The sequence below is a fragment of the Phoenix dactylifera genome, unplaced genomic scaffold (assembly GCF_009389715.1).
Source record: "Phoenix dactylifera cultivar Barhee BC4 unplaced genomic scaffold, palm_55x_up_171113_PBpolish2nd_filt_p 000328F, whole genome shotgun sequence".
NCBI lineage: Eukaryota > Viridiplantae > Streptophyta > Magnoliopsida > Arecales > Arecaceae > Phoenix > Phoenix dactylifera.
In genome coordinates, this window is record NW_024067792.1 from 239675 (window position 1) to 365149 (window position 125475).

Sequence of the window (125475 nt, forward strand, 5' to 3'; positions counted from 1 at the left end):
GCACCTCCCGAGTCGACTCCGCTTAGCTCGAGTCGACCCCAATCTGCCCCGAATCGACTCTAGTTGATCTCAAGTCGACTCCGGCACGTTTCGAGGTGACTCCTATCATTTTTCTTACCTTCTTCATCTTGGATGAACAGTAATCCGGACTGACAGCGGGTTACTTCATCCCGATTTTGATCCACTTTCCAAACTCCAAATTTTATGAAATTTATACCTAATATTTTACATTTATAGGAGTTTCCAGAGAGGTAAATGCATCACCATCAGAGGTCAATTGGCCTCCGAAATAATTCACCGAAGTTGGAACTTCGGCACAGTTTTTCTGCAGCCTCGGAAAAACTTGTCGAAATCCGATTTTCTCTCCTTTAACCACTTCTAACACTTCTATCTAACCTCTCTTGACCAAATCCACCCTTTGTATAGCCTGATTTCATTAGAAGACTAGGTAGGGATGGGTATTTACCTTTTTCTTTTCGAAAAATCGAGGTCTTTGCGTAGAGGGGAAGGAGACCTACGCTTTTTTCTTAACTGGCAGCGCAACCGAGACTTCCTTGCACCTCAAATTCCCTCCCTCTTTCTTTTTTTTCTTGTTCTTGTTCTTCTCTTTTTTTTTCTTCCTTTCTGTTTGATTCCACCGCCTGAGACCTCCCTCTCCTACTCTGTTTCATTCCATCGACACAACACCCAAACTCCCCATTTAAATCACATAAAATATTTTTAAAAAAGTTAAAATTTAGAAATATTTTTAAAAAATAAAATTCTTAAGGAGGTAGATCTTGACTTCTATATCAACTCTTCCTTCTGTCGCTCCGCCTGATTCTTCTCAGATAAGATCTATACCTGATCAAAATCTTATTTAAAAGAAAAAAATTTTAGTTCGACTGGTCTATTTTAGGCCCTAAATGATAGAATTTCAGTGTAATAACCCCAATTTTTTTTTATATATATAAAGAAGGATAGAATAGTCTTTAAAAATTGATATAAGGGGTAAAATTGGAAGGAATCAAAAGATAATGACATAATTGTAGATGCATTGAAGTGGCAAAGGCAAAATGAAAATTTAGCTATTAGTTATATTTATTTGAAGATACCTTGTCCTATTCGAATTAGGAGAGGAGTCCAACCCAAGTTATGAAAGGAAAGACTTAGCTAGTATTATAAATGGGGGCTACATGTCTCAGTTTAAGAGGTGCGGATGATCAATGAAAGAAAAGGAGACTTAAGCCCTACTTTTGTGAATCTTCTATCTTTTTCTAGTTTTCTTTTGAAAGATCCGAGGTGAGTAGGTTGAAGAAAATATTTCTTTTCCTCGGTTGATTAAAGAGTCAAAGAGTAACTAGAGTATAGAGCTAATTGCGTGCTGGGCCTTAGCTCTAAACTCTATTTATTTTTAATTGGGCTTCGGGCTGGGCCTATTTATAATTTGACCTTTTCTATGCCCAAGAACGGCCCATGATCAACTCTACTAGATTATAATGACATCAAGTTAGGATACCAGACAAATCATTTGATTCAATTGTTGTTGCAGATAAGGTGGACATAAGAACATTCAATATAGTGAAAAGAAGTTTGGCAATCATGTCAAGAAAATGAGAAACATAATGCTTCGAGAAGGTGATGCAAAGCAATCAACCAATATTTTACTCACATGCACACTCAAAATTCAATTTTTTTATTTGATGGATTTTGACAAGGACCATTGATTAAAGAATGAATTTAGGATGATGACCGTTCGAGCATAGTATATTAATCTTTCAACACAACCTATTAAATAAATAGATATGATACGTCATTTGTGCTTTTTTTATTGGAGTAAACCATCATAGTTAATCCACGCTTATGTGATGTGATCTACTTTCAAATGAAGCCATTAAGTCATGTGTTTGATTATTCAAGAAATAGCTATGAAGTACATAGGCATGCTCTCTAAATGCAATAACGGCCAATGAATTTATAGTCATAAAAGGTGCAGTAGCAAAGGTGTTTCCGGGAATCACCTTCACTTATACCTATGGCATATAATGTAAAGATTCTAGAAAAATTAGAAAAGTTTTCAACATATAAAACTATTAAGAAGATATTGAAGAAATTAGTTTATGACTCCCTATAGGTTGAGGAGTTTGAAGAAATTGGAGATTAATGAGAGAGGTTTGTTTGGACCTCAACATAATGATTGATTTAATTCATTACAGGAAGATCGCTACTATCCTGTTTCTATTTATGTGGAAGGTACATTTTGGATGCAGATGCCCATGATCAAATGATTAAGAGTGTGAATGCATGGTGTGATGGGTACATTCATTCAAATATTTTTATAAAGCAATTTGCTGCAAAGTATGTTGTAGCTTTCAAAGGTAAGCATAAGAAAGAAACATTAGTAGATTTAAATCATTTTATAAGAGTTCAAAATTATTTTCAGAACTTTTATAAAAGAGTAATCCAGCAAAATTTATACAATGGGCACTGTTGCCACTAAAACCTAATCTGGAGGTTGGAAGGCTTTTGGTCAATTGGCACTTTGCTGGGACAATAGTTCACAGCACGCTTGTTGCTTTGTATACCAAAGAAGAAAGAAATGTTCACTGGATTGACTCCAGCTAGGCTTTCCAATGCTTAAGTCAAAAAAAGGCTAAGGGGAACAATAAAGAAATAAAGCGAGAAGACTAGAGAAAATAAAGAAATTATAAAAGAAAAAAATACCATCTCTCCTACACCTAGTATCCGGGCCTTCTTTTATAAATCAGGAGTCCTCCTCTAGACCCGGGCTCTAGAGTCCTTATTTGATGGGGAGATACAGGCTTTTCTTATTTGGATCTGCCCAAGAATTTGAATACGAATAAAATTAAGTTGATGTTGTGCCATGTGTCACCTCATCATTGGTTGACCTATTTTGGTCATGTCAGATATATTCTAGAAATTTCAAGATGATACGAAGGAAATGGTATATTGCAGCTCTTCATTAATTTTTGAGAAGATATAGTAGTTTTCCTTTAATATTAGAGAAAATAGTTTGGATTTTTAGAAAAAAAAGAAACCTCTAGGAATGCAATAATTTAAATAGCTCCTATTAGTTGCCTTTCCTCTCCCCCTATAAAAAATTAATAGCCTTAACTTTATGCCTATTAAATGGATAGGAGAGAGAAAGCTCTACCCGCCAAAATTTAGAAAAAAATCACTGAAAAATCGAGTATGCCACATCATAAAGGACTATGCACAAAATCTTATTTCAAATATAATATTTTGTATACAAGAGACCATCTTTATTAGAAGTGCTATCTGGGTTAGTCTTTGATAGATATAAAACTATCCAACTTCTAATGGAGTTTATGTGGATGGCCAGATAAACTTGGAGGGCTTGAGAGATAAATAGGCCTCTTGAAATAGAACGTATGGGAGCTGTTATGACCCAATGAAGCAGTGATGAAAGGCTATGATGGACTCTTCCAAAGAAGCATTGCCTATCACATTTGAGTTTCCAGATCAACTTGAGAAGTAACTTGATGTAGGTTGGAGGAGGATAAAATTTTATGTTAAATTGATATAAGGCAGCGAGGTGGACTTTATTGAGGACGGAAATGTCAACAGAATCTAGGAATCAAGAATAGAATCAAGCCATGATCTTAGCAATCAAGAGTCAACTTAGCAGTGCTACCTTTGAATATTTACCACTTTTGTTTAGTCACACTTATCATTTTTATACGGCTACACTTGCCATTTTTGTTATCCTTTGTACTTATATATAAACCCATGATTGGGTTAGGAAATGAACAAGAAATGTTTCCGCTAATATTGTCATGGTATCATAGCCATCACGCAACTCATCTTCCTTCTATTATCTTGCCAAAAGCTTTAATCTTTGGCAATTCTCATCTCCTTTTACAATCCTACATTTTTTCTTGGCCAGATGATTGGTTTTGATCCAATCATTCTTTGTTCCTATGGATCATTTCGGCATTATCTCTATCAAGTTTGATGGTAAGAACTATCGTCTCTGGGAATTTCAATTTCGTGTATTTGTTGATGGCAAAGATTTGTTAGAGATTCTGGATGACACAAGTCTATAACTTGAGGAGGCACAAGAAAAGGTGAAATGGAAGATGAAGAATGCCCACATCATAACTTGGCTTCTTAACTCAGTGAAGGTGATGAGCTTGCAGGCTTATGGAAAAGCTTCAGACATGTGAAAGCACTTGAAGAACATTTATTCTCAGTGAAACCAAGCATGCGAGTTTTAACTAGAATTTGACATCACTTAGTATAGTCAAGGTGACAAGAATATTTAGACCTATTACTCTAGTTTCATAGCTCTCTCGTCTGAACAAGTTTTGTAACAATATAGGATCTCACTCAAAATAGCTAACCGGAAGAAATATTTAGTTCCTTGATCCTGAAAATGGCTAGCCATAACGTATTATTTAGGTTCCTCTATCCTGCAGTTCTGGAGATGTCATTATGGAACCAGGCCACCAATCTGAGTAACCTTTACTCAAGATCTACCCAGCGAATAATCGATGTGAGATTAAATATACGCCCGCATGGGTCCTCACAAGTTTTAATTATGGCAGAACTTATTAAACAACCAGCCTTTGAACACATCACAAAAGAATGCAAAAAGAGTAGAGTGATACAATTTTTGATGAAACTACGTACAGAATTCGAATAAGTATGTGCGAATATTATTAATTATCAGACAATACCAGATCTAAATGCTTTTGTTTCGGATCTCCTTGGAGAAGAAACTCGGCTGCACACCCAAGCCCCAATTGATCATTCAACAACAAATTTTGATGGTGCTTTATTTACATTAAGATATCCGGATAAGTCAAAGCTAAAGCAAAAAGATCAGCTGCATTCAGTGCCATCAACGTAAAGAATATGGTCACATAGTCTAACATTACAAGAAGCAGAATTTCTGCAATTATTGTCAAAAAAAAAGTGCGACATCATTTCTGAACGTCACCATTTGAGTGAACGAAGACAAAGGAATAAAGCTTATCATACATTGGCTGCCAACTCAACCAATGCTGATCTTGGTACTCAAACCTCTCTTATTTTTGAAACCATTCAGGAAATGGTAGAAGCACAATTTAGCATTCGCATTAAACTCTTTCATTCAGATTCAAAGGGAGAATGTTGTGAGTCAAGTTTATTAAATTATTTTAATGAAAATGGAACCATTTATCAACATTCATATCTCAGTACACCATGTTAAAATGTATATGTTGAAATGTATCCACATAGTCAGTTTTTTCAGCCTTGACCTGGAAAAAGCTTCCTTACTTCAAGAACAGAGCACCTGGAAGAACTACCCGAATAACTGTTTTAACCAATCTCAGTTAGACTGTTAGTATTTATGTTAGTTGGTTATTTAGTTTATGAGTTATTATAAATAGATTCTATCATGTAAGAACAGGATCTTGAATTCATTTTTCATATGAAATAAAGAAGTTCTTCTTTCTTCATCTTCTCTGTTTTCGGACAGAATCCTTTGAAATTTCATTACATGGTATCAGAGCTACTAAAGGTATCTTCCCATGGCTGCATCCAACCACAGTAGTACTAGTTCAGTGCCATCGCCAGTTCTAAGCATGACTGAAGACCCGGCAAGCCCATACTTTCTGCATCACGGCGATAACACAGGTTTGCAGCTCATCTCTTTAGTTTTAAACGAGGAAAACTATTCCACTTGGAGCAGGTCGATGATCATGGCCCTGAGTGTCAAAAACAAGGAAGGATTCGTCGATGGAAGTATCCTCCAACCTCCACTGAATGATTCACACCATGCAGCCTGGAGGAGATGAAACATGGTAGTTTCCGCATGGATGCTAAATTCCATTCCAAAGGAGATGAGCATTAGTGTAATTTACATGGAAACAGCTAGAAAAATCTGGCTCGATCTGAAAGAAAGATTCGGTCAAAGCAATGGCCCAAGGATTTACCAACTGCAGCAGATGATTTCCAACCTTTCCCAGAATCATGGGAGTGTGATCTCCTACTTCACTCGTTTGAAGGGACTATGGGAAGAGTTAGCGAATTTCAGACCTCGTCAGCAACAAGAGCACGAATCCGAAGAACAAGTCATCCAATTCTTGATGGAATTAGATGACTCCTGCTCAAATGTACGTGGGCAAATCTTGCTGATGGACCCTCTACCGCCAGTTACAAAGTATTTGCACTCGTATTGCGAGAAGAAAGGCAACGTGAGATCGCTGCCACGGTTCAAAGCTCTGAGGTTGCTGCATTCGCCAGTAAAACCTGTGAAAGGTTAGTTCCCAATGATCATCCTTCTTCCAATCTGAAACTCATTCAAAAGCAAAATGCTATGGGACAACTTCGCAAGAAGGAAAGACCCATATGCAGTCATTGTGGAAAATCAGGTCACACAAAAGATAAGTGCTATAGACTTCATAGTTTTCCGCCTGGTTTTAACTTCACAAAGAGAAAAGCCCCTGCAACTAATCAGATCTTTAGTGTTATAGCTCCAGATCTCTCATATGATATCTCTAAGCTCGCTATCACTCCGGATCAATGTCAAAAGATACTCTCAATACTTCTGCAACCTCAAATGCAATCTTTCGGGATGATGGATGTTGTAAAGGATGTGCCGCAACCTTCCGTGAATCAGGTTGAGCGCCTTCAAATGACAACCAAAAATGCCCGGCCGCCATCTATTCACAGTTTCTCAGATAATTTAGCCTATCTGATGAATGTTCTTGCTTCAAACCAAAGCCGTGTCCCTTAGATTATAGATACTGGAGCAACAGACCACATGGTATGCTCTATCTCCCATTTTTCTACAATCAAAGCTAGCATCAATGCCACTGTGAAGCTTCCCACCGGAGAAAGAACACCTGCAACACATGTGGGAACGGTTAAAATCTCAAAGTTTATCACATTGACAGATGTGCTTTGTGTTCCTAAGTTCTCATTTAACCTCATTTTAGCCAGCAAACTTATAGCTTCCAACCACTGTTGTTTGATGTTCACATCTGCATACTGTTTTATACAGGACCTATTGAATTGGAGGACGATTGGAATGGGGAAGCTTGAAGATGGATTATATCATCTTCAACTAAATGAAATCCAAACTGTTGCTGGTACTCTGAACTCTTCACTGTCAAAATCCTCTCCACAGTCAAACTCGTTTGCTACTGTCAATTCCCATGAGTTTGATCTTTGGCATTACCAGGACATCTTTCCTTCTCACGTCTTAGTATGTTGAATAAATCTGTTCCGGAAATAAACGTTTGCTTGAACAGCCATTGTAGCATTTGCCCTATTGCTAAACAACAAAGAATGAGTTTTTCTCACAGTAGTCATGTTTCAAATTCAGCTTTTGAATTGATACACTGCGACATATGGGGACCTTTTTCCACACCTTCTCTTGATGGCTCCAGATACTTTCTTACCATTGTGGATGATTGTAGTAGAGCTACTTGGGTTTACCTCATGCAATCTAAGGCACAAACTAGAGACATCATTAGGTCCTTCTATGTTTTAATTGAGGTTCAGTTTTCAGCCAAAATTAAGGTAATTAGATCAGATAATGGTAAGGAGTTTGACATGAAAGACTTCTATAGCTCAAAAGGAATTATACATCAAGTTAGTTGTGTTGATACCCCTCAACAAAATGGCGTGGTTGAGAGAAAGCATCAACATAAACTTAATATAGCTAGAGCATTACGATTTCAATCAAACTTACCTTTGAAATTCTGGGGAGAGTGTGTTCTAACAGCAGTGTACCTAATAAATATAACACCAACTCCAAAATTATCTGGTAAATCCCCTTATGAAGTGTTATTCTCCTCAAGACCATCTTATAAGCACTTAAGGGTGTTTGGTTGCCTATGTTATGCTTCCACTCTAAAAAGGGATAGGTCTAAGTTTGATCCAAGAGCCAGACAATGTATCTTTATTGGCTACCCCCATGGCATAAAGGGCTATAAGCTATATGATGTTCAATCTAAACAAACATTTGTTTCTCGGGACGTAGTGTTTCATGAATCTGAATTTCCTTTTCAACATATTACTTCTCCTACATTGCAGAAGCCAATTCAATCTTGTGAGACCATATTTTTTCCCTCATCTGTTGTTGTTCCTGAATATTCATATCCAATTAGACCTAATCCCATTGTTACACCATATACTGAAGAATGTGCTTCGAGTGGCACACCCACTGGCACGCATGATGGCACACCCCTTAACTCAGTTTGTTTCCCTCCTTCTCCTTCACTCCCTCTTACAAGTGTAATGCCAAATCAGCCTGCCAAAATTCAGCCCCTTCGGAGATCTTCTAGGCTCAATCCCACACATAATTCAAAACCTGTACACTACCCAATCATTCTCCTACTCAGCACCTTAGAAGATCTTCTAGGATTAAGAAACCTCCTACTTATCTAAAAGAGTACCATTGCAGTTTGGCTTCTTCAAATTCTCATCCTCACTCACTCCAATATCAGCAAAGGTCCAATGCAAATTATGGAGAACCTTATGACATCTCACCCTTTTTGAACTATACACGGCTTTCTCCATCTCACCATGCTTTCACTCTGTCCATTTCATCATCAGCTGATCCAAAGAACTATGCAGTAGCTTCTATGTATCCTGAATGGTGTGATGCTATGGAAAAGGAATTAAAGGCGCTGAATGACAATCAAACCTGGACCATCACTCCATTGCCAGAAGGAAAGAAATCAGTGGACTGTAAATGGATATATAAAACCAAGTTCAAAGCAGACGGGACTGAGGAAAGAAAGAAAGCAAGGTTAGTTGCAAAGGGGTATACTCAACAAGCCGGCTTAGATTATCAAGATACCTTCTCCCCGGTTGCTAAGATGGTTACTGTTAAGACTCTGTTAGCAGTTGCAGCAATTAAAGATTGGCATTTACATCAGCTAGATGTTAACAATGCGTTTTTACATGGGGATTTGCATGAAGAAGTATATATGAATTTGCCTCCGGGATATGAGTTTCAGGGGGAGAAAGGAAGGAAGATGGTGTGTCGCCTACACAAATCCATCTATGGATTAAAACAAGCCTCAAGACAATGGTTTGCCAAACTCTCTACCTTCATCATGTCTCATGGTTTTACTCAGTCTAAGGCCGACTATTCATTATTTGTAAAAACGAATACATGCCCTTACACTGCAATTCTTGTCTACGTTGATGACATAATACTTGCAGGGAATGATCTTTCATATATAAATGATCTCAAGAGCATTCTTGATGCAAGGTTCAAGGTCAAAGATCTAGGAACTCTGAAATTCTTCCTCGGTCTTGAGATAGCCAGGAGTTCTAAAGGAATCTCCATAAACCAACGAAAGTATGCCTTAGAAGTCTTGGAAGATGCTGGTTACCTCGGCTCAAAGCCTGTGAAATGTCCCATGATACAGAATTTGAAATTGAGTAGGTTTGAAGGACAATTGCTTGAGGATCCTACAGTTTATAGAAGACCGATAGGTAGGCTTTTGTATCTCACTATAACAAGGCCCGATCTAAGTTACTCCATGCAGGTTCTCAGTCAGTTCATGGATTCACCTAGGCAGCCACACCTAGATGCTGCTTATAGAGTATTAAGATACTTAAAAGCCACACCGGGACAAGGCCTGTTTTTCCCAACACATTCCGAGGTTCACTTGAAAGCATTTTGTGATGCAGATTGGGCAGCTTGCCAGGATACGCGCCGTTCAGTCACTGGTTTTTGTATTTTTCTTGGCAATTCCCTCATTTCATGAAAGTCGAAGAAACAACATACTGTTTCCCGTTCCTCTACTGAGGCTGAATACCGATCAATGGCATCTACGTGTTGTGAGGTTCAATGGCTATTGCATCTTCTCAATGATTTGAATATTCACCATCCTAAACCGGCACTGTTATTTTGTGATAACCAGGTAGCTTTACACATTGCTGCAAATCCAGTGTTCCATGAACGAACCAAACACATTGAGATTGACTGTCACATAGTGCGCGATAAAATTCAACTGGGGATCATCTGAACTCTTCATGTATCAGGCACTATGCAGCTTGCTGACCTGCTTACTAAAGCACTCGGAACAAGCCAATTTTATACTCTGTTGTGCAAGATGGGTGTACATAATTTGTACTCTCCATCTTGAGGGGGAGTGTTGAAATGTATCCACATAGTCAGTTTTTTCAGCCTTGACCTGAAAAAAGCTTCCTTACTTCAAGAACAGAGCACCTGGGAGAACTACCCGAATAACTGTTTTAACCAATCTCAGTTAGACTGTTAGTTGGTTATTTAGTTTATGAGTTATTATAAATAGATTCTATCATGTAAGAACAGGATCTTGAATTCATTTTTCATATAAAATAAAGAAGTTCTTCTTTCTTCATCTTCTCTGTTTTCGGACAGAATCCTTTAAAATTTCATTACACACCACAATAAAATGGGTTTGTTGAACAAAAAAAATAGACATATTTTAGAATTAACCCGTGCCTTACTTATTGAGTCAAATACACCTCATAAAATCTTTTGGGGAGAAGACATCAAAACTACTGGGTACTTGATCAATAGGCAACTATCTCCAAGTGTTAGCCAGCAATCTCCATTTGATTGCCTGTACCACAATTCTCGTGACTATTTGCACCTTCATGTTTTTGGCTGCGCTTGCTTTGTTCTCCTCCCACCTCATGTGCATGACAAGTTGTCTCCAACTCCAAAGGCTGCAGTGTGTACGTAACCAAAAAGGATCTATTTGTTATGATCCACATAAATGAAGGATTCGTATCTCTCGGCATGTTACGTTCTTTGAAAATATACATATTATTACTCCTCTTCATTTTTGAATTCAACCCCATCACCTTCATCTTCGGCATCGATCATGCTTACCCCATTTTTCAAACCTTGGTCTCAAATTGTCACGTCCCTCATCTGAGATCACGAGCCGAGAATCACGGCAACTGCTGTGTACTTATAAGGAACTCTCCCCACAAATATGCAAGATATCTCACAATTCTTAAATGATAATATGCAACTTTATTTTAATAACTAGCTTAAAATTTAAGTATCTCACAATTCTAACAATGTTCTGAGGTAGTACGTCAATTTAAATAAACTCTAATCTAAGATAATTTGTGCCAAAGTTCTGCTAGTCGCTCTCTCATATTAAACCCCAGTCTTGCTAGTTCTTCGGATTTGTAAAAACAGTAAGAAATTGTATAATGAGTTAGATAGCTCAGTAAGTAATGGATACCTTAACTAGATAATTCATGTAATAACATAAAATATAAATACAAATTATAATGAATCAATATAAAGACATAATCAATTCCGTTTCAAGACACAAATCTGTTAAAATCTATATCTTTCAAATATTTGTATATATAATCATATATAAATTCAATTCGAAACAAATCACGTTCAACTCAACAACCTTAAATTATAGATAACTTATATCCTGTGTCTATGCCACAAAGAAAACCATATTTATATCCTGCGAAGTGGGTCAGAATACTATAGTTATACCCTATAGTAGGGTCAGAAACAAAATCAATAAGCTCAATAATAATCAAAATGCCAATGTATAACTCCTAATTAGTAGGGTCCAAAAACATAATCAACCTGAGAGTTCAAATCTAATACATATCAAAATTCTTTTTATAAAATAACAAATTTATCATAATCCAATCAATATAACAATAGTCCAGAAAATATTATTTTGAATTACATATCTATTTTTTCATTCGAAACACTATCTCATAAAATTCATAAATCACATATAAATTGATTAACAATTTCTTTAATATAAAAATAGTATTATATAAATAAAAAATCTAAAAAAGATAGATCATTACTTACTTTGCATGAACAACGAGCGGACAATCCTACTAATCCTGAAATCCTCCTTTAGAACCAAATATCCAAAATTGCACTATTATTTTATTAAGATTTAATCATGATTAATTTAAAAATAAAAATTCTAAGTCTCGATGCCCTCATAGACTAACTAAGCGGAAGTGCCTGACATCCCCGTCGATCCGATCAAAGTGGAATTCATCTGATCATGCTCAGACTAAGATATAGGTGGTTCAATAGAGATTAAAAATGACTAATTCCAATAGTATCCAAAAAGGGCCAAGATGGAGCTGGTGTGCAGCCGCCAACCATGGATCAGAGCTCTTCACAGGGTTAATCCAAAATCACGGAGAAATGTACCATACTAGATCCAGCATCTCTAGAGAGAGTATAGAGATAAAGGATGGAGAAGAGATAGGAAAGAGAGAAAAGCAAGCTTCTTTCTCTAACTAAGAAAGAGGAAGGAAGAAGGTGGTTGTGGTTGGTGCCCGGGGTTAGTGACCCATGGCCGGTGGCAATAGGTGGCTGTGGCGCTACAACTGATAAAAAATAATGGTTCCAACCCCTTAAATCACAGAATCGAGGCGTCTCAACTGTCGAAACTCTGGCTAAGCCACCATGGAGAACCGGAGGGGGATCTTGGCGACGAGCACCGGTAGCAGAAACAGACGGAATCGGAAGAAAAAAGGTTGGTTTCTAAAAACAAAGGAAGCAAAGCATCCCCTTTCATTCAAAATCCAGCAATCACCGGCCATAATCAATGCTCTAAGGAGTCTGGAAATGGAGGTGAAGGATAGATCAAAGCTAGCTAGGTCCTTACCTAGTTCTCGGCGGCGAATGGCAACGACAACAGTGTCGGTAATAGCCGGCAAACAAAGAGAAAAACTAAGAAATTACTCTGGTTGGTGAGCTCCGTTCAGGGTTGGATCTCTAGTGGGATGGACAGAAGGATGGGAGGAGCTCTAAATAGAGCTTGGTTGTGATCAGAATCCGACTCTAAGTCGAATTCCGTCCATCAAACTTAAGAGGAAGAAGACTCCCATCAGAAGTCTTCTTTTCTTCTCGCACGTGCGTAGCACGTATGTCATTTTTTTCTTTCCTTTTTGGGCCAAAACATGCTTCTAGGCTAGTCAAATGGACCTGGTCCAATTCGTAATCAAGCTCTAAAAGGGCAAGGTATTACACGTATGATTCATCATTATTTGGTCAAAATAATGAGCAGAGTGAAGATGTTAAACCTATGCTTTTTTCAAATAATCCACTTTTTCATTAACATACTAAGCACATAGAAATGGATTGCTATTATATAAGAGAGCTTCAGCGAGGAGGTATTATTATTTTATCTCATGTTCTCTTTGAATATCATATTGCAAATATATTTACCAAGGCTATGACTAGAAATCAGCATAATTTGCTAGTTGACAAATTGATGCTTCTGCCTTCCTAGCATCAATTTGAGGAGTATCAATGGAATCTAGGAATTAATGATAGAATCAAGCCATTATCTCGGCAATCAAGGGCACTACAATCTCAAGAGTCAACTTAAGCCATAATTAGCCATAATCAACAATACTATCTTTGAATATTCTCTTCTAATTTTTTGTTAACAAAATCTCTAAGAAGCGAGGATAGAATCAAGAAATGATTTCGACAATCAAGAATCAACTTAAACCATAATTAGTAGTACTATATTTGAATATTGTCCTCTATTTTTCTCTTCCAACTGTATATGTAAATATCTCATAGTTATCGCAACCAAACTTACCATTTTTGTACAGCCACACCTGCCATTTTTGTACAGCCACACTTATCATTTTTTATAACTACTTGTACCATTTTTATTGTCCTCTTTATTTATATATAAACCCATGCTTGGGTTAGAAAATAAACAATATATATATATATATATATATATATATATATATATATATATATATATATATATATAGACTTTTAAGTACCAAAAATAAATCCACTTTTTAGTGGTGAGGACATAGACCTAGTGTAAATAAATTTGGCTTCTGCATCTATTTTTAATTTGATAGGCGCATGTGGGACCAGGACTTTTTTGCTTTTTTTTAAGGGTTGGGACGAGGGTCCTACCTCTTGCGTAAATAAACATCCCATCCAAACTAGATCCGGAGCCGCGGACCCCTTAATCGGTGCACGGGGACCAAAGCCGACTGCCGCTTTCTCACCTGCGGTAACTCTAACCATCCCGTACTGCCCCGCAGCACCGCCCACGGACCCCATCACGAGTTCCTCCATCACGTGCGCGCATCACATGGGGTCCATATCTAGGACGGGACACATGTCTACACGTGGCCAGCCGCACCAAGTTTCCCTACAACCACGCCAACTGATGATCGCACCGCAAATCACGTCTCAAGTCAAAAGAAACGTGCGGTTTAATCACTTCTCCCACCGCGTAACCCTAGACGTCGATTCGATTCTAATAATCTAATAAGCCCAAAAACATCACCAAAAAATTCCATGACATACGGCACAATTCTATTGGATAAATTTAATTGGCTTCGGTTTGAAATGCCAATAATTTTATGACACGTTGGGATGGACGGCTTGGTAAGGAAATTGCGCTGCGCAGCGCTTTCGTTTCGAGACGAAAAGGGATCCAGCGAAGCGGACGCAGGAACCGACCAGAGCCGTCCGATCGCGTTGAGATCGGAAGGGACGAGCGGCGTGGATCGGCGGGGCACCGACCATGGGGGAGGGTGGGGCCTATAAATAGAGCGGGAGGGGGTAGGGCAGGCTGCGATCGCTGTTCTCTATTGCGGGGTTTTTTCGCGTTCCGCCTATGCGCTCGTTCGTTCGCTCTCTTGAAGGCCGGGAAGAAACCAAGAGGGGGGAGAGAGAGAGAGAGGTGGACAAGGAGGAGGACAGGATTTCGATTTCTAGGGTTTTGCTCTGCTCGGATCCAGGTTTTGTATTGGATTTCGGTAGCGTTTCTGTTGATTTTTTGTTTTTTCTCTATCTTTTCTCTCCATGTCGCTGTCTATGATTTGATTTCTTGGTCCCGATCTTTATCTAGGGTTTTCTTCGAGCTGGATTGGTTGGAGCTAGGGCTTGATTTTTCTGGCGTCCTTTTGGTTTGGGGTCTTGCTTCTTGCTAGCCCTACCGGGGAGTTCGTGGTTGGAGTCTGATTTAGGGCTAGGGTTTTGATTCTTGTACGGTGCTTTTTGTTTTTGGGGTGGGGGGTGGGGGTGGGGGTTGGTTGCATGTTGGGGGAGATTTAGGGTTTTGAGTTGCTTGTTTTGGTGGAAGATTTGGGGTTGGATTCCTCTGTTTATGTGATCTAGGGTTGGGAGGTCCATTGAGGGATGGGGGAATCTGGTGAAATTTAGGGTTTGATGTTGTTTGTAAGGCAATACTTGATGTTTGTTGATAATGAATCGGGATTAATTGCTGCATTAATCGCGCGTTTTGTATTCCGTGATAGCAGATAAATTCTTGCTGAATCATAATTTAATCCTGTATCGCCACTAAACTAGCTATAACAAAGTCCATAAAAAAAGGGAGAAAAGGAAGGATTCGAAACAACTGATTTGGTGGGAAAATTTGAATTTGTAACTCAACGTGAACGATTAATTTCAGCACCTATCTGGGACTTATACTGCAAGGCATTAACTAACTGTAATCTGGATGCCACTTAGGGAACTGAATGATGGTGGCGTGGTCGGCGTGCCTATATTTGGTGGATTGACCTTATGGCACCGACAGTTCTTTTAGAGTACACTAAAGAAAAGAAGCTGAAGAAAAGTTTACAGGATCTTTCATTCACGATGATGGGGAAATCACATAAGTTCTCAAAAGGATACTCTTCTGGTTTTGTCCCAGACTATCGACATGCTGTGGATACAATGGGCGAGTCAGAAGGGTTTGGTAGCTCAGGACGGGCCGATTCAGAGGATTCCTGTGCCCCAAAAAGGAAGTGCATAAGTTTAAATATGGACAGAAATTATCACTTCAATGTCCCTCTGCAAGTCATTTCTTTGTCCAAGATGTCTAGTTCAGAGAGAAAGGATTTGGAAATGAGACTGAGGTCAGAGCTCGAGCAGATTCAGATGTTTCAGAAGAAAGTGCTTTCAAGGTGTGTGAACACTGGTGGTGTTGCCCTATCATCCTCTGCTGGTGTGCATGGGAAGAAAAGGGATCCTGTGGGGCAGAATGCTTCCCAGGTGAAGCGTGGGATATCAGGAAGGTTTGAGTCCATGAAACAGGCTCGACCATGTTCTGTCAGCAATTCAGATGCAATGCTGATAAAACAATGTGAGGCACTCCTCAAACGCTTGATGTCACACCAGTATGGTTGGGTCTTCAATACTCCTGTTGATCCGGTGAAGTTGAAGATACCAGATTATTACACTGTTATTAAACATCCGATGGATTTGGGAACTATTAAGTCTAAAATAACTTCGGGTGCTTACTCCAGTCCAGGGGGTTTTGTTGCAGATGTGAGGCTTACTTTTACCAATGCCATGACATATAACCCTCCTGGTAATGATGTTCATCTCATGGCAGATACCTTGAGAAAATTCTTTGAAACAAGATGGAAGCCTATAGAAAAGAAGCTGGCTGCAGCTGATGCACGCATTAAACAGGAAACAGAAGCTCCTAATTTGGAGCTGCCATCAAAGAAGCGGAAAGCCCCTGATATGAACCATAATATTGTTGTGCCAGAGAAGGTGGAACCAAAGATGACGGATGAGGAGAAACGGGTTCTGAGTAGGCGTTTAGAGTCTATGCTGGGGGATTTACCAGATCACATTATTGATTTTCTGAGGCAGCACAGTGACAATGGAAATCAGACCAATGAAGAGGAGATAGAAATTGATATTGATTCTCTTAGCGATGATACATTGTTCGAGTTACGGAAGCTTTTAGATGATTACTTGCGGGATAAACAGGCAAGAGAGCAGGCAAAACCTGAGCCATGTGAAATGGAGGTATTCCATTTCATTCAAGCTCTTAGATTTTGGTTTCTTACATTTCTCAGTATCTGTGCTAATTTCCATTTTCTTTTGCAGATTTTGAATGAATCTGGCCTCAGCAATTCATCGATGCATCCTTGCAAAGGTTTACCTTCTTGATTCACGCCGATCCTTTTCAGAAGAATAGATATAGACACATCAAATAAGAAACTAAAACTTTTCTTTCATCTTGTTTGTGCATAGGCAATGAGCCTGCTGATGAGGATGTAGATATCGGTGGCAATGATCCTCCCATGTCAAGCTATCCTCCAGTGGAGATAGAAAAAGATACACAGCTCAGAAATAACAAGTACAGCAGTTCAAGCAGTTCCAGTAGTGATTCTAGTTCTTCTTCCAGTGGTCTGTGTTTGTTTCTACACCTCATGTTCACCTTTTCTTTCTTGCTTTTGCATCATTGTTTGACCTGCACATTGCTTTGGATTGATTCATTTTTCTGTGGCCCTTTTTCTTATACCTTTTGAGATACTCATTCATCTAGGTGCTAATTCATTCTAGTATTCTACCAAACACTGGCACTGCTTGCAATGCTAATTCTTATTGTTTATTTAGACACATATTTCTAGGGCATGAGAGGTATGCATGATTGTGATGGCTTCATGCCATTTGCTAAATAATGTTTGATCATGCTCATGCTCTGTGTGCAAATGATTGTTTTAGTTTTTGAATTCCTAACTACCATGTCTGGTTGTAGTAGAGTGTTCAACATTCTCAAAGCCTTTATCGAATGGAGTATGTTTCATTAGATGTAACTTCCCCCTTATTATTAGCATATAGCATGTTCAGTGCATATGGGGACAGAGGAAAAAAATTGAAGGAATAATAAACCATACTTCTTCTGATTTTATGAATTATGGATGCTAAAGATTGAAAGCTGTGATTTGGACTCCATAATTAGCTTCATTTGCAGGATATGACCATCTCAGACAAAACTCTCTGAGAGAATATTTGATAAGGATATCTTCACCATTTTTAAAAGAAAAAAAAACATTGTTTGAACTACTGGATTTTGGCAAAAGAAGAGAATATGAGGGGATTCTATTTTAAATGACCTATGGAAAGGTTATGTTTTGTGTTCCGAGGGGAACTTTTGGAGAGTTTTCTGCAAAAACTTTTTAAAACTGTAAGAAATGGTATCTAGGACTTCTAGTTGTTAGTGATAGAGTTGAGAAAAATTGTATGGGATGATCCCGAGAGAGAGGGCATAGAAGACTCCTAGAAAGCTGAATGAGTAAAAAGAGGATGTGCTTTTTATTTTTCTATGTTTCCTTTTTAGTAAAACTTATTATGTAAGTTAGTTGATTTTCAATTTAGGGGAAAATTTGACAGACCCAATGCCCCCATATGCTCCATGTAATATAGTATATGCATGTATAAACTTTGTTAGAGAATTTCTGATTTTATAGGCGATACAATTATTATCTGTTTTTTGTGTGTGTAAGATACCAAGATATCTAATTAATGTTAGATGTGTGTTTTTCAAGTTACACGTACCAAGAAAATGTTGCCTTAAATATTAGGTTTCTCTATTTCTATTAATTTGTGAAGAGCCTGATATTTTAATTTGTGAAGAGCCTTAAATATCAGGATTTATGAGGTTATAAGAGGTGTTGGCAGCCTTTCCATAGTTCTTTTTAAATTGTAACCCATCAAGTAAAATTTTAGATGTTCCATGACTGGATGTCATGGTGTTAAGGATTGTCATCCTCTATCCCACCCCTTCTTGCCTCCTGCCCTCTATGATTCGTGACATAAGTGTAGGAGTTTAACTCACCAGCTTTATGCTTTAGTTTGATAAACCTTTTCTCTAGGTTCTTCATTTGAATCTATATATGTTGGTTCCATGTTGGAGAAGACACTGTTCCCACATTATTGTGAATTGCATGTTCTCGAAGTCACAAACTTACAAAGGGATGGCCTGCTTGGTTGAAAAATTGTTTGTTTGTTTGAGTTTTACTACCACAAAATACTTGATTTCTTTTTAATAGTCATAAAAGAGACATGGGGTTGGATGGTTGAGATTTTAAGTAAGATATATGATTTGGTACTTGTAACTGGTTTGTTTGAGTTTTTCAAAACTACAAAGATAAAAAAAAATCTATTTATTAGTGGGACTATTTGTGATCAGAGTCTGTTGGGAATGCTGAAGTTGATTTGCTCTGTCTATGAAATGAAATTTTGTTTGGGAGGCCAGATTGTGCTTTAATGGCTTACTAAACTGAGACTGGACTGAAATTGCTGTGTGAAATTGCGGTGCATGAGTTTAGGCATCTTATGGGTAAGTTCATATTTTTTTCTAGAACAAAACACATTCTTACGAACAAAACACTTGGATCCTGTTAGACTTATAGTTTAGCCAGTTTTAAGCTTTTGTCAGTATTTCCTTGTTTCATATCTACACTATTAGCTACTTGCTTTTGTTTTTAATTTTAATGCAAAAGTATTGCATTTGCAATTTGATTTATATTTCGTCATTACTCGCTGTGAACATTGACTACTAACTTCAAAGTTTGAATTTTTCTTCTTAAATAAATGCAATTGCTATTACATTATTTCAATTTTCTTGTATTTTCCTGCTCAAATATTGTTGGCACATGTCATGAGTTGAAGGATGGACTTAAATGTGATCTATACCATTTAAAACCTTGGATTTGTTGAAGGAAAACTTATCCACATGAAGAATTTTGGTCTCTTGAATCCGTAACAACAGAAGCAAATTTGTGAAGTTACCTGTAGCAAAAAGGTTTTGGACAAGTTGATTGCATGGTGTTGGAAAGTCCATCCATAGGATAATGTTTCCAATATCTCTTAGACTAAACAACTTCTAAAAATATTTGTTGCTTTTTCTGTGTTTTGCTACTCCTTGGTGTCTTTCTTTTTTAGTTGGTTAATATTTCCAAAAGGGTGCTAACTCAACATGCAAGTTAAAATTTGACTAGATTAATCTAGCAGATGAAAATTGCTATAGATTCTAAGAATTACCATAACAATCATAAAATGATAGGTCAAGATCATAACTGTTGTGGTTCAAATCTGGCCTGAGGGTGACCACGCGGGAGGAGTTGGAGGAGCCGCCGAAGTGTGGAGGAAGAGGTTGAAAGCCACCTCTCGCGATCGACGATGTACCTGCATAAAGCCTCACCGGTGTTTTCGATGAGGGCCCTCCGACGATCAAGTTAGAGTGGGGGCTAGTTGGTCCAGCCCAAAAGTCTCTTAGGCGTTACCTGTTGGGGTTCTTTATAGTCCCAGTAGGAGCATTTAGGTGGTGGAGGTATGGCCTGTTCCTATCATGAGTGGGAGTGGCGCGCAGTCAGAGCTTGCTTGTGGCGCGCGGTGGAGTCCGTTCTTAGGAACGGTAAGGCGTTGACAGCCGTAGCAGGGTATGACCGGTTTTCATCATGAGTGGGAGTGGCGCACACTCAGAGCTTGCTTGTGGCGCGTGGTGGAGTCCGTTCTTGGGAACGATAAAGCATTGACAGCCATAGCAGGGTATGGCTGGAGTAGCATGGCGCTGTCATTGGCTGTCGTGGGCCGGTAAGCGAAGCATGGCGTGGTGGTGTCGCAATGTACGGCCACGTAAGAGGGTGTAGGCACGCACATGGATGCGGCCGTTAACGAGGCCGAGCTCGTCGAGAGGTCAGGTATTTGGAGAGGTCGGTTAGACAGGTGCTAAGGCCAGTTTAGAATCGCGGATTTCGAGGTGTGCTCGGTGGAGCGCCCTGAGCTCGAGGGTCGGGGCGTATTACTGGAGAGGGCGCCCCGAGCTCGGTCGGGACGAGTCCGCGAATACAGGAGGCGCCCCGAACTTGGTCGGGCGAGTCGGCGAATACAGGAGGCGCTTCGAACTTGGTCGGGTGAGTCGGCGAATATCCGAGGTTGAAGGAGCTTTCGGCGGAGTTCGAGGTCAGGCTGATTCTGGGCCTGACCGAGGACACGTCTGATTGGCGTTGGTGTCTATTGGGTCGAAATTGGATGGCCCTTTTGTTGTGGGCTGGACGATTCATTTTGACCCCCATCAATAACCATAGTGTCAAGTTTTTCTTAAACTTTGAAAAACCAAATCAAAACCTAAAAACTTCGGTTTCAGCAGGAGCTGAAAAAGAGCGATTTTTGGAGTTTCAGTTGAAAGTGATTTGTGGGAAGAAATTAAGTGTACAAATTGGCTATATTTGCTAGTTTTGCCATTTTTTCATTCCTTTAATAGCCAGGAAACATTTTTCTCTAGAAGATGTTATTATGTTTAAGGATATTTGTTTTCCTTAAGGTTGAATTGAGAGAAAATCTCTACCAGAGATCTTTGACATGCTCATCATCAGGGCATTGGTTACTGTAATAGAATGGAACCGGTTTTATTAGCTACCCTGGAAATGTGCTTGCTGTTGTAGGTATATCCATGTATTGACCGAAGATGGTATTGGCTATATGTTTTATCACACAGGATGTCCAGGGTTTTCTGGTTCTTCATAATTTTATGGTTGGTTTAGTTTAATTACCATCAGAAGAGTTTATCAGCGGCTAGTTATAGTTCCTAGTAATTTTTATTTTTTCAAAAATTTCAAAATGATTGTCATTCTTATTTTGAAACCATAGAATATGCCAAGAGTTACCCTGTTATCCTAAAAGTTGTGGTTAGTCTTAACTGTTGTTAATATCCTATGTGGACTAGGACACCTGCACTCCTTAAGGCTTTTTTGTTTACAGATTCTTCATTTATCACCATGGTAAAAAAGATTAATGAAAAAATAAAAGAGGATGGAGTGGTCAGATCATGGAATAACTCCGTATTTGTTTGTCCATCATTAAAATGGAATCCTGGTCCTTAATGAGGCCAATTTAACAATTACAGAATAGGTAGCTATTACCCTTATTACTCTGTAAGACTTTCACACTGTTTGAAACAAAAAAAGAAAGAAAATCCTATAGTCCAAAATAACCTATAAAAGACTCCAGATAATGTAAGCTTGAAGTGAGGTAATTTTGATTGCACTAAATTATAATTGGCTTTGAAACTTAACTTGTCAGGACATGCAATGCAGTATACTTTAGTTTAGAAGTCGATATCATTTGCCAAGTGTAATGTGCTGCATATTTTAAACCTCGAGACTAAGTACTATCCTCGTATTTCATTGAATCCATGTAGTTGGTGCATTTTCATTGATGATTTGTTAATTTGGTATAGCCATCCATAGTGAAGTGGTAATACTCTTTTCACCATCATAAGGTTTTTAACAATTTGAAAAATGTTCCGTATTATCTTTATGCTCATTGAATCCAGTGTTAGTCTGGTATAGCCATCCATAGTGAAGTGGTTATATTCATTTCACCATTATCTTCCTTAAGGTTTATAACAATTTGAAAAAGCTTTCATATACTACCAAAAAAAGGATCTTGGTTGAGATACAGGTTGTTCAAGCTTAGCCTAATATTATTGTAGACTTGAAAGTTGCTACTGCTTTAAGCCTACTTTTAACACTCTAGGCTCAAATGAAGGTAGTGGCCATGACTGGTCCAAAATCATTAACAACCCCAGTTGTATCTCAAGCAATTGCTTTGAGGAAGAGGGGCGATTATATTCCTTCTAAAGGCTCGCTAATCAGTTACATAGTGCAGAAAGAACAAGGTGTTACTTCTTAGAGAGTTTCATGTGAGAACCTTGTTACTTTGTTACTGCTTATTGTTCTTGGAATCTGGAAGGACACCATTGCAACATTACGGTCTTTATGTTCATAGTCTAATGAGATGGGAATGTGCAAGTGGTTGAAAAATTTCAATGCAATGTTATTGGACATGACTAAGTGTCATAACAATGCAACTTGTTTTTTCTTTAAATGGGGAGAAGGGGCAAAAGGAAAAAATTACCAAGTGAAATGTTTCTCAATCCTCCCATGGTCAACCCTCACCAAGTGAACCCCATCCTCCCATGGTCAACCCTCACCAAGTGAACAACACAAGGGGGATAATTCTCCACCCAAAAATGAGTACAGCTGTTTACAAGTCCAAAATTAGCCAAGCTAAGCAGTTGGTTGGGTTCCTTCTCTATGCAGGTCTGATACCTTGAAAAGAAGTAGGTTGCTGGGACAATGCCCAAATGTTTAAATTCTATAAGTCGAGGATGATGAACACATTATGGAACTGAACAATTACTGTTCCAGTTTATGACATTAGGTGAATCACCTAAAAGTTATAACTTGGTGGCCCATAGCTGTTCAATGGCATAAGCGATACCTCTCCATGCTGCTAGAAGTTTCACCATTGGAATGAAATCGCAGAATGGGAATACTCCCTTAGCTGCAATGGTTGATCCCCATGTTTCAGGAATTATGAAATCTACCCACAATCATGGATGTATCTTCCATTAATCATCAAAATCAATCTTAGGAACTCGATGGTGAGGGAAAGAAATGAGTATAATAATTGGGAGTGGCCTAATGGGCCAATAGATGCCTAGAGCCTGACAGTGCCAAGATAAACTCATTGGGTATTTACCTGCATGTCTTAGCCGAGAGAAACTCAGTGGTCTGTTTCAAAGACAAAACAGCCAAATTTTAGGTGACATGACTTTTCCATTAAAGCCAAGTCCTTAAACAACACGAGTACTATCATAACAGTTGATTGAAGGTAAACATTTGGCGGTATACTGATGATGGTGATGATGATTATCCTATTAATTCAGGGCTTCTCTACTTTATTGTTAGTTTCAAATACACCAATTTATGGAGTGGATAAGAGCCTATAATATGAGGAAAGTTTTAATGGGCATGATGCATTATGAATTTCCAAAGGTTGCACTAAGTTGATAATGATCCAGTGTGACTAAATTCGATTTGTTATGCACTATAGAACCTAAAGGTTATGGTTTCAAAGGATGGTAATGCTTGTGATGGAAGGTAAATGGGTTGGAGGAACTTAGATGGTTTAAGGGTAATTATCAAGGTGGACTCACATATTAGTGAAGGTGGTTCTCTATCTTTGAGTATAGGAGTTTTGCAGGCAAACAAGTCATGGCTGTTAAGCAACGCTTTGTGTGTCTTACTGGTTATTGGAAGTTCATGGGCTTTTGTGAGGCCGTGCATGCCTGTTGTTATTTATGTTGAAGCTAACTGGAATTTGGAATGTAGTCTTATTTAAAGAAAAATGGCAGAATTCTGGAATTGAGGGAAAGACAGCTTCTTTGGTTGAAGTGGATGGGGGATTTCAAGTGCTTGTATCAGCTTTAATAACGACTTGCATATAGTTTAATCAAATTCTGCAAGCCTTTTTTTTTCTTTAAATATTTGAATGACCTAGGGAAAGCCTTAAGGGAACGTGCCAGCTTATCAAGGTGGTAAAGTGCTTGGCAGTTGGACCAAATGACCTGGGATCAAATCTTGCCTTCATCAAGGTTTGAGAGATTAAGGGTATTTGGGGGCTACCCCTGTTGCAGAGCTTATTGCATACAGGCCCTTTCTTTGTGTGTGTGCGCGCGCGCGCGCGCGTGTGTGTGTGTGTGAGAGAGAGAGAGAGACTTAAGGTGTCTTTAAAGAACCGATGACGAATGTCAACATTGTAATGATACAACAGCCCATATTTTGTGGGGTCAATGAGGACATTAGGATGGCTTATCCAGTTCGGTTTGATGGTCTCAATTATTAGATATTGTTTCATTTATGTAGTGAATTTTGATGTCTATAAATGTTGACAACTGATGCAAGTCACTTTCATGTGTAAATATGGGCTTCCAGTGCTTAATGATCAAAGAAATGGTCATGCCACGGTGCATATGCATTGTCCATTATGGCTACCATATGAGTTGGTCCCCGCATCACGTATTGCAGAGTATCATTTTAGCTGTGGGAACATATTGGTCCTTGCTTTAGTTCATTAACCTTTGAACGATATGGTCTCTGTAGACTCTTTCAGTCCAAGCCAAGATATGGTGGCCCTATTGAAAGGATATGAACAAAAGGGTGAAACCAATTAAGACATTGTTAGGAATGTTTCATCATCCATTAAGTGTTAGGTTATAAGACTCCATTGTGTCATCAGACTCTAAGACCTGTTCCAGGCCTCCTCTGAAGTTGGTTTCTGATGGTGATTATTTATTCTTCTACATTTTAATATTTAAGTAGCACTATTTCTATATGATTGAAAAAACGAACAAACTAATATTTGAGTAATTTTTGCAAATTAGATGCATGCATAGCTTGTGGCTGCAGAAAATGCTTGCATAATGCATGCATTCTTCATTGTTTGCTTGGGAAACTGTCTTGGTTTGTTTCTTCATGTTTTTCCTGTGTTTATTTTTCTTTTTTGACGTTCTAATTTATAGAACATGAAAAGTTTGAATAAGAGGCTTGTTAGGCAGTTATAGGAGCCCATGGCATAGAAGTGAGACATGCACCCTGAGTTATTTTTAGTCCTAATTCACTGTCGAGAAAATAATTACACCAAATCATCGTCCATCCTTATTCTTCTTATGAGATTGGTTAGTCTGATTCATTAGTTAAGGAATGAATTAATAAGTATTGCTTATTTTTAGTATCTACCAGTAATTTAGCAATAGCTGAGTTTTGAACAAGGTTGTTTATTATTGTTGCAGAGATGATATGTTCAATTTTTTCGTCTTCTTAAGCATCTGCTGTTCTTGTTTTTTCCTCCATCTTCTGCTGTTATGGTTTTTGTTCCTGTGATAGTTTTTTTGGCTTTGTACATAAAAAGTCTTAAGTTATTTACTTTTCCAACAGATTCAGACTCTGGTAGCTCATCAGAAAGTGAATCAGATGATAGAGTTGCTAGTCCTACAAAGACTGCGAAGGTATATGCAACCTTACATCATTGTATTTTATTTCATCAGCATTAACCATTTCTAATCAAACCAGCACCCCCATGGGGTGCTCCTCCACATATTGTGTTTGTAAATTGTCCATGCTTGCTCATACTTTTTCCGCTCTATTAGAATTAAATTATGCATTACTGTTGTTTAATTATCTGTTCAGGAACATGCAATAACTGAGGCAATGCTTGACCAAGAAAAGAGTGAGATAATGAATCCACTTGATGTAAACAGTGAGTATTCAAGCTTGCAATACCATTTGAGAAAAACTAATTGTCATGTCTTTGACTCTTTTGTTTCTGTTCTTGCATTATTGGTTACATACAGGACCTGTTAGTGGGATGGATCACCCAGAACAGGATGCTCGCCCTAAAGTACCAGTGGAGGCAGATGGGCATCAAGAGGGTAAGCATGAATTTCCAAGAAGAAACATGTGAGACTTTAAAGGGGTCCTGAGCATTTAATTTGGATGGATCTGCTTATAATTACCCTATGAAAATTTTAGGGGAGAATGCTCCATCAGAGAGGCAGGTCTCCCCAGAAAAGCTTTATCGAGCAGCTTTACTGAGGAGTCGCTTTGCTGATACAATTCTCAAAGCTCGTGAGAAAACATTGGGTCAGGTTGGTTATGCACAAGTGACTAATCTATTGCAATAATATGTTCCTTCATTCAAGTAATTTTACTATATTGTTGACTGGTAATGATCTTTTATCAGGGAGAAAAGGGAGATCCTGAAAAGCTGCAGCGCGAGAAGGAGGAACTCGAAAAGCAGCGAAGGGAAGGTACTAAAGCTTTGAAAACTAAGATGAATTCTTTAAATTTCTCCTTTGCTTCTTATGGTTAGGAGTTTCACTTGTATGGATGCAGAGAAAGCACGGCTTCAAGCTGAAGCTAAAGCTGCTGAGGAAGCCCGTAGACGAGCAGAAGCAGAAGCTGCAGCTGAAGCTAAACGCAAACGTGAACTTGAGAGAGAAGCAGCACGTCAGGCCTTGCTGAAGGCAAGTACCTTTTGTTTCAATTTATTAGGCACCTGTCTGACTTTTGTTCTTTTCCATCATTTGATGGTAGATACATATGGGGAATTATTGCAGATGGAAAAGACAGTGGAGATCAGTAATGACTGTAGAATTCTTAAAGATCTCGAAATGCTTAGAACTGTTCCAGCTGAGCATGTTCCAAGTTCGGTTGATGAGACAAGCCCGGATCTATCCCCAGATGGCATGGGTGGTTTTACGCTTGGTGGAAGTAACCCTTTAGAGCAACTTGGGTTGTACATGAAAAAAGATGATGAAGAGGAAGAAGAGGGTGAGCCAAGCGGTGTTCCTGTAAATGATGTTGAGGAAGGAGAGATTGATTGACAGCATTCTGCTCTGCTTGGCTTTGTATACACTTTTGAAGATTTGAATATATTTCATCTCCAGAAGGTACAGCAGCAGGGAATGTTGATTTGGGCCATCAGATGCTCGCATACAATCCATTCTTTCTTGGGTTGGCTTTAGGTGATCACCACCAAAAACTTTTGCCAACTGCTTATTATTGGAGATTACCTTTCTGGTTCCTGGCTGCTTATGGCAGCCGTCAATTTTGGGAGCGGAAGTTTTACACACCCACTGGTAGGGAAGTTTTGTGCTTTGTAAATGTTGGACAGGGAAAGATCTATTTATGATGCATTTATGGTGGAACCCAGTTGCTGGATTTGATATTGTTCTCGCACTCGTCCTTGCTGTTTGATATTCAAAATGGGAAATGTTGCCAGATATGTTACTTCATTAGTTTATACTGGGTGATATAGGGGTTGTACATTGCTGTTGATAATTGAAGTTTTGAGATGTGCTCCCCAAACTGTACACATATGGCTGCTGATATATGGAAACGAATTTCTTGATTCCAGGTTTCCATGTACTACTGGTCACTTATGAGCCGTACGTCAGATTATATGCTCTCAAGTTGGAGGTTGTCCTTTGGAAATGTACTAGTTTGTTTTACTCCTCGCTTGGTGCATTTCAATGAGATTAACAGTCATTCTAAGGTCTATAGTTGTGGATTGGCACTGTTATTCTCCTGTGTGCAGATTTTTTCTTTTTTTTTTTAAATTATTATTGTTGTCACATGTTGGAGTGAGCATCATCGTATCATCTATGCACTCAGCAAGTAAGGGAAGAAATAAAAAAAAAAAGAATTGATGTGTAGGGCTGTTGCCTCCTTCAGTGAGATGGTTTTTTGTTCTACTGTGATCATATAGCATGATTAAATGCTAATGATAATTATGTATAATTACTAAACTGCCAGATTGCGAAACCACGCACGGCTTGGCTGTCCCATTTGAAGGAACTACTCTTACTGATTACAGCGTTAAATTTACAGTTGAGCTCACGACCCTTCTGGTTTTGTTTCCGCTTTCCCGATTGCCTTTGAACTAGGCCCAACGTGTGCTTTGATGTGCGGTCGTTTTGTATTGTCTCTCAATTATGGGAAATAAAAATGGACTACTACCTTTTGATCTGGAATATTGGGATGATGACGAAAAATGAGATGGCCTTTTAGATGAAGCATGTATTTAGAAGTCTATGTGGCTCATCATTTAGGGAAGAGGGGAGCCGGGCATTCAAAAAAGAAAAAAATCATGGAAAATGAAATGAGCAGTGGGTGTGCTCAAAACGTGGGGAAGAGATTATTATGCATCTATTGCGGATGACAGGAAATGATAAACAGTAGGTTGTTAAGGGCATGTCTTCGAGCATTGACAGCCCACTGATTAGTGATTACAGTACTAACACAGCAACGTGGCTCAAAACATATCATCTCAAACCCGCTGAGACAAAATCGGTTGGCGTAAATCTCAAAGCAAAAGCACCTCCCAGCCGTCCTCCAAACCTCCGCCCGCTGCTCCAAGCCAAATAGCGGACCCACCCCCAACCTCCAAGCTTCGGTTCTTCCGCCCTCCCTCCCTCTCCCCCCTCTCTTTCATTCACACCCACGCCGCCGCCTAACTCTTCGGAGCTTCCAAAGACTCCTCCCTTTATATACTCTCTTCTCTTCTCTGGCGACTTTCCTACCCTACGGCTCCAGGCTCTTCTCCTCCTTTTTTCGCCCCTCCATATCTTCTCCCATGGCCGCCTCCATCGCCTTCAACCCCCCCGTCATCCCGGCGAGATCCGCCGCCCCAAGGAGGATTGCACCTCTCCAGACCCTCTCCGCCGCCCCCGGCCTCGCTGCCCGGTCCCTTTGCTTCAATTCCAGCCTGAGATCGGATGGGACCGCTTCCTTCTCTGGTAACCGTCTCTTTCTCTTGCTCGCACTCCTACTTGATTAATTTGGGCCGTCTGATTGAGGTTTGTGTCGAGATCGGCTGGAAAGCGCCATTTTTGGGTGGTGGGTTTTACTGAGAATAGCTCGGGTGGTTGGTTGGTCCGGATTAGTTAGAAAACTAGCGTTTTTTTTTTTTTGAAGTCGTACTAAGAAGTGGCGGTGAAAAACATGCTGCTTTAATAATGCATGGGTATTGTAATGTTTCAAAATTGGGAAGATTTGGTTCTTCCTTCATGTTTCTTGTTGCAGTGAGTTTATCGGTTAAATACATTTTGATATTGAGTTTGTGTTCCTTTATGATACATTATTCAAGTTTAGGCAGTATGAATGCTTCGCCTGTAAATTTGAGCATAATATTTAAATTTTTGCTCTGTCGCACTTCAAAATTCATGTTAGATAGTCAGATACATGAAAAAGCCAACAAATCTTTGAGTTGGGGGTATGTGTGAATGTGTCTTTTTTTAGAAATAAATTCTAAGATTGCGAGATCATTTGAGATCCGGTGTTTTTTTTAAAAAAATTATTCAGCATGGTGTAGTTTCCCGTTATAACATTCTGCCCAGTTCCATTCTTCATTGAAACGTGCCACAAGCTCAGTACTTGGCTTAAAAGTCTTAAATCCTCTTGCTTGTGGACCTTTCTATACAGGATGACTACTTGAAGCCTTTAAATGACAGAGTACTTCTTTCCTCTACTCCTTGGATTTTTAAGTATAGCTGTCCATGCAGAGGTTTGATTTTAAAGGGAAATTTGAAGTTCAGGTCAGCTGATATCCCAAGCTTGCAAGTTTAGTCCATCCTTTTTCATTGGATGAGCTGAATATTCGCATGGAAAGGGCACATTACATTGGTACTATGTGGAGGCTCGAGAGAATCAAAGATAAAAAATAGAGAAAATGAGGGTTTATTGTTGTGATTGTTTTACTCCTCCTGGAAGCAAGAAGCTCTTTCTTTTCTCGAATATTATCAAGATGCAGAAGATTTAGCTATGATCAAGTTTATGTTGTGATATTTTATCATAGTAATTTGCTTTCCTTTTGGACATCATCAGGAACGCTTGAGAAAATCCAATTTAGCATTGGTTTTGCTATTAGTGGTAGCTGAGAAGTAATTTTTTCTTATTCGACAAAATGGAAGTGTTTGTGATCCCTTTTGAGGGAAAAATTTGATGCAATATGGCTGTGTTTGGTTGAAAAGGATAATTCTCATTGTACAGGACCTTACAACTATTCAGGTCCTTGCGACATGTGTATCTACAACTTTTAATACAAAGTATTTTATATATTATAATTTCAATGATTAATGAGGTATTGGATCATATTTAAACATCATTGATATTTCATTATGTAGATTTAGTCCTGCCTGTTTACTTAATCAATAATTTAATCATAAATTTCCTTTGACATTAACCTTAACATGCTAATAATTATGTCCTATTCGCTAATGGCCCGAACAGGTGTGAGAACTCGGGTGGCAGCTGTTGAGCAAGCAAACATTGATGAGGCTCAAAAAGTGGAAGCTCCTATTGCTATAATCACTGGAGCTTCTAGAGGAATTGGAAAAGCGATAGCATTAGCCTTGGGCAAAGCTGGTTGCAAGGTGAGTAAGTTTATGTCACATTTTGGCTCTCCTACTATAGTTAAGATTGAGCATTTTGGCATATGGAATCTCAGCAATTTTAAAGATGTAAATAATCTATAAGCAGAAAATAAGGGTCCATTTTGTAGGAAGTTGTTTGGGGCTTTAATTAACTTTTAGATTTCTAGTGTTTTTTGGTTTATTTTTTTAAGAAATATACTTACACAGTCTCTCTCTCTCTCTCCCTCCCTCCTTATATATATGTGTATATGTATGTATGTATGTTTGTGTGTGTATGCATGTATAAGGATGGACTATGCTCTTCTCGAGATGAGAGGGTATTTGTTCATTTCAAGTCCAAAATCAATAATGGTCATTTAAATTGATGAACCACAACATTGATCATGATCTATACGACTAAATTGCTTTACAACAAAGTATCATATATTTTGGTAGTCTCTAACCTATGCATTATGTGGACAAAAAAAAGAATAGTTCTATCGTACTAGTGTGCTAATATACATGTAAAATATTTAAGTTGAGAATCCAAGTTTTTGATCATGATCTACACATGTTACAACATATGTAGATTGAGTCTAAACAATTTTAATGTTTAGTTCATGGCAAAACATAGTCTCACATTGTCTTAAATGTTCATTTTTTTCATCCATTTGATGCATAGGTTAAAGACTATTAAAACATATGATTTTTGGTTTCTAAGCATTTTAATAGTATAGATCATGACCAGTGATGTGATCTTTAATTTGGATGCCCCATTATTAATTTTGCACTTGGGAGTAGCCCCTCCACTTTAGGGGAGCATAATCCATTCCTGATATATGAATATGTATGTATGTATATTTATATACATGAACATATACACATGTATGTCTTTGTATATGTGTATATACACGCGCACACATATATATCCATTCCTGATATATGAATATGTATGTATGTATATTTATATACATGAACATATACACATGTATGTCTTTGTATATGTGTATATACACGCGCACACATATATACATGCATATATAGGGTTGGATTATGCTCCTTTGGAGAGGGGAGGGTATGAACTCCTCTCAAGTCGAAAATCAGTAATGGAACATCTAGATTAAAGATCCACATACCATTGATTATGATCTATACCACTAAAAAAATGTCTAGAAATACAATATCACATATTTTGGTGGTCTCTAATTTATGTATCTTTTGCACACAAAAATGAAAAGTTTCTATTGTGCTAACATACTAAAATGCATGATAAAGTATTAAATTAAGAAATCATTTTATTGATCATGATCTACACATGTTAAAACATATGTAGAATGAAAATCTGTAGATTTTAGTATTCAAATCATAGTAAAATATGGTCTCACATTATTTTAACTATTCATTTTTGCAATGCTTGACGCATAGGTTAGAGACTATCAAAACATGTAAATTTTTGGTCTCTAAGCATTTTTCATGATATAAATCATGGTTAATCATGTGGATCGTTAATTTGGATATCCCATTATTCATTTTGGACTCAAGAGGAGTAGATACCCTCTTCTCTCGAAAGGAGTAAAGTCTATTAGTTCAGAATCAATAATGGAGCATTTAAATCGAAGATCCTCATCATTGATCATGATCTATACTAGTAAAAATGTTTAGAAATCAAATATTACACATTCTGGTGGTCTCTAATCTATGTATCAGATGGATACAAAAATGGATCTTTTCGATTTGGCTAGTATGCTAAAATACATGACTAAATATTAAATTGAGAATCGATCTTTATTGATCATGATGTGCACACGTTAAAACATATATACATTGAAAATTAATGGATTTTAGTGCTTATATCATAGCAAAACATGGTCTTATTTTATTTTAATAGTTTATTTTTGCACTTGCTGGATGCATATGTTAGGGACAACTAAAACATGTGATTTTTGGTTTGTAAGCATTTTTCGAGATATAGATCCGGATTAATTGCATGGACTGTTAATTTGGATGCCTGAAGTCCATCTTATACACACACATACATATATTTACGCGGATGGTGTTGCGGTCAGAGTGGGGTTTGGTTTTCTTTTTTTCTGGGGGGCTGTGAATCGGATCTTATAATCTGTCTGATCCATTGGGGTTGGTGGGGTGTTGATTAAATTATAGTCATTATCAGCGCTGCTTTTGTTGTGCTAATTTTGCCCATGCTAAGGTTTTTTAAAATTCTATTCAGGTCCTTGTAAATTATGCCAGGTCAGCAAAGGAAGCTGAAGAAGTCTCGCAAGAAGTAAGCCTAACTGTTTCCTTACATAATAGTTTATCTACTATGTAATTCTGCAAGTACTTTATCTACTTGCTACCATTCATATTTGCTGCAATATCTTTCTTATAATTAGGATGACCCTGTGATATGTTCAAGAAGCCTTGAAATTAATTGCTTGTGTTGAATAATTTATCGTGTGATAAATTTATTCATATTTTTTTTAAAGTATTATTTCTTTATATCATGAAACTTTCATGCATGCTGAACCTGCAGTTGCGTAAGGTGCACAGTAACATGATAAACTGTGTTACCACTGCCACCGTCAGCTTTCCATTTTCCTCTTGCATTGGTTGGACGGTCTGTTAAAAACTATTTAAAATGTCAGATCCATGGAAGCCGGTTAAAATTATTCAACTTGATTTCTCATTCACCTGTTAATTGCAACCAATGTGTATTGATTATTCTATTGATTAATTATTTAAATGTGATAACCTTCTTGGCTTAAATGATATGACTTGCCCAGCTACTGAAAATTAATCTGTCCACATCATGAAAGTTTCTCATTTTATAATTTGAAAGAATTTGCTCTCTTACTGTCTAAACATCTTGTTAGTTTCTGAGGAGACTTGAATTTAAACTTTTTCATTGGTCAATTATTGAGTTTTCTGACATTTGTCTGATGTTTTGTGGTTCTGTACCAGATTTATGTCCAATCCGTATATTATCTTGACAACTGAAATAATATCGACCTGCAAGGGCCAGAGTAAACATTTTTGTTGCAAATAACAATGCTGTATCTTTGGAAATTTTGTGCTGACCTTATACAATAGACTTCCAGCCTCAAGATTCTCTGCATACTCCCCACATATTTATTATGACCACCAAGTTATGTGCCTACAGGCAGGGTTTATTAAGTACCATCTTAAGTATTGAAATTGGAAATTTTGAGACATAATTTTGTAAAAAATACCACTAATATGCACAAAGATATTTCTAGAGTACGTAGCTTTTTTTGTGACTGATTCTCTATTTGCCAATAAAAAGTGAAATGCAGAATTCCTTCTTTTTTTTGATAACCCACCCCTCCCACCGGCACCCCCCCGCCCCGGCGGCTCCAAAAGAGAGAGATTAACGATATCCCTATTACATGAGTTGTTATTTTTTGAGAACTATTTTCTGGCATAAAGTATGACCCTAAACCAAGTGGGATGGTGGAAGTGAATTTATGTAACAGACCTCAAATAGTTTGGGATTAAGGCTTAGTTGAGTTGAGTTGAGTTATGTATTTTCTAGCACGTGCAATGCTAGGGGAAAGTTAAGTGGGTTGTGCTATCTCATATGATTGAAACTTCTTAGAATTTGTATGTGTTCTATAATAGTGAATGATTTATTAATAAACTCAAACTTTCTACAAGGTTCAATGAAAAAAATGGAATTCTTTTCAGCTTATCAGAATTATATAGAGTGCTAGATGCAAAATTCTTTTCATATTGGTAATATCTGTCACGCCCCAAATTCAGGACATAACACGGCCATGCTACCGAGGGGTACAACCTGCGATAACACGTAACCAAATATTTTATTTAGTTTCCATATCTATATCAAACAAAATATAATAAAAAAATCCAACTTCATCATCTATCAAATAACAAAGTCAACATCGGTTCTGATAACCTACATTCAGACATAAATACCCAACTCATAAATCACAATATTTAGAAATTTTATTAAGCTACAAATCCATGACCAACTAAAGATCTAAAGCTCTGCTACATAATCGCCAAGCTTGCGAGTGCGTACTCTAAGCCTGGACCATCCTTAATTTCTATTGAACCTACTCATTTGAAAAAAGAAAAATATAAATATGCGAGCGACACAGCTCAGTAAGTAAAACTTACACTATCTTACCAGATCAAGCATAAGTTTTTCGATATCCATGCATTATTTAAAAAATATAACAGTTATTGCAAAAGTAAGCATTTCATCGTACAATATATTAAAACAAGTCATAAAGCCTAACATGCATTCATAAATCTTCAATATTTCATAAACATGGTTATAAGATCAAATAAATTTATAAACCATTCTTCTACCATTTAGCACATCATAGTTTAAAATATTGCTTACAGATATTCATGCTACAGTCACTTTATGCTTATGACAACCATGTTTCGTAATCAATAAAGATTCATGTTCTGTATGCCAACTTTATACCCGCTAGCAGGGTCAAGATTAGGAGAAGGTCATACATAGCTATTCGAAAGCCTTTAGAAAATTTATATCTTTTTCTTAAAACATACCCATACATCGATAAAAAAAATAACTAAATGGCATGATTAGATTCATATTTCATAATAAAGCTATTTTTTTTTTAAACATTTATGAAACTATTTTCATAAATAAGCATGATTTTCATTACACATATGTTGATCAATAATTTTAAGAAAAATATGATATTTCCACAAGCAAATTTTATGCAAGAAAAACTTGATAATTTGAAAAATAATGAGTGTAAGATCTACTTACCTCTTTCATCTTAGACTATCAAACTTTGCTAGACGAATCCGCTAAACCTATTTAAAATATTAAAAGCAAAATTAATTTCTATTCAACGACTTTAATAAAATTAAAAATAATAAGAGAAGATTTGACCGGATATACAGTGGTTCCGGGTGGGTCAGGTGTAAACGATTCACTATGAATCATAGGCACAGGCTCAATCGGGGCCAAGATTATGTAACAAGGTTCATCAATGATGGTTTCAGGGATGTTCTACAGGGTCGGAGTGGTCGATCTGACAAACTGCCCGGGCATCAGGACGGTTTTGGGTCTCTTTGCAGGGGTCAACCAGAGGTCCATAGGATAGGCAGTTGAGACCCTTTTTACTGGGGTCCATAGGTCTTTTAGAGAGAGAGGGAGATGAGAGAGAGGGAAGAGAAAAAATGAGAGGGATGGGTTCTCTCTCTCATGTTCTTCCTTTCTTTCTTTTTTTCTAATTTTCTTGGTAAACAAGGGAAGGAAGAGCCGGTGGATTGTGGTGGTTCGGCGATGGTGTCAGCTAGAGGCGGTGGCAGGAGGTGAGAAGTGGCCGATGATGGCCGGTGGGAACAGCCGTACTCGGCTAAAACAAAGAGGATGATAGAAGAGGGGCAGCGCCCCTAGCTGCCTCGGTGGCAACCTTCTCGACCCAAGAAAGCATCAACGGGGATGGGGAACTCACCGGCGAGAGGGGTGGAGGCAATGGATTTCGGCCAGCGTTGGCGGTCTCCGGCGGAAGAAAAGCAACAACGGTCAGTTCTTGAAAATAGAGGAACTAGGTTTTAAGTGGAGGAAGAAATGGTTTCAGGCAGTGATGCTCATCCGTGGTGGCACGCCAGCCACCTGAGAGAAAGGAGAGAGCTTGGTGGTCGATCGGGCGAAGGGGAATCAATGTATTTATAGTGGGTTTTAGGAGGAGAAGATAAGCTTAACTCTCTAGGGGATTCAGCCGGCCGTTCGCTAGTTGCAACGGCCCCCAACAGCTGCCGACCGTTGTTACCAGTCCCCTGGGGAGTTCGCCCTGGCCGCTCCTCCCTAACGGCGGCCTTTCGGGTGGGGGATCATGATCCCCTGCTCCGATTCTTTTTTGTTCCCCTCCAAATGGGAGCTTGGGCTAGGCCAAGCTTGGGTCAGGCCGGTCAAGCAGACCAAGCCTTGACCGGGCAATCACACTATCAGAGTGCTAGATTGATTATTTTTGTTTTTTGAATTCTTATTTTTGAATTTGGGAGATCATTCCATAATCACAAGAGACAAATATCCAGAGGCAACAGAAGCAATTAAAGTTGTCTTTATATTTTTATTTTAACAGAAATGTTGTTATATGCTGAAAACCATATTTCCTTGTTGATGTTATTGAATTGTAGATTGAGGGATGGATTTTTATAATCCATCTAAAATGATAGAGCAATCATACATTTTATTTTGGGAACTCATTTATATAAATTTAACAAAAAGACTCAAAATACAAATGGTTCTTATTGCTTGAGATCTTGGATTTCCGCTAATGGATCTGTTAAACTTTAAACCGCTTTGTTTAAATTTTGTCTATACAAATACTAACTGTTTAAAGTGGTCTGCATGTGAAAAGAGGAAGAATGTCAGAACTGTGCTTAGTTTGTTAGTAGATGCCAGACTGCATGAACTATCTTTTATATGAATGAGTTGGTAGTGCACTCACTAAATTATTTTTTGACTTTTTAAATATCACAGTCAGTTTCATAAATTTTAAATCTTTGTTTTGTTGTTGTTGATGTTGTTTCTGCATGGCTTGACCCGTGCACTGGTAGAAACAGCACAGCAAGTGCCATGCCGTCTGCCAGGTGGCAGCACTGATGCTTGAAACCTTATCTAGTTTTGACTATACAGGCTAGCCAACTACTTAATTCACAGATATTTTGCTCCTATTGTGTTTGTTTTCATCTCTTTGGGCATTCGGTTCATTATTTTTCATCAGACCGAGAGCATTAGATCATGAATTCTCATGTCTATCCCAACTGCAGATTGAGGCATCTGGCGGTCAAGCCATTGCATTTGGGGGAGATGTTTCAAAAGAAGCTGATGTGGAATCTATGATCAAAACAGTGAGTCAGATATACCGCATGCACTTAGTGATACACATAGGAGTTCTTTTAATATCATCTTATTTTCTAATCTAATGCTATGTCACATGTTATACTTCTAGGCAGTGAATGCATGGGGAACAGTTGACATTTTGGTGAACAATGCAGGTCCTTGGGACTGAACTTCTCTGCACTTGCTACTTCATCACCTTTTCTTTCTATAACCAAACTATTGATGCTTTCAGGAATTACGCGAGATACATTATTGATGAGAATGAAGAAATCACAATGGCAGGAAGTAATAGACCTGAATTTAACTGGTGTCTTTCTTTGTACACAGGTGTGCCCTCGTACTTCTTAACATTTTATTCCCAGAAATGTTAACTTATGTATCAGTTTAGTCGCCATAACTGCAATCTATTCTTTTCTCAGGCTGCAGCCAAACTTATGATGAAGAAGAAAAAGGTAACTCAAAGTCCATGTTCTCTTGTTTCATTTATGGGCAAGCCTATTTGGAATTTGTGAGTAGTACTTAAGTGGCCTTACATCTCTGCTCATATTCAGTCTTATATTACTCTGATTGACATGTGGCTGAAAACTAAAGAAATTATGACTAATGATAAATATGTTGTTGATATACTTCTGTTAATTTACTCAAAGAAACATATTATACATGGAAGGCTGCTGAAGCTTGGTGGTTATCTGAAAGATGGTAATCTTTTTTGGTAAACAAACGATGGTAATCTTAAATAACATGTTGTACATGATGACATAAGCTTATGTATATTCTGCATTAAACCATATTATATGAATAGGAGACAAGGTTGAATAGAGGGTGGTAGTTGAAATAGTTTAATTCATCATATTCCACATCTACAACTTCACATAGACGTAAGCTTATGTTTACTCTGCATTAAAGCATATCATATGCATTGGAGACAAGGTTGAATAGGGGTTGGGGCTGAAACAGTTTAATTCGACATCTACGAGTTGTCATTGTTCCCATTTCCAGGAATTATGACATATAAACACTACAATTACTTCAATTCAGTCTTCGAAATTGAATGATAACTTTTGAGGAGGAAATGGTGCATGAGATAAATGTATTATTGGCGTATCACTTTAAAGTAACTGGTAACTTTCACTAGGAGGAAGAACGCAGATAGTTTGGAAATTTGCTTTTCTGACCACAATTAAGCAAAGATCTGTAAAACATGGATACATTGGGATGCACAAGTATTGATTGTGTGCCCTATGTATCTTATCTATGGGAGTGGTTGGGAAGACTACCTTGCAGTCTGGTACTTGGGCAACTTTTATGTATGGTTTTGTTGGTGGGGACAAGTCTGGGGCAGGGACAGACTATTGTTTGGAAGAGCATAAATCTAGTTGTTCATGGATCCTAAGCCGTGAAAAAATGCCATTCAGAAAATAAAGTATTACGCTATGTTTTTCATAGAAAGAATATAAAGGTTGCTAATATCTGATACATTGTTAAAATGGCTGTTATCTTTAAGTGATGATTTAGTGGTGATAAAATTTTGTAAAGTATGGGTAAAAGTGGTTATATAAGTTGTCGAAATAAGATGCCTGAGAAGGATAAATTTTTTGCTAGAGAGCAGTTTATTAGGTTGTGAATCAATTTTCATGTGCAATATCAAGAAAAAAGTCAATTATTTTTATTTTGCTTAGGTGTCATATTATTCGTGTTTCTCATGTGCACCATGTCATATTGCAGCATAATTGATAAAAAAATAGTAGATTACTAAAAAAACATAACAGAGGGTGAGCCTTGGTGCAATGATAAGGTTGCTCCATTATGACCTGGGTGTTATGGATTCGAAACACAGAAACAACCTCCTGCACCCACGGGTAAGGCTGCATACATCTGACTTTCTCTAGACCCAGCAGTGGCAAAAGTCTTGTGCGCTAAGCTGCTTTCTGTTATTGAAAATGCAATAGCTAAGATATGCTAAAAGAACTTTGTACGTTTCTAATATGTAAGTCAAACCTTCAAGGTGAAAACATCATATCTTAAAAAATCAGCTAAAACCACCATCTATCACATATCATCATGTGAATGTAGACTATTAAACAATATTGAAGACATTGCCTATTAAAAGCTAGAAACCAGACATATATGTACTACATATATGTATATTATAATGATATCTTCTCTTTATGTATGTGAGAAGACCTAAGAAAACATTAGATAGAATTATTCCTTTTCCATCATTATCTATTTTACTTACCTTCATACCCAATAATTTTTTTGAAAAAAAATGAAATATCATCACCACTTCAAGAATTGAAAGCATGTATGTCAGCAAAGTCAGCAAATCCCACTATATCGAGTAATATCTGAAACACTTCGATCTAGGATTGGCACCTTATTATTTGGTGGTATAACTCGTCCGAGTTATCATCCTTTTTTTTTAATCTTAGGGCTTGTTTGGCATCCCCTTTTATTTCTTGTTTTCTTTTTTTAAAAAAGTAAAATTACAAAAACCGAGACAAAACATGTTAAATGCCATTATTTTTATTTTTTATTTTTTAAAGTTATCTTCATTATTTCTACAAAAATAAAAGTAATAAATTCTTACTTTCAATATTTTCAAAAACAAGAAGCTCATATTTTTTACCAGCACCAACAATACCGCATCTACTGCACCATGTCCACCACCATCGTCGTTGCTGCCGCCCTTGCACACCAGTGGCCTTTGCCACATAACTGGTGCCTCCGCCTCCACTATCATTACCACCACAATCACCGCGATCGCTACCTCCACCGCACAATCATCACTATTATTGCTGCCTTTGTCACATTGTTGGCGCCCCTGCTACCACCACCCTTGTTGCTACCGCCACTGCCACTGCTATCGTCGCCTCTGTTGCCTCTGCCACTACTACCACTGCATCTACCATCATTGTCATGTTTGTTTCTAAAAATAATTAACTATACCAGATGTGTTTATATTTTTTAAATTAGAAATATAAAAAATATAATTTTTATTTTTTTATTTCTGAAAATAGAAAAATAAAAGTGATGCCAAACGACATCTTAGCCTTTATCTTTTGTAGTTTCCTTTAGTCTTTTCTTTGGGAGATCCAATGTCCCTATGGGTTTATCCTCCACCACATCTTGCGCTTCTTGATAACTTATTTTACACTTTAACGGGCGCCTAATTTTAAAAGTTGGCTGTGGAAATTTTCAGCAGATTCTTTTTATCTTTCCATTCAACCCTTTAAACTCTGAACTCAAATTGCAAATCCTCAAATCTTAGGCAAAACACTATGGCGATTCAACTCAAGAACTTTCAAGTTAAACTGAACATTCAACAATCCTCACTTTTGCTCCTTGAAGTTCTAAACCCAATCAGACCTTTTTAGGTCCTTGTCAATTTACCTTCCAATGTTGAATTTGATATTAAAGTTCAGTATCTTCGATTATCTGGCATCATCTCGGCTAAGTTGTGGTGGAATTTGACTGTGCTTTTAGGACATTTTCTTAAAAGGCTGACAATCTTTACAACTTTGAAATAACTTGGAAGATGCAATACAGAATTAAGTTCTAAATTCATTAACTTTGATTGGAATAAATTGAACAATCGAGATAGATGTCCTAGCATGCTGCAAGATTGTGAAACCAATGGTAGTAAGTTGAAGTACAGATTAGGCATGGTTGTTGGCTAGTAAGATTCCAAGGCTGGTTATCATACTTGACTCAAAAAATTCCATGGGTTGAATAGAATAGAGGGGAGGAGGACAATTTGGATCCACCTTAAGAGTTCATGGAGATCTCCAGAGAGATGTGTTTGATTACAAAATTCATAAAGATAACTCAAGGATTATAGGAGGCATAAAGAATCATTTTTCGTACAAAACCAGTTACATTTTACAGGTCACCTACTAAGGCAAACCCATTATAACTTCTGATTCTACCCATACACTTAATAACTGATCAATCTGGCAGTTTGCTCCTACATCACAAGACTTCTGAATTAATATTGATCAAAAATATCATATATTTCATAAAATCAAGATCCACGTGTTTTTCTATATGCTATTGCTCGTTGCAGCATCAATTGTGTTCGTACTATTTTCTCAATTTAAGTGTGAGAAGATCTCCCGAAAAGTATTTAGTGCTCATTTTGGTCAACTCTCCATTATCTTTCTTTGGCTGAGTGGCATGTACTTCCATGGCGCCCGTTTTTCTAATTATGAAGCATGGCTAAGTGATCCTACTCATATTGGACCCAGTGCCCAGGTAGTTTGGCCAATAGTAGGTCAAGAAATATTGAATGGTGATGTGGGCGGGGGTTTCCGAGGAATACAAATAACCTCCGGTTTTTTTCAGATTTGGCGAGCATCTGGAATAACTAATGAATTACAACTCTATTGTACCGCAATTGGTGCATTGGTCTTTGCATCGTTAATGCTTTTTGCCGGTTGGTTCCATTATCACAAAGCTGCCCCAAAATTGGCTTGGTTCCAAGATGTAGAATCTATGTTGAATCACCACTTAGCGGGGTTACTAGGACTTGCGTCTCTCTTTTGGGCGAGACACCAAATCCATGTATCTTTACTAATTAACCAATTTCTTGATGCTAGAGTTGATCCTAAAGAGATACCACTTCCTCATGAATTTATCTTAAATTGGGACCTTTTGGCTCAACTTTATCCCAGTTTTGCCGAGGGCGCAACCCCCCTTTTCACCTTGAATTGGTCAAAATATGCGGAACTCGTGAGTTTTCATGGAGGACTAGATCCAATAACAGGAGTTCTATGGCTGAGCGATATTGCACACCATCATTTAGCTATTGCTGTTCTTTCCTGATCATTTGTCATATTTGTAGGACCAAGTGGGCCATCAGCTATGGCCTTAAAAACATTTTAGAGGCTCATAAAGGTCCATTTATAGGCTAGGGCTATAAGGGTCTGTATGAAATCCTAACAACGTCATGGCATGCTCAATTATTTCTTAACCTGGCTATGTTAGGTTCTTTTAACCATTGTTGCAGCTCACCATATGTATTCCATGGCCCCTGATCGATACCTAGCTATTAATTATGATACACAACTTTCGTTGTTCACACATCACGTGGATTGGTAGATTTCTTAGTTGGTCTTGCTGCACGTACAACCACTTTTTTATGGTAAGAGACCATGATCCAACTATTCGATACAACAATATATTAGATCGTGTCCTTAGGCACCGCGATGCAATCATATCACATCTTAACTGGGCATGTATATTTCTAGGTTTTCACAGTTTTGGCTTGTATATTCATAATGATACCATGAGCGCTTTAGGGCGGCCCCAAGATATGTTTTCAGATACCGCTATACAATTACAACCCATCTTTTCTCAATGGGTACAAAACATTCATGCTTTAGCACCTGGGGTAACAGCTCCTGGTGCAACAACAAGTACCAGCTTAACTTGGGGGGGTGGTGAGTTAGTAGCAGTAGGCGGCAAAGTATCTTTGTTACCTATTCCACATATTATTTTGAACCCTCCTAAACACTCTCTAGACTCCCATACTCAATCTCTCTTGAGTTAATCTTTTTTACACCTAGAGTCCAACAAAATTAAACATAATTCATGCAAACAAGATGACTTCCCTTGGACCAGTCATATAATATCCCTTGTTCAACTAAATGGGTCATTCAGGGGTTCCCATGCATCCCACGCACATGAATCTTTTCTCTGTCAGGTGATCATTCATCATGAAGAAAGGACTATTGCATGATCCAGTATGCATGCCAACTGGTCTCTTTACTCAACTGTAGATTCATTGCAGAAACTACAGCAAATGACACATCCTTTTGATTTCTATTAAAAAAGAATCTTCATATTCCTTGGTGTAATCAGTTGTATGTTTTACAGATGCATTGATCTTTTAGGGATCTTCACCCCGTAAGAGTTTAACAATGACTCTTTTATTGTGAAAATCTCTACTTGGAGGAATGTCGTCATACATCACTTGAGCGAATCGTATCATGAGTAAATTCTCTCAAAGCCTGAATGGAGTGTAAGGATTTCCAGGCTTTTCATCTTGAAGTGATGCTTATGGAAATTTTAGTAGACGAAGGCTTTGTTTGGCATATGGAAAGAGAAAATATAAGGAAACCTGATCAAGAAGCCTATTTTTAGTGGTTTCTTTATTGAAGAAAATAATAAGGTAAAAAAAATCGAATAAGAAAACAATAGCCATTAGCTTGCCCACATTTTAAACTTCTACAATTGGAAAGAAAACAATAGGCTTTCCAACTTCCAGTTTTACTTGGACACAAATTCTGTTTTGTGTACTGCAATCTTGGGTGTTGTCCCAAAACCCATCCTTCTAATGGCTTCCATCTGCAGTAACCACTTTTTTTGCCCTTCACCAACAACCGTAGCCTCTCTCTTTTGCACCAAAACCAAAGACCACCATCCAAGCTCTTTTCATTGTTATAGTCTTTATCCAAAGAATCCCTAACGAAGTTGACAAAAGTGGTTTCAGATGATAAAGGCATATCCCTCTCGTCTCTTTTAGGAGGCAATCGAAAGACAATGTATATATATGTCAAGCAGGAATAGTGTTAATTAGTTTGATTTTAAGATGTGTTGCTATGTTATAGGTTCAATTGCTGCTGTCAGACACTAATACAGCGTGTTGGAAGAATATTGGGAAGAAGAATTCAATTTTAGGATTGTGTATAATGTCTGCTGTATGAATATGCTCATGGTAGCTTTTTCTTACTAAAAGAAACAAATGGAAAATGGTCTGTATGTCTCCCACTGAACTGATAATAGTGCAGGCCTAGTGACAAGTCACATACAGTTTATGAAATGCTAATCCAGTTTAAACCTACTTTTATTAGCTCATACAAGAAACAAATGATGTTTCTTAAACATGTTATTTGTGTTTTTTTGGAATTTAATGTAATGAATGAGCAGATGATGTATCAGATTTTCTGAGATTTGCTTTATGTGATTTCAAGAATTTTTCTTTAATAAAATCAATTTTCTTCATTTGGGACGATCCTTGAAGAGGCAGTATCTGTATGTTTATATATATTTTCTACACGTGTAGACTATAGGTTGTAAGTTGTTTTGAGGATATGATTTTTGTAGTTTGATAATTAATTATTGAATAAACAGCACCTATTGAGAACTTTGCTCGTTCACTACTCCAACTCTGGCTGTTTTCCCTTTTATGTCCTTTTCTCTTGCTTTTTCCTTTGTTATCTAAGTTGCTCTTTTTTCCTTTTTTTGCTTAGGACAACTGATAGATCCGTTCTTGTTTCTATCATTTCTCTAGCTATACTATTTCTTTGGGGTAAATACAAGCTATAGCTTCTACTTTCTTTGCTTATCAAAAAAGAGATGCTCGGTGAGATTTAATAATGTTTTAAGATGCACTGTTCTTCTCCTTCTCTGGCCATGGATTCCCTCATCACACCCTAACTGTGATTCATTGAAATTACTTATTTTCATTTTGGAAGTTTTGGCCTGGACAGGACTAATAGCATAGTAGGAACCAAGGTTCGCCGTACCGGTACCGGACCCCGTACTGGTGCCACACTAGCATAATATCGGTATGGTATGGTACAAAATTTTTTTGGCATACTGAGGGTCGGTGCACCACCCGTACCGGTATTGGTACCGAACTGATACGGTACGCCCAGTATCATCCGGTACGATATGGTACGGTACGACATACCATGGTAGGAATCATAAATTGATCAACTTGAAAAATTGATAAAGGTATGTTATGTTTATGACCACCGGTCTACCACATCTTTGTGAGGCATTACAGTGTTCCAGCTCCTTATCTGCTGTATTGATTTGATTGTACATCTTTGTCCATAATGATCAGGTGCATCAAATTTGAATTTTATGCCACCTTGTGGCTTATAGAAGTCTTTGATGTGTAATCATTCTTCTTTTACTGTTGAATTCTTATCAGTTCATGACTTTCTATGCAGGGAAAGATCATCAACATAGCATCTGTTGTTGGTCTTACTGGCAACATGGGTCAAGCTAATTACAGTGCTGCAAAGGCAGGGGTGATCGGTTTTACCAAAACTGTAGCAAGGGAATATGCAAGCAGAAATATCAATGTGAGCTTATGGTTCCACTAAGATCCAAAGTAATTTTAGCCTAGCTCTTGTAATTTGTTATAATTCTTAACTACCTATGCTGTAGGTGAATGCTGTTGCCCCTGGGTTCATTGCATCTGATATGACTGCCAAACTTGGAGAAGACATTGAGAAGAAAATCTTGCAGACCATCCCACTGGGTAAGCACAAACCACCGTGTGTCTTTATTCTGGCTTAATAGACAAGCCATTTATATTAATGCCAAAAGCTGAAAAGGTCGTGATGTAATATCTTTTGGAAGTTTGGATTATTTGTATATATATGTCACCTCATAATATTTTCTAGAAGCAATACTTGAGAATAGGTCTTATTTTCTCCTGGTTTCTCTCAACTTCAAGACATATAATACTGTGTTCTGTGTAACATGGTCATGTTGTGTTGTCGAGACCCTGAACACAAATTTGAAGTTTGAGACCCTCAAATTTCCTTTCCTATGAACTCCTCATACAGGTTTCCTCTAAAGACTGAAGCTACGCGGCTTCCTGCAGTAGATGATATTGTTTCCTTCAACTATCTTCTCCTGCTAAGCTTTTGTTTTTGTTTAACTATTAGATGGTGCAAGACTCTTCGTTATTTAAGTCTAAACCTTACAAGATGGGGTAAAGACATGGAAGTATATGAAAATCTTGTTATTTTTTGATACAAATTTTCAGGGAGATATGGCCAACCAGAAGAAGTCGCTGGCTTGGTGGAGTTCTTGGCCCTGAATCCTGCAGCAAATTACATAACTGGGCAGGTGATATAATCAATTTACCTTTCCAATTTTAAGTAGGCTACCTGTTCAGCCATTGTTTCCTTATGACCTCATGAATAGTTGGCATTTCTAATCTTACATTTTCGCATATTTCCCTTACATGAATTTCAATTTGCAAAGTGTTGTGCATAATCCGATACGGCTTTCCTTTTCCCATAAGTATCAAAAATAATTGTAAATTTTTTGATGCAGGTTTTTACCATTGATGGTGGGATGGTGATGTAAGATTGAGTGGAAGTTTGTTGATATAGTTTTCCCGTGTTTTTAAGCCTTCACTTGTTAGTTCAACGCTTTCCCACTCTTATTAGGTGATTATGGATATGTTAGTACTGTGCTCTGGCTCTTTTCTGGTCAGCCTCTTTTTTTTCCTCCTGTGTTTTGAGCCTCCATTCAGTAGTTGAGAGCTCTTGTTAAGTGATTTAGTGACAAGAATAAGAAAATGCAATCTCATTTTTGCTGTTGGGAATACTTTCCTTCAACTGATCCATGTTTCAATGGGTCGAATTTTAGTGATAAGAACAAGAAAATGCAATTTTATTTTGCTGTTTCAGGATATCGGATATCACTCTTTTGGTGGATTCATGATCCGAATAATCTAAGAATTTCAGGAACAATGGTCTTAAAATCACATACAGGATTTAACTTCTCGTTTTTGGATGAGCAGAATAGAAAGAGAGAAATCTCGACTTTGTGGATGAAAAAAAACCATATATAAATCATTCCATCCATCTTCTCCAAACGTTTTCAACGTCCAAGAGATTGAGAATTAAGCCTGGAGAGAAATCTCTTGATTCATTCATTCATTTATTTCATTTCCTGTCATTCCATAGAAAGAACAAAGAAATAAAAAAAGATCTCCCCTCCTGCTCTCACCTCTCTGTTCTCCAAATCTCCTGATTCAAAATCCATCAGTTTGGATTGCTTGAAGCTTGTCTGGTAAAATTGGTTGCTACCTGATCAGAGGCAGCCTAACCTAGCAATAATTTTTTTTTTTCAAAAAAAATCAGTTTATTAATTGGTTGAAATCTGCCTTCTCTTTGTCAAAACAATGGAACAACTTGTGTTTGTGCCTGGGATAAAAGCTGATGTAGGTGAAAGGCTAGATTATTTATCCTAGGCTAAGGCTTTTTTTAGAGGGGAGAAAAGGAAGGAAAAAATATCTAAGCTAAGCCAACTAGCTTGCACCTTCCATTTTTCAATCTGGCAAATTAATCCAGTTGCTCAATTGTGCAACTATGCACCATATTTTTCATGCAAGGCCATCTATTTTGCCATCAAGGATTCAAGAATGACATTGTTCTGTTCCAGCGGACTTCTGCCAAAACTCTAATTGACCATTATGGTTGTGGTTATAACAGCCATTGTTTGCCCCATCAAGTTCAAAGTATTTGGTATCAAAATATTGAGTATTTTGATGGCATTATAATGGAAAATAATGGGCAACAATAGCAATGATATTGTCCAAATCACTATTCACTCAAAAAAAAATATTCTTTTTCCAATGTTACAAGCTTTTTTGGCGAAAAGTTGATACAAAAATTTGAATTAAAAAAAAAAGATATTTTAATTAGAGGAATAATGCAAATATAAATAATAATCATTGTTTGTGTGACACATTGTCCGTTATAATAGTACAACAATTAAGTAATAATTCTTATCTTAATAAACATAATAGACTCTCTTTGAAACCATTATAACAGTCTCATTTCTTGTAAAATCAATAATTAAATACATTTTATTTTGTATTTTCTTTTCATTTGCTATCTTACATAGTTAATTTTTTATGACTATATTTTTTTATAAAATACTACATTGACAGATAATCTTTTACTTACCATTTACATGTTGCCATGTCGCTATATAATTAAGAGATCTTAAATAGAAGCAAAAAAATAAAGATGCGTCGGCCAGCGAGTTTACTCAGATTCGGAGAAGCACGGCTATTGTAGCTAGCGATTGATGGTGGCGACGCTGCGGCAATGGCGATTGGTCGGCAGCTCTTTTCATCCTCCCCGGTAGGGAAAGCAAGGCTAGCTGGTGAGGGTTTCGGCTAAGAGGGGAAAGTAGAGAAAAGATTTGCTTCGCAAATAAAAGAAAAGACAAGGTATATCCTATCTGGAATAGTTTGATTAGTGAAAAAAATCTGAATAGCACCATAAATAATATAAGGTCACAACATATATCCAGCGTGACATTTTACACAACATCATGGATCAGCATGGGATACGGGCTACAAGATAAGCCTAGGTGGCTACTTATCTGAACATATCTGAACAAGTGGATAACCCAAGCTAATAGTGTCATTTCCAAGGCACACGCACATGAATTTCTAAGGATGTACTACAAGATTGATTAATCAAGATATCTCGCAAGTATATCTCAAATAGCTCAAAAATATAATTGTTGCTATCTCGCTTTCTTTGCACGCTGGTAGGAGCAAGAGGAATACATAAAGAAGGTGGACTGAAATCCAAGATCATACAAAGATATGCATGCCAAGACCAAGAGAAAAATATAAAGCTTCTAGGTGTTCTTGTTTGCAGGGTTGAAGAAGAGTCCTGTGTGGAATTAATTTTTCTCGGCTCGGAATAAACTACTCCACCTTTGAATAGTATAGCTTGAAATAATATATTGTAAAGTAAGTTAATGGTTATCATATTCTCTAACAAGATATAGCACTTGTCACACCCTATCCGGGACGTAACGTGGCCTTGCTACGATGGGATACCGCCCATGATAGAAATTCAACTTATACAAAATATAATAATAAGAGATTCAAAGTCTTCCATCATTTAAATAAGAATTAAGTTGCTAACTAGAGCTTCTAAGTCCAAGATTTTCATATATTCAAAAACATATATTTCAAAAATTCATAAAATTATTAACTATAAAGTCATAATCAACTAATAAACTAAAATTCCTACTACTGAAGTCTTGATTCCTGAGTCTAGCTCATTTCTCACTCCTTGTGTTCTTATTCGTCTGAAAAAGATAAAAAAAAGGAGATATGAACTACACGGCCCAGTAAGTAAATCTTACACTAAGTTATCGGATCAAGCATAAGATTTTACATACATCGCTAAATCATTTTAGAAAAATAACTATCATTAAAAAGAGAGAGAAAGGAAGGTGGTTCTCGGTTATGGAGGTTTGCGGAGGGAAGGGATCTCATTCGGAGTCATCGAGGAAGAAAACTTCTACCGGGGGTCTCTTTGTTTCCCTAGCACGTGCTATGCGTGTGCCGCCCGATAAAATTAGTGACGTTCCTACCCAAGAATATGAATAGAGAATATCCATTGCGTGTGTGAGATACCAAATCCATAGCGTGTGAGATACCAAACAATTTGTAGACCAAGCAAGTTTTCGAGTAATTATTAATTTTCTGTTCATTCTCACCTCCTATTTTTAACACATTTCCCACCAAACAACGATCATTCAATCAACATTGCTCTCATTATATTTGATCTAAATCCAGAACAAGTTCCAGTTCCTTGTCTTTATCCAAATCCTCCACCTAACCAAAGAACTTTCCATCAAACACGCAACCTCAAAACTCCCCTTTTCAATTTCGAATCTCCCCCCACCCCACTTCTATCTCCTACCCATATTCCTTGATTTATGAAACTTTCCTTCCAGAGTCACTTCTATCTTGCACGTTATCAGGCATCCAAATAGAGCTGAAAATTTTTTAAAAATAAAACAATTCTCATGTAAAATAGATAATTACGGAGCTTCTACTAATTTTGTAGAGCATTGGAGGCTATAATTTTGGTCACTTCAAGTATCTAAGTGTATAATTTAGCCATTATCACCAAGAAAACAAAAACTTGAATTGCAGGCTATCCATTATATGTTTTAAGATTGACTAAAAGCTAGGAACAAGGCCTCTATCCTCTTGTGTTCTATCTAACTTATTTCGGAGATGGTTCTATACCAGAAGATTTACTGATTTCCATGGAGAAAAGATTAAATGGAAAGGTTATGCCTTATTCTTTTTTTAGTTTTTGCCTTTGAAAGTAAGTGAAGGTGACCCGAACTATAGTTGCTAAAACAAAAAGAAGAAGCACAAGCATTGGGAGGAGCCTCAATTCTATTTTTTATTTTTCTCGTCAAGTTATTTTTTTTCAGAAATAGATGTGGTCTCATTATTTAAAAGAACAGCCTCAATTCAATTTAGTGCTTGTTATGAAGATCTTGGACACCTTCATTCTCCTATATAAGCATGCAAAGGCCTATGAATGTATCAGACATAATATCAAATGGATATTTTTATCTTGGACATTTTCATTCTCATGTGTAAGCATACAAACAATGGATATTTTCAGCTAGATTCATTGCCCTTATAAGGGACATGATTTAAGTGCCTGCCTTATGTATGATGTTCTGAATTCATAAAGGTTTGGTTAAACAAACTTCTCCTGATGTTTCTAGAATATGCTTATGACATCATTATTTTTGTATCATGATAGAATGATATTTCTTAAAAATATTATTTCACTTTTTTAAGCTGTTACATGTTAATTATAACATGTAAATATGGCTATGACGAACTGACAATAACATAAATCAAAACGAAACTTTATAAAGTTTTTTGTGAAGAATCGATTTGCATAATAGCATTGCTTATGTTAAAATGAGCACGACGCCTAGATTTATGCATGTACAATTTATATTGTTTACAAGAAAGATATGTTTAAAGCATAAAGACTTACAAAAACATTCTTTTTATTGTACATGTATTCTCAATAGTTGTTCGTCCCATGCATATCATAGAGAGTAATACATACCAATAAAGTATCGTGGTTAAAATTCAGTTAGAGTAATATAATGTGGCATGGGTAAAACATGTAGCTCAAGAAATCTAGACCAAGAAGAGAAATGTAGACAATGTGCATGTCTTATAAGTAGTTTTACAAGTTTGCGCTACATAGTAGAAATGAATAAGATTTGTGCACAAGCGTGAGCTATATAGTGTTATGTATTGTAGAATTTCTTTCCCTTTTTTTTGGTTGAACTTGACTGCTCAAACTTGAAATGAGTAGAAATAACCAATGGCATCAGCTTGGAAAAGAACAATATACCAAGTGGATTGCAATTACTCCAAACATGTTTGTTAATAATGGTGCAATCATTAGCAACCAATCTGAATCTTATAATTAATTTCTTAATATAGGAGAATCTCTCTCTCTCTCTCTATGTATGTATGTATGTATATATATGTGTGCGTTATGGGTTTATTATTCGTATCAAATATCACTCTTTGTATGCATGAGACAAGCGACGAACTTAAATAACTGATGTGGCAACCATATAAATTTTGTCTAAATTTGTGATCAATTTTGGCCCAAATTAATGATATACTATTTCTTATGCAAATACATATAAATTTCTATCGAAAAACAAAACTGAATTTTTCAATCGATTATTCAGCAAAACCAAAAAAAAAAGATTGATTTATGAATATATGGCACAAACAAGGTTGGTAGGAGAGAAAAAGGACACTACACAGAGGAAAGATAGATGGAAAAGATAAGGCCATACAAAAACTTGCAAACTAAACCAAGAAAACAACAACAACACAACTATAATTCTCTTAGTCTTCACTCGAGAATGACATGAGATTGTTTTATTTCCCCATCCCAAGTATAACACCAGAGAATATCCAAGGCGTATGCGTGAGACACCAGACATCCATCCCCACACCACGCTGAAACTTTAAGCCGCTGTTCTGTTTCCATTGGCTCTCACCTTCCTCTATCTTATCATGATCCCCCAGTCAACTACCAACATCACGTTTTCATTATAAATCTCAACTAGAAACAAATTTCAATTCCTTGTCCTTATGGGAGCCCACCATCTAGCTTAAAGAGTTCCTCACAAACATATAACCTCACGTTTCCCTTTTTTGAGTCTCCACTCTCCTCTCCCCTCTCCCCCCCAAAATTCTCTCTCTCTCTCTCTATTTTGTTATGTGCGGGGAGCCGCTCTCCCAGTATTCTCGGTGGGCGGCTTTCAAAACCCTAACCCTAATCGTAATATCGGGGATCCAGATTATCTCTGGCTTCCAGGCGCAGGTACCTCCATCTTCTCTGTTTCTGTTCGAAATCCTAGATTTGGACCTTTGAAGAATGAAGGACTGAGTCTTGTTGATCGGATTTGAGTGGATTTGAACGCAAAAGTCCGTTGGGTTTTATCCCAAGCCGGGTTTTTTTTATCGATTTCTAAGCTGTTGAATTCGGAAAGTTTGCGCCTTTATGGGTTTGGTGTTCGGAAGGGCAACCCTGGCTTCGGTTCGCCCGGAAAGAGGAGAAGAAGGGAATTCTGCGTGGTAGAGTGGGATTCCGTGTTCTGGGTGTCTTTGGCTGCTGGAAATATCTGGACTTGAAGGCTTTTCAATTGATTTTATGCCCAAAATCCGATTTTGGGCTCTCAGGAACTCCTTAGAGGAAGAAAAGCTGTGATTTTTAGAGTATTTTATTTGGTTCAAAGTTCCTTTTTTTTTTTGTTATTTTTACGATGGAGGCTGTGATTCCTGAGTACTCGCTATTCCCCTCCTTCTTCGCAATGTTCTGTCTCATATATCTTATCGGATACTTCGTAATTTTCCGCAACTGGGGTCCGAAGCACCGCCCGGATGCATCGAGTTGCTTCATCTCCTTGTGTCATGGAACACCGGCCGTCTTCTTGGCTCTCTCTGCAATTCTATCACAACCAATTCGAGGATTTGCCTCTCCCAATACCAATTTCCAGAACCTGGTTCTTGACTTCAGCATTGCCTACTTCACAAGTGATCTGCTCCACTACCTAATTTTTGTCCCAGGAGATTATCTCTTCATTGCCCACCACCTCGCAACGCTCTTCGTGTTGGTCACCTGTCGCTGCCTTGTTCTTCATGGTGCTTTTGCAGTACTAGTCCTCCTGGTGTTTGCAGAGGTTACCAGCTTTTGCCAGAATGTGTGGGCGCTAGCCGGACTCCGGAAAGCAGAATTGCCCTCTGCTGCAAGAATGCATATGTTCTTGTCTCCTCCTTTCTATGCTTTGTATACTGTCGCGAGGGGACTCGTCGGGCCGGTGTTCTTCTACAAGATGAGTGCTTTCTATATGAGCGGGAAGGCCGGTGATGTGATTCCAATGTGGGCTTCTGTCTCATGGATTGTTGTGGTCGGTGTGGCAATTGCAGTCAGTATCCTGTGGATTTCAAATCTTTGGATGAAGCTGTTCAGAGAGATGAGTCAGAAGGAAGAGAAGAAAGGAAGGTAAGTCGCCGGCTGGAGAACTGATACGGGTAACATTGGATGATCAGTGGCTTGGCCGATTTGCTGTATCTAGTTCCAACACGTCAACCCAAAGTCATGATTCAATGCAGTTCTTCATCAGCAAAACTTGTGCTGAGCTGAAGGTATTTAAAAGTCAATTGGGCATTGGAAAGTAGAAGATGTGGTATGGTAGTTGTTAAATTACATAGTTTTCTAATTCATCTTCTTAACCATGATTTATATTCCAAGTCTAGTACTTCTTGCTCCCTCTGGTTTGCCATATTGCAATTTGTTTTATTGGATGTAATAATTTGAAATTATTTTGTGAATATATGTGATTAATTTTCATCTGGACAAAGCACTTTCATCTGTAGGGCTGCTTTCTCTTTATTCTACCAAGAATTGCCAAGGAACCTTGAATTACCTCTGAAGAAGGAACACAAGGGAGAATCCCATATTCTATGGATGGGAAGGGAAAGAAGAGGGAGGGGCCTCCAGCTTTAGATCTTAGGTAGGAAAAGAACGATCGGGCATCTTTATTCTCTGAGAACCTCTCTCCTTTATTATATCTTCAGCTAATTATCTTGCTGAAAGCAATCAATAAAAGTCTCAAATGAGTACTAGACAGCAAAGAAATTATCATTTTCATGTTTATTGAACAAGCTTGCATCTACCCCCAATTCTTTTTGTTCATATGGGCACTCACATCATTTGCACTCGCTTGGATTTTTCACTCCAAACAAGGGCTAGAGAGTACCTCGATGATGTCAACCAGCTTATAGAACCAGAAGCCATTGCTGATCTTCAGATTCTTAATTGAAGGTTTCGTGTGAATAAGGCATTCACCTTGACATCTCTATACCATCTTCCACCAGCTTCATATGCAGTTGTCCAAGAATTCAAAGTTATGAAGAACTTCTGTTTCCTGTATATACATTTTCGTAACCTTTCAAAGTTTGTTCTCTCATGTGAGTGTTGAGACTTCTGCAAATAGTTTTTTAAGCCTAGAGAATACCTTGATGATGTCAAACAAGTTATAGAACCAGAAACCATCGCTGATCTTCAGATTTTTAACTGAAAGTTTCATGTGAATAAGGCATTCACCTTGACATCTCTTTGCCAAGTGCCACTGGCTTCATATGCAGTTGTTCTCGAATCCTTAGTCATGAAGAAAGCTTTTATTCCTGTATGTACGTTTTTGTAACCTTCAGAAGTTTGTTCTCTCCTGCGAATTTTGAGACTTCTGCAAGTAATTTTTAAGCCAGGACTTTGCTTTCTTATTCTTTTCTTGAATCAAGCCCAGTTGCTATTGCCTCAAGTCTTGAATAAACCTCATGAAAGCTGGGAGACAAAATAACACCCATCTGTATCTGTCCTCACTGTTAATTTGGATCGAACACCAAGAATACTAGTCACTCAGTACTTCACTTATTCAGAAATGCTAATTCTTTGCGAAAATATGCTACAAACTAGTGGTGCACATATGTTTAAATTAAGTTACCAAATTTTCTTCTTTCATCTCCTCCATTTTTTTTCAAAAGAAGAAATTCTCCAGTCTCCTTCATAAGTGTATAAAATGATTCTTTTAGTTGGTGGCCTTGCCAGGCAATGTTATTCTATTATGAGCATAGCTTTGTTAGCATTCTTTACTAAAAGTGCCTTCAAGTAGTAAAGTTAGTGTCTGAGAACCTTTCACATGAAAAGCATCATGCTTCTTACTTTAGTAGTCTAGAATTTATCAAGTTAAAGAAGGTTAACAAATCTTCAATTTATGCAATTGTTGGCGGCATTGTATTGGATTTTGCTTTAACAAGCTTTCATCCTTCGGCATCCAATATCGCCGGTGCTTAGCTATAGTATGGTGCTCGAGTTGTTGGCCTTCAGGGTAGTTTGATGTAATTCGTAGTAGGGTTCGTAGTCTCTTTTGTAATATGTATGTAGCTACCGGCAGAATGAAGAAAAGAAATTGTGGTGATTGATTCTTCTTTGTTTTTAGATCACTTTCTGTAATTAGAGGATATATGCTTCTCCTATAGATATCCTTCTTGAAGAGCATTTTCTTCTGTAGTTCTGTTGCAGTGCCGTGTTTCACTTTTGTCAGAATATGCCATTCTATGATAGACCCGCTTAACGAGTGGGCCGGGCTGGATTTGGGCCACGCCCAGCCTAAAGTAGCTCTTAATTTATTTAGGCGTAAGGCTTGGCCTTCAGGCCTCTTTTCCAAGCTCGAGCTGGCTCCTTATTGAGCCTTGGGCTTTTAGACCAGGCTATGGGCTTTGCCAAAGAGTCTCACACACACATACACACTCTCAAATAAAAAAAAAGAGAGTCAAACCTCACATACCGCTTGTCGATCCTCTAGTAGGTATAGAGGATGTCTTGGCAAGGGCCAACCTCGAGACCCCAATCTCCTCAATGACTAGATCCACATAGTTTCAAGGCATGATCTTGCGTATAGATCCCTGGAGATAAGGACGCCGCCGGAGCGGGATAGGGTTTTCTTGGTGGTGCAGGTGGGGAGGCTGTTGACGGCAGGGGCTGGAAGAGGGGGTCGATGCGGCGGCAGTCGTCTTAGAGGGACTTGAGAAGGTAGAGGAAAGCCCAGCAATTGCAGACGGAGCTAGGATGAGAGCGGGTAGCGAGCTTGGAGCAGAGGTTGGCGAAGGTGAGGTTTAGCCTCCAAACGGCAGCCGGCATCCTATCATACAACTTCGCTGATCAGGAGCTGCCACCCCTCCCCTTAATCAAAGACATGATAGTGGAATTATATATATATACATATATATTATAAGTTTCGAGCTTTGAATGAATCGATGTAAATCTGAGTCCAGCCCATTTAGTAGACGAGCTCAGCCCTGCCCATCGGACTTGAAATCCAAGCTCGGGCTTGTCTAAACCTCTTCGGGCTTGAATGGGCCGTCCGAAATTTGAACAGGTCTACGCAAGAGTAGCATGAGTGCTCCTTCTAAAAGTGGTCTGCTAATTAAAAACTTTATGCAAACAAAGGTCCTGGATATGCTCTCATCATTTAAAAGGACCACAGTGTTTCCCAGTGGCTTTCTTCGTACCATTACGGCTTGCTCGTTTACCCGTTAGCGCAGGTGCATGCTTGGAAGAGAGCGAAAAGGGCATATTTCCAGCCTTACAAATAGATTTAGATTTTTTTTCTTTATATATACCTTCCAAAATATATAAAATTATATTAATATTTTCGTACAATATTTATTTTGCTTGTATATATATATATATATATACACTCATACCATCTAACGTCATTAAAAAATAAGCGATTTAAATTTAAAATAGCTAAAATATCCTTACAGGTAGATGCGCAAAAAGAATACTTTATAAGAATATCCATACATATAGCAACTTTGCAAAGATTTTCATGTAATTACGCATATTTAGGAGGATATACACTTAAAAAAAATCTAATAAAAATAATTAAAATTTAGTAAAGATAATTCAGTTGTTCTTGATAAAAAATGTGGTAAAAAAATATTAATATTACTATATCACATGATCTCATATTAATATCAACTCTTATAGAATAAATCATACTGCTTTTATGAAATTCTAGTCTAAAAAATAAACAATAACTCAATATTTACAAATCACTAAAAAATATTTTACTAATCTAAGCTTCTATAATTAATTTAAATTTGATATGCTTTAATCTTTTAAAAGTAATGAACAATATATAGATATTATAGATTCAATAATGATAATTATATCAAAATCAAATAGAGAATAGTATTACCAAAATGATCACCTAATATTCCAATTTGATTGAGTCATGATCTTAAAAAAAAAAAAGATCATGTAGCTCAATCTTTTTTTGACTTGTCGATCCAACTGAATCATAAAAGACTTAGCAAGTTCCAATAGAATTTTAATTTTTTTTAATGAATTTTTTGAATGTATACCCTTCTAAATATAAAAAATTACATGAATATTTTCATAAAGTTGCTATTTATGTGTAAACCTTTATAACTTTTTTTGCGTATCTATCCATGAGGATATTTCAGTCATTTTAGTTTAAAGCCGTTTAATTTTTAACGACGTTAGACGATATGGGTATGTATGCAAAAAAGGAAAAGAAAAAGGATGTAAAAAAAGATAGTAATTTTACGAGAATATTCATATAATTTTATATATTTAGGAGAGTATATATGCAAAAAAAACTTATAGATTTTTTTACATATTCCATATGCCTTGAAATATTATCATTGTAAAAGGTTTAGTGACATCATTTGATGTTATTATTGTTTGAACTTCTCTGGATGTACTCATGCATATACTTGATGACATAATGCAGTCCAGGCATTAGTTTATGCAGTCCAAAAGCCGCAGGTTATTTTGTGTTTGTGCTAGGAGTTCCCTTATCCAATCTTTTTGATGTCAAGTGAAAATACACCATGGGCCATTATGTGCATATGAAAAAAGTTCCTCTGGCTATTAAAGCTGGCTTGGCAGCTCAATATTCAATTGCCCACATGTAACCCGTAACTTAACCAATGCCCTTCTTGCACCTTGTGGAAGGATAACTTTTTATTTGGCATGAAACAAGAGCCTCCTAGCATTACTAGATATTAAAAAAAAAAAGGTTTCAGATAGCTGTTAGTGCTGTGTGGAACCTTGGTTGGTGATTCTTATTATTGAACATGTTGAAGGCTGGACTTGGATTTTTGCCAAATGTTTGTGTGGGTTAAGCCTTTTTAAACTCCATAGAACTCTTTTGTCGTACCTGTACATTTTAAACATAAAAAATAACGTATACTTAAAAAAAAAAATGTAGTCAAATACTTTTCTGCAATTTTAAAATATCATTCCAATTTTTGTAATTGGGTACAGATATTCTTTTAGTAGTTTCTTCTCCTTGAAACTTTTCTTTTAGCTCTAAACAATGAAATAGAAACTTCGCTCCAATAAGCTCTCTTTTCTTTCACTTTGTTGGCAACCCTAACAATTATAGAGACATCCAACCTCACTAGTCATTAAGGGCTCGTAATGACATGCCTCTTATTTGGTTGGAGTTTTCAAAGGAGAGAGACGGAAAAGTTGTATTTCCATGGGAATATGATTCCCACATGAGACGGGAATCACTCAATTTTTATTTTTTTTCCAAAAAGGCTCTTCAGCATTAAAGAAGCATTAAAGAGACATTAAAAATCTAATTTTTATTAAGGGTATAATAGGAATTATATATAACTTTTCCAGCTGGAAAATGGATGGTCAACCAAACATAAGCACTTTGGAAATTTGTCACTTTCTCATGGTCACCCAAACATGCCAAAAGTACTTTCCTAAGCATCCTCTTCCTAGGAATCTGCTTCCCAGGAATCATATTCCTAGGAGGGAAAATGCTTCCCGCGAACCAAACGAGCCCTAAGAGATTCTCCAATCCACTTTACCACCTGGTTATGTACTCTAAATTATTAGCCTCTATCATATATTACATTAATACTATTTCAGAGAAATATATTAGGATAATACTGCTGTTGAATTAATAACATCATTGATCTACAAACCTTGAGCTCTACCATCCTTGTCAGTGCCAGTTTCTTGTATGGAATAAATTGCCATCCAGGGAATTGCTGGTTGATCGTGGCATGCAGATCTCAAGACAATACATGGTTGTTACTTTGGTGAGGATGAAATTTTGATGCATCTCTTTGTCGCCCACAATCGACGAGATATGGAACAAACTGGCTACTAGTCTCTTTGTTGCTTTCTATTGGCGTTTGATCGAAATGATTTTGTTGAAGCACTTCATTGAAGTACATTTGATCTTCTGCTGCACAGCTTACAACATATCGAGGATGAACTTCTATGTCATCAAACTGGAATTAGAAATGCTTCGCTAGCTGCGAGTGAAGAACTCAACTCGCCTTCGCAGATCAGGCCCTCTCAACTAGCTCATGGGGATATTGCCATATTTGCTAGAGCAGGCTGCCTCATTAGAAACCAGTATTGTCGAATATTTTGCATGCTTGGAGGATTTCTTGGATTCATATATCGTTGTGGCTGATTGGCTTGTTGGTACGGTACTAGGGGTTGGATAGGAAATTACCTATCACGCTCCGAATCCAACATCCAGGTCCGGGCACGTAACACAACCACACACTCTCTAAAGTTGAACTCTAGAAAATATGATAGACCTGAGATGAACAAAATTCACATAACGCCAACAATTATAATTAAATCAATTTACTAACATTAAATCATCAACTAGTTCAATTACAAATATCTCAATGCCATCGATACCAGCAAAATAAGAAAAAAAACAACTAACTAATGACTAGTTGTACGAACTCTACATCCCTCCCATTCGAAACTATGCCCCCTATGACAAAAAAAAAAAAAAAAAGTAGAAGAGTATGAGCTTTTTCAACTCAATAAGAATTCCAAACTGCTACACCATGAGTAATAAGAAAATAATCGACCAGTAATATAAGATAACATGAATATCGCATCAATACTCGGAAAGCTCATACAATAATAAGCACATTATTATTTTATCATAAAGCACATATATATATATATATGTGTGTGTGTGTCAATGTATCCAATTGTTGAACAACAATATTTTATGTTATTTCAATCCAAGATTAATACAAACCCACGCGTCAGCGGTCGCTATCCCACGCATAAACTCGCAAAAGCTCCATGCATCAGCTCATAGTCGTTATACCATACTTAAGCTCGTGAAGGCTATCCCACGCATAAGCTTGTGGAGGCTATCCTCATGCTTCGGCCCATAGTCACTATACCACGCTTAAGCCCGTGGAAGTTGTCCCACACAAGCTCGTGGAGGCTATCTCCTTGCGTCAGCCCATGGGCACTATGACGAGATTAGTCCACACCATATTTTATTTGTCTGATTTACATTTTACTCTTATCAAATCAGTTTCTACTTATACGATGAATTTTTCTCAAACTTAAGGTATCTTTGTTTACATAATCATATTTTCAATATCTAATATGTATAATAATCATACGAATATATTTGTATAGAAAATTATGTAAAACATACCATCACATACCAAACCAAATTTATTGATGCAAATCTCACAATTAGCGGCACAAACCAATATATATATATATATATATATGTATATATATATATATACACACACACACACACATATATATATATACATACACACACATACACAGACATGCACATACATACATACATACATGCATACATACATACATACATGGTACTTATCTCTACCTAAAACTAACTAACACAATAATTACTGACCTGCTTTACGGTCTACGAGCTGGAGTGCAAAGTATCCCGATCAGAACCTTCTTGTGTAGATGACTCCCCTCTATAGAATCAAACTCAATTATTAAAAAAAAATCAAATACTGGACTAGTAACCTAGATCGCCTACCAATGTCCACCAAAAGTCCACCAGATCCCTCGAGTCCCAGTTACCACATACCCGGGTCAACTAGAGAGAGAAACTGAGAGAAAAAGATAAAGAAGAAAGAGAAAACAGAGAGAAATAGAGGGTGCAGTGAGAAAGAGAAGAGAGAAGTAGAGAGAGAAACCTTCTCTCTCCTCTCTTCATGAACGAGAAAGCTCAGCTTCCCCTTCTCCTTTTCCTTCCCTCGCAGGTCCAAGAGGGTGGCAGCCATGGCGGCCCAGCCCCACTCGATGACAACCACAGGCAGCTGCAACCCCGACCAAACTAGCGATCGATGGTAGTGAAACCCAGAAGAAGCCAAAACAAGGCATCCCTGTTTCAGATCAAATCCCAGCAATTTGCCGATGTAAAAACAAGATAAATCATGGCTAAAAGACCAAAAGAAAGGAGGAAAGAGAGAAGTCGGAAATCTTACCTCGATTCGGCGAGGTTCCGGCAATGTTTCCATTGAGGAATTGAGGGAATCCTTAAGTAGACAAAAATCCTTGTTTGTATCGCCTTAAACTTCAGATCTTATGGTGTGATCATATCAAGATTGGGGGAGGAAGAACTCCCAGCCAAAGTATTCCTCTTTGTTTCCTCACGTGCGCGGCACGTGAGGCGTTGTGGACCTGGCCACTCCGGGCTGGCCCACAAGCCAATGGGCATCACATTACCAAAGATGGAAGAAGAATGAGTTACCTTTATAAATTAGAAATTCTTTGTACAAGTTGCCATCATGATGAAACCCTAACTCTTAATAGTGAGTAGCTGGCATGTTGAAGCAAATATTACATGCTAACAAAGGTTTCAGGCTTCCCTGACGACACAAGTGATGCTAAACCTACAAGCATCCAAAACAAATTTGCTGATTCAGCTATACTCCAGCTGATAATAGAGCCTCTTGACAAATCACGAGACTTCTTCGATGCCTTTGCATCTAAAACTAGATACGAATGATTGATGCATTTGCCTTGTCAGGATCACCATGGTAGTAAATCTCCACAAAAGTACCCCCTCCAATGCCCTTGGCTAATCTCCCAGGGTTCACACACATGCACCTTATTGCTTCCCTATCATCTCCTCCAAGGGACAATACCTGCATTGTCAAATGGATCATTTCACATCACTAAAAAGGATTAAGCCACCGGATAGCTATTTTAATATGTCAGTGTGTCTCTTATGTATTATTTATCGGTGTGCAGCAACTAAGTTAACCAACCCATGACTGATGCACAGTAGGAGATTGCTCAGCTCTACTTCATCAAAAAGAATGCATGGATTTTTAGGAGATAAGATGGACACCAGAAAACTAATCATGCACTGCAGAAAAAACTACCATTTTGATGGCCTGTGAATAGATATGAATACTTCTTACATGTGGGCTGCAGATGTAAACTAATCATTATTACCTTACATTAAAAATAATTGTTATTACCTTCACAAACGGAGCAAGATCCGAGGGGAGTAGTAGGAGATCTGGAATAGAAGGAATCTCCAAGGCTTCTGGTGCAAGTGAAAGATCCAAAGGAACTCCTACTGAGGGTGGATACAGAGGATAGTAGCTGTTCGGAAAGAAATATCACTCTCAGAGTTCCTCAATAAGAATTAATTTGCCTGCTTTGGTTTTGATGCAATTAGCAGCTATCAAGCTTACCTGCGCTGTCTCAATAGGTGACTCGCAAGCCGCCCCATGCGATCTACAGGCTGCATATCAGCTGAAGCCCGTGAAATCTCTTCACTGCTCAGCTGCTTCAAGATATCCAAAGTACAGCAGCTAACAATAATCTGGCACATAAAAGAGATCAAGTCAACTGCACACAACAAGGTGGATGTATAAATAAAGTCCAGGTACCATAATGATGAACGCTAACTGACCACAAGCCAAAGTATAGCACAAGAAACAGATCAGTATTCATGCTCCAACTGCATCATACTATCAATAGCTGTTAAGTAATATTTTTTTTCTGAGCAAACAAACTTATGTCTAGAAAAAGTTCAGCTTTGTACATCATGTGAAAGAATTATTAAAAACAGACTGACCTTGGATATTCAACAAAACAGGCTAAGGTAAAATCAAGGGAGGTACAAACTGGTATCTCTAATATTTGGAAGTTACAGCAGACATGATAATTTTTTATCAGTATATAACATTCTAAACTAGAACTCTATTGAATTCTAGGGGATTTTGGAGGAAAGTTCTACTTGATTGTCAAATTGCAGAAAAGGAGCACTTTCTTTTGCAAAGGAGTCCATTTTGAATTTTACTAGACCATTCTATCCTTGCCCTCTTAACAACTCAAAAAAAAACATTTAAAAGTGTGTCAACATATAATTATGTTTTCATCCATTAATAGTGGGTGTGCATTGGCTTAGGTTATGTGCATTTACCTAAGGGTAGTGGCATCATGAAAGGCCAAACTGGACTGTTTCTGTGAACAAATAAACGTGGCCCTTCTCTGCAATTATGAAAATAAGATGGAGTATTTTTCCTGCAAATTCTCTTAAATTCTATTGATTGACAGTTGATTTGTATATAAAAGGCCTTTGACAAGTTCTATGTCAGGAAAGAAAACTTCACTGTCATATGAATTGTTGCTATCCATACCTAGCCATGGCTCAAGAGTAGATCAAAAATGCTAATGTAAGTGAAAAACAAACAGAACTTTGAGAGAATAGAAAAGAAAAAGGGAAGAAAAGAGTGAAAGGTGGGAAAAAGATATGTGCAAGCTTCCAGTCTAAGACACTAAGCCTTATACACAAGTTAAACCTTAGTAGCAAAGCCTCGACACTCAGCTTTAATTTCAAAGACCTCTATAAAGCTATTCATGGAAAACATTTAGAGCATTAATAAAATCTACATACAATCCTCACCTGAAATCATCAGTACCCATCAAAGACCTCATTCCTAGGCTTTAGGGGCTGGCTTCCACACAAACCAAACAAAAGCCAAACTCAAAATGACTTAGAACTTAAATTCCATTTGGAACAGTCATAAGCCTATTCCTACTTGCATAGTAACTGCTAGGATTTGTACGGGTAATAGTAAAGGCAAAAGAACTGAATCTTCTGACAAATTCAATGGCTTCTTCGTATAAAGGCCAGAACACCTCCACCCAAACTCTAAATTGTGCAATTCATGTCATGAGAAAGCTTGCTGAATAAGCTCTCCGCTGTGGCTGGCCTTTCCAGTTTATGAAATATTTTCCTTGATGAAAGAGCCTTTCTCTATTACAATACAAGATGCATCCTGCCCTTAGGATCAAGATGACGCTGCTTTTACCAAAACATTGCTCCATGCTTCTTTGCATGAAATACAATCTATTTAACAGAAAATGAAAACCCCTAAATTTATAATAGTAAAGTTGAAAGGTAATAGATGGTCTCTACTTTGACACTTCCTCATAGTCTCTACCTTGACATAGTCTCTACTTTGACACTTCCTCATAGTCTCTACCTTGACACTTCCTCATGCTTATAAAGTGCAATATTAGATGGATAATCTCTAGTATGATCCTTCCCACTGTTTCTAATATGGCCTAAAGTGATGATGGGCTTCAAAAAATGGACGAAGCACCATAACCAACAATAATCATATGAATGACAATGAACAAAATCATGCTGCTGAATGAGCATCCATCATAGGAGCATAACTAGAATAACTCTTAGCAAAGAAAGCACTCAGATTGGCATGACAAAAATGTTACAAGAAATAGCCCGTGTGAATGGTCAAAAGAAGGGTACAATAGGCTTCCTCTTAGAGCAGCTCATCGAAAAAGAATCACATCTATCAGGCCAAAAGGATAACAACTGCAACCACCATGATCGGAGCCAAACCAAAATCACTTTAATTAAGTATGAAGTCAAGTAGAGGTCTTTGTATAGTCAACAAGTACTCGGAAGCAAGAAATTAATAAGCTTCGCACTCTTTCTCCAAAAAAAGAAAGCAAAAATTCTCAGCAATCTGCCTCCAACCATCCAAAAGTGTTGCTTACAAATCCAGTAATGGAAAATTTCAGCTGGAAAGGGAATAAGGTGATATCTTCATGCCTGTTAAAAAGATTGAAGTTCCTCAGTCACTAGTTGCCACCACACCATAAGTTGAGCTGCCTCTTGATAGGATTAACTTCTGATGGCATGCACCTAGGAAGGACCAAAATTATGGAATAACCATTATAATGCCAAAATGATCAAGAACGTGTTGGTTCTTTACTTGGGTTGGTGACCTCAGAGCTACATACATCATCTAGGGGAGAAAAAGACACTGAAAATAACTGAAGCACATTAAGACATTTTAGGGTACGAGCGGAAGGAAGAGAAGCACTGGAGATAGATATGACATATGAGGAATAAAATAAGCTTGATTGTTGGATAAAGACAATTATATGCAGATACTCAGCAGGGAGAAGAAGCAACCATAAGATAGAGGAAGGTCCAAGAACAAATAAAACAGAGAAAATTTGAATGGACATTCTAGAAGGTACATGCATCATCTAGAGGAGAAAAAGATACCGAAAATAGCTGAAGCACATTAAGACATATTAGCATACGAGCTGAAGGAAGAGAAGCTCTGAAGATAGATATAAGCAATAAAATAAGCTTGAGATTGTTGGGAAAAGACAATTATATGTAGGTACTCGGAAGGGAGAAGAAACAACCTTAAGATAGAGGACGGTGCAAGAACAGATAAAACAGAGAAAATTTGAATGGGCACTCTAGAAGGTTATCTTAGCATTTTGAAGATCGCATAATTATCGGTTGATTTATATAGTACTATCTCAAAGAAGGTGACTTACATAGTTAGATGACATGCAGGCATGATAGCAGCTATAACTTTATAAAAGATGCACCAATGATGTTTCTCCTGATTCAATCTACTACACATTATGACTTCATTCAGTTTTTGATCAATTGGTTAAAGAGATTCATGAGGATTAAAATTTTAATGGTAACTGGAATCAAATATTTATAGACTGTCCTTAAGCATAGAAACTTCATTTCTCTTTCTTTTTTTGCTAAAATTAATTGGAACCATCAAAATTATAATTAGTTTGAGTTTTTTCTTCATTTTATGCCCCATATTGGCAATGAAAGCATAGATACTTTGTGGTGAATTCTTATCTGCATTTTGAACCTTCTGTGCCGTCAAATATCTAAGAGAAATGAGTGCTAGTTACTGAAAGCACAATATAATATCTTCTAATGGAAGCACAATCTTCGAGCAAGGCTAGCATTAATTCTTTTAGTGAGACAATTGTAACTTAAGTAATGGCATCTTTATCTAATCTTCAGGTTTCTATAAATATGTAAGAGACTAATTTCCCAAGGTTTTTTCATTTGGTCAGGAACAGAAGATTAGTAAAATTATCCAAAAACCACAATAAAAACATTGCATCTGGTTGTAAAATAAGTTAACCCAGAGTAAATAGGTGAACTTACTCCTGACCTCTTTACCCAGAATAAATTACTCCATCATGGGGCAGTAGTTTATTCCAGGTTAAGTGGAAAAAGTAGCTTTTGGTTTTGCAATACCAAGCTTACTTGGGCAAAATAGATTTTTTAGCATTTGTGGGTTAAAATGGGGTAAATGGGTGTTCATTCCACTTAAACTCAACTTCAATTACAACTAAATGCAGCAAAGTCCCTAGTATAAATGTAATCAATGGGCAGTCGCATGGAACCTGAAACACTCAACCTCTTGATCTGAGTAAAGCTCATTGAAGATGTTTACAGCACCAAGCAAAAGAATATCAGGCAGCATATTCTCATTTTAGAAGTATCCTCCACTTTATAGCTTAGTATTCTAGCGAGACTAGTAGACCACAAGTAAATGCAGCAGAGTCCCTAGTATAAATGTAATCAATGGGTTGTCGGATGGAACCTGAAACATTCAACCTCATGATCTGCATAAAGCTCATCGAAGATGCATCCAGCACCAAACAAAAGAAATATTAGGCAGCGTATTCTCATTATAGAAGTATCCTTCACTTTATAACTTTATTCTAGTGAGATTAGTAGAACATGCATCATTTTGATAATACAAAATTTCATTTCAAGGAAATATGATAACTCAATAGAATTTTTCTTGCTACTTGAAAGAGCAGCATTTAGTGCAAGTTTACGACAGTAAACATACTAGATGTGATTTGCATACTGTAAGGAAATATGCAGTATACTCAGTTAAATAACAAGTTTACACTAACCATAATTAATTCTTTATATAAGATCAAAGTTTTTTGAAAAAATGTACCTCATTTGAACTGAAAAGACATGGATTTGAAACACAAGTTATCTGCATGGAACAAATATTTATCTAAGATACAATAAGATAGAGTTTTTAGATAAAAAATTTCCAGATCCACTGGAAATACCTGACGTGTGATATCTTCAGGCAGATGAATATCAAATGCAGGCTGCGGAAATCATAAGAACAATGCGAATATTAATAACATTAAGAGATGACTTATAACCTGATATGTGCAGAAAAATGAGCTTCTTCACTATTTAGTGTCCTAGAAATCCTTGCTTTCTACAAAACATCACTGAAAAAACATTTTTTATGTGTGTGCAACTCCTTCAAGAAGTTTCATCATGGTGATTGCATGTCCGAGACTACATGAATTGATGACAGAAGATCTTTAAAGATATATAAACTATATCAATATTATCTAAATGCCAAATAACCCATAACAAAATGAGGAGATACGACAATAAAGACACCAAGATGAGAACCTGAGGAAAAACAAAGTCATGGTGAGCATCGCGTATGGATGGTACAAGGATCACATGGGCAGCAGACCCCATATAATCAGTATAATCTTGCAACTGCATCACAAGATATCAAGAAAGACATAATTACTTTACCATATATTATCTAAAAGATCGGTGTAAACTATGTTGGTACCGACCTTTCTAAGAATTTCAACATGGAAAATGTCATCAAAGCTTCTCCCAACAGTTCCCTTTTTGATCTCAGGATGCTCAGAATCAATAAATGGACCCATCTGCCAAAACAATTAGTAAAAGTTTTGAGATTAAAGACAGAAGGATTTTTCAAATATTAGAACCTGGAACAATCAAGTCAAGCCTCACCAAGATAAGCAGTTGCAGCTGTCTTCTACTAGCATATGCAAGCAGTTCTGTTAAAGGCTCAAAGAGTAGATTATCAGTTGTTGTAAAAGGGCCTGCTGCAATAACCTATTAAAGAGCCATAGTAATGCATTAGATATATGATAAAGCATGTTTGGTAGAGTTAGTCAATAGCTTATTGCCTAATATTATATCATGGCTTGGACATTAGTGACTTAGTTTGTTGCCTGCATGCATTCTTTATGAATCTATGCTTGGATTGTAAATTACACTATAAGCATGGAATCCAAACATGTACCCCTTTGTGTGCTATCTTACATGATTGTTGAGTGATTCAAACAATATATATCTGGCTTGGTCTCCTTATGAGAATTGTATTCGCTCCATAATACTAAACTACCAATAATCAATATCTCTTCAGAAACACTATTCTGGAAGATTTAAAGACCCTAGGATGAAGTTTCATCGAAAATGAAGTCACCAGAAGAGAGTAAGTTGGTGAGTATGTTAAAGATTTATGTGGCATTTCTAAACAAACTAGTCCAGTATGTGATTAACTCCACTTCTTATGCTGCACAGGTCGTACTCTAATTTGAAGAAGCTAGGAAGGTTGACAAAACCTTTTGGCCCAGATTTGCTAGACAAATCTCATTGGAAGAGAGATCCACATCGAATGGTGCCAGTGAAGTTTCTAGCAATAGGGATCTAAAGAATTGAAGAAGCACATGGTACGTAACCATAGTCACAAAGAAGAAAAGGACTTGCCGAAGAAACATGACTCAACAAATACTAGATTTGGTGAAACACTGGTGGACATCTAGAAGATTGATGTTAGCAAGCTGGAGGCAACCATCATAAGGAAACTCCAACAAAAGGTATCACATAATGTTCTCAACATGTTGAAATGATTAAAATAATCATATCAAATATTGGATTCTAACTTCTGATAGCAATGATCAAAAGCAACAACAGTTGTCCGAGGCAATGACAACCGATGCTACAATACTTGGAGAGAATTTGATAAAGAAACATCAAACATGCAAAACGCATTCCACTCTGAAACAAGATTCATGGGCATCAAGCATTGGGTGCTCTAACCAGTGCCAATGATGATTAAAGTGAAATCACTAGTCAGAGGTAATGACAGCTCTAACTGAGAGACAATATCTGAGAAGAAGCAGAAAACGTGCAACTTGTATTCCACTTTAAATGGTCTGAACATCAAGGTTGTGAGCATGCTGTTGCCACCAAACATACAAGCCATTTCTATATCTATAAGAAATGCATGGCATAATCCTGCAAACACAGCTTCATCCATCTGCTTTTGATTTAAAGTGACATGTTAGAAAAGTCTAAATCATTGTAAAGCACCACAAAACTATTGTATGGTCAGTTCATATTATCCAAAAGCCTGCACCATTATATATATATATATATCTATCTATATATATATATATATATATATATATATATATATATATATATATATATATATATATCTATATATATATCTATCTATCTATCTATCTATATATATATATATATATATATATATATATATATATATATATATATATATATATATATATATATATATATATATATATATATATATATATATATATATATATATATATATATATATATATATATATATATATATATAGATAGATAGATAGATATACAAATTGAAATCACTCAAACTTGCCCCCAGATTTTGAAATAAAATAAAGTGACAAATAACTGAAGGAAAAGAAAACTAATATTCACATATAGTAAATTGTGAGATCAAACAAAAACAAGAAAGTTACGTAAGATTTAAAACTAATAGTTGTACCAGCCCAACATGTAGAAGTTTGATAAATTGTATGCAAAACAAAGATTTCTAAACGAATGTGCTGAATGCATACCATGCAGCATGAGGCATACTCACCAGTGATAGCACTCTTGATTTATCGGATGGAGGGCTTGGTTGAGTTTCTGTGTCCATGGCTTGCTTCTTAGCAGGAGGCAGATCAGCATCAAGGGAGTTTGGCAAAGAATCAACAACTTTTGATGCAATCAGGCAGTGTCCGCTAGGATTATGGCCCTCAATACCGATCACCTGATACAAGTAATCCTAAGTTAAAATTAAAAAAAAAAGTGGCAAGTAGTCAGCACTAGTGCTTATAAAACTGCCTAAAGCACAGGTTTACCTGACCAGGGAATAAGGAAAATTGGGTCAAGTTCTGGAGGTCAAGACGTACACGCTGCCCACAGGACTGCTCAACACTGCCAAAAGTTATTTTCATGATTAGCTACAGCTGAAATGCCTATCAAAGGACAGAAACCTTTAAAAACTTGTCAGGAATTCAAATTACAATTAGGTAGGCTCCCGAAGAGAAAAGGTACTTGTACCTGCACTGCAGCAAGATAGATTTCTCATTTACACGACCTTCTCCGTCACAACAAACCATACCGACCGCAAATACATTTTTCTGAAAGAGAGAATGATTGTAGTCATGATTTTTGTTTTTGAAATTAAAACCATAAAATTATTAGTTGTTCGGGAAACTAAGTTTTTATCATAGAACCAAAAAGGTACTAGAAACCTAAAAAATCTGCAAGGCTAACTATCTAGGCCAAACAGGTATATATCCCAGACTTCCAATTACAATGAGGGATCCACAGGCCAGGCAGGTATAAGGAAAATATTTGAACCGTATAAGAAACAATCACCTGTGAAGCCAATGTGGCATCAGTAGGTTCTCCATAAAGCCCACATGCAGCATATGCATTTGTATGCTTTCTAATCCGATTTTCCAGGGAATTAACCTAAGACATCAGAAAGATAATTTAGAAAATTAAACAGAGACAGAGGAGCATAAAATTGTACGTCAGGTGGTCACACACCCGATCTTCTGTCCTGTCATACATGAACCTGCAGCCTGATTCTGGCTGGGAACGAAGAACTTGCAAGGAACATCTTTCACTAGGTTGAACTCTTCTAATAACATCATCTTCCATGTTCTCGAGCTCTTTTTTTCTTAAGCCATTGTCTGTATTCTGAGCATTGAAAACAAACTGTGATATAAATTTGTTCATCCGTTGCCCAAAAGGAGTTATTCGATTGCTAATGACTTTGGACTCTTTTGAAGATGAGGGCCCTTCATTTGTTCCAGGTGTTGAGGTATAATTCTCCACATATTGTTTTTCATACTGACTGCTTGGAGTGTTGAGGAAACTCTCTTTGGTATCATCATATTCATCACTTAAAAGCCTGCATAAATTTATCCTTCCAGAATTTATTATGGCACCACAAACAATACTATATTAAGATGAAAAGGGATTAATCACAGCTTACAGATAAAGAGGCAGAGAAAGGAAAAAATCCATTATATAATGCAGTTTATCTATTCACTCACATATCAACATCATCACTGGAGTAAATATGCAAGTGAGGCTCTTCTTTTGTAATCCTTTCCTTCAGCTCATTTTGAAGATGTGATAAGAAACCATCCATGTGAGCGTTTTCTACCTTCAATCCATTTAGCTGCCTGAATACAATTTACACATATCAAGATACCAGCCAAACCAAACTCTAAATGAGGATAGAGGATCTAAAGAGGATAAAAACAGAATCCTTAAAAATTTAATGTGTTATTCAGGATAACTTAAGCAGATAGAGATTCAATCATTATCCATTAAAGAAAAGATGTCAGTCGACCAGGAGGTACTTGAATCCATGGTTTAAGTTTAACAACCCTACAATTGGAAGGAAAAAAAAAGGTAGTTCCAAGAAATTATAAGTAATTCTTGTTTTTACAAAATGTACATTGGCTTCTTAAAGAGACATGCTATATTTTTCTCAGCAATCAGATGATTTCGAAAAAAATTCTGACTGGGCCATATACCAAAAGACTTGTCTTTTTTTCTTTGTGTGTATATTTGAAAACCCTCAATTAACTGAGAATTCAGTACAAAAAAGTGATGCAAATTATGGGACAAAAAGATATATTTAAATTAACATGCATCACAAGCACAAGCTCCATGCATGGTATCTACAGGGAGGGGAGGTAAATGGAAACCTAGATAAGGTTAGAGTGCACAGATGTGGCACCACCTTTATGGACAGAATGAAACTTCGAAGTATAAAGGATCATTATGGTAGATAAAGCAAAGCGATGTTGTGGAGCATATATAAGGACTGCACAGAATAAAAGCCAATGGAATCTAGATAGTTGTGGAGTACACAGATGTAGCACCAACTGCCTATTCAGTAAAGATTCATGGGTAGAAGCAAAGTTAAGGAGTTGGTGCCCATGGGCATGCCAGCCATGCTGATAACAAAATGCAGGATATCACAGCACACATGCATGCCCAGAGCCCGCACCCTCTAAGCATGGCATGACATAGTCTGGTCAACCGGTATGGCATGGTAAGTACTTGAATCCAAGAGCAGAAGTGAATTTGCTATGGTGGATCTAGTGAGGCCGTATTGTATGTTAAAAAGCTTGTAATCGCAAAATTCTTAATAATGATGAGTGGAGACTGACTAAAAGGATACTATAACCAACTACAATTTTTTGTCATATTCTAATGGTGATCATGGATCACTCCATCTTGGTCTCCATAAGTTTATCTACAACACATGACATGGGAAAGTGGAAGAAAACAAAGTTATACACTTAATAATATAATACTAATTAATAACTTAGGTACTCAAATGAGGGAAAGAACACTTGGGATCAGTCTAGTGTTTCCTTTTTTCATCCGAGCACAAATTTTGAAAAAACATGGGGCTTGGTCTCTGATGGAGTCTATAAGTATCGGACAGGCAAGAAGGGATCAATTCATATCTAATAAAAAGAAAACAGATAAAATAAGGGGGCAGCTTTTCTTTTAACATAAGACTCGGAAAGGGATAGGGAAAGTTTCTAGTTGTTGGAGAATATTAAGATTCTCAGAACATAGTTGTATGTTTAGTTGACATTTTTGTTTCTTTACAGAAGAGAGATTTTTTTAGCAGAAAAAAAGATCTCTTTTGGAAGAAGAGAAACTTTACAAAAGCAATTCTGAGGCTGTTTTTCTATTTTCTGAAGTTATCAACTCAAAAAAGCAAAGAAGAGCAGCCCATCATTCAGTTTGCACCTGAGAATTAAGTATGTCCTTCAGTAGTAGTTTCTTTATGTTTCAAAAAAATTCATCTAGATGACACAGACATCAGACAACTAAAGTAGGAGTCCAGTTGCTTTAAATAGATACTTGATCATAGGTGGCCTATTGTGCAATATGAGCACAGGCGAATCGCCTACATGGGTGCAGATAAATGGATCTTAAGTTACAACCCATCTGCCATCAATGATCACACTACACAAATAAATCATATCCATTTATATGGTTCTCTTAAAAAAAGCCAAAGTTTATGAACTGCAAACTGAGGAAGCTCTTAAGATGGTTGAAGAAAAGTTCAACTGTTTGTAATATAGTTTAAGAGAAGTAAAGCTGCCCATTTATATAACTATGCTTGAAGCACAAGTTCAAGTTGACAAAAGCAAAATTCTGTACCTCGATATGCCTGTAATAACTTACTATAGTAGTGTTATAATCCTTCTAAACATATATAACCTCCAAGAATAGGCATGTAAAATGTATGATAAGAGTGTATGATGTTTGTGAACAAGTGAGTAAGCACAAAAGGAGCAGAATTTTAGATAATGGAGTAAGAAGAGAAAAGGTTAAACTTAAAATTGTCAACTTGCAGCATCTCCAGTTGATCAATAGCAGTTGGCATGCATGTTACTGAGTTTATTCACTCCAATTTTCAGCATATTTCCAATAAAGATTCTAACTTGCGCTAGAAATTCACACTTTCTTCCTGATTGAAGTTCTGTTTACTAGGCAACTAAAAACCCTAAAATGAAAACCCTTCATCCACATCCGCACTTCTCTTGTTAATTTAAAAAACAGAAAAAAGATCCAGCTAAGTTACATGTGTTGACTTAATGATTCGAGAGAGAGAGAAAGAATAAATCTACTGATAGTTCAGCATATTTCCAATAAAGGCTCCAACTTGCGCTAGAAATCAGACTTTCTTCCGGATTGAAGTTCCATTAACTACGCAACTAAAAACCCTAAAATCAAAACCCTTCATCCACATTCGCACTTTCTTGTTCATGTAGAAAACAGAAAAAAATCCAGCTAAATTACATGTCTTGACTTAATGATTAGAGAGAGACAGAGAGAGAGTAAATTTACTTATGGCCTATGGGTTCATGCTTACCTGTTGAGATAGTGTATTTCCCAGTTGGAAACCAGATCCGCCGGACTGAGCTTGTAATTGATGCAGTACGTCAGACCTAATTGAGAGAAAAAATGAAACCAATGACATTATTCTTCCAAATAGCGAAGAGAAATGGAGTTTGGGAGCCGAAGGGAAGGGGGAGAGAGAGAGAGAGAGAGATGGTACATTTGGAGAGGATCTGGTCGTCCTGATCCAGACAGAAGCCGCTCTTCTCGAATTCGGCCTTGATCTCCTCTTCCATTATGGCGATTAGGGTTCGGAGATGGGGAGTTCCAGATAGAAAAATAGAGAGGAAGGGGAAGGGAAGGCGGGAGAGAGAGAAATGGCGGGAGAAACGAAAACGGGGATATACAGAGAGTCGTCTGGGCGCCTAAGTCGAGCGTCCGGATCCTGCCACGTGCGCTATAGTTTCAATCATAGCCGTCCATCTCGCGGATCCCACCACCCGCACCTTTTGCACCGCTAGGCTACTTTGCCACGTAGGCAAGTTTCTCATATATAGCCATCAGCTTGTCTCTAAATTCTCATCTACATTTTAATATGTAAAGAAAATTCTTGAGAGTTTTTGTTGCTTTAGGGAAAAAAAATCTCCTTCCATATAAATCTAAATTTCCCGGGAAATTGGATATAAAAAAAAAGTTGCATGGTAAATAAAAAAATATCGGGCATAAGTTATGTTATGGACTAGGTATGGTTTAATGATGTTAAACCCACATAAACGATTCCAACTAGATATGGCATTACTTCATTGATCGACTTATGCCTATCAAAATTTTAAAAAATATTAATAATTAATAGCATATAATTCAACAGCTACAAGTAATTAGCTGGTGTTGCGAGGACGGCACTTTGGCCGGAGCCTCACACAACAGCATAGCCCACATTAAGCTAGCAGAGAAAGAGGACTGCGTTCCTCCCGAGGTATTGTCCGCTTTGGGCGCTCCGGCCCGCGCGTCCAGCACTGATAGGGGGAGACTCGTGCCCTCACGGTTTTGTCCCACAAAAGGGCCCTCGAGAGGAAAGAATTTCCACCCTCCATTTAAGGCACAGAACATTTCCGCTACTAACCGATGTGGGACTATTTTCAGGTTCCCCCCGCAACATAGCACCCCCAGTGGGAAGGTACTGTGCCGGTTTAACCCAGCTTTACCAGCCCCTCAGGCTGTTGCGGGGACGGCGCTTTGGCCGGAGCCTCACATAACAGCATAGCCCACATTAAGCTAGCAGAGAAAGAGGACGGCGTTCCTTCCGAGGTATTGTCTGCTTTGGGTGCTCCGGCCCCCGCGTCCAGCGCTGACGAAGGGAGACTCGTGCCCTCACGGTTTTGTCCCACAAAAGGGCCCTCGAGAGGAAAGGATTTCCACCCCCCATTCAAGGCACAAAATCTTTCCGCTACTAGCCGATGTGGGACTATTTTCAGGTCCCCCCTTAGTGTGCACAATTAAAGTACTGTGATTGTATTATTTGGTTAGTATCTAAACGTCTCACGTAAACATATTTGAAATGTTAGAATTTTCTTAAGTTGGGCCTCTAAAAGATTACTACTCAGATTAAATTATAATTTTATTAGGTGGGGTTTGTCAGTTCCACTCATGGCTTGCATTCAATTAGTTTCTTTAGCTTTATCTAAGAGATGAATTTCTCATAGCTTGCATCCAATTAGCTTCTTTAGCTTTGTCCACGAGATTTTTTTTTTTCTAAACTCTCTCTCTCTCTCTCTCTTCTCTCTATCTATGTATTTTGTGTGAGAATATAAAATTCTAGTAGCTAGAAGGCATAATAGCAATAAACGGCAACCTTCTCTCTTGATCTTGGTACGTTACATTTCAATTTTGCAATGCTTGGGCCATTCTTTTCATAGAAAATCGACCTATATATTGCATGATAAATACGAAACGCTTGTGTTGTACTGAAAAAAGACAAAGAAATTAGTTCGCGAAGCATGTTCAATATATCATTATATATGAAACTAGCAAATATTATAATAATCATTGAATATTATTGTAGCTATTTCTTGTTCGCAATAATAATTGCCAATAATAACCCCTGCAAGGCCATAGCAAAATAATGAATTCTAACATATTACTGCTAAATTCTACAAAGAAAGTGGGATATTGAATTTGTAGCTTATTCATGGTTCCCTACAACATTGCAACAACTAATGAGAATTTTGGACATGGACAGGTATCTATAATCATAGCTATATAGATGCTTCAAAACCCAAGATTACATGTTACAAAAATTGTGAAGGAATTAATCACTCATCTTGCTTGAGTTTTTCAAGCTGGCAAGACCAAGTAGAAAGCAAGAAAGCAAATCCTGTTACTTAGGTGGTGCCTAAACTTCAGCCTTAGGAAAAAGTACTATTAACATATAATTTAAGGGATACGTGTTGCTAGTTGGAGACATCTCCATTCGAAATGAGTGCTATTCACAATGGATGGTATCATGATGGTGCAACTTAGGTAGTACCTAAACTTCAGCCTTGGGACAAAGAACTGCAAGTGAAAAGGCCCTTGTGCATTTCCAATTACATGGGGCCACATCACTTTCATTTATCCAAAGCCAAATCGGGTTCACTTACATATTCATTTGATGTGCCTGCTGCATGCCAGGCTTCATAAACTCGAAGTCCAGCATCACCTGCTTGCATAAAGAGATCATTGTTATAGGATCTAGACTCAAGATATTCTGGCTTTTGAGACCTTGCACTAAATGAATTCCTAGCAAGCAATGCAGAAGAAAGACCTCTCTTTTTTTTTTTTTTTTGGTACAACTGCTGCTCACACTGCTCTAGTATAAGTGCAACCAATAGAGTCGAGAAAAAGAAGATGGCATAAGGGTGGAGGGGGCAGCTACAAAATATGTCCAAAGAATTTCTCCCGAATTGTGAGAGGTGAAGGAGGCAACCCAGTCTGTAGCTCTGTTGACCTTTCAATATATATATGAAAAACTTGAAATGAATCACAGTCTCTCGCTATCCTATAAATATTCTTAAGCAGTGGGTAGCCATCATCCCTCTACTCTTCATCCCAAATCCACTCGACCATCGTCAGTACCCTTCTAGGAAATATCGTCAGCCCCTAGAAAATGCCTCACGAAGGTGATGCCCTCTTAGGCTGCTCTGAGCTCTGCCCCAATAGCAGGCATAGAAGAAAAATCTCTTCATTTCAGGCTGAATGTCCATATATACCATCTAACTGCACGGAGTTACATCAAGCAGCAAAGACTAAGAAGATTGTAAGAGCGTGTTTCTTCTGGGGACAGTGAAAGCCATAAGCATCTTGATATTTGAACACAAAGTTCCACCATTTGGAGGAGTAATTCTAGGGGCTCTACTCATTCATCTTGCTAGTTTGTTGTACTGACATGGAATGAGAGTTGGGGGGAATGAGATTGCTGACAGTCATGAAAGAGTGATCGAATCAAGAAATGCCAGAAAAAAAACTCGTTCTCAAATCGCATCGATGGAGTCACCGAGCAGAAAAAGGGTGAAAACCCAGTTTGAATCAGCTATAGCTCATATGAGGCAAACTTTAGTTACATTCTAACAACACAATGGTTTACCCAATAAACTCATTGGTTGGTGTTGCTGGAAATTGGACCCGAGGGCAATCTTCGGTCGAGGAAAGGGAGCGGCGAGTTCTCACGGCGGGGCGGCGGTCCGTCGGCGAGCGGCGTCCTCCGTCTGGGGCGGTCGGAGAGAAGGGACAGCTGGTCCACGCGGCGAGGCGACGATCCGTCAGCTGGCGGCGTCCTCCGTCTGGGTGCCTGCACACGAGCCGGTGGCCGGGTTTTCCGGCGCCGGCCCTCCGACGCTCAAGTCAGGGAGGGGGCAAATAGTGTAGAAAGGAGATAAACAGTGTCTGTAGAGTGCATCCATCTTTCAACCCCCTCCTGAGAGGCCAAGGCTCCCTTTTATAGGCGGGGGTCGGTTTACCTGCGACGTAACAGGGCGAAGCCGTAGTACGGCTCGGCATGTCATTCGGGTCGGCGCACGGTCAGGCGAATCATTGCACTGATGTCGGCGGTGAGGGCGTCGTACAGCCCGAACTAGCACGCTATCAGGCGAATTATTGCATTGGTGTCGGAGGTATGGCTGAGATCGGAGACTCATCATAGTTGACTAGACTCTGCTGGGCTGATTTGCCGTGGAGAGCTGAGAGTCCGTAGATGACAGGAGCCATGCGCATTTATTGTGGAGTAAGCCGGAGATCCGCATTTATTGTGGAGTAAGCCGGAGATCCGCATTTATTGTGGAGTAAGCCGGAGATCCGCATTTATTGTGGAGTAAGCCGGAGATCCGCATTTATTGTGGAGTAAGCCGGAGAGTTACAGCGACCATGCGCAATAAATGCCAGAGGGGCGTCAGGGTATGGTCCTCGGCCAGACCTCAGAGGCGCACGGCCGTAGTAGGTGGCTGACAAGAGTAGACCTCGGACATCGGGGTTTTTCTTAGGTCGGAGGTCTCGAGGTCGGGCGTTCCGAAGTCGGACGCCGACTTCGGCCGTCCGGGGTCGGAAGTTGTACGGCTTCTTAGGGGCATTTATGTCATTTGGGAAAAAATCTTATTCCCCCCAACACTACCCCCCGACTTCCGAGTTCGAGCGACTTGTGGGCTCGGACGTGGGAAGTAAAGTCTGTCACTAAGGTTGGGGGGCGAGTCTCGTCCGCCCCCTTGCGCTTCTCGGAGCTTTCATGGTGAAACCTGCGCCCTTTGGCGTCTCGAGGCTGCTTTATTCAGTGAGCTTATGATGAAGCTCATATCATTACGCTTCTTGAAGCGGAGGTGGCGTCTCTTGAATCGCCAGGATCGCTTTACGGCGGATTAATGATGGGGGTCCTCGAGCTCGTCGAGGCGGTGCCTCGATCCCGTAATCGAGGCTTCTCGCTCATTAATGAGTGTGCCGTTACGGGGTTTAAAACGGACACGCGGCGTGACCCAAGGTCGGACGCTTCCGATTTCGTGTTACTGGATCATAATTCCGGAGAGGTGGAGGCCACATCGAGGCTCCACGTGTCCCAGATCTTATTAAATGAGGGGAGCGGGGCAGCGTCCGCTCGTTCCTCAAGACGATTTGATTTTGCGGACCCATGATGAGGCCCCGAGATCCGATGGGACAACGCTTCGATTTCGTACCCGATTTATTAATCCGGAGTGAATACGGTGCCTCGGCTTCCGAGGTCGACACGTGGCGCAACCCGATCGGGGGATGGAAACCGACCCCATCGATCTGGGCCGTCAGGGGGGTCTATATAAACCCCTCGAGGTTGCCCTAAAGGTCTTGTTTGGCTGCTTCTTATTTTCGTTGCCTTTCTCCCTTGCTTCCTTTCTCAACCGAACCTTGCCGTCGGTGCCCGGAGCGATTTCCGGCGATGTCCAGTAGGTTCCTACCCCGTGATTGCTAGAGTTCCTCTCTTCTTCTCCTCCCCAGTTTCCATTCGCTGTTTTTAACTTTTATTTCGTTCTTCTGTGGGAATGGGTGGGAATGGGTTTGGGTCCTGAGGAAGTGGGATCGAGCCTGTCGGGGGAGGAGTTGGAGCTGATCCGCTCCCGGTTCTTCTTCCAGCCCGGGTTTCGTCTTGAAACTGCGGGGCCGGAGGACAGGGTGACGCAGCCGCCCCCAGGTCGGGTCGCGGTCTACCGCGAGACACTTTGGGCTGGCCTGCGTTTTCCCGCCCACGAGTTCGTGAGCCAGCTGCTGGCCGAGTACCAGCTCGTCCCGGCGCAGTTGGCTCCGAACTCGTGGAGGACCATAATCGGGTTCTTGTCCCTGTGCCTCGGGCACGGGATCCCGATCTCGGTAGGCCTCTTCCGCCGGTGTTTTCTGTTAAAGAAGAACCCGGCGGACGCAGGGTGGCTATACTTCGCCTTTCGGGGCGGTATGTCACTCTTCCAGGGTGCCCCTTCCTCGATTCATGAGTGGAAGGGGAAGTTTTTCTTCCTGGCGTCCGAGGCGCCTTGGGGGTTCGACCCGAGGTGGGGGAACCCTCAGTTGAAGACCCTCAATAAGCTCTCCGAGCCCTCGAGGAGGGAGCTGAGGACCCTGGACTCCGTGCGAGCCCTCGGGAGGGGCAACGACCTGACCGAGCTCCTGCGGGAGGACGCCCTGGCGAGCGTAGGTCTGAGCTCGGCGCGCCCCGAGGGTAAGGGTGGTTACATTATTTTATTTTTTCTTCGTTCTTTGCTTTTACTGTCACTGGTCTGACACTTAACGAAATTTTGATTTCAGATATTCCCCGCCTGCCGACCAGCAACACATCACTTTTTTCTCGCCTGAGAAGGCGAGAAGCCGAGGCCGGGGGAGCCGCGCCCCAGCCTCGGAAGAGGGCGAGGACGGACGGCGCCTCTACGTCGGCCGAGAGGAGTGGCCCCGAGGCGGGGGCCTCTGCAGCCGAGCCGAGGCGGGCGCGGGTCGCCAGCGACGCGGGCCCATCGGCCCTTCCTTGCCCTGCCCCCCTTGCCCAACGGGGGGAGTCGTCCATGGCCCGGCCGCAGCAGCCAGAACCTGGGCCTGCCCGAGGCCCCGAAGCGAGCGGCTCCGGGACCTCGGGCTCGATCGTGCCGAGCTCTTCCCGGGCTTTCCGAGAAGAGTCAGTCGAGCCGGACTCCCCTATTCCCGAGGGGAGTTCGGCCTTTCGTAATGCCGAGGTCGCACGCTCCGTGTTGCGGCGTGCGATGCTCCCAGCGGACCGGGCCGAGTTCCGGAACATTCCGCTGGAGGAGGTCGTCAACGGCGCCTACTGCAACACTGCCCGAGTAAGTTTCTTTCCTTGATTGCCTTGAGTCATTGGCGAGTTCATATGCTTTTCGACTCACGATATCTTTGTTCCTTTCTTTTCAGCATGTCCACGAGCTCGACGCCTTGGTGTTTATCGCCCAAGGCTGTCAAGAGGAGGCCTGGCGGCTCGGCCAACAGCTGGAGCCGGCCAAGAAGAAAGTCGCCGAGCTGGAGGCGGCATTGGCCGATGCCGAGGCTCGGAGGGCGGCCACCGAGGCCGAGCGCCTTGCTATGGCGGGGGCGCTTGAAGAGGAGAGGGCGGCCCACGCCCTGACCAGGTCGGCCATGCGCGGTACGGAGGCGCGCTTGGGGGAGGTCCAGGCCGAGGTCGCGGCCCTCAAGTATGAGGACGGGGTCTCCCGCCTCCGAATCTAGCAACTTGAGGCCAGGGAGAGGAGGGCACTCGAACGAGCCGAACATGCCGTGGAACTCTTCAAAGAGTCGCAAGAGTTCCGCGACATGTTGGAGGAGGAGACGGTGGACGGTTTCCTCCGAGGCTTCGAGAACTTCCGGGTGCAGATGCGCCGGTACTGCCCTCAGTACGACCTTTCGACGGTCCGTCCGAGGGAGGACCTGGGCTGGGGGTCCGACGTGGAAGCCCTTCCCGCCATCCTGACATCCGAGGCGGGAATATATGAACAAGACCCCGCCGAGCCTTCGACGGGGGTGGCCGAGGCGGACGGTGTCGTGGAGGCGGCTCCAGCGGCCGAGGTGGACGCCGTCCCGGAGCCGGTGCCCGAAGCTCCTGCCCCCGACCCCGAGCCTGTTCCGGATGAAGATCATGAGGTCATCAATGTGCCGGACGACCCCCCGGATGTTGCTCCCGCCGCTTAGGACTTAGCGTATTTTTCTTTTCTTTTTCGTTGTATCCGGGGTCGGCCCTTGAGTGGCCGATTTCCAATTTTGTAATTGGCCTTCCGGCCCTTTGTTAATGAAAAGATATTTTTGTCATTCCGTGTTCATCTTTTCCTCTGTTGTCGTGAATGAGGCTAGAGCTTTAGCTAACCGCCTCGACGACCTCTAACTTTGTATTTTAATTTCCGGGCTGCTTAACGAAGTTGTCCCCTTTTCCCGGGCTATGTCTTAGCCTTCTCGAGTTCCAGTCATTCCGACCAGAAGGAGCTCCGAGTCTTAGGTTTTTTAGAAAATTCCTCTAAGTCCCATGGCTCGGATCTAAGAATCGTGGAAGTCATCACGTTTAGCCTTTAGGGAAATCCCAAGGCATCGAGGTTGGGCCTTAGCCCTTCAAGTAAGACCGGACTAGGTCTATGCCTGCCGCTATTCGGGGATTTTAGTCGGGTTTCCGAACTTAACTCCGAACCCCTCGTAGGGAGCGCGGGCTAATAAGTAAGTCATTGTCGAAGGTTTTCGTAGTTATCGTTCTCGGACTCTGCCGAGATCTCGGTGAGCAAGGCTGGGATTTCCAAAAATTGCCTTGGTATCCATGTTTGGCTGATACACTCGTGGTCGGGACCACTTTCTCAGTTAGATGTCAGAGTTTACGTAGAAGAGCCGAGTTGGGCCCTAATTTATGAAGCCTTCGTACAGATTGCGGAGACTTGACGAACGGAGCCTGCATAGCGTAGTTAGGGGGTCGGTCTTAAGCCGACCTATTGGAGAAGCCCGGCTTTGGGGCGTGATAAGACTCCAACGTTGAGATTCCGCTCAGCAGTATGTAGATAAAATTTGACAAGGAGGGCGTCTAGTTAGACGTACCTCTTGCATTCTCGGAGTTATGCTTCGCATGGTGGAGTAGGTTGCCTCCTTTCCTCGTCGACCTCCGGAGTCATTTTGACTTAAAGGGGGGCTCGGGTTTCTCACGGACCCAACATCGCCCACCGAGGTTGAGCGGATTTGGCGAGGCTTTATTGAATTGTAGCTCTCTGCGAGGTCGAGGGAGTTTCAGACCCCATGGTAGGACCTCGGGCGCCTCAACCTTGGTCGAGGGATCTTGCGTCAGGTCGGCGAGTCCGTGGACGCTTTGCTGACCTGTGGTGCCTCCCGAGGTCGAGGGAGTTTGGGACTCTACGGTCGACCCTCGGGGCATCCCGACCTTAGTCGAGGGATCGTTCGTCAGGTCGGCGGGTCTGGGCACGCTCTACCGACCTGCGACGCTTTCCGAGGTCGAGGGAGTCTGGTTCTCTACGGTCGACCCTCGGGACATCCCGACCTTAGTCGGGGAATAGCTCGCTTCGGGGATCGGGGATCGTCGACCGCTCCCGGGGGTCCACTTCGTGGCGCCCCGGGTGGAGCCACCCTTTCCACCCCTTACGGCTTCTTCCCGAGGTCGAGGGAGTCTGGTTCTCTACGGTCGACCCTCGGGGCATCCCGACCTTAGTCGAGGGATCGTTCGTCAAGTCGGCGGGTCTGGGCACGCTCTACCGACCTGCGACGCTTCCCGAGGTCGAGGGAGTTTGGTTCTCTACGGTCGACCCTCGGGGCATCCCGACCTTAGTCGGGGAATAGCTCGCTTCGGGGATCGGGGATCGTCGACCGCTCCCGGGGGTCCACTTCGTGGCGCCCCGGGTGGAGCCACCCTTTCTACCCCTTACGGCTTCTTCCCGAGGTCGAGGGAGTCTGGTTCTCTACGGTCGACCCTCGGGGCATCCCGACCTTAGTCGAGGGATCGTTTGTCAAGTCGGCAGGTCTGGGCACGCTCTACCGACCTGCGACACTTCCCGAGGTCGAGGGAGTCTGGTTCTCTACGGTCGACCCTCGGGGCATCCCGACCTTAGTCGAGGGATCGCTCGCTTCGGGGATCGGGAATCGTCGACCGCTCCCGGGGGTCCACTTTGTGGCGCCCCGGGTGGAGCCACCCTTTCCACCCCTCACGGCGCCTTCCCGAGGTCGAGGGAGTCTGGTTCTCTACGGTCGACCCTCGGGGCATCCCGACCTTAGTCGAGGGATCGTTCGTCAAGTCGGCGGGTCTGGGCACGCTCTACCGACCTGCGACGCTTTCCGAGGTCGAGGGAGTCTGGTTCTCTACGGTCGACCCTCGGGGCATCCCGACCTTAGTCGAGGGATCGCTCGCTTCGGGGATCGGGGATCGTCGACCGCTCCCGGGGGTCCACTTTGTGGCGCCCCGGGTGGAGCCACCCTTTCCACCCCTCACGGCGCCTTTCCGAGGTCGAGGGAGTCTGGTTCTCTACGGTCGACCCTCGGGGCATCCCGACCTTAGTCGAGGTAGGAGAACGAGCCGAGCTCGTCTGGTCAGAGAGGACCGTGCTCATAGGTGGAAGTTGATGGAGAACGAGCCGAGCTCGTCTGGTCAGAGAGGACCGTGCTCATAGGTGGAAGTTGATGGAGAACGAGCCGAGCTCGTCTGGTCAGAGAGGACCGTACTCATATCTTGACGTCTCGAACATCCCTATAGCCGGGGCATCCCGACGTCTCGGGGCATCCCGACGAACCGGGGCATCCTGACCTTAGTCGAGGGAATTTCGCGCCAAGTCGATGTTTCGTCGTCCTGCGATTCTTTCCGAGGTCGAGGGAGTTTGGGACTCTACGGTCGAGCCTCGAGGCATCCCGATTTTGGCCGGAGAATCTGAGGATCACAGATGACCCAATATTAGAAGAGAATTACAGCCATCAAGATAAGAGAATTGTTTGCGAAAAGGAAGCTGAGTCCATTGTCCTGATTGTCTTGAACCCCTAGGGGTTTTACTGGTAGTACATTCGTAGATTCTCGGAGTTCCAGCTTCGCGGGATCAGGGTCCCCTCTAGGGACTTTAATTTATACGCCCCTGGTCGTTGTACCCGGGTGATCTGATACGGCCCTTCCCAATTTGGGGCGAGCTTTTCTTGCTCAGTCGGTTGAGAAGCCTCGGCTCCCCTGAGGACGAGGTCCCCCACTTTGAAGAGCTTGGGCTTGACTCTAGAGTTGTAGTATTGGGCCGTTCGCTGTTGGTATCTCGCCATGCGGACCCGGGCAACCTCTCTTGTCTCTTCGACGAGGTCCAAGTTGCTCCTGAGCTGGGAAGAATTGGTGTCGGGGTCGTAATGCTCCACCCTTGGAGAAGGCAGGCCGATCTCCAACGGGATGACGGCCTCAGTGCCGTATGCTAGGTTGAAGGGGGTCTCTCCCGTGGGCAGTCGGAACGTGGTCCGGTACGCCCAAAGGACATTGTACAAGTCCTCGACCCACTGTCCTTTGGACCGATCAAGCCTAGCCTTGAGCCCCTGCAAAATAGTGCGGTTAGTTACCTCAGTTTCCCCGTTTGTCTGGGGGTGAGCGACTGAGGTGAAACGGTGATCAATGCCGAGCTCAGAGCAAAATTCCCTGAAATGAACATTGTCAAATTGTCGACCATTGTCAGATATAAGGATACGGGGTAGTCCGAATCTACAGATTATGGACTTCCACACGAAGTCTCGCATCTTTTGCTCGGTGATCCGGGCGACGGGTTCGGCCTCGACCCATTTGGTGAAGTAGTCGATGGAGACGACCAGGAACTTTCTCTGTCCGGTGGCCAGGGGAAAGGGCCCCAGGATGTCGATCCCCCATTGGGCAAACGGCCAGGGGGCGATGATGGGGGTCAGCAGAGCTGAAGGTCGGCGCTGGATATTGGCGTTTCGTTGGCACCGATCGCACTTCCGGACGAAATCCGTTGCATCCTTCTGGAGTGTGGGCCAATAATATCCTTGTCGCAGGACTTTATGGGCTAGTGCCCGACCCCCCAGGTGATTTCCGCAGATCCCTTCATGGACCTCTTGGAGGGCATAGTCCGCCTCGGAGGGGCGGAGGCATCTGAGAAGGGGAGAAGTAAATGATCGTCGATAGAGTTTATTCTCGTACAAGACATACCGGGGAGCCTGGCGCTTGATTCGGCGAGCCTCCATCTCGTCGTGAGGCAGGGTTCCGTCCTGAAGGTAGCAGACGAGCCCATCGATCCAGCTTGGCTCGGAGTCGATGCACATGGTGGGCTCGGGTTCCTCCGTGCTGGGGATCTGAAGATATTCGAGCGCTGTTCCCTTGGGAAGCTCGCTCATGCGGAAGGTTGCCAATTTGGATAGCTGGTCTGCCCTGAGGTTCTCCGCTCTGGGAATATACTGAATATTGAAGGAATTCAGGGTAGATATGAGTTCCCGCACCTTTTGGAGATACTTTTGCATGGATGGCTCTTTAGCTTCGAAGTCTCCTTGGATCTGGTTCACTACCAGCTGGGAGTCGCTGAAGGTCGTCAGGTCTTCCACTTTTAGTTCTTTCGCCAGCTTGAGCCCGGCGATGAGAGCCTCATACTCGGCCTCATTGCTCGAGGCCGGGAATTCGAGGCGCAAAGCTTGCTCTGCCACCACTCCGTCTGGACTGGTGAGGATGAGTCCGGCCCCGCTACCCCCCGAGGTCGAAGACCCGTCCGAGTGCAGGACCCATGGCTGGAAATTGGACCCGAGGGCAATCTTCGGTCGAGGAAAGGGAGCGGCGAGTTCTCACGGCGGGGCGGCGGTCCGTCGGCGAGCGGCGTCCTCCGTCTGGGGCGGTCGGAGAGAAGGGACGGTTGGTCCACGCGGCGAGGCGACGATCCGTCAGCTGGCGGCGTCCTCCGTCTGGGTGCCTGCACACGAGCCGGTGGCCGGGTTTTCCGGCGCCGGCCCTCCGACGCTCAAGTCAGGGAGGGGGCAAATAGTGTAGAAAGGAGATAAACAGTGTCTGTAGAGTGCATCCATCTTTCAACCCCCTCCTGAGAGGCCAAGGCTCCCTTTTATAGGCGGGGGTCGGTTTACCTGCGACGTAACAGGGCGAAGCCGTAGTACGGCTCGGCATGTCATTTGGGTCGGCGCACGGTCAGGCGAATCATTGCACTGATGTCGGCGGTGAGGGCGTCGTACAGCCCGAACTAGCACGCTATCAGGCGAATTATTGCATTGGTGTCGGAGGTATGGCTGAGATCGGAGACTCATCATAGTTGACTAGACTCTGCTGGGCTGATTTGCCGTGGAGAGCTGAGAGTCCGTAGATGACAGGAGCCATGCGCATTTATTGTGGAGTAAGCCGGAGATCCGCATTTATTGTGGAGTAAGCCGGAGATCCGCATTTATTGTGGAGTAAGCCGGAGATCCGCATTTATTGTGGAGTAAGCCGGAGAGTTACAGCGACCATGCGCAATAAATGCCAGAGGGGCGTCAGGGTATGGTCCTCGGCCAGACCTCAGAGGCGCACGGCCGTAGTAGGTGGCTGACAAGAGTAGACCTCGGACATCGGGGTTTTTCTTAGGTCGGAGGTCTCGAGGTCGGGCGTTCCGAAGTCGGACGCCGACTTCGGCCGTCCGGGGTCGGAAGTTGTACGGCTTCTTAGGAGCATTTATGTCATTTGGGAAAAAATCTTATTCCCCCTAACAGTTGGCAATCCATTTAATCAACGATTTCCAGCATTCATGTAAGAAAAACAAGAGCCAAAAAGTTTAACAGAAAAAGATCGAAAAGCGCACGAACTTAATATTTATTAGCGTGTACATTGAAATGTTAGCAAATTCGGCACAGAGAATAATTTGAACAAGAGAATGAAGATGACAATATATGTATAATTGAGGTTGTCACTGGGAAATCCTCCACCCTTGGCCTCATGCAGACAAGATTTTCTCTGAACAAATAGATTACCAGACTCTCTGCAATATGAGTATAAAGTTCATTTCAGCATGTCGACACTATCATCCAACTTCAGCGATCCCATTTACATGACAAACTGATATTTTTGATCAGCAAGGTCATGAGAAGAACCGGTAATTCTTGGCATTAAGTATGATGGTCCTTAGTCCTCCAATTGGTGCTAAAATCATCAACATGACTCCAAGAATAATGCAGATCTGGAGACCATAAGCACAAGAAACATATCATCTTGATGAACCTAAACTACATGAGAAGAAAACGAAATTAATGGTGCTAACTTACCCAGTTTGTGATCCAAGATAAGCTGAACCTTCTAGGCTTGTAGATGGCCAGCCACATGATGCATGGAAGCTGTAAAACCAGATTTGATGAATAGAAGAAAAAAAATCAATAACTCACAGACACAGGTCCAAACTCCAAATAATTTTACTTTTAATCATCCTAAATGGGATCCAAGCTTTCAAAGTTACACCCAAGCTTTAAAAGTTACAAAGGAAAATGCAAAACAATGATCCTGTTTTTACATCTTCAGATAATACAAGATATAGTCACTTACATAGTAAGTTGTCGGAGCCAATGCAAAGCCTCCAAAGAATCCAAGTAACCCACCAAAGAAAGGGATGCATATACCAATGAACATTGTAAGAACTGCACAAAGAGGAGAGGCATATAAATCATAGCTTTACAACTTCAATTGCATGTTTCTTTTTGTTATCATCTTTAGTCCAGTATTTTCATTATATATTAGTGTAACAACCCAGGATCTCACCCAAATGGCTAGCCAGAAAGTATTATTTGGGTTCCTTGATTTTGTATAAGTACCCAAGATTTATCCAGCGAATAACCGATATGGAACTAAACACATGTCCACATGAGTTCTCACAATTAGAAGGCAAAAATTTGAAAAGGGAAAAGGGAAAGGACATTACCAACAAACAGACTTCGAGCAATCAAACGCAGAGCAATGCCAGGGGAGAAATGAAGTTTCTTCACGAGCACCGTTTCTATCATGTCAAACACAGGCATGGCATAAATCTGCATCAATAATTCACTTAGATTAGATCAAAGAACTTCAGCAATCAACTGCCATAAGTGTGTGTGTTTGTGTCTGTGTCTCTTTGTGTGTAAATAAGATTAAAATGATTCAGCTTATGGCTGAAGGGTGCGTTGTTGACTATTATCTCAATTTGATTACCCTCTATGCCATTTGTCATAATAAATTTATTCTTGAATCTACAACATGATCCAGTAAATAAAACAAGTAAGGTGTTTTCAGATTTAATAATTTAGCAGATAAAATATTATTCTTACTTAACATTAAACAAAACAAACTGTGTGCTTTATCGTAAAACATCTTTGATCTCAAACAACTAGGTTGATAGTTATTTGAAGCAATAAAACATTATCAAGAATTAGTTTTTGTTCCTGAGCAATGTATGTGAAAATTCATCTAGTCAATCTGATAACTCAGATACTTTTGCATCTCATGATTTGAGCATGTAAAAACTAGTTTTTTAAGTTGTAAAGGGATGTAAAAAATAGAGTTTCTGGCTATAGAGTACAAACTCTTCAACCTTTCAAACTTAAAAGACCTTCATTTGGGTAGCCTCCATTTTCATGTTATGTTATATCAGAATTGACTTGGAAAATCATAATAAAGTCCAGCATTTATATATTAATGCACTTTTGACTTTTAGATTATTGATGCTCTAAAAAAAATAGCACCTGATAGCCTCCGATAACATGAATCACAACAAACATGTTCGCAGCTGCAATCAGCCACCTCGGCCTCTCCAGTGTAATGAGAATGTTGTCGTCGACTGCGTTGCCAAAAGACCAGTATCCGATCAAAGCAACAGGGAAGTAGCAGAGGGCAACTACAATATAAGCAACAATAACACCCTTCCACATGGGTTTCTTCGAAGGCTTCTCAGGCGTAGAAGGAATGGTTGCTTGTATCTCCAACACAACGTTGTGCCCTGCAAAGGCAAAAGCAACATCTCCCAAAGCACTAAAGAAGTTAAAGACAACTCCTGACGTGTTTGAAGCTTTGTAGCCATAGTCCACCCCTTCTTGCTGACCCTTATCAGCAGCAACTCCCCAAGCAATGGTGGAGTAACTGATGAGCAAACAATAACCATACGTCAAAGCTATATTCTCCAAAACATAATCTAAACATGCACTATAAGATTTTGTGAATCTATAAGAAAGAAGGGAACCACAGCAACATTCACAAAGTCTGTGTCATTTAAACAACTGTAAGGGGAGTCGGGTGAGTTGATGGTGAAATCTGAATACCTGAGGGACATGACAGCAGCGGCCAAGGAGACACCCGAGATGGAGTTGAAGTTGGGAAGCTGAGAGAGAACAAAGTGCACGGAGGCAAAGATCATAATGAAATAGCTTAGCTTGATGGATTTGCAGCCAGGGCATACAACATTATGGAATTTCTCCAGGGATTTTCCACCGGTGACCATGTAAACGATGCAAGTGCCGACCTCCACCACCAGCTGCTGGGGAACCACAATCCAGAGGCCAAGTTTCTCTCCAAATGCATGCTGCCCAAGCTCATGGTACCGATCGAATCGTTTCCCAGGCACCATCTCATGCATCTCCACCATTTGCCAGAGGGTGTACAAGGTTATGACCCATGACAAAACAAGCACAACCACACCAGGGCCCCTGAACATAAGAGGTCAAATCTCTTAGATTTGCATGAAATTGTCAAATCTCTTATCTTAGATTATCAAAATTTTCTTCCTAATGAAACAGAGAGATTCTGGTAAAATATTAATATGTTTTTCAACAAGGTCATGTTGCTTATCTGAAAGATCCAAATTAAGCCATAAGGCTAGAAATAACTTCTCGATCATGTGAAAGTCAGCTTTCATGCAAACACACGTCAAAGATAAAAATTCAGTCATAACTACAGCAAAAGTTTTACTACTGCGTGAAATTAGATCTTTATCTGCTCAGAAAAACTCACAGCTTATTGGCCAACTTTGTTTTAATGCAAATAAGAGTTTAAGATCCTCTCCTTCAGAGGCATCGTATCGCAGTTGCCAAATAATCTTGGACTACTTCTCATATAGAATAACCGTTCAGGATTGAAAAGAATTTGAATCTCTTAATCAAAAACTTGTAAATATTCATAAGTCCTTATGTTTTTGATGACTAAAATAGTGATTCCTTTTTCATATGGGGTGAAAATTATATATCTTTTAACTTCAGAAATGGATTCCATTTTTCCCTGAAAGAACTGTAAGAGTCTAGAATAACATCTTTGCAATCCCATAGATTGACCACTCTTTAGGGCCAAAAAGAAAAAGAAATCATAGATTGGATTGCTTCCATGGATTAACCAAAGCCAAACTTTTGATTAAGATTATTTTCCTCTTACCATCCAAGATGTGCCATGGCATATGGCAAGCTGAGAACGCCGGCGCCGACCATCGCCGTGACATTGTGAAAGGCAGAGTACCACCATTTCGCATTCCGGTCCGATGTGATCGGGAGCCAGTCGTCGAGCGACTTCTCCTTGTCGTTCTTCGTCGCCGACGAAACCATTAGGCCAGGGCCGGAAATGGAGATGGATCGAAATGCAATGGGATCTCACCTCCGTTCCTCTCCCTCTCCCTCTCTACCTTTATATCTCTAAAACTGTAATGCCCGGCGAAAAAAATAATAAGAAAAAAACAGAGGTTTAGAAATTCCCTCCGCCTTCCATCTTGGTTTGCCAGCGAGCATTTCCAAATCCGGCTGAGGTTTCCATCCTCGACCCTGCCAGCCAAGAAGTCGGCATCGGGATCTCCTCCCTTTTCGAGCCAGCCAGCCCGGAGCCACTGGCTTTCCCTTTCTTGCCGTTTCCCTTTATTGCCGCGACGTGAAGGTAGGGTAGGCAAGGATCCGCAAATCCCTCTCCCACTTTCCTTTCTCGGCGAGTCGCATCGCTGGCGAGCTCGCATTCATCCCCAAAATCTAGACTGAGTGCGACGACCGCGGTGGATACGCGCGATCTCTTTCCTCTCCCCTGTTTCATCGGCCACCAAGATCGTGTTCCCTTATCCCCTTCCTCCGTCCTTCTTCCTTTACTCTCTGCTCGCGCCGGCCGTGCCGCCGCCGACCACTTATTCCGTGTGGCCGCCGTGAATCCTCACCGGAACCGTATCATTTTTCGTTGGTCCACGTCCACCGCTGAGCTGGCGGACTCAGGTTTAAATGATTCGACTTTCGGCTGAAAAGACCTTCGTTTGGGTAGCCTCCATGTTCATGCTATGTTTAGTATCCTGAGGACATAATTACATCAAAATTGACTTGAAAAATCATAATAAAGTCTAGCATTTATATATATATATATATATATATATATATATATATATATATATATATATATATAGCTTAGATGGGCATCTGGACATATTTAATAAAATTTGAAAACAAAATATCGTCTATAGAGTACCACTTGAGCGACTAGCCACGTAAGAAGCCATGCAATCCTCAGTTCCGTTGGTTTTCCTATAAACATGCTTGGTCAGAAAGATTTCTCTATTCCTACTATGGCCCAAATGTCTCGAATTTGGAAATGGTCCCACCCCAATACCCCCGAACCTTCTAGATCCTTTCTATAATAGTAGCCGAGTTGCTCTCCATATTAATGCAGTTTTTATTATTAGATTATTGATGTTGGAAAAAAAGAAGAAGCACCTAATAGCCTCCAATAACATAAATCACAACAAACATGTTAGCACAGGAAATTAGCCACCTGGGCCTCTCCAGTGTAATGAAAATGTTGTCATCGACAATGTTGCCAAAAAATCAGTATCCGATAAAAGTAATAGAGAAGTAGCAGACAGCAACTACGATATAAGCAACAATAACACCATCCTCCAAAGTCAATCAAAAAGTAACAGATGAGTGGATAATAACTATACAATATATATGCCAAAGCTATATTTTCCAAAAGATAATCTAAATATTTTAAGAGTCATCAAAGGCAACATATAATAAGATTTTGTTAATCTAACAAATATATTTTTCTCAGTAAGAAAAGTTGTTCTCCTGTCTTAGTTTCTTCAACGAACCACACAACAGCATTAATAAAGTCTTTGTCATCTAAACTATTGGAAGAGGAGTCGGGTGAGGCGATCTCTCTGCGAGGCGACACCCGAAGAAAGGAAGGTCAGGCATGTCCTTCCGCATTCGTTTTTAGATGACACACGACGGATGTTGTGAGAGTGCCGTGCTGTCTAGATCAGATATATCCTCCAAAAGACGAACCGAGCTGCTAATTGGACCATCTCATTTGCTGCTCATCATTTTGAAAAATTTTTCTGAACCTATCAAATCTCTATTATTTTTGTTTTGTATAGCCTTCTTGCTAGTGATGTAGCTGGCTGTACTCATGTGAGAGCAGTGTGAGCAGCCGATATACCAAAAAAAAAAAAAAAAATTTTCTCTCTCTCTCTCCCCCTCCAGGATGTCATTTAAAAATTATACCTTACTCGTTGCACACGAGCGACGTTCCCCAGAAACCCCTGCGGCCGGCTGGATTCGTTCTCCGACTGCACACGTTTCCAATTCTGCATCACTCATCCCGTTTCACACGTGCGGAAGGGTCCCTCTCCGTCCCCGAGCGCGTGGAAGGTCCTCGGCCTTCCTAACCCTTCCAGAAGCTTCCACGTGTCCTAACCTAACTCTCTTCACCATAAAACTCACCTTCCCCCCTCCCCCCCTTATCTCCGACTCTCGCCTGTCTCCTGGCTCCTCTCTTCCTCTTCTCGCCTTCCCACCCCCACAAAATGGCATCTTCGTCCGCTCAGATCCATATCCTTGGCTCCGCCGCGGCGTTCCCATCCTCCCGGAAGGCGTCCGCCCGAATCTCCTCCTCAAAATCTTTGTTTTTCGGCAACCGCCACTCGAATGGCATCAATGGAGCTTTTCTCAGCACAAGAAGGGGATCCGGGAGGGGGAACCGGGGCTACGGGGGTCCTCTCCGGGTGGTGAGCGAGAAGGTGGTGGGGATTGACCTGGGGACCACCAACTCGGCGGTGGCGGCCATGGAGGGCGGGAAGCCGACGATCGTGACCAACGCCGAGGGGCAGAGGACCACGCCATCGGTCGTGGCGTATACGAAGAACGGTGACCGGTTGGTGGGACAGATTGCGAAGCGGCAGGCCGTGGTGAATCCTGAGAATACCTTCTTCTCTGTGAAGCGGTTTATTGGGAGAAAGATGTTTGAGGTCGATGAGGAGTCGAAGCAGGTCTCGTATCGGGTCGTGAAGGATGAGAATGGAAATGTCAAGCTTGAGTGCCCGGCCATCGGGAAGCAATTTGCTGCTGAGGAGATCTCTGCTCAGGTCGTTTTCCTCTCCTTATCCGCTTGTTTTAACTATTAAGATCTCAATATGTATCTTAAGCGTTTGGCAGTGTTGCTCATAGCTGTAGTTTGTCAAAGTTTGTAATTTTAGTCATTTATATATGAAATGTAATATAGCATGTATGACGGAGCATTCTGTTTCTTAGATGCGAACTAAGATTGTGTTGTCTTTATTGGTGCCAAAAACTTAAATGATTTGGTTTCTTTGAATTCTCATTAGTTTTTCATGGTGAATCAGCTCTTCTGATGTTGCTTAAGTAGAAGACTATGTGCCTAATTATTGATCTTCATAAATTTATAGACACAACCTTTGCATATGGGGTTTTGGTTTTATCCTAAATGGTTCTTTGTACATGACCTTTTTGAGTAGGGCATATTAAGGGTATATTTCATTTTTTAATAAATAAGAGTTCAGAAGACCATCCTTGTAGTTGACATAGCAAGTTTTGTCTCCCTTATATCTTTATAATATAAAAGTAGCTTAATTTCTCAATTTTCATACCAAAATTAGCCCTTTAATCCTATTTTGCAAAATAACTATAATCAGATTACCCTTTGCAGATTTAAATTATTCCTATTATAACCTTAATTAAATTTCTTTTCTAAAAAGGTTTAATTCATGCTACACTTCTTTAGAAGAAGGGATTCTAACATTGCTAGGCTTTGAGAATAATAATAAAAAAAGGAGTCAGCACAATATGTAGGAAGAAAACCGGTCATACTAACTTTTGAACAAATAGGCAAGTTAAAATTTAATTTATTAAGAAAGAGAATATTTAATAACTTCTATAAAAGATGTCATAGAATAACTAGACTTTTAGGAACTTCAGGGAGAGTGGAGAGAGAGAGAATCAGCGGTTAGCTGCAATGCAGGTGGTCAAGGGACTGCATAGTGCATATGCAGTATGCAGGTCGAATATGGGTGCATATGTGGCCACTATTTTTGAAGTATTTAAAAATAAAAGTATATTGAGTATAATACAAATAACCATAACAAACCGGCGGTTAGTGCTCATTATTTGGCATTTGATACTCAATAGTTCTAGCATAATCAACAATTTAGCTCTACTAAAGCAATATTGCGATATTAGGCCCACATGAAATCTATATCAAACCTGACCATCAGCTTGAACCTACCCCACCTTTGTGGGGCGACATAAGAGTGGGTTGTATACCTTCACAATGCTAAATGGGCTTACATATGCAGTTGTATGGTATTAAGCCAGCTACATATGCAGCTAATTCAATGCTAAGTGAACCTTGTTTTTAGTCCATATGTAGTATGACCTCATATAGTATTGGATATTAAAAATTGCGGGCGGTCAAGGGACTGCGCTCGCATATGCAGCATTATACATCGCATTTTGGAACATTGGATAGAATGCTTCTAAATCAGGTGATAAAATGTGATTTGTTACACGTTACAAAGTTAATAATCTTTAGATCTTTTTAGGAGTTAGGTTTTGATCAAATTATCTCAAATCCTACAACTTCAGCAGCCATGTGCGTCACATGTGTGATGTCATAAGTCATGGAAGATTATTATTTAAGCTTTTATTTTGTTACTTTTCTTTGAAACTTTATATCTGCAGGTGCTGGTTAAAACAAGTTGATTTGAACTTTAGTCGACCCTTATTGTGGCTGCATAGTTGATCCTTATTGTGGTTGCATTGAATTTAGTTGAATGTTCTTTTAGATTAAGATATACTAGTTTTTAGCTACAAGTTGAGAATTTGCATAGTAATTGTGTCTTTTATGGCAGTATAGGAGTTGAAACTTGAAAGTGTATCTAATTTATTATGCTAACCTTGAGCATTTAAAATCATCGTGCCTCCAGGTTTTAAGGAAGCTTGTTGATGATGCATCTAAGTTTTTAAATGACAAGGTTACAAAAGCAGTAGTCACAGTTCCTGCATACTTCAATGACTCTCAAAGGACGGCAACAAAAGATGCTGGTCGCATTGCTGGTTTGGATGTTCTTCGTATTATCAATGAACCCACAGCTGCATCGTTGGCATATGGTTTTGAGAAGAAGAACAATGAAACAATTCTAGTGTTTGACTTGGGAGGTGGTACTTTTGATGTTTCAGGTAAACAATCTAGTAAAACTCTAAATTGCTGCCTCATTTTTATTTTATTTTGAATTAATTTTGTTGTGAATAAGCATTGGTAAGTCTACTATGTTGTAGTTGCATATTTGTGGATATGCATCTATATCCTCATTTAGTTTCAACAGCAGATTGTAGGCGAAAGCATGTAATTGTATTTGGAGAATTGTCTTTATGAAAGCATAGAATTAATTAATGAGTAGTTAAAGCTTTAGCTGCAGAGAGGCAGTTGCAAATAGATTTTCAGTTAAAAAAAATCGTTTTGTTTATTGTTTTTATATTGTTTAGCAGACACATATCGAGGGCCTAAGGGTAGTTTCCATTTTGCGTTCAGTCTGGTTACACTAGATAATGCTTATATTGAGAAAGCCACCTTAACTGGAACTAAACAAAAATTCTCTTTATTACTTATATTATTATAGATTCAGTTGCCCGTTGAATTTCATTTTCGATTAACAAGAGAGAAATCATGAAAGATTCTATGCTGTTGCAGAATGTTTCTCCTTGAAGAACGTTTCTGTTTTTGTGAGAGTAGGTCATATGTTATTGAAAGTGATCTTGCACTATGTGTTAACTCAAAGCTCTCCCTTTTGTCTTCATGGGTTTCACCATGTCATAGTGTATTCCACCTTTAAAAAGAAGTTTCTCAATAAAAAAATTTCTTGTCTTATTCCATTTATTATTTTAGAGAGAAACTGATGCAAGTACAAAAATGTATAATTATGAGGTTCTAAAAAATTTACAACAACAAAAAAGCCACCCAAAATATTCTAATACTTGTGATTTTCTATCATGCTTTCAAAATGAAGTTCCCTTGCTCATTTGAATTTTCAAATGACACCCAACAGCTATAGCAAAAAATTTAAAACATTTTAAAATTCGTTACATCTGCATAAAAGCAGAAGACTCACCTATATAAAATTATAATCCACTCTTCTTTGCTTGATACCTCCCTAGTTTTCAGTCACCATTAGATAGTGAAATAAAAGAAGTGTACCCACTATAAGTGGGAGTATATCTTCCAACGCACATGATAAATGATAAAATATATGATAGTATGGGAATCTAATTCTCGTATCTTCAGTTCATTCGCTCCCTTGAATCAAAAACCTGCATTATGAGTGCTCGGTATGTTAAGTTTTAATTATTTCCGATATTAGAAAGGTATGTTGTATATGTTCATAAGATTATGTTGTATCCATCTTGCTCTACTTCTACTTTGTAGAGATTGTTGCCTACCAACAGAGATCAATAAGATCATTGTAGGATCATTATTTTAATGCAGTGCTAAATATAATAGATTATCAAGGAGATTCATATTTCTGACATACTTCAATGAGTTGCTCGATGTTCTGATCTTCTGCATACAATTAATCAAATAGAATATTCTAGCTCAATAGGTGATTTTAGAAGAACTAGCACAGGATATTACAAAGTTTTGGAGATAGGAGCACAGGAGTTTTATTTACTTTGAGTGTGTTCGGGGCTTGTCAGTTAAAAACAACATTTAAATAAACTTATGAAGAGAGATAAGCATTAAGTCACAATCAATAGTTGATAATATAGGGCAAGTATGGGTGATCTTATGATGAAAGGGAATAGTGAACAATATGTGTTGTAAAGTTATACATGGAGAAGGAATGAGATAAGCTAGAAGTCCACTTAAGAAGGGAAATTCTGTTCTTTGGATATATATTATTAAGGAATTAAAATTGAACTTAAATTTTGTTCCCAATATGATGCATGCGGTAATAAGTATTTATATTGGTATAGAACTTAGAGATGCTTTTGGATGAGCTGAAAGTTGAGGATTATATGATTGATTAGATTTTCGCTGAAGAGGTTCTTAACCTAGAGGTCAGTTTCTTTTGTGAAAAATGTCAACAACATTGTACTGGAGTTGAAAATATTTGCTTTGTGAAAAAAGTCAACAACATTATATTTGAGTTGAAAATATTTCTGAAGGCTCGGTTCCCATTATTTTCATATCTTTGGGCTGGTTTTACTCTTGTCTTGTTGTAGCTTTGTCCCTGTCCTGTTGGAAAAGGTTCAAAACTTGGTTTTGGTTCTTGGATGCCAACTGAGTTTTGATTTTGGTAGTTTTGTCAGTTTTCTTCAAGTTTCCGAGTTTCAGTGAGAAGATTCAAAAAGGTTACAACATTAGGAAGCAATAGTGGAAACAAAACATGAGCTACTGGTTACCCGATGATACATACATCTCATTAATCAATTGAACATTAATTAGGTGCTATCCAACAGCGCACACTTTTGCATGGAGTCTCTAGAAATATGTTTGACAACAGATTTTCTCTAACATATATAAGTTACCAGTTAAATGTTTTAAAGAGATGTTGACGATTTTGATGTAGTACATGGCCTTGTATAACATTTTGCACAACTTACATTACGTTGCAGTAATTGCTTTATAACATTTTGCTGCAGTTCTTGAGGTTGGAGATGGTGTATTTGAGGTGCTCTCTACATCTGGAGACACACATCTTGGTGGCGATGACTTTGACAAGGTAAGTTCTTCTGTTTTGACTCAATATCACAATAATCAATACTTTGGCGCTAGCTTGCTCAGTGTGATTACTTGATGTACTTATATGTGTGCTGCTAGATTGCTCGGTGTGATTACTTGATGTACTTATATCTGTGCATATGCACGTTCCGGACCATCTCTTACGTCATTGTATTGCATGCATGTGTCCTTTATGCAACTCTCTGCCACTGAAGCTGATATTTTTCAGTTATCGCACAATATGTTGCTGCTCATTAAGTTATGCAGTGCCTTGTTTTTGCATGATCCCTGTTTGAGTAAACATCATTCTTCAAGGAGTGAGATTTGCATACATCAATCAGAAGCCCCACCAGGTGTTATCTGATGATATATGGATTTTCTGATATACACTGTGCAGTGCCATTTATTTGTTACTTGCCATGTTTATAGATCTTTCGTGAATTAAGGAATGGTTTCAGAATAATCATAACCAAACAGGCTTTTTCTCATTAACTTGGAGTCGGAGATAAATAGCTGAAATCTTTTCATTTTTCATTGGTTTCTAATGCATACATCTTTGTTATGTGAAGATTTTAAACATTTTTTATATGCGATTAGCTTCTACCTAGATGTCCTTTCTGACTACTTCTAGCTGGCTTTCCTTGGAGTCTTACCCTTTCTTTTTCAACTGCTCCCACAACAAGTGATCCTTTTGGCACATCATCCCAATAAACAACTCCACAAACCACCCCCTCCCCCACAACAACAAAAAACCCCCACCTCTTTTGGTTATTAAAGCTAATATGCTTGTCCCTGATATGGTTGTATTAAATATTGTTCATTGTTCTATGAAGTAATCCATGAATCCTTGTCCAAATTGGTTTCAGTTACTGGATGTTCTAATATGTTTTCTACTTGATGTAATACATCATTGGCAGATTCTAAGCCTTTATTTATGTTTGATAATTCTTTGCCAAGGTAGCTAAAATTTAGTGTGTTTAAATGGCCAAAATTAAACTCACATATGGTGGGATACATTCTCAACAATGTGCATGCAGATGCTTTGCTCATGTAATCTGACAGTAATTAGTGCTTACAGCAATTGAGCTATATGCACATTGTGTTACCCAAAAAAATGCTTATTTATCTCACTTTCTGCAGAGAGTTGTTGATTGGCTTGCTGCTAACTTTAAGAGAGATGAAGGCATTGATCTTTTGAAAGACAAACAAGCCCTTCAGCGACTAACTGAGACAGCGGAGAAGGCTAAGATGGAACTATCTTCCTTGACGCAAACAAATATTAGGTTAGATTCTTATATAACTTCAATTTCCTTTTTAATTTACATGTATTTGTAACTCTTCCTAATGCAAGAAATATTGATTCTGTTTGTCAGTTTACCATTCATTACTGCAACTGCTGATGGCCCCAAGCATATTGAGGCAACCCTTTCAAGGGCTAAATTTGAGGAATTGTGTTCTGATCTTCTTGACAGGTACGACTTATCTGTTGTTGTTCTGGGGACATTAAGAAAATATTGACTAGATTGTTATTTGCTTTCTATTTCTCTCCTTGTTTTTTTTCATTTTGAATGCACACTTTGTTAGAAATCATCACTTCTTTCTATTTGGTGATCTCTCTCAGCTCTTTAATTTTTGACAATGATGATTTCATACTTTGCTAGAAAACATCACTTCTTTCTATTTGGTGATATCTGCTCTTTGATTACAGTTAATAACTATAAGATATACTAAGCATGCCAAGTGTTAAATATGGGACTGTTTATGTTCTCCATTCTGTCTTGCTTCTAGACATGTGTCTGTGTATTTAACATATTTGATGCTTATATCTGCTTTTTGTGTCTTTTTTTTAGGCTTAAAACTCCAGTAGATAATGCCTTAAAAGATGCAAAACTTTCATTCAAGGATATTGATGAGGTGATACTTGTGGGTGGATCAACCCGTATGCCAGCTGTTCAGGAACTTGTTAAGAAGATAACAGGAAAGGAGCCAAATGTTACTGTCAACCCTGATGAAGTTGTTGCCCTAGGGGCTGCTGTTCAGGTCAGTATTTGATCTGAACCTGCTCACCATCTTACTTGTGCAATTATTTGTTAAAAGGTCTAACAATAATAGTTATTTGTTCAAGTTACAAGTTAGTAAGCTACTCGGATAACTTTTGTTGGAGTGGTCTTCTTTAGCCAGAGCCATATGATGTTTTGTCCTAAGCTGGAAAATATCTTATGCTTTGCTATTGTTATTTATTGACGACTGCTACTAGGTAGGTAAATCAACCTCATTACATGTTATTGAGTCGTTGTTACTCCAAGTAATAAAATAAGGGATTAATTTTCTGGAGCACGAAACTTGTACATATTCATGGTTATTTATTTTATTACTTCTTGTATAAAATAAAGAAAGCGGTATGGTATCTTCATTCTAGATTACAAATTATGCTTTTCATGACAGTTTTAGGGACATTCAGGCGAAAAATGCTATTTAAATTATGAAAAGATTTGATTTGATATTTGCATGGAAGACATGCAAACTCATGAAAGTACATTAAGAAATGCAAAGTATATTGTATAATATAGTTTCATGCTGCAAGGGCTTTTCATCCTCTGACCTAACTATAGTCAGTGAAGGTATGGAAAAAATGTCATCTTTTAAACAGCAGAGGAATCATGCTTTGCTCTTACAGATATCTTCATTAGATAGATATTCTTGTTGTTGCTGGTATGTATCACTAAAAGATGCAGTCTAGTTCATTTCTTAATGCCACAAACTCTGGAAAATACTAAGATTGAAAATAATTTTAATGAGGAACCATGTTTTAAGTAGCATAATAGGTCTAATAGACACCTTATGTTGCTACACAGAGATGTGTTTTTGAATCACTGGTATGCTATGAACTTTGTGGATTAATATACATCCATCAATTTCTCAAATGGTTTTGCAAAAGTGACCTTCTCTTTTCCCAATTACTATAAATAAGGTACAATTTAGGTGGTTGATTGCCTTTGTGCAAGTTTTGCAGAAACTAGTCTGTTAACTAGTTCCTTTCAATACTTCTCATCTGGGATTACTTATTCACAATTTCATATTTTCCGTTTCAGGCTGGTGTTTTGTCTGGAGATGTCAGTGACATTGTTCTTCTGGATGTTACACCACTATCTCTTGGTCTGGAGACTCTGGGTGGAGTGATGACAAAGATCATCCCAAGGAACACCACATTGCCCACCTCCAAATCAGAGGTCTTCTCTACTGCTGCAGATGGGCAGACAAGTGTTGAGATAAATGTTCTTCAGGGTGAAAGAGAGTTCGTAAGGGACAACAAATCACTAGGAAGTTTCCGTCTTGATGGAATTCCCCCAGCCCCACGGGGAGTCCCACAAATTGAAGTCAAGTTTGATATTGATGCCAATGGTATTCTCTCAGTTACTGCTGTAGACAAGGGCACTGGGAAGAAGCAAGACATCACGATAACTGGTGCTAGCACCTTGCCTGGCGATGAGGTATGCTTTCTTCAAGTACTACCTGAAGATGCTCTGATTTTCATACTTCAGATTGCATATGGAGGCTCCATTGTGTATTACTTTACACTTTGGAATAGCTAGCAAGTTACATATCACAACATATTAAAGATCTGGTGTTTCTGCTGGCATTATTTGAGTGTAGTTATATACTTCATCTGATTGATTGGCCTTTTTGTTTTGATAATTATGCCACAATTGTCTCGAAAACTCATTGTTCGAGATTTCTAGCAATAATCTGAGTGGAACTGAGACTGGTTTTGTTTCCGAGGAAATTCTTTCATTGGATCTCTTGCTTAATTGTGACTTCACGTGTTCAATTTTTCTCCTCTGAATTTGAAGTAATCATCTGATGTCATGTATTTTTATGTCTATTAGTGCTGTTAAAAACATTCGAAAAGGTTTGCATTAGGTTTGTCCCTTAAAATTTGTTTATATGCGCTCGTTGACAACTTCGCATTGGCCATGTAAAATAGAAAATGCTTGTTTCACATTCTTGAAGTCTTGGCTACGAGTATTTGTATAGGCATTGATATTTATCCTGAAGCCTAGCATAATTATTCTTTCTTTTTTTTGTTGTGGGGCGGGTGTGGAACTATGCAGGTGGAGAGAATGGTGAAGGAAGCTGAGAGGTACGCAAAGGAGGACAAGGAGAAGAGGGAGGCCATCGACACTAAGAACCAGTCTGAGTCGGTGGTCTACCAGACGGAGAAGCAATTGAAGGAGCTTGGAGACAAAGTTTCTGCTGCTGTCAAAGAAAAGGTGGAGGGAAAGCTCAAGGAGCTTAAAGATGCCATTGCAGGAGGATCTACCCAGAGCATGAAAGATGCCATGGCTGCCCTCAACCAGGAGGTGATGCAGCTCGGGCAGTCGCTCTACAACCAGCCTGGAGCGGCTGGGGCCGGGGCCGGGGCTGGGGCTGGGGCCGGGGCCGGCCCCGGGCCAGCCCCTGGGGCGGATGCTGGGTCTGCAGGCTCAGCTGGCAAGGGACCAGATGATGGTGGGGATGTAATTGATGCAGATTTCACCGACAGCAAGTGACAGCAAGTGACGATGGATTACGATTGGGTGGGGCGAAAGATCTTACACAATTTGTATAGGATATGGGCATGGTGAGTTTAGATTCTGGCATCTCCTTGATCTGTTGTGGAATTTTGAAATGAGAGAGATTCACTAGAAGGCTAGATTTTTCATATGAGATGACTTGCTGGAATTGGTTAGAGGACTAGGAAAAGTTGAAAAATATTTTCGGCCAAGCCTTATCCTTCTTGTGGAATCAGCTTTTTTTTTTGTTGTTGAAGATAAATCATTTGTATGATATCCGATGGAAACTTCTATAATTAAAATCCTTTTCTTCACCCTGGTAAACTTTCTCAGGATCCTATCTTTAGATCGTTTGTTAGTTGTTTTCCGGAAATTATTGAGCCTTGTTTTTGTTTCCTTTTACCTGCATGATGCTCCTCCAATTGGTTGATCCCCTAGAAGTATGTATAGATTACTTGGTCGTAGAAGATCTCCTCTTCCCTTGAGAAAAATATATAGCCCCCAAAACACATATAGATTACTTGCTCCTCCAAGGTGGTAGCCTAGTGGTACTGGGCAGAAATTCTAACCTTAAGGTCCCAAGTTCGAATCGCTGCGGCGACGATTAAATTGTGGACCGGAGCTCACTACTTTGGCCACTGCTTGGACTTGAGGTATAGGACCGCTCTTGAACCGCTAGTAGTCGGGGTGGTGCCGGATGTGACGTACTCACACTTGGGACTCGAGCCAGAGCCCAGAGGGGTAGCTGAGCCGGGCCCATGGGTGGGGAGGGTATGAGTAAAACCGGTCGGGGTGTCCAACACACGGCCATTTCTGCCCGCATCGAACATTCTCCTGGCGGGGCGGGGGCTGCTACGCGGGGTTGGGCTTGTCCCTTCCTCCCCCCTACCCCTTTTTCTTTAGCGAAAAAAAAAAAAAAAAAAAAAGACACATTGATTAATCATTTGGCAACACAATGACCTGTTCAAAAGAATGATCCATGACTGTAAATTAACCATCGTCAACAAAATCGACTAATGATTAAATAAAAAGTTGGATCGGAGCAGCAGGTTATTTCCGGGTAGTATTATGTGCACAAAGCAAGAGGAACTTTCTGGTAAAGTTTGGCATAAAAACTGCTTTATCGTACACAAACACAACGCACCCACAATAAAATTGGCATTAAAAATAGAGGCTAAATGGCCAGAGACTCTTCCTTAGACCTCTGCGTGTAACGGCTCCAAGATGCAACACTTTGAAGCTTACAACGATCCTTCTCCATGCGTGTGTTCAAAGGGAGGGGATGCAATCAAAAGATGGGATGTAGAAAGCAACGACAGTTCCAGGACACACTCCCGGACTAGCTGTTTTCCTTTCATTTATCTTTTTTATTTTGTTCATATTTATTGTATACATATTTCACTATATTTGTTATAATTAGATTGCTCGGACTCCAACATACTCTCAGCATATAGCTAGAATCGGTACTTTTGAGAATCTAGTCAAAAATGATGGCAAAAACTAGGATAAGGAAATCCAGCTCTAGATCAGCTAGCTGCATCGAAAACAATGTGAGGAAGGGTTGTAGTAGTAATGGTGGATCTGAGCTTCAAAGTTGCACTAGAAAAATAGTTCAATAGCCATGGCCAGGGTCACGCCTACAATGCCATCATCTGACACTCCCAACAATGCAATCTTATCGTTTATGTGCAAAGTTTGTTTTTTGTAGCTGGAGGTGGAACGTGATATGCTTCATGGAGAGTAAGTGAGAGACCTCATCAAGTGCAGAACCAAGTTGTTTTTTGCAGAAACACTTCAATCCCATGGATATTTAGATGCATCAGATACCAAAACATTGTATCTCCTCATTTATGTTGTTCCTACCAAGTCTCAATAGCTTCAAGCCTGCTCAATGACCTCGGCACTGAAATCATCAGTCCCCCTCTATTTCTGTGTTTGTGCCTATATATCAAATTATCAGAACATAAAATGCCAGGATTCTGTGTTCCATCATTGAGTGTTGTCATCGGGTAAAGGATACTGCTTTCTTTTTTATTATAAAGCCAATATGGTACGAGACAAGCACTAGCAGCCTAAAAAGATGAACTTCTGGTTGAAAACAGTTTCTTTGTGGCACACTGAATTATTTTTTCCAGCTATCACTACTAATATGCTATGCAAAGTTATGGGTAAGAACCTAGATTCTGAAAATTCAATCAACAAGTGATGGGAGTTAGCCATATCAGTCACCCAGTCAGCCTTTAAGGCATCATTTAAGCTAGAAAAATACTAAAATCATGGTGGACTTTGGTGTGAAACTCCCTACCATGCATGATAGAAGTTAGTCCAAGTGGAATTTCAGAGGACTTGCTGCGGTGCTGGTTTAGCTCGAAGGTCTTCAATTCACTACTTCTGCGATGCAACTGCTTAGAGAAACATGCAAATCCCAAGTAGCCAATCCACAACCATCTGGCTAAACAAAGTGTATGAACACATGAAATGTTGCAATCAGAGTATATACTTATGGTTTCATATTATCATTCGCTCTAGTTATTAACAAAAGTTAGACATAGTTCATGCAGCAGAAAGCTATGCATATAGTAGATATACCTAGATGCAAACATGCAACATAGATGCTCTTAGGAAAACCAACACACCTTGCTAACAAAACACACCTGGTAATACCGGCTGGCCAACAGAGCAATGACCATGCCAAATACGTAGATACACCACAAACTCCATATCTTTCATCTGGTCTATCAAGCCACTGACAGAACCGAGCGTTTGAACGTCCGACTCGATCTCTGTCCATTGACTGAATCCTCCACCGTCAGGCCTTGTGCCCCGAAACAAAGGTACTGATTCATCAATCTAGCATTCACAAAACCAGATTTCTGTGATGTGTTCTCTGTCGTGCCACCGCCAGTAACTGATGAATTTGAACAGGAGGCACCACCACTGGGCTCATTCTCTCCACAGATGCCCTTCTGTTTATCTGATGAGGGGGATGACATTGATGACTCCGGGAAAGAACCAGATGGATACCGTGTCGGAGGAGCAAGGTGTGGCATGGTTTGAATGACCCCATGCATTAGACCTGCAGCAAATTTCTTTTTTGTGGCTGGACTTGGCACGGAACTCCTAACAGAAAGAGTTCGCTTGTTGTTCAGGAGTGATGTTCCCCTGGAGAATCGCTGTCGGAGGGGAGTCGGTGTCTCCTCACGCTCACTCCATTTCTTCAAGGAGTCCAGTGAGTCATCATCTCCCAATTTCTTTGGTGTATCAGTTTTCTTCTCCTTCCGACGAGGCCACCTGAGAAGAATCATGAGACGCCTTGCTGCACTGTTAACAGGATTTTGTTTCTTCTTGTCCGAGAATGCTTGGTTTTCATCAATGGTGCCAAAATTTGGAAGCTCACTCCTGCTAACACTGGAGCATGAGCTAGGCCTTCCACTGGCTTCTGATGCTTCAATACCTGCGTGCAAGAATATCTCTGCGTCGGAAATTCTGAAAGACGTACCTGGGCTGTTTCCAATACCTTGCAACTTTATGTGGGAAGCAATGGCTGATCTTGCCATGTAGTCCTTTGAATTCGAGACTCCTCCAGCCGAAATCAACTGTTTAATCAGTATTTCAGAAGATGCTGATCGTGGGCGTTGTCGGAGTAGATCCAGTGGTGTCAGACAATCAGTGTCTCGAATGTTTAGGTTGATTGATTGGACAGTCATCAAGAGTTCAACAAGGTTAGAGTGCATGTTACCAATCACAGCCATGTGAAGGGCTGTCCTTCCATCATTATTCCTAACATTGATGATTTCTTGCATATTTACGATAGTTCCACAAACCAGCTTCTTCATGAGTTCCATTTGCCGGTCAAGCCTTCGGAAACCAGGAGTTCTGAAACCTGCCACGGCCATATGTAGAAAAGTATCTCCAGCATTATTTGTCAAAGTGGAGGATGATGGAGATGCAGTAATTAAGGCTTCCACAACTGACAGGTGTCCTCGAAAGGCTGCCACATGCAGTGCTGTGTTCCCTTGATTATCTCGAGAATTGATTATGTCGTAAGATGCCACTAGATCCTTGACTACCTGCACAATTAGTTTGGATTGATTAAAGTTACTACGAAATTAATTTCAAATGAAAATTTCACTGCAAATTTTTGTCAATGTGATGCAGATGATACATATCGGATACCTCCTCTATGTTTTCATTTAAATGGATTTGTTTTGGAAACTTAACTTTCTCATACTTGACATCAAGAGATCTTCCAAATAATACAGAAAACACACAACAGCAAAGAATTCCCATAAATAATAAGCAACGCAAAAGGGTAGAGGCTCAAACAATGAATCGTGTAATTAAATCAAAGTAGTACTCTATCTAAAACACGGACCAAGTGCTTCATATTATGAGAGCTCAAGAAACTCCCTTGGTTCGTGGAATAGAAGTCCACTATTAGGATAAGCAAATTACTTTGTATTCAAAAACGTAAAATCATACTGCATTTTCTTCGAAGAAGCACAATTTTCACACTATCATGCAATTTGGACAGGCATGCCACAGGATTTAATCTACAAAAATGATATGAATTTGGAAAACTGAAGTTTTGTGAATTAGAGCTTGATGTCCACATCCTTCCCTCATATTACAAATTCTAAAAATAATGAACTACTGAGATTTCGCAAAATTGTTTAAGCAGTAAACTTCCAGAGGCATTTGCCTCAGCCCTCAAATAGTTAAACAGCCTTCACAGTTCCAAAAAAAACTATTTAGAATCATGGGAATTGAAGAAATTATGGTCTGATCAATTGCACAACTAAAAAGTGCAAATATCAAATGAGAGAAGTTAGTTAAATGCACATGCTAACCTCTATGCTTAGATCTCACCCGCATTTGTATTTTCTTCGGTGCTCACATGCGACATTTTTTTTATCTTCATTTAGTTCTTATTGATATCGACACAACCTCCCCTTTCTAGCTTTATACATATTTTTTGCTGCTAAAAGCCTCATGGTACTACTAGCCGACCATAGTGCAGAGTTCCAGTATGATACTAGAGGCTGCATACTTTTCATCTGTTTCACTCGTTTTTTAACTTTCACATCAACACATAATCACTTTATCTAGAAAAGATGAACAGAAAAGGAAAAGGACAAGAAGGAAGTTGCAAGTGGGCACTTAAATTAAACCTAAACATTAGCTCATTACTCACCAATTGATGCTCAAAATAGCCAAATTCCTGGTTTTGGGTTCCTAACCTTGCATTTCTAATAAGAAACTTATAGTTTATAGAATCATCTGAGTGACATCATTGAATCACAGTTTTGTTCTTTTTTATCCCTCTTTATATAGGTGTGCTGAGAATATGCTCATGTTCACATCCCTTTAATGTTTCAGAGACTACAGTTGATAGAATGATGAAAACTAATACTACTAGATTGCAGCTTATGCAGCTAAAATACTCAGTTCACCTACTTCATTAGATAATTGGTTCTTTTATCAGCTTGATTTGTCTACAGCCTTGTTGCATTTGTTCAGGACATGGTTTTGTCAATTAGTTCCACTTGTATTTATATTTTTTTCTTTGTCAATTGTATGTAGAGAGACTTCTACAGCAGATAACATCAACAACTAAATGCTGATACTGATTTCCCAACAACATCACCAAATAGTTGCTTGATGATCCATCTAAAATTACAAATGTTCTAAGAAAATGTTTCAGATAAATAGTTCACAAATCAGTTTCCCTACAGTTATATATTCAGGAAACTTAGCATCTTCAGTATCAACATTAGCAACTAACAATCAGTAAAAGGCCTACCTGCGATAGCAAAGTGATGAAACAAAAGCCAAATTACTAATGTGGCAAGGTCCAAAGTAACAGCCTTTTATTCTGAAGTCTCTATCAATTGATTTGAGGGAGGAAAAAAATGTATGACCAATAAAAAAGGATATTCTAGAACTGATATTAAACAACGTGGTAATTTAGTAGAAAGAATGGGCAGATAAGACCAAAATAGCCTCTGATATTTTACCTTTAGAAGGGCATTTTTTTTGTCATTTAACACAAGGAACAACCAAGTCTACGTACATCCACACGTACATACTACATGATCCTAAGAAAGAAATGCCCGTTCATATCAAGGAAGGTATTTTAATCGACAATAAAATTACAAGATATTATCAAATTATCATTACATGTTATTAATAATAGAGCATATCAGATTCTTTACTTACATAAAAATATGAAGGAAACAAAGAAGTTATTTCAGCAAGGCAATAAAATGATCAGAGAGCTATATCTTCATGAGATGGCAAATCTACTGCTGCTGATTTGCAACCCTACAGAATGCATTTATTCACATTTATCGTTATAACCATCGTCATTTGAAGTAGTATTGTAACATATCAAAAACAATACAGAGAATGTCGAAACAAACATATCTCAAGAAAAAAATTACTGGAAACCACTACTTTAAGCAAAATGCTGATATGGACCATAAATCAACACTAAATCAAATCAGCTAGATAATCCAAGTGAAAATTTAAAGTGGAAGCATTCTCACCTCAACTTGCCCTCTGCCAGCAGCAGCATGCAAGATGGTAGATCCTTGAACATCTCTATAAGCTAAGATATCAGAGCAGTCCTCGAGAAGCTCTTTCAGGATCTCCAAGTTCCCTCCTCGAGCAGCAGCATGAACAGCCCTGTTCACCATCTCCAACTTAAAGGTCAAAACACACCCACCCGATCCATCCACCACCTCTCCGCCGCTGCCACCTACCAAGCTCTTCGGAGACGCCGCAATCTCGAACAGTAGCCTAAAAACCTCAGAATTCTTGCTCCTTGCCGCGGCGTAGAGTATATCCGTCACACCATACTCTCCTTCTCCAAAGACTAAAAGTGGGGCTCTCTCAAGCAACTCTCGAACAAAGCTAATATCCCCTGCGGAGGCTGCAGTGTAGAGCAGCCAACCACCATAGCCAGCTCGAATCAGAGTATTTTTCCGGTTCTTCGTCTCGCACTCGAGAAGGAGGTTTCGGGCGACGAAGGACCGGCATTTCGCGGCATCGACAAAGCGTGTATCGTCGTCCCAGACTGTCTCGAGCCGCCGGATCCGGCGGAGGGAGGTAAGCTTGATAAGGAGGTTGGCATCAAGGTGGAGAAGCTCCCGGACCAGGTCATAGTGGCCATTGGCCGCCGCCCAGTCAATGGGGGAGGCATACCACCACTGGTCCCCGGTGCTCTCCCACCGAAGAGGAAAGTAAGATTGTGGCATTGGGAGGAGAAAATAAAGAAGAACGAGGTAGATAAAAGGAGCCAAGATGAAGAAAATATAGCAGAACAGATGTTTTAGAGAGTCTAATAAATGAGCACCAAGGCAGAAAACATCAAGCAAGCATGGAAGAGCAGGGATTGCATGGAACAAACCACAGAAGAACACAGAATACTACAGTAAACTGCAACACGAGACCTGGCAGCTTGAGCTAATATCTAAGTAGCTAAAAAGATGCAAAGAAAGTTTTTTTCTTTTTCTTTTTCTTTTCTTTTTTTTTTGCTTGGGAGAAATAAAACACAAGTAATTACTAAAGGAAGCAAAGAAGGAAAGAAGAAAAATAGGAGGAGCAGTGGAACAACATCTTGAGAGGAGCAAGAAAGTGCAGAGAGATCAGTTCATGAGAAAGGGAAAGTAAATATGACTCATATGTGAGGTTTAAGCAATAAAGAGCCCAAGAGCCAGGAAGCTTCAGCCAAGGTTAGGTGTAAGAGGGAGAAGATCCAAAGAAGTGAAGAAGATAGGGAGAGAAAAAGAAAAGAACTAAAGAGTACAGTTAGAACACAAACCTCAAAGGTGCCAGGGGTTGAAGCAAGCCCTCTAAGAAATGGATGCCAGGGCCATGAGGACTTAAAGGTGGTGGAGAAGAATATGAGGGAGGGGGAGGGGGAAGGATTCTGGCTGTGGCCCTCTACAACAACCAACCTGGTAGAAGAGAGGGGAGGTTAATAATGGTCAGAGGGAGAAAGGTCATGTAGCAGGGAGAAGAGTAAAAGATTCTTCTGGTGTCACCAGGGAAAAAAAAAAAAAAAAAAAGAAAAGAAAAGGTTGGGGGAAACCAGAAGTGGGGTGTGCAGATAATGATGAAGACTTCTCCATTATATCAAATTTGGAGAAAATCTATATGAGGCACCATAAAGTTGTTGGACTGCTGAAAAGATTGGATTGGTCAGAAAGGAAAAAAGGCAGGGGTAGAATGGTTGTGCTTAAAAGTAAGTTGGCTGTGGTGTGTGAGGTGGGATTGGAGGTTTGTGGAATTGATTAGTCATTTGGATATTAGTAGGTGGAATTATGTGCAGAGTGTGCCTCTAATTTCTATGTTATAAACAGTATTCAGGTCATGTGACCTTTGGAAATTGGAATCTTGGGAGGATATGTCCTTGATAATGCAAGTTGGTACTATACTTGCATGGGGCTTCTATTAGGAATTTGTAAGCAGCAATTAACCTGCATTGCTGCAGTGCTCATCTTCAAGCCAACCAACTTTAACTCAGTTTGTTGTCACTAGTAGTTTTTGAAAGATGAGATCTTGGTTTTTTTTGGAAGGATTCTGGATGTTGGATTTCGTTCAATATATTAAGATTGAGATATTGAAATATCCATATGGTGAATCCAAAATTAATAATTATTTTTAAATATTGAGATTTATTAACTCCATAGTTCTATTTGAGAAAGCAAAAAAATTGACTGATTGATATGTACGATATTTTATTGATCAAGATCTAGAGATTTATTAATTTGTATTTACTGAGATTTCAACTGGGATGGAATTCTTTCTTCTTTTTTTTTTTTTAGATCTTAGTTGACATTTCTATCTACTGTAGAGAGTTCCAAAATTCAAATTCTCATTATATTTCTCAAAAAACTAAAAAACAAATATTTTTGTTACAATTTTAAAAAAATAAAATTATCTTCACTATATACAAATCTAACAAGATATAGATCATATTGACCATGCATGCTAATCTCGACCCATGGCATATAGCGAAAGGAAATGATGAAAACATTGAGAAAATCTTGTTGTTTGTTCGTGATTTAATTTTATATGTTTCGTATGCATATAATGAGACAGATGCATTAAAAAACTAACTTGTAAAAAAATTAAATTGTAGAGGAAAAAGATACACCAAGTAGTTTAGGAATACATCAAGGAGGATATAGCCGAAGATGAGCACATCAGAAGAAACATGACGGCAGATTTTGCATCGAATAAAAAAAAAATATTATTGGTTTGGGAGGTTAGAGGTAATAATGACAAATATGGTTGGAGTTGAGGGGACCCAGAAAAAGCAAATAACAAAGGATGTAAGATAGGATCCACCACAAACTGAAAGTGGAGAAGATCTCAATGAGATATAAACCTTACAAAAATATAAAACCAAGTGGAGAGACAAAACAATGGATAACCTCTCATGGCTTCACTTCTGTTTGTAATTCCTTTTTTTTTAAAAGAAAACTTCTCTTGGTATTCTTGTGTAGCTAATGCTGCATACTACAAGAAAAACTATATTTTCCAACTTTTGTCTGCCGACGCTAAGTAGAAGCGTCGGTGAAGTCTTGCTTCCGCCGACGCTTATAAGCGTCGTGGCAATCCGTAGCTTGGGCCGACGCTTTTAAGCGTCGGCGGAAGCAAAAATCTTTTTTTTTTTTTTTCCCTCCCAACGACGCTTTAGAAAGCGTCGTCGGAGGCCATTATCCCCCCCTCCCCTCCTCCCGATCCCTAACCCATCCAGCCGCCCCCCTCCCCTTCTCTCTCCGCCGCTCGCCCCCTCCCCCCTCCTCTCTACAAATCCCCTCCCCTCTCCCGATCCCTCAAACCCCCTCCCTTACAAATCTCTAACCCCCTCCCGATTCTTGATTAGGTTCCTTCCAAGAAGCGAGAGAGAGAGAGAGAGAGAGAGCGGCCACCCAAGCCCCCGATCCTTCTTCTCCGGCGTCGATGGAGTTCGATGGAGCTTCCTCCCTCTTCTCCGGCGTCGGCTTCATGCCTTCTCAGGCCACCCAAGCCCCCGATCCCTCTTCTTTGGCGTCGATGGAGTTCGATGGAGCTTCCTCCCTCTTCTCCGGCGTCGGCTTCATGCCTTCTCAGGCCACCCAAGCCCCCGATCCCTCTTCTCCGGCGTTGATGGAGTTCGATGGAGCTTCCTCCCTCTTCTCCGGCGTCGGCTTCATGCCTTCTCAGGCCACCCAAGCCCCCGATCCCTCCTCCTTCTCCCCCGCCAAGGTACCCATCGCCTCTCTCTCTCTCTCTCTCTCTGTAGGAAGTCGAAGTCGAAGTCGAAGTGGGAGAAGTAGCAGCAGCAGCAGCAGCAACAGGGCTCCGCTGCTGCCTCCGACCAGCCCCCGGCCAACCCGCCGCCCAAAGAGGGCGAATGACCGTGCGATTCCCCATCAGAAAAGGATGTTGCCCCGATGACCTGGGCCGATCTTGCCCTGACGCCGGCGGCCACCCAGACACGTTCTCCATCCTCCGCCGAGGAGCAGGCGAAGGCCGCGGCGAATCGGGCGCAGCAGAGGAGGCGACGGCGGCCACGGCGATGGCTTCGGCGGCGGTTTTCTTGGGTATTTTTATATTTTTTTTTTGTGTAAAAAAAATTTATGACGACGCTTTAAAGCGTCGCTAATTGAACTGGTTGAGGAATTTTAGCGACGCTTAGAAGCGTCGCTAAAAATAACTTTTAGCGATGCTTTCCAAATGCGTCAGAAATTTTTTTTCCACTCCGACATAGCCGACGCTTTGGTGACGCTTTGAAAAGCGTCGGTAAAAGCCTCAAAAAGCGTTGCCAAAGCTCCTTTTTCTTGTAGTGGTTTGCAAGACTCAAACAAAGCACGCAGGCCCTTGAAAAATCCAGCCTTTTGTTTTTGTTTACTTGTGGGATGTTGTTGTCATCTTCTCAGCAAGTTTTGTTTGCATATTTTGAAGGTTTATGCTTTTATAATCAGCAGGCATTGTTCATACTTCATAACCTCCCATAGTTATTATATTATAAACAGTGTAATATGAGATTGGAATTTTTTGGATCTTCAAGGTAGTTAGATTAGTTTTCTAACTCTAATTGAACTAACGGATATCATGTAACTTAGACCAAGCCATGGGACCTAGCTGTTAATTTTCTATATCGACTGGCATTATATGTCACAAGCCATGCTTTTTTGAATCCTACTTTCCTTGTGGACTACAAATTGCCTCCTAGAAGTGAGCCTTGCATCAAATGTAGATTGTTAAACAATGTAACCAGTGTAGTACTCAAAGAAATAAATGTAATTAACAAGTGGGAATCAGTTTCTTTATGTCTTTCTTATGTTTTTGTTTCATTTTTCTTAATACATCTTGCTTGGTATGTTTTTTGTGGAATTTAAATCCTCTACAACTTTGGGTGAAGAAATAGATTAATTATTTGCATGCAGGATTCTTATCTTGGATAGAACTTTGGTGTAGCGCCTAGTTGTCATCTTATGTATCAGAGTGGATGGTCCTGATGAGAGATCCTCTACCACCCAATTTGAAGAATTTTTTAATGATTTAGATATATATAAGACATATTGGGGTAAGGCCCAAATTTCCAAGTAAAATTTTCATATGCAGATCTTGCTTTGACATGCACTATAAAAACCACAGCTGTGATGCTCATGAGCAGGATTTCAGATGTAGTCTAATCATGCTTTGTAAAGCATCATCCAAGGACATACTATCAGAGTAGCAAATAATATGGCCAATGTAAGCCCCAACTCTTTTCCAATTTTTTTTAGGATTTTATGTGCATTTTTCAATTAAAAAAACCTAAAAACACATTATACGAGGCTTGAGTAATTACACAACTAATAAAACTTTGCAGTTATGCTAACTACAAGCAATTTCTAAAATTGACATGGTAGAGGATCCATGCATGGCTAGTTTTAAATGTGGAAAAATACATAATGATGGGTCATATTGGTCCTCGGCCATAGCTAAAAGTTTATGGCTTAAGTAGTGGGACCTTTTTTTTAAAAAAAAAATTCAGATTTTACATATATTTTTCAATACTTCTCCTTCTCATACCTAGATGGCTTTAGGCATTCTTTATCTGAACATCATCTTAATATATTAAAAAAATGGATACTGCTACCCACAATAGGGCAAAGAGGAAGCTTTACATTAGTCTACCAACAATTGAACCCACCAAGCGAACGAATTGTTAAGGTTTCCATAGAACGAGGTTTATAGAAAAAGAAAAAATAATTATATCCAATCAAACCTTCTCCAAGTCGCTAATCAGGAGCTCCATTGTAGTAGCCAATATGAGGAGTGGCTGCTTTGTTAATATACATCACAGCTAACGCACTCCTCTATTTCCTATGTGCCTGTAAGCTCGCCTTAATCTTAGACTTTGCCTTACTATTAAGCAAAGAGACAAAAATTTTAAGGAGCGGTTCATTTTGATTTTCTTTCTTTCTCATTTCAAATCTCAAATCTCATTCTTTGCATCTAGTATCTCTATCTTCATGTAAGTTGAGAAATTTTATACATGGATTCAGAATTTTTATTCCAAGTTCATCTCTTAATGGAATACTAGACACCACCCAGCATCTTTAAAAAAAATTGCATTTCAATGAGGCTAATGAGTCCATATAGCGCATCAATAGACTCGAAAGCAAAACTGTATCTAGAAAGGAGGAAAGCCTTCTGTTTAAGATAACTAGTGAGGTTGCACATGAAATATTGAAGATAGAGTTAGAGTGGATCTTGAAAGGTGATGAAGCACCTAAGCTTTCTAAATACCAGTTCTAAATTCATAACAATACATATGATGCGAATTCATAGGGTTGTCCCAACCTAGCCTTGCTGCCCAGATTGGTTGGCCTCCACCTTTTCTTTCTTCTTTCCCTTTTCTTTCTCCTCAAATGTCTAAGTAAGGAGACTCGTTCTTATAAGTTTGATGTATCAACTCCATCCCTATATAAGATTTAAGTAACATATCGCATAAGGCAATGGTTCTGGTCACATATTTGAAGCAATAAGCTGTCATAGGCAATGACAAGTACTCCTATATCTCCTCTATAATGGTCGAGGGATGTTATAGATTTTGGCAATCTTTCACATGACATTTTTCTTTTGGTAAAAAGGACTAAAGTCATTAAAAAAAAAAAGGAGCTAAAGTCATTCATATGGCTTGTAACTACAGTCGCTTGTAAAAGTATGGTGATTTTTTATTCTCTAATGCACTAAGCGAAGATTGTGCATTTTCATGATACATTACTATGGAGGACCCTATATTTCATAAAATACGTAATCTTTTGTAAACAACAATTATTATAATGGCAATAACATTGATAGAAGTTTTATAGTAGAAGTAAAGAACTAGTAATATTGTTGACATTTTTCTATATTTAGTAAATTGAGTATTTGGGCTTATATTGCATATTATATTTGGGATGCTAGAAATAGCCGAGTGTTCGAGAATAGTTCGTTGCTATCCATACTTATCATTGAGAGAGCTATTATATAGTCAATTAAAATATTAACCTTTCTATGGGAGAATTTTTGATTGCTAGGGACATTTGGGATTCTTCTTCAGCACATGCTATAATGCAGAAAGTGTTCATCACTTGAGAGCCCCATCCCCTAGTTTTTACAAAGTGAACTTCGATGGAAGCATGGATGCTGGTGGTGTTAGAGGTGGTGCTGCTTTTGTAATTAGAGGGCTAAACTCTGAGTTTGTCATTGTAGAGGGATCTCAACTGTTTGATATCATTGTTCTTGGTGTAGAACTGAGAGGAGCATAGGACAATCTTAGGTTCGCAAAGGTAATCCTGAGGGCGAGCCACATTCTCCTTGAAGGTGATTCCTCCACTATAGTTGGGTGGGTGTTGAAACAAGCACTGCAAGCAGACAATCATCCTCTTTTGATGGATATCTGGAGGCTAGCTAGTCAATGTGTTTCTTTCTATGCTAGGCATATGTATCAGGAAGCGAACAACGTGGCAGGTTCACTTATTGCGGATTACTTTGGTAGCATACTTTAGATGGATTCTTCTAATTTACCTTTATAGTTTTGTGATAGTTTATTTTCTAACTATATGGGATGTATTCATACTAGATATAGACTAGTATGAATGCATCCAGTTCATCACATAAAACCATGAGTTATATGAATTTATGTACCAGCTTAAGTTGGTAATAGGATTACATAATGTTATTGAAGAAGGGAAATGCTCTGAGAAAAGTTTTTAGATTGGTGTGAGAATGTCCTTCTGTAAAAGGGGACCATTGGAACTGATATTTCTTTTCATAAAATTATTCATGATCGCTATTTCATATTCCTACATCAAAACCAAGTCCCTAGTTAAACTTCCTCTGGGTGAATTTAGGGTTGCGATTCTAATTATCACATGGATATACAGAGTTGCATGAATTAAAATATTGCAATAAAGATGCATGCTTTTAATTTTTTAAAATTCATCCAAAAGTTTCGATTGTAATTACCAACCACCAACAAAGACCAAGATCCATCTATTTAGGTTTCAAATTGTGTGCCCCCCAAACTCCAATAGGCGTTGGTACTCTTCAAATCACATCCAAATCACAAGAAAATCCATAAGCTAACATGCTTACAATGTTAAATCATCAGGAACTAATCATAGCTTATATTGCCACATTAATTAAGCAATAAAGAATTTAACATATAAGTAGCACAGATGGTGGTGCAGGTGGTTTGGGAGACAGGCCATGAGGCTCCCCTGTTTCACTTTAATCAGACCCTAAGTAGGTAGTGGTGGTGGTAGAAAGTCAGTGTGGAATAAAAGCAGTTTATATCTATGTACTTTTCCAAGGAAAAAATACCACATCTCACCACAGAATCTATATGTGGATGAATTCTGGTAGAATCACATGACATAACCTTCTTTCTAGGCATCTTCCCATGTGCTCTGAGGGCCATGCTTGTTAAATGACAGGGAGAAACTTTATTTATTTATCTAAGAATGTGAGTGCATGGTCTACATTATGTGTATCTTTATTGTGATGGCTCACACTCAAACCCAAGTGAGCCATGTGAGACAGGGGAGATCAATTAGGTAGCAATGGCCTTTTTGGTCCTCCAAGACACAACATGTTCACTTCCCTCATGGTGTTCTTATGCCTACTTGGAAATTATAATTAGTTGTTTGCTCGAAAAAGATGATCGTAGTTGGTTGAAGGAATTCATGCACCCATTAGATCGACTTCTAGCTTTTTTTTCTCACCCCCTTTTTTTGATAGTAACTTCTAGTTAGGTTAAAAGACACTGTGGAATTGGGTATATGTGATGTATATGAAAGAAAGCATAAATAGCTATTATCAAGTGAGAGAAAAAAAATGATGACCATGAACTCCTATTTAATAAATGCATCCTTACTTTCAGCTGCTCACTCCTTTCATTTTAGTAAAACATAAACTAATTTGTTTATAGGTGGCATACATCTTAGGAATGGATGCTTGGCAAACTTCGTCCTTTCCACGAGATATCCTTAGAAGAGTAAAAGTATCTAAATGGTTGATTTTTGTTCTCCTTGTCTCCTCACTCTTTCCCTTTCATATGAAAGATATTATATGAATAAACTAGTCGGACATTGGTATAAGCTTAAACTATGAGCAAATTAAGAGTTAATGAGCAAATTTTTAACATTTTATATTATTTCAAAAAATCATCAGGCAAAAGGATGAAAAAAAAATAAAACAAAACTTAGGATTGAAGCTTTGGAAGCTGTTGTTAGTTGTGTGGATTCAATCTTTGTTGAGGCGACTAGGTCCTACTCTAATTGATGGACCATTTCAACTAGCAAAGTTGGTTAATAATCGTGATTCGATGTATTTGGCATTACATGGATATGGTTCCAATTCCCAAATGATGGAATTTAACCAAAGCCATGGACTATGGTGGGGAGCAAGACTATTGATCCTAGCATAGCTAAGGCAGTTCAAATGTAACTCAAAGAAGAGAAGAATCCATCCTTTAGGCTGGTGGGAGAAATAATGGAGGCACTCCACCTTCTGCCCATAATTGTCACCTGTCATCCTTCCTTTGTTCAGAGGCAAAACAAGGGAAGATGTGGTGTTTCAACCTTTGGTAGGCAGGCAGCCACCCACTATAGCCTATTGCCACCACACAATGCTTTAATTCATTAGGATTTGCACCTTAAATTTAATTTTTAATTTTTTAAATCTAATTTCAGTTTTATTTTTTCATGAAAGAAAAATGAAAGAAGATAGATATAACTCTAATTTAATGTGCCACCACCTTTACTAGGCCGGCCACCGTATGTTTTTATACCTTTTATCTTCCCTTATAAATTGGAAGGACTGGAGCCAAATGAACTCCAGTTTATCATTCTTTGGGGCACTTTCTGCCATATTTTTCTACATTTATGCCTAAATTCAGACCACATAAAAAACTGGACCGACTTGGGTGCTTCAAGTTAGATACATATCCATTCATAAATCCATTAATTTCAGATATTGGTTGATATATCTTGTGGTTGTTGGATATCTCCATTGAGCTGTTCCAAAGCTATTTCTGAGGCTTTCTTAATCTTTATAGTTCTTTTTTTGACTTTTTTTTTATGTCTAGAGAGAAAGATATCATTGTACTTCACTTTAATGTAGCAACAAGAGTGAGGTATTAGAGTTATGGTATAATTCAAATTATTGGCCTAAATTTAAACAATCCATTAGACATCAGTACCATATAAGAGCTCAGGAAACATTGATGAAAGCCCTTCAAGTACTTGGATGAGAAGTGCTAAAAGAGGAGACAGATGAGAAAATACACTGCTCCAAACAAGACCAAACAGAAGACCAAAACCACCCCAAGCTAACCTTTGTTACCTACACCTAAAAGAACTCATTAAAATTTAGCATCTCCTCTATCTTATGGCAGTGTTTTCCTCCTTCCCTTCCACATAAAAGAACTCATTTCTTCTCTTAACAATCATTCATTTGCACCCTTATGTCAATCATCTTCCCATGGACACTAAGCTCATATTGTACAGAGGGAATGGATAAAAGATTCAAAGTGTGTAATAACTAGCTCAATGAAATCCATTTTAATATGGCTATACCTCTAACTTTCTTTAATCCATTACAATGGTGGCCTACCAGTGGGTAAAGGACCTCACACCTGAGTTTTTGGTAGAGCAAAAAGTAGGCATCACATGCTGATGAGGCTTTATTGTTGTGACGGACCTCATCATGAGATGAGGCAGGATTTGTTAGGACAGTGACAAACATGAAAACAAGAGAGACCACCCAAGTTCAAACTCTCTTTCTTTTTCCCTTCTCTTTTGCCCCCTCTTCTTTTATTTTGGTCCAACTTGGACCACAAACATTATATAAAGTCTATAGATGTAACATAGAGTTTAGGACCGGATGTCGCGAGTTTAATCCTGAAATTATATATTGCTAAAGCTGCTGCTGCTGCTGCTTCTGCTGCTACTAGAACAATAAAGTTCGAAAACCTAATATATTAGAGGCATGAAGTTTGATTTTTATTTGCTTTCTCCATGGTTCTACCAACTCTTGGATAACCAAGCAGAGCTCACACTGGAATAGTAGGCACAGGAATTTGTGGGCGTTCAGTATCTGCCATCTATCTTTGCTCGTATAACTAGTGTTGAATTTGACATATAATTTAGTCCAAAAAAAAATTGGCATATGATTAGTAGAGAACAAATAAAGAACTAAGTGGACCGTGGATCATAACGGTTAACATGTACCTTCAGATATGATAACTACTTGAGCTTTGTGAACTATTTAAAGTTTGTTTAATCATTCAGGGAACAAAAAAAATGCCCATCAAGTAATTAAACTATTCAAAATCCATTCAATAATTCGTAATATCTCAAACTATTAACTATTCATCAAGTATTTGCCACTCTTTGTACTGTACGATATGCTTGCATTTGCATGCATTAGGATTTAAACATCTCTGTTGTTATTTTCCATATTCGTTTTCAAGATTATCATCAGTAGACATACTTCTGTCAATAGGCATATCATGCAAACCTGTGAATGAGGCTATCCTATATGCGACCATCTCTCAATTTTGTCATAACAATTCCAGTACTCGATCATCTCCATGATTCAAGGCTATTCTATTAATCAATAACTGGTCTGTTCATCGTAATATCAAAAGAACACCATACATTTTGGACAGGGAATGCCATGGGAGTAGTAATCCATTCATTCTAACCACAACTCTTAAGTGTACGTCTAACCCCTACAAACACAGCGCTTCCTTTCTTCTCTTCACCTTTCCAATCCTATTCATGGTTCCCCTTTCAGATAGGTAAGCTGTCTTGCATCTCGAGACATGCCATTACTCTGTGTATTGAGTTTCGCTCTCGAAGTTAAAAGAGGATCTAGATAAAGGATGGATAGGATAAAACCTCAACATGGATGACAGGATAAACCTCAACATGAATGAAATTAAAGAAGCAATACACAATGGACCATGTCATCAAGAGACAAGAACTAGAAATAGAAATAATGAAAGAGAGAGAGTTTGATCAATACTAAATCATCATATGCCACACCTCTCCTAAGGAACAAGAGATAAAAGTTGAGGATGGCTCGCACGAGAGCCGGGTCAAAGCTACAGTAATATGGATTGACTAAAAGGATCTTATGATTGTTAGTTTCTAAATTAGAGCAAAAGAAAGATAGCAGTATCATGAGCTAGCAAAAGGGATAGAAGTATAAAGAGCAAGCCAGCCCAAAATAAAGGCAACAGTATGAGATATGGACTAGCAAAGATACATAGCATGGTTTTTTTGGAGGACTAAAGAAGGGAAGGAAGGAAAATGCCTCAAAGGAGAGTCTCAGCTTGAATGCTTTAAGACAGCACATGGATTGTTGGACGCATGGGTCTACCACAATGCAGTGAGAAGTCCATTTCTCTGGATGTCCAACCCTCACTTTTAAGCCTTTTTTCCCTGCACTCTCTCTACCTTTTCTCTTCCATGGACAGACTTTCATGCATGAATGCCCTCCCAAACCATGTCACTATTAGCTTCCAGAGCATATCATGGATAAGATAACATCCAACCCACATATGATGACTCTTCACCAGTCTCTCTTATGCTTCTATTCAAGAATCTACCAGAAATCAATCTTCCAGACCAGAATAACTGGTGCAGAGACTGACTCATCCTAGACCCATTGCATCGGGACCGTGACCACAACAAGAGGTCGAAGAAGGCCAACAGCTATCAAATGTTGAAATAGAGTTAGGACTAGAAGCAAGCTTTGGGTTCAATTTAGTTAGAATCTGATCAGAGAGAGATGATGATGATGATGATGATGATGATGAGTAACATGAGATGGAAGATTATATATAAGAAGCTATCAATTGTTGAAGCAGAACTAAGGGCCGTAAGTGAGCAAGTTGGCATGAAACTTGCCTATCACAAAACTTTATAATGAGGAGTCAATGAGAGTATAATAGCATCAGAGATGAATTTGGTCGAGAAGCGACAACAAAGGTGGATCCACCATTAGAGCAAAGGTAGAGTAGATAATGCTATTGCTTTACTTTATGAATCGCTGCCAAACAAGGGAGTGTCCATGCTTGATGTGTACTACTCTTCTACCAATCTCATTCATCAATGTAGACAGGGGAATGCTGCCACCACAGGAAAATCAGACAGAGATCACTAGAAATGAAAATACCACAATCGAGCCTTGTACATCAATGACATATAGAGCTAAATAAGCATAAAGTCCTCAGCTTCTGATCTAGGTCAAAAGGTACTTATCTAATCATCAAAATTTACTTACAGTAACTACATACTAGAGTTGCAAGCAGGAATTCAAGTTAAAGAGTACATACAAGGAAATGTGGTGAAAAAAGAAAGTCCTTGATGTGATGGAAATGAAATGGTCTTCATGAAATGATAAGTAACTGAAAAGATATATGAGTTTGATGGTTTAGATTATGTCACATGCAACTTTTTGCGACTTTTACAAGCCTACACACACACAAACACAACCTAACAAAGATAGAGAGTTAATAGAGATGAAGACCGGAAAACTTGCAGAAGTAATGTTGGTGCAGTCATTACAAATAATAGTAAAATTATGATAAAAAGGAGTTGTTTTCTGGAAAGACAAAGATGATTCTGTCAAAGATGTCGCATGGAAAGTATGTTAAGACTCATATTAGGAGATCTGACTATTAATAACAGAAGTAGGTCCAAATCTGTCAAATCAAGTTAGGAATATGGAGGTAGCATTACCAAAGAAAAAGTGAGTTAGTGCTTTTGAGTATAGATAGGTTACCAGTAAAAGTTCCATGAAATTTGTCAAGAATTGGGCTGGCAATGTTAACAAAATTTTCTTAGCACGTCTTTAAGATTTGGAGAATGGTAACTAGAGGAAAAAAGGCGAGAGAATTTCTTCTAAAAAAAGGTAGAAGCCATAGAATCAAACCGTGCACAATGGAACAGTTATGAATGTTGCAAAACCTCGACTTAGGTTCAATTTTTAAGTTGAGTAAATGTAGAGCAATATGTAGTTACCATATGCCTATGGTATCTTCTGACCACTTTGCATTCTCTATACAATATATAGAATGTTGTACCACCCGAATCATCCGGTTTGGAACATACAAAGCCGTACCGGAGATAGACCGGTACGGTTTCACCCCTAGATTCGAGAAATTGGTGAGAGAGGGGGAGAGAGAGAGGGAGAGAGAGGAAGCGAGAGGGAGGGAGGGAGAGGGAGAGGGAAGAAAAGGGCCAAAGGAGACGTTCCGCCCTTAATTTTCTTGTTTTGAAGGAAATAGGAGCCCGAAAGGCCTTTTTTTTTGCTATTTTTAAGTAAAGTACCTTGAGAAAAACAAGAGAGAGAAATGACAGAGAAAGAGAAAGAAGAGAGAGGGCTCTCTTCTTCTTCTCCAAAATAGGAGAGAGTTGTTCTCTCCTTCTCTTCTTCTCAGATCAGGGTGGTAGTGGCCAAGGCAGCCTACTCTGGTGGCGGCGATCCAGGGTGGTCCTTCGGCCACAGCCTCACTAGCGACGGTAGCCGACCAGCACAAGGAAGAAGGGAAGAAGATCCCGAGAAAGGTGGAGGATGATCCATGGCAACTCGACTTGAACCATGGTTAACTCCTTAACCAGCAGCCACACGTTCTCGGGGGTGCTAGACAACGGCAAAACCTGGCCGAATATGGCGATTGACAACGACGAAATTCAGAAGAAGGATACCAAAACAGGTCACCCTTGTTTCGAAAGATATTCTGGCGATTTGCAGGCTTAATTCAATATGGCAGCAGTTCTAGCTTTAAAACCAGAAAAAGAAAGAGAAGGAGGTGTAGGGCAATTATCTCGGTTTGATGAGGTTCCAGCGATGTCCGGTGGTCCTGATTTTCGGTGAACACAATAATGGGCAACCGCGAGCTCCACGGGAAGAAGAAGAAGAATGAAAGAGAAAGAAGGAAGATTGCTCGGGACCACCGGAGGCTTTGGAGGGAGAGAGCTCTCGCTCCGGCCCCTATTTCATTCGAAATAGAAGAATCGAGGGTAAAACCCCTCCTTCTTCAGCCCTCCCTATCTCTCTCTCCATCTCCCCCTCCCTTCCACCCTCCCTCCCTCTCCACCCTCTACCCCTCCCTACCAGTTCTTCTTTTGTTGGTACGTGCCGGAATGGAACGACACAATACCATACCGTACTGTAGGCCAACCGGTACAAATGCCAGTGCCGGTGCTGTTACTGCATACCTTGCTAGATGCAGTCAAACCACTAGTTACTGGATGCGGTCAAACCACATACCGACAAAATGGTCTATATAGCACTCTACAACTACACATATGGCTTACGCAATCCGCATATGATACCAGTGCTATTAGTTCCCCATACCAAACTATGTTTTAAAACACTAGCCTGTAAATGTACATTTTCAAGCATGCAATGCTAAGAGTTCCTTTATTTTTGATATAAAAATATCAAAACAATTTATCAACCTAATATACCTTAACACGGCTCAGGTAATCCTAAATGCACCAAGGATTTGATGTGTTTTTACAATTGGATCAAATTTCTCAAAGCATTCTCTTTCATGTTTCTTGAAAACTTGGATATCTTTACAAGAATAGGCTCAAATACTTGCCATGATTGATCTATTATTTTGTTCGTTGCACAACACATACA

At 39.5% G+C, this 125475-nt stretch overlaps 7 protein-coding genes across 9 annotated transcripts; 4 read left to right on the forward strand and 3 right to left on the reverse strand.

The window, feature by feature from the left end:
• The first annotated feature begins 14593 nt into the window (after window positions 1-14593).
• Window positions 14594-27827, forward strand: LOC103708897 (transcription factor GTE9-like). Of its 3 annotated transcripts, none has more exons than XM_039118243.1 (11): window positions 14594-14757; window positions 14868-16783; window positions 16865-16913; window positions 17012-17167; window positions 25549-25619; window positions 25801-25870; window positions 25965-26042; window positions 26143-26258; window positions 26354-26420; window positions 26506-26636; window positions 26730-27827. In XM_039118243.1, exons 2-11 carry the CDS (start codon window positions 15545-15547, stop codon window positions 26994-26996), a joined length of 2244 nt encoding a protein of 747 aa, XP_038974171.1. In that variant the 5' UTR covers window positions 14594-14757; window positions 14868-15544; the 3' UTR covers window positions 26997-27827. The 3 variants fall into 3 exon arrangements, with proteins under 3 accessions (XP_038974171.1, XP_038974172.1, XP_038974170.1); XM_039118244.1 differs by having other exon boundaries at window positions 15491-16783; XM_039118242.1 differs by having other exon boundaries at window positions 14594-16783.
• Window positions 27828-28530: 703 nt separating this feature from the next.
• On the forward strand, window positions 28531-46840 carry LOC103708896 (3-oxoacyl-[acyl-carrier-protein] reductase 4). Its single transcript, XM_008794000.4, has 11 exons — window positions 28531-28910; window positions 30403-30545; window positions 32755-32808; window positions 37326-37406; window positions 37508-37553; window positions 37631-37725; window positions 37818-37850; window positions 45360-45494; window positions 45580-45673; window positions 46187-46269; window positions 46480-46840. Exons 1-11 carry the CDS (start codon window positions 28748-28750, stop codon window positions 46510-46512), a joined length of 960 nt encoding a protein of 319 aa, XP_008792222.1. The 5' UTR covers window positions 28531-28747; the 3' UTR covers window positions 46513-46840.
• A 5204-nt stretch (window positions 46841-52044) lies between these two features.
• LOC103708895 (TLC domain-containing protein At5g14285-like) lies at window positions 52045-53897 on the forward strand. Its single transcript, XM_008793999.4, has one exon. It carries the CDS (start codon window positions 52804-52806, stop codon window positions 53545-53547), a length of 744 nt encoding a protein of 247 aa, XP_008792221.2. The 5' UTR covers window positions 52045-52803; the 3' UTR covers window positions 53548-53897.
• Window positions 53898-61648: 7751 nt separating this feature from the next.
• LOC103708894 (DNA polymerase alpha subunit B) lies at window positions 61649-74647 on the reverse strand. The gene is made up of 16 exons (XM_008793998.4): window positions 74501-74647; window positions 74315-74390; window positions 71457-71588; window positions 70945-71311; window positions 70771-70866; window positions 70450-70529; window positions 70248-70323; window positions 69986-70156; window positions 68056-68160; window positions 67872-67967; window positions 67696-67788; window positions 67335-67376; window positions 67214-67255; window positions 62621-62751; window positions 62402-62528; window positions 61649-62062 (listed from the first exon to the last, which is right to left on the reverse strand). Exons 1-16 carry the CDS (start codon window positions 74574-74576, stop codon window positions 61910-61912), a joined length of 1863 nt encoding a protein of 620 aa, XP_008792220.2. The 5' UTR covers window positions 74577-74647; the 3' UTR covers window positions 61649-61909.
• Window positions 74648-87514: 12867 nt separating this feature from the next.
• LOC103708893 (lysine histidine transporter 1) lies at window positions 87515-91869 on the reverse strand. Its single transcript, XM_008793996.4, has 7 exons — window positions 91121-91869; window positions 90019-90402; window positions 89446-89839; window positions 88650-88755; window positions 88277-88368; window positions 88003-88071; window positions 87515-87917 (listed from the first exon to the last, which is right to left on the reverse strand). The coding sequence occupies exons 1-7, from the start codon at window positions 91285-91287 to the stop codon at window positions 87819-87821; spliced, it is 1311 nt and encodes a 436-aa protein (XP_008792218.1). The 5' UTR covers window positions 91288-91869; the 3' UTR covers window positions 87515-87818.
• A 1575-nt stretch (window positions 91870-93444) lies between these two features.
• On the forward strand, window positions 93445-103602 carry LOC103708892 (stromal 70 kDa heat shock-related protein, chloroplastic-like). Its single transcript, XM_008793995.4, has 8 exons — window positions 93445-94076; window positions 95934-96186; window positions 98647-98726; window positions 99866-100008; window positions 100099-100197; window positions 100576-100765; window positions 101818-102216; window positions 102838-103602. Exons 1-8 carry the CDS (start codon window positions 93519-93521, stop codon window positions 103273-103275), a joined length of 2160 nt encoding a protein of 719 aa, XP_008792217.2. The 5' UTR covers window positions 93445-93518; the 3' UTR covers window positions 103276-103602.
• Window positions 103603-105740: 2138 nt separating this feature from the next.
• LOC103708891 (serine/threonine-protein phosphatase 6 regulatory ankyrin repeat subunit C-like) lies at window positions 105741-111488 on the reverse strand. The gene is made up of 2 exons (XM_008793994.4): window positions 109827-111488; window positions 105741-107348 (listed from the first exon to the last, which is right to left on the reverse strand). The coding sequence occupies exons 1-2, from the start codon at window positions 110535-110537 to the stop codon at window positions 106017-106019; spliced, it is 2043 nt and encodes a 680-aa protein (XP_008792216.1). The 5' UTR covers window positions 110538-111488; the 3' UTR covers window positions 105741-106016.
• Window positions 111489-125475: the final 13987 nt, after the last annotated feature.

Coding starts and splice junctions, on each gene's coding strand:
- LOC103708893 (XM_008793996.4), bottom strand. CDS start 91,287: ATGGTTTCGTCGGCGACGAAGAACGACAAGGAGAAGTCGCTCGACGAC. Junction 90,403..91,120: donor GCCATGGCACATCTTGGATG/GTAAGAGGAAAA, acceptor TCTTATGTTCAG/GGGCCCTGGTGTGGTTGTGC. Junction 88,369..88,649: donor TGCTCGAAGTCTGTTTGTTG/GTAATGTCCTTT, acceptor CTCTTTGTGCAG/TTCTTACAATGTTCATTGGT.
- LOC103708891 (XM_008793994.4), bottom strand. CDS start 110,537: ATGCCACAATCTTACTTTCCTCTTCGGTGGGAGAGCACCGGGGACCAG. Junction 107,349..109,826: donor CTGGCAGAGGGCAAGTTGAG/GTGAGAATGCTT, acceptor CTAATTGTGCAG/GTAGTCAAGGATCTAGTGGC.
- LOC103708894 (XM_008793998.4), bottom strand. CDS start 74,576: ATGGAAGAGGAGATCAAGGCCGAATTCGAGAAGAGCGGCTTCTGTCTG. Junction 70,157..70,247: donor TTTCCTTATTCCCTGGTCAG/GTAAACCTGTGC, acceptor TACTTGTATCAG/GTGATCGGTATTGAGGGCCA. Junction 68,161..69,985: donor AATCAAGAGTGCTATCACTG/GTGAGTATGCCT, acceptor GCTCTTTAATAG/GTTATTGCAGCAGGCCCTTT.
- LOC103708897 (XM_039118242.1), top strand. CDS start 15,545: ATGGCACCGACAGTTCTTTTAGAGTACACTAAAGAAAAGAAGCTGAAG. Junction 25,620..25,800: donor GTCCTACAAAGACTGCGAAG/GTATATGCAACC, acceptor TTATCTGTTCAG/GAACATGCAATAACTGAGGC. Junction 26,259..26,353: donor GTGAGAAAACATTGGGTCAG/GTTGGTTATGCA, acceptor ATCTTTTATCAG/GGAGAAAAGGGAGATCCTGA.
- LOC103708895 (XM_008793999.4), top strand. CDS start 52,804: ATGGAGGCTGTGATTCCTGAGTACTCGCTATTCCCCTCCTTCTTCGCA.
- LOC103708896 (XM_008794000.4), top strand. CDS start 28,748: ATGGCCGCCTCCATCGCCTTCAACCCCCCCGTCATCCCGGCGAGATCC. Junction 37,554..37,630: donor CATTTTGGTGAACAATGCAG/GTCCTTGGGACT, acceptor TGATGCTTTCAG/GAATTACGCGAGATACATTA. Junction 37,726..37,817: donor GTGTCTTTCTTTGTACACAG/GTGTGCCCTCGT, acceptor TTCTTTTCTCAG/GCTGCAGCCAAACTTATGAT.
- LOC103708892 (XM_008793995.4), top strand. CDS start 93,519: ATGGCATCTTCGTCCGCTCAGATCCATATCCTTGGCTCCGCCGCGGCG. Junction 94,077..95,933: donor CTGAGGAGATCTCTGCTCAG/GTCGTTTTCCTC, acceptor TCGTGCCTCCAG/GTTTTAAGGAAGCTTGTTGA. Junction 100,009..100,098: donor TTGACGCAAACAAATATTAG/GTTAGATTCTTA, acceptor TCTGTTTGTCAG/TTTACCATTCATTACTGCAA.